We start from the raw sequence: 134,110 nt of genomic DNA, 5'->3' as shown, positions 1-134,110 counted from the left end.
GATGCACTAAGGGGATTAGCGCATCCAAAATGCTCGCCCAAACAACTGCGGTTCCTCCACAGGGAAGGAACCGCAGAGAACAGTACGTCTACAGCTTTTGATGATTAACAATAAAGAATTAATGAAATGGATTGATTACAAAAAAAACCCAACATTTCTGGATGCATAATATACACTCTCCAGGCCGATTTCACCCCTTGCTATTGTGCATCCGGAAAAAATTTTTTTGTAATCAATCCATTACATTAATTCTTTCTTGAGTGCCCGTAGCAATTGTATTGACCACCCGTAACAATATGTAAGGAACACAGCCATGGCTCCTGGGCCCCCGATGCATTCGAGTGCTTAGGGACGCACAATTTCTCCCTGGCGCATCCCTCTTAACACACCAGCTCATTTAAATATAGCACGGGGCCCCCAGGAGAGGTGGCTGTGTGCACATTAGGAAATCGGGTGCTCAATGGAAGCGCCCATTTTACTGCACATTTTATTGCATCGGCCTCGAGCTGTTTGCTGAAATCCACTATCAGATTGCAGGCATGAGGACTGTGATATTCCCGCAGTGAATTCCAGACTGGAGCTGTGAATTAAGGAGTTGGGGTAAGGGGAGGGGGGAGGGGGGAGAATATTTTGTTGGGATGTATAAGACAGTTTAAAGAGGACTCCAGTCTGTGGAAAGGTGGGTGCACAGAAGGCTTGCAGGGAGAACTGCTCTCCCACCACATGCTTTTATTCACCACAGTCAAATGCTGTGTCTCTGGACACCCTGCCTGGAGCCTTGGGGGCTCTCCTTAGTGGTAGCTGGGGAAGGGAAGGGCAGGCTGGAGAATCCTGGGAACCTCATCCACATCACAAGCTTAACATGCACACAGATAACCAGCAGATGACCTGCTGCAGCTAAGAAAGGGAGAGAGGGGAAAGAGAATAAGAGAGGATTCATCAACTTTTCAACCAACTGGATTACAGTCTGCAAAAAAAAAAAAAATGGATGCCCTTGCAAATGAAGTATTAATTCTTTTTGTGCATAAAGACTTCATTATTTTATTTTCCTGGATGATGGGTGCATAAGGGAGAAATGTTGGTACATGTAATGCTGATTGCATCACAGTAAAAGTACAAGGGCCAAACTTTGGGGTGACAGTATGCATGGAGTCATGTCAGGTATCGGTGCACTGTTTTTTGGGATTTTTTATTCCACTTTTTAGGCACTTCAAAGTAGATTACATTCAGGTACTGTAGATATTTCCCGTCCCCTGAGGACTCACTCTAAAAGGTGAATTTTCAAAACAATACGTGTGCCAAAACTAGGAGATGCACATACATGTGTCTGCCCGATTTTATAAACCTGCCACATATGTGCATAAGTACCGATGCGGAACTGTGTCGCATCGAATAAAAAAGGGACAGAATGGGGGCAGGGCATGGGAATTCCAGGCCAGGGCTAAGAGATGTGCGCATATGTAGTGCAGTGAATAGAACGCACGTCCAATTAATTTCTGCTCAAATTTACTTCTACTGTTGATTAGGTGTAAGTCTGAATAAAACTGTTTTTAGCCACATATGAAGTGCTTGAGGGGTGTGGGTAAACTGGGGGGAGTGGAGGCCAAAGAAACAGGAGAGTCCTGATGACCTAGATCTAGACTGGACAAACTGGTGGACAAACTGGTTAAAATGGTCACACACATGTTTTAAAATGTACTCACTTGTGTATGTAAATGCCAATTATTCCCAGCTATTCACATCCATGCTTAAAATTAAGAGCACACATACATGCCGGGATAAAAAATGTCAGTGTTGGGCATGCACGCTTGTTTTAAAGTTACCCTATAAGTTTGTACCTGAGGCTATGGCAGGTGAAATGACTTGTACAAGGTGTCAAGGAGCAGTAGCAAAATTTGAATCCTGATTTGCAACCCACTGCTCTAACTACTAGGCTACTCCTGCACTCCTCTGTGCATGCTGCAATTGTATGTATTCTGTAAAGGAGATCTGCCTTCTGCTCAGGGTGAGATTGACATCCCTCTTCCAGGAAAATAAAATAATGAAGTCTCTATGAACAAAAAGAATTAATACTTCCTATTTGCAAGATCATTCTTTTTTTTTTTTTTTTTTGCAAACTGTAATCCAGTTATATGTAAGGCTAATGAATCATCTCTTGTTCTTATGAATCTTGATCTACCAATCTGCTACATTTTTTTGAAGGTGTAAATAAGCATATGTGGAAAAAGATGAGCTGGTTTATTATAATGTATTTAGATTTTCAGATGGCATCTGACAAAGTCCCTGAAGCGAGACTCCTCAGGAAATTGGACGGTCAGGGAGATTGGAGGCAGTGTCCTAATGTGGATTTGTAACTGGATAAAAGACGAGTATTAGAGCAGTGGTTCTCAACCTTTTTCCCATCGTGACACACCTGACAGGCCACGCTCACGTGTATGACACACTGCTCATTACAATTCACGGCGGAAATAAAAAGTAAAGGTCCGGTAATTATTTTTATTGTTTAAAATATTACGGTTCTGGCCGCGAGCGCCGCAACCAGACCCTTACCTCCGTGTTCCTGGACCTGTTCCCGCTTCTATTGGCCTAGTTTGCGGCCTGTTCGGTGGCGTCCCCGTGAGGGCCGCACCGCCGGGAAGCCTCCCATGGACATGCTGCCTCTAGGCGCGTGCGCACGCGCCACTTGGGCACTTTTCTAGGCTGTTTCCCGCCAGTGGTGACTCCGCCCAGTTCCTGACGTCAGACGCCACGGCCTTGATAAGCCGGCCGCGGACACTCAGTCTTTGCCTTGCAAAGGGCTTACCAACCAGTTCCCTGTTGCTCCGTGCCCCAGAGTGAGCTGCCTTTGGAACTCGCTCCGTTCCTGCTTGCCTGCTACAGTACCTGCTTGGTTCCTGCTTGCCTGCTACCGTACCTGCCTGGCTCCTGCTTGCCTGCTACAGTACTTGCTTGGTTCCTGCTTGCCAGCTACAGTTCCTGCTTGGTTCCTGCTTGCCTGCTACAGTTCCTGCCTGGTTCCAGTTCCCGAGTCTTGCTACAGTTCCTGCCTGGTTCCAGTACCCAAGTCCTGCTACAGTTCCTGCCTGGTTCCAGTACCCAAGTCCTGCTACAGTTCCTGCCTGGTTCCAGTGCCCGAGTCTTGCTACAGTTCCTGCTTGGTTCCAGTACCCAAGTCCTGCTACAGTTCTTGCCTGGTTCCAGTACCCGAGTCTTGCTACAGTTCCTGCCTGGTTCCAGTACCCAAGTCCTGCTACAGTTCCTGTCTGGTTCCAGTATCCGAGTCTTGCTACAGTTCTTGCCTGGTTCCAGTATCTGAGTCTTGCTACAGTTCCTGTCTACTGTTCTAATCTGGTTCCAGTTCTCAGTCCTGCTCATCAGCCTGCCCGCTCCAGTCTCAAGATCATCAACCCGCCTAAGTTCCAGCGGCCGGGCTCCTACGGGCTCCTCCCGGGGGGGCTTCGGCTTCCAAGGGTGAAGCCTCACCTAAGTCCCAGCGGCGGGGCTCCTATGGGTTCCTCCCGGGGGAGCACCAGCTTCCAGGGTGAAGAGCACCTCTACGTCCTGCCTGAACATCTGCCTCCCGGCCTGTGGTGTACCAGAGACATTGTATACCTTTCCCAGTCTCTTGCAGGTCGGCCCATGGGTCCACTAAATTGAGACTCCATAACAGATTGCAAGGCCATGGACTCGGCGGATGCTCCTGCTCCCTCGGACCTGCCTGGGATGGCCCAGCAGATGCTACAGCACCAGAGCTGCATCGATACCCTGGCAGCTACGGTGGAACGGCTGTCCTCTCGCCTGGAGTCCTTGCCTCCTGCTGGCATGGTCCCCGAGGGACACAGCTCTTCTGTGACTCAGCTACCGGCACCCTTTCGCTACGCTGGAGATTTAAGGACCAGCCACGGCTTTCTGAACCAATGTTTCATAAGGTTCTCCCTGTTGCCTCCGCAGTTCCCCTCGGATGCGGTAAAAGTAGCTTATATCCTGTCCTTGCTTGACGGGAAAGCCTTAATATGGACCTCTCCCTTTTGGGAACACAATGATCCTTCGCTAATGGACTTACAACAGTTCATATCGAACTTCTGACAGGCTTTTGATGAGCCAGCCCGAGTAGCTACGGCTACATCTGAACTGCTACAGCTCCGTCAGGGGGCTCGCTCCTTGGCAGATTATGCTATGGAATTCCGGACTTTAGCCCAAGAAGTAGGTTGGCAGGATGGTAGTCTTAAGGCCATCTTCTTGGAGGGTCTATCCGGGCGCATAAAGGATGAGATTGCTGCCCGAGATCTGCCGGAGAACCTCAACGCCTTGATAGAGATGGCTGCCCGCATTGACCGCTGCCTACAACAACGGGCCAAGGAGCAGCACTCCTCCCGCCACAGTTCTGCTTCTGTGTCGGCAAGATCCGTGTCTTCTCCTAAGACTTCTCATCCAGACGCTCCCACCTGCGAACCCATGCAGCTAGGACGGCCCCGCTCTCTGCTGAAGAGAGGCAATGTTGCCGTTCGTTGAAATTGTGCTTGTATTGTGGCCAGAAGGGCCATTTCTTGGCACGCTGCCAGGAGCGTGCAGAAAACGCCAAAGCCTAGGAGGTCGGGAGGAGCTCCTCCTAGGCTGTGCTTCAGCTCCTCAATGTACCGTGCCTGTTACCCTGGAATACCCTGGAGGATCCATCGAGACGATCGCGTTCCTGGATTCTGGAGCCGGGGGTAATTTCATCCTGTAGGACTTAGTCTCCCAGTTGCGAATTCCTGCGCATAGACGGGAGGTCCCGTTACGAATTACTTCCATCCAGGGGACGCTCCTTCCAGGACCTATCGTGATGTCCACGGCATCCATTACTGTCCGCACCGGGGCGATCCATTCGGAGGAGATAGCCTTCCTAGTGTTGGATAAGGCTGTCCAGCCTGTGGTGCTAGGGTTGCCGGGTTACAGAAGCACTCGCCCACGATTCAGTGGGATACTCTACAGATTGTCAAGTGGAGCCCTTTCTGTCTAGCCAACTGTATGAAGGTGCCTAAGGCTCCCGGACTTCCGTTGATGCACTCTGCCCTAGGTCCTTATGAGGACTTCACGGATGTTTTTTCCAAGTCCAAGGCGGAGATCCTTCCGCAGCATCGCCCATATGACTGCGCTATAGACCTGCTACCTGGAACTGTGCCCCCCCGAGGAAGAGTATATCCCTTATCATTACCTGAAATCCGGGCCATGTCTGAGTATATTTCAGAGAATCTGGCCAAGGGGTTTATCCGCCCGTCCAAGTCGCCTGCAGGGGCAGGCTTCTTCTTTGTCAGCAAGAAGGATGGCTCGCTGAGACCATGTAGAGACTATCGAGGCCTAAATTCTATTACCAAGCGGGATCGTTACCTGCTCCCGCTAATCCTGGAGCTCCTCGATAGGCTCCAGGGAGCGAAGATTTTTACAAAGTTAGACCTACGAGGGGCTTACAACTTAGTCAGAATTCGTCCCGGAGACGAGTGGAAAACCGCTTTTAATACCAGAGACGGGCATTACGAATATCTTGTAATGCCTTTCGGCTTATGTAATGCTCCGGTGGTGTTCCAGCACCTTATGAATGAGGTGTTACGGGACCTTCTGAACACCTGCGTAATTGTCTACCTCGACGATGTGCTAGTTTACTCCCAGGACCTGCCTTCACACCGTCAGCATGTCCGTCAAGTGCTCCAAATACTTAGGGAGCATAGTCTGTACGCGAAACTTGAAAAATGTAGTTTCGAGAAGACGTCCCTGCCGTTTCTGGGCTACATAATCTCTGCAACAGGCTTCCAAATGGATCCTGAGAAAGTGGCAGCAATTAAGAATTGGCCCCGGCCGAGGGGTCTCAAAGCATTGCAACGCTTCCTCGGCTTTTCCAATTTCTACCGTCACTTTATTCCCAACTATTCCCGTATTGTGGCCCCGTTGAATGCCCTCACCCGAAAGGGAGCCAACGCGGTGGATTGGCCTATTTCCGCTTGCCAAGCCTTCGAGGTCCTCAAGGAAGCGTTCTTGTTGGACACCTGCCTTCGTCATCCTGACCCTAGCCGGCCCTTTGTGGTGGAAGTCGATGCCTCCAATGTGGCCGTGGGGGCCGTGCTGAGCCAGTACTCCGATTCTGGACATTTGCTACCCTGTTCATATTTCTCGAAGAAATTCTCGCTGGCAGAAAGCAACTACTGTATTGGCGATAAAGAGTTGCTAGCCGTGAAACTTGCCCTGGAGGAATGGAGACAGTGGTTGGAGGGGGCCAACCATCCAGTTACGATTTACACCGACTACAAAAACTTATCATTCTTGAAGCAAGCCGCTCATTGGGAGGCCCAGGGGCCTGTTACAACCATTACCCATCCCGGTGGAGCCTTGGACACACATCTCCACCGACTTTGTTGTGAACCTTCCTGTCTCAGGAGGTAATTCGGTCATTTGGGTGACCGTAGACCGAGTCTCCAAGATGGCGCACTTTGTCCCCTTGCCAAAGTTGCCTTCTGCACCTGACTTAGCCAATCTCTTCGCTCATCATATCTTTAGACTTCACGGTCTTCCACAGGATATAGTCTCAGATCGAGGACCACAGTTTACTGCTCGATATTGGAAAGCACTTTGCAAACCCTTCAGTATGCAACTTAGTCTTTCATCTGCGTTCCATCCCCAGAGTAATGAGCAAACGGAATGGACTAACCGAACCTTAAAGACCTTTCTCCGTTCGTTCGTGAATGAACAACAAGATAATTGGGCCAAGTTACTCCCGTGGGCGGAGTTCTCGTATAATAATCATACGCATGCCGCTACTGGAAGTTCACCTTTCCTCGTTGTCTATGGGAAGCAACTTCGACCGCCCTTGCCTTCGCCTGAACCTAGTGCACTCCTGGCAGTGCAACTTTCAGCCCACCAGCTTCTTTCCTTATGGACCTCTATCCAGGGAAAGCTCCGTAAAGCCGCCCAGTCCGCCAAGAAATGGGGGGATAGGCATCGTCAGCCAGCGCCTATCTTCCTTCCAGGAGACTGCGTCTGGCTTAGTACTAAAAATCTACAGCTACGAATCCCGTCTCGAAGACTAGCCCCGAGATTCTGTGGGCCTTTCTGAGTCGCCGAACGAGTGGGAGCAGTCTTGTACCGACTATGCCTACCCTCCTCCATGCGCATACATGACGTGTTCCATGTGTCATTGCTGAAGCCTCTTGTCTTGTCTAGATAACCACTCCCGGGCTCCTGAACCATCGGATCCTTCAGTACCGGACGATATTACGTATCAAGTACATGAGATCTTGGATGTATGGTTCCATCGACGACGCTGGGAGTACTTGCTTGCCTGGGAGGGTTGCGGACCCGAGGATAATTCGTGGGAACCTGCCCGTAACATCCTCGACAAGGAATTATTACGGCAGTTCCATCTGGATCACCCAAGTAAACCTGGACCTGCTAAGAGGGGGTGTAAGAGGGGAGGTACTGTTACGGTTCTGGCCGCGAGCGCCACGACCAGACCCTTACCTCCGTGTTCCTGGACCTGTTCCCGCTTCTATTGGCCTAGTTCGCGGCCTGTTCGGTGGCATCCCCGCGAGGGCCGCACCACTGGGAAGCCTCCCATGGACACCCTGCCTCTAGGCGCACGCGCGCGCCACTTGGGCGCTTTTCTAGGCCGTTTCCTGCCAGTGGTGACTCCGCCCAGTTCCTGACGTCAGACGCCGCGGCCTTGATAAGCCGGCCGCGGACACTCAGTCTTTGCCTCGCAACGGGCTTACCAACCGGTTCCCTGTTGCTCCGTGCACCGGAGTGAGCTGCCTTTGGAACTCGCTCCGTTCCTGCTTGCCTGCTACAGTACCTGCTTGGTTCCTGCTTGCCTGCTACAGTACCTGCCTGGCTCCTGCTTGCCTGCTACAGTACCTGCTTGGTTCCTGCTTGCCAGCTACAGTACCTACTTGGTTCCTGCTTGCCTGCTACAGTTCCTGCCTGGTTCCAATACCCGAGTCTTGCTACAGTTCCTGCCTGGTTCCAGTACCTGAGTCTGCTACAGTTCCTGCCTGGTTCCAGTATCTGAGTCTTGCTACAGTTCTTGCCTGGTTCCAGTATCCGAGTCTTGCTACAGTTCCTGTCTACTGTTCTAGTCTGGTTCCAGTTCTTAGTCCTGCTCATCAGCCTGCCCGCTCCAGTCTCAAAATCATCAACCCACCTAAGTCCCAGCGGCCGGGCTCCTATGGGCTCCTCCCAGGGGGCTTCGGCTTCCAAGGGTGAAGCCTCACCTAAGTCCCAGCGGCTGGGCTCCTACGGGCTCCTCCCGGGGGAGCACCAGCTTCCAGGGTGAAGAGCACCTCTACGTCCTGCCTGAACATCTGCCTCCCGGCCTGCGGTGTACCAGAGACATTGAATACCTTTCCCAGTCTCTTGCAGGTCGGCCCAAGGGTCCACTAAATTGAGACTCCATAACATAAAATGACACAAGGAAAAGATACATATTCTGTCTGAACAGAAATTGCATAAATAGTAAACACCCCACACCAAAACAGCACCAATTTCCAGCACTTAAACAGTAACCACCTTACCTAAGAAAAGGCAACACTGAAATATTACATCAGGCCTTAAGACACCATTACATCTCCTATTAGGAAAACGGACCAAGTCAGGCTGCTATAGAGCCCTACACAGAAACTACACGCCAGCAGAAAACCTCACCTAAATCACATGTGCTGACCCTCACCTAACAAAGAATAAAGAGACCAAAACGCATAACTAGAAGCATGCAGAAAAAACTGAATTGGAAACTGCAACAAGCCAGAGTCTCTGTATGCAGTGTAATAAAGGAAAAAAGAAACCACCCATCCTTATAAAACAAATCAAGAAATATAAAATCAGTAGCAGTAAAACCATACTAACAAAAAGAACAGATTATTTCGAAACAGCTGATGAGTGGAATATCCAATAATTAAAAACTCATATAAAAAATTTCTAGATACCAATAAAAATATTGCAAAATAGCAGACACAAAGACCCAGTAATAAAAAATAAGGATACAAAAATGTTTTTGCTCTGCATACCTGGAAAAGTTTGATATCCAGGTGTCCTGAGATTGTTTTGAATTAGCAGGAGGAGGGGTGGTTTGCTTGGAACTTTCTCCTCTCTCAGTCACATACCAGCGCTCTCTCTGACACTGGCTCTCAATTACACACCTATACACACATGCTCTCAGTCACTCACATATACACATGCTTTTTCTCTCACTTATATAGGCTCTTAATTACAGATTTACACTCATGCTGTCTATCTTTTCACGCTTACACACACAGGCTTTCAATCACATAAATACATGCTGTCTTTTTCTCACACACAGTCTCTCATTCACATGCTTACAAACATGCGCTCTCTCATTTACACACACGCTCTCAATCACATACTCACATGCTCCCTCACCTAAACCAGCTCTCAATCACACACAGACACACATGCTCTCTCTCTTACTTATACACACAGGCTCTTAATCATACATACACATGATCTCTCTCACACACAAAGGATCTCAATCATACACACATACTCTTTCACACAAACAGGTTTTCAATCACAAACTTACACATACAGGTTCCCAATCGTAAACTTACATTCATGCTCTCTCTCTCACAGACATACTCTCTTTCACATAAACAGGCTCTTAGTTATCTCACTCACACACACAGGATCTCAAACAATGCTTGCTTGCTCATTCACTCTCCCTCCCTCCCCCCCCACCCTCTGGAACTAGCGGCAGTAGCAGCTTCCTCCCAACCCTAACCGCCTTCATTTTCAGCCCTCGCGCGGAGGAGGAGTCCCATCAGCCGCGGGGGTTGACGCTCTTCTTCATTTTCCTCCGAGCCGCACTGCACATTCTTCAGACCGCGCCTCTCTTCTGTTCTTCAGGCCGATTCTGACCACACTAGCATGGTCTCTTCTTCCCGCTGCTCACCACTTCCTCTTCCGGGCCACGGGGGGGGGGGCGGGAAGAAGAGACCATGCCAGTGCTGCTGACTCCACCTGTTCTGCCGTGTTCCACCCGGGCTGACAGCATTTTAAGCCCGGGCAGAGGAGGACCAGGGAGCAGCTGGGTCAGTGGGGGACCAGGAAGTGTGGCGACACACCTGCGTGTTCTTGGCGACACACTGGTGTGTCGTGACACACCAGTTGAGAACCACTGTATTAGAGGGTAGGACTAAATGGTTGGTTTTTCAAATGGAAAAAGGTACTTAGTAGACTACCCAAGGAGTCTGTACTGGGACCTGTGCTATTTAGCATATTCATAAATGATAAAGGGAACAATGAGTACAGTGACTAAATTTGGAGATGACACAAAATTGTTTTGAGCATTAAAACTGCAGCAGATTGTGAGGAACTGCAGAAGGACTTTGTGAGACTAGGAGACTGGGCATCCAAATGGAAGATGCAATTTAATGTGGACAAATGAAAAGTTATGTACATAGGAAAAAATAATCCCAACTATAGGTACATGATGCTGGATTCTATATTAGAATTCACCACCCAGGAATTCTAATGGTGAGACCGCACCTTGAATACTGTGTACAATTCTGGTCGCCACATCTCAAAAAAGATATAATTGCGATGGAGAAGGTACAGAGAAGGGCAACCAAAATGATAAAGGGGATGGAACAGCTCCCCTATGGGGAAAGGCTGAAGAGATTAGGGCTGTTCAGCTTGGAGAAGAGACGGCTGAGGGGGGATATGATAGAGGTGTTTAAAATCATGAGAGGTCTAGAACTGGTAGATGTGAATCGGTTATTTACTCTTTCGGATAGTAGAAAGACTAGGGGGCATTCCATGAAGTTAGCAAGTAGCACATTTAAGACTAATCGGAGAAAATTCTTTTTCACTCAACGCACAATAAAGCTCTGGAATTTGTTGCCAGAGAATGTGGTTAGTGCAGTTAGTGTAGCTGGGTTCAAAAAAGGTTTGGATAAGTTCTTGGAGGAGAAGTCCATTAACTGCTATTAATCAATTATTCTTAGGGAATAGCCACTGCTATTAATTGCATCAGTGGCATGGGTTCTTCTTAGTGTTTGGGTAATTGCCAGGTTTTGTGGCCTGGTTTTGGCCTCTGTTGGAAACAGGATGCTGGGCTTGACCCAGCATGGCAATTTCTTATGTTCCTATGTTCTTATCTTTGGCTTAGTGTGTGGCAGCAGTCAAGAAAGGCAAATAGAATGTTAGGAATTATTTGGAAAAGAACACAGAACAAAATTGAGAATATCATAATGCCTTTGTATAGATCCGTGATGCAACCGCACCTGAAAAACGACATAGCAGACATGGAAAAGGTCTAGCGCAGGGTGACAAAAATGATAAAGGGGATGGAAACGCTCCCTTATGGAGAAAGGCAAAACAGATAAGGGCTCTTTAGCTTGGAGAAGAGATGACTGAGAGCGGATATGATTGAGATTTATAAAATCACGAGTAGAGTGGAACGAGTAAATAAGGAACAGTTCTTTATCCTTTCAAACACTAGGACTACGAGATGCTTCATGAAACTAGCAACTGGTAGATTTAAAACAAATTGTAGGAGTATTTTTTCACTCAGTGCACTATAAAGCTATGGAATCTGTTGCAACTAATGTAGTGGAGTTCAAAAGAGTGTTGGACAGGTTCCTGGAAGGGAAAGTCCAGAAACAGTTATTAGCCAGGTAGACTTGGGAAAGCCAGCACTTATCCCTGTGAATGAAATACAAGAAATAGATCAACTATTGGGGTTCTGTTGTGTACTTGTGACCTGAATTGGGCACTGTGGGAGTCAGGATGCTGGATTCTATGGACCTTGGTCTGACCCAGCTTGGCACTCCCTATGTTCTTATGCTGTGTAAAGAAGACCTGCTCCCTGCCCAGGCTGTGTCCGTGTGCACTGTGTAAAGGAGATCTGTCCTGTACTCGGGCAGTGATCATGCATATTGTGTTAAGGAGACCTGCCCCCTGCTCGCAATGAGGTGGATTTTTAAAGCGAGTGTGTGTGCACCCATACACGTGCGCATTGGTGTGCAAGGATAGGCTGGAATTTTTAATTGTGTGCACACTTACGTGCATTTGTTTTAAAATGCACAAACCGCGCACAAGTATGCTCCTAATTTTAAGAGGTTAATCGAGCGCAGCTAGTGCACATGCGTCGTCCATAGGACTTTGTTGGCTTCTACACTGTTGCGTCCATCGGACTCAGACGGCTTCGTCCCACATGCCTCACCTCAATATTCGCTTTCTCCACCAGCCTCGGGAAAATGGCGACTGCCACGTCTGCTTGCCACACTCCCCGGCATTCCCGGAAAGGCTATGGCAAGGCTTTCCGCTATGAATCACCTGAGGGCCTCCTAGGATGCGCGCATGCGCTACCCATGTCTTTATTCCAACGGCGTGAACCTCGGGGGCGTCCCCTCGAGTGACGTCACAACATCCAGGTATTTAGCCTGCCCATTTGCTGACTGACTTTGAGTTAGCAAGGATTGGATTTGTCCGGTCTAAGCTGCTCTGCTGCTCTGCCACTTCTTGCTGCTGCTGGAAGCTCTCTCTACCCTCCGGGGTTCTACTAACTTGGGTACCCGCTCCTCGGGGGCCCTATGCTTCTTTCCAGGTGCCTATCCAGTATCCAGATACTCGCTCCTCAAGGGCCTGAGTTGTCTACCTTGGTGCCTGCTACCATTACTTCTACCTGCTGGGAACTCTACCATTACAGCTACAAGAGTGTGAGTAATCTAACATCTACCAGTCTGTCTCACCTACAGCTCCTCATTGGAAATCTGCATCGGAGCTCCCTATACCACCATTGTGGGATGGGTCTCCTCAGCCGAGGACCCTAGACTGCTGCTGCAGGAATCTACTCACTACTGCCACCTCTGGTGAACTCTACAAGCTGTACAATAAAAACTCTGTGTTTGTGCATCTGAGTCTAGCCTGGTACTGCAGTTCCCCGCGGGGCTCCTCCCCATGGGAGTGGCCATCACTGCAGCGTCTAAGAATCCACCAAACACCTCAAAATCATAACATACACACGTATGTCAACAAATTTCAAAACATGCTTGCATGAGGCACATTCCAAGTTTTGCAACTAGTCCACCAGTTTGTCCAGTTAATAGCGAGGTCTTTCAGACCTGTGTAGTTCTTCATCCTACATGCCCTCCAGTTGACCAGGACTTCTCACCCTGCTCTATAATCCCTAAAACTCAAGATCTAAAGACTTGCTCCTCATCAGGAGCAGCAGTAAAGTTACATGGATATCTAGCGTACACCTGCTGCGGTTTTTGGCTTTAAAATTTGAAGTTACATGCATAAGTCTTGGCCCCACCCTGCAAAGCCCATATGCACATACTTTGCAGCTTTTTAAAATTGTGTTGCTCGTGCTTAGCCCAAATATGTGGACATTTTTGCGCAAGCAACGCTGTTAAAATTGACCTGAATGTGATCATGTGCACTGTTTAAAGGAGACCTGCCCTCTGATCAGGCTGTGTTCATGTGTACCGTGTAAGGAGACCTGCCCCATGCTCATGCTGTCATCGTGTGTACTGTGTGTAAAGGAGACTTGCGATTGTGTGAGCTATGTAAAGGAGACTTCCCCCTGCTCTGACTGTGATTGTGTGGGCTGTGTAAAGGAGACCTGCCCCCCTGCTCAGGCGCTGTTCTCTGGAAGATGCAGCTAGCTTCGCTTGGGATGAGTTACCATAGAGACCTGTCTAAATTAATAGACTTTGAAATCCAAGCAGGGTTCTCCCAGGGCTATACTCTAACCCCCTTGAGGTCTTATTATTTCTCCAGCAACAACAACCAACTAAATAAATATATACACATTTTACTCTGTCCTAAATAAACAGAGTTATAGGAACTGTTGAAGATAGAGAGGAACAGGCAAGGGAGAAGCAGGAGAATAAACAGAGATAGAGAAACCGCTGAAGGGATAAAGTGGGGCAGATGGGAGGAAGTGTCTGTATATCCACTTTGCATCTCAATCTTCGTTAAATGTATTAAAATCAAACACTTTCAAATTACTTCTTTTAATTCCCGTTATTTGTATTCCAATAAACAAAAAGTTTCAAAAAAAATCAAACAATATAATTTAAATGGTTTATTCCAGGCCTGGATTTAAGCATAGACAACTGCCTAAGGTGCCAAATATCCAGGCCAAAGCGGAGCCTGCGTCTGCTCGCCTTAGAGCCATGTGCCAGGCAGCACAGCTTCGAGAGGTGTTCCCGTACACTCTGTCTATGGGTGCCAAAATCTTAAATCCGGGCCTGGTTCCTGGTTCCTGCCCCCACCTGGTTCCTGGTTCCTGCCCCCACCACAGGGGGTGGGGGCAGGAAATTCTGTCACCCTCCAGAAACGTAGGAGTAACAGCTGATATATATAGGCCTTGGGTTCAGTCTGTTCCATACAGGCTGCTGGTGCTAGAGGCCAGCTGAGAGAGCTATGTGGTATTTCATGCTTTGCTGACAGATCTATATTTATTTATTTATTTATTTATTTATTTATTTATTTAAAATATTTTATATACCATTGTTATTTACCATCACAACGGTTTACAGGAAGGCACATAAAGTAACAAAAAGTATTCAAACCAGGGAAAAATATTATAAAAGTGCCGATATGATTCGGTAACGAAGTGTGTTCAAATATACAATTAAATGATAAGTTAGTTTGATTTGTCCTTTTGAAACCTGTGTCATAGTTTAACTTTACAGAATTATCAATGAGAGGTGGGATCAAAAATAATAACTTAAACTCATAGTAAAACTAAGTGCTGAGGTTATGATGCTTGTCTTTATTTACTTTCTCCGTTCTCTTTGTAAAATGCCTGTTTAATCAGCCATGTTTTTTAAAATCCTTTAAATAGTTTAAAATTCCTCTGCAATCTTATCTCAAGAGACATTGAATTCCACAAGTTGGGTCCCACCAAAGACAGTGCTCGCTCCCTGACCTGTGTAAGTTGTGCTGTTTTAAGATGGCACAGTCAGGAGTGCCTTATTCGCGGATCTCAGATTTCGATATGCATAACAGGAAAGAGGAAGTATGGTCATTAAATAAGGTCAAAATTCCTCCCCCTGCCCCTATGCAACTGCTCTCTCTCTATGTCTGAGGTCTCACTGGAGACTCCCAAGTGGTATAAATTATTCTATGTATTATGCCAATTGAAAAAACTCCCAAACAGATGGTAAACTCAAATCACATGATATATATATATATATATATATATATATATATATATATATATATATATACACACACAAACTGTATATATACTGTATGTATATATATACACACACACTGTATATATACTGTGTATACTGTATGTATATACTGCATTGTATATACTGTATATATATACTGTATATATACTGTATGTATATATATATATATATACTCTGTGTGTATGTATATATATATATACACTATATATATATATATACAGTGTATATATATATATATATCATGTGATTTATACACACACACACACGCACACCAACTTAATGCAGTATCCACCAAATAATCAAAATTTAATATTGATAGATTGAGACATTCATAGCAAAGGAGCAAACATTTAAGGAGCATTAAAAATTGCTGTACAGGCTAATAATTTACTCCTGAAAATTGAAGCTCCATGTTTTAATCATCGGTCTCTCTATTCAATTCCATCAAAATCACATACTTAGTTTCAGAAAGAGAGGTGCATGAGAACCAAGGGGAGGGGAGAGATGGACAGAGAATATAGAGGGAAGGTGTGTGAGAGAAAGCCAAAGATGATGAAGGGAGTGAAGGTAAGAGAGAGATAGAGGTAGTGATGGTGGGTCTGTACTGTATGTGTGTTGTAAAGCAATGCCAGATATGGTGATGGTGGGAGAAGATAGAGAACCAAAGGTGTGGTGAAGGACTGAGGGGGTGAGCGACAGAAAAAGTTGGTGACTGGGAGGGTGTGAAATCCAGAGATGATGATGGGAGTGAGGGTTTGAGAGACAGAAGGGTGATGGGGTTTGAGTGTATGAGATACAGTCAGAGAAAGTATTGGGGGAAGAGGAGAGCATGCAAGGGGATTACTGAGGGTCAGAGAAGATCAGACAGAGTCTGATGGGGAATAGCATGAGAGGGGATGATTAGGGTTGAGAGTTAAATTGGGCATGATGGACAATGAGAGAATATGAGAAGTGATAATTGGGATTGAGAATGTGATAGAAAATGACTGGGAGTGAGATGGTCAGAATGTGAGGGTGAGGGAGTCAGAGAGGAAGGGATGGGAGAACATGAGAGGGTGACTGAAATGAAATGGTTGAGAGTAAAAAGGAGTGGCTGAGGAAGAAAGAGTCAATGTAGGAATGACAGGGAGTGGTGAAACAGCCAGAGATGGGGTGGCTGATGGAGAAGGGAGAGTAACCCACCAAGGGGGAGTCAGGGGTGGGCAATCTCCAATTTTCATGGATACCTGTCCAGTGAGGGTTTCAGGATATCCCTAATGAATATACATGAAATAGATTTGCATAAATTGAAGCAGTATAGATGCAAATCTATTTCATGCATATTCATTAGGAATATCTTGAAAACCCCTGGGGAAGACACAGGGCTGAAAAGGGTGGGTGGAGTTGGGAAGATGAAATGAAATTCTGGGACAAGGAAAACCGGAGAGTGAAAGATAATGAAAAAAAGGAGGGGTAAGATCCAGGGATCATTGGACATAGTGAAGAGATGGTGATGGAAGGGAGACTGAGGCAGAAAAGATAGAAATGGAGAAAACAGATGCAAGGAAAAGATCAACATCAGAGTCAAAAGTAGGAATGAAGTAATTTAAACAGGAGGAGAGAAAAGAAATAAAAAAATGGAAAGCAGACCCTGGGATAGTCATTAGGAAAAGACAGGCAAAAGCAGCAAAAAAGAGATCTGGACCAATGCTGTTAGTAAAAAAAATCATTCAAAGGTAGTAATACAGTGATCTAATAGCTGTGTGGCTTTTGGGGTAAACTGTATTATTTTCAAGCTGTGATAGCTTTTATTGGATAGCGTTTGAGGTCACATAGATCCCTTCCTTGGAGGTGACCAATGTCTCTGATGTAACATCTGGAGAAGGAACCTATGTGGTAGGGAGTAGGGCTATCAGAAGAGTCAGGTAAGATGGGCAGCCACCTGGGGTGCCAGAACAGGGAGATGCCATACTGTTCCTGCTGTCACTGCAGTGGTGACAGAAACAAATTCCTGCACTACTGGCTCTGTGCAGCCATATCTTCAAATGAGGCCTGAGTCAATACATGGGGCTACCTGGCCAACCACGCCTTAGAGGTGGATCCTTCTCTCACTAACCGCCCAGTGAGCCATCTAGCCCAGAGACTATCCTGACCAAGGGCCCTGTCTTTATAGCATACAGGACCTTCACACTGACAAGCTTGCCTTGTGTTTCAAAATTACTTGCATGGCAATGGCATAGAAATGTCACACCAAGTATAGGCCTAATACCTAATTCTATGTACAAGTGTTCCAAATACCACTTCTTCTTGTGCTGGCTCGCAAGCCCCATGTGCTTTAAGGGAGTAGATCAGATGGGACTGTGCAACTGAGGGTTGGGCTGGAGGTGACCTGCAGAGATCACATTTTTGGTGAAGGACCTGCCCCCCCTCCCCAAACCCTGAATGAAATAGACACTTGTGGTGTATTCTGCTACTGTATGCAGATATGGCAGTGAGGGTGAAAGTGAGCACACCCGTGCAGACAGTGTCACCTACGGGGCAGGGTTGCTGTGCTGTGGGGTAGAGGTAGGGGTAGGTGTGATTAGGGTTACCTACTGGCTCCGGATTTTCAGGACAGGTTGATCCAGTTCTGGTTTTACACCGCTGCATGCAGGGACTTGAGTTTGTGTTTTGTTTTTTTTAAGGACTACAATAAGGATTTTCAGGACAGGATGAACCTGTCCTGAAAATCTGAAGCCAGTTAGAAACCCTAGATGTGATATACAAAAATGAAGCTTTAAATTATCCCTCACCATACCTAAGTAATTCACTCTCTGTGGCCCCCCCCCCCCCACCAGTATTTCTGTCTAAAGACGTTACTGACAGACAAAATGACAGAGAAGGAAAGGAGAATGAGGAATAGGAATAAGAAGACTAACATATTTTAAATTAAATATTTTATTTTGTGACTTTTCAGTTTTTAAATTATAGGCTGGAAAGTCAGGTTTGCTCAGTCACTGCCCTGGGCTCCAGGTCAGCCTCCTCCCCGCTCTCAATACTCCAAACTCGGGGGCTGTCTGATCTCAGTGGCCTCTACCCTAACCAGTTAAGTTACAGGGCAAGGGAGAACAAGGGACTCCTCGGGGGTCCGTAGTGACCCGCCCGTCGCCCGGCTCTGTCCGGACATGCCCTGGGATGTGCTCGGCCAAGCCGCACTTCCACCCTGGCTCCCCCTCCGCCCTCCTCGTGCCCCGTTTCTTTCTTCTGCCTGTTCCATCTTGTCCTCGCGCGCTGCCATGCTTTGCCGGGCTCGCCTGGTTGATATTTTGCAGATAGGTTTAGAAATTAAAACAAATGAGTTGGCTTAAACGTTTGTCCCTTTTTCCTGAAGGGGGAGAGGGGGGCCTAACGCAATCCCCACTTTTTTTTTTTTTTAAATGCTGCGTTCATTCATTAAAAAAATATTGAAATCTATTTTTATTTTAACACCCCCCCCCCCTCCCAAAAAAAAAGGATTTGGTCATCGTGGTAAAGAGAGCCTGTCCCCTCCGTTTTTACCCTTTGGCTCGCTTCGATTTATTCATGATCATTCAAATAAAGTACAAGGAAAATGATAAACATACAAGTGAGGTTCTGTATTGTTTATAACTAGTAATGCCAGAATTTCCGTTTCCTTATTAAGGTGAATTTTTTCCCCTTACAAATATAGAGAACACTCTTAATAAAAATGTTTTCCACCGATTTCTCAAAAAGCATATTTTGTGTGGGTTTTATGATCTTGACTGCCAACAGCATCAGGATATTTTCAAATCTGCGTAGGGAAGGCCAATGCCAAATATATTGTGAAAATAATTGAATATTTGTGAGGAATAACTAATTCCCATTAAAATACATTTACTGGACGGTTTAGAAAGGAAAACGACAAAAAATTAACGTTTTTAACAAATGAGGGAATTTACACGAGGAAAAATGTTAGCCTAACGGTTTGTACATTTTCTTCTTGTCACATTTTTATGTTTTGCAAATAAATAAAAATGGCAGTTTGTTATTAAGAACATAAATTTACAGGATATGAGATTTTAATGCTAAATTGTAACCTGTGCCTGAAGGCAGAAAACAAACTGCTTTCATTCTTTCCAAATGGATGGATAATTATTAACCACTGTAATTACAGCAGCAAGACTCTGCGGTAAATTATTACCTTAAAATAATGAGGACTTTTTCGGAGCGGAAAATTAATCGCAGGAAGAGCTGCGAGACCAATAACATAGCACTGTTTACAATTCAGTTTATTCATATGTATAAATAAAATACACTTTTCTATATATTTTAGCCACAATTTGTAAATAACGTATAATGTAGATTTGCTGACTTCTTTATTATAACGCTTGAAGCAACGGTAAAAATTATTTCGACTTTCTCTGTCATCAAACAAACGGTTACCCTAAGCGCGAGACCAACCGACAGCCTTTTCCCGCCCCACGCTCCTCCCGCGCTAAAAGTAAAGCCAATTAGAAGTGCCGATTCACCAGTAGCTCCATGGCAACAGCCAATGTAAAGGCGACAACGAGCGGTGGGTGAAGCGGAGGGCTGGCAAAGGAGCTGCGAGCCACGACTGTGCTCATCTCTGGGAATCCAGAGGACCAATCAAAACGTAGAGCTTCGTGATTGACAGCGTTCTAGGCTAATCGTAGTCAGGAAAATATTGTCCCTGATGGGAGCGCGTGGAGGCGAAGCGGCTGTATAAAAAAGCGAATCCTGCGACGCGCGAGCTGTCAGTTGGAGAAGACTCGTCGCACGTCTCGAAGATCTGTAGTCGTTGAAGAGGAACATCTCAAAGAATCGCGGCGCTGAGCTTTGTGTTATAACCTCGAAAATAAGCGAAGATGGTGAGAACGAGAAGGGGGTTGTTTCTAGACGGCTTTAACAGTGAGCCGAAGAGAGAAAAACTAACGCTTCCATCCCACCGTGTGATTAAGCATGGCGGACAGGGGGACCGCTGGTTACTAATGATTTAAAAGAGGGGCGGGAGGAGGCAGGGACTGCCTTAGTAGTGTCGAAGTAAACCGTTGCGGTGATTGGCCGACGAGAGGGTGAGTCGGACTTACTGTCCTGAGCAGGTGGTTGGAATGTTGACGGGTGGTGCGCAATGTTTACGTTCTGCTATCGTTTGTCGCTAATTTTCCGGATTAGAGTTTCTGCCGTCGGAAAGCTGTAGGGGGTGGATGGTTAGGATGATATCTCAAAATAGGGTGACTTCTTTAGGAAGAAGCTAATCTACAAATCAATGGCCACGAGAATGTTTCGTGAGTAATCTGAAAGTTGACTCATGATTTTTTCATTTTTTAAGTGAATGCAGAAGCGTGTGGAGTATGTTCTGCCATTATGTGTAATGAAATAAGCGGAATATTAAATCAGATTAAATAAAATATTTTTATTGTCATTGATTTGTAAGTTTGGAATATTTTCAGATCTGCTTATTTGTTTTGCCCGTACCATGGCCGGAATTAAATTCACTCTTAAAACAGTGTATGCTGGGTACAATCTCAGTCTGTCATACTGCTAGTACTTTTAATACTTGCATTGTGCCAAAGAGTTTCCTTCTGGAGTTCATAGGTGGATATAATGTATACAGGCAACATACCGAGGTGCAGTTGGATATTCGGGGTTTTGTTTTTTTTTCCATCAGGTTGGTGGTGCTCAGAATAATTGGGACTATTGTAAAGGATTTTCAGTGTCCAGTTAATTGTGTTTAAAAAAAAATAAATATATATATATAATACTATATATATAGTATTGTTCTCGCCATTGCGAAATCACTGAAATGTACATTTTTTTGCAGCGTGAGTGTATCTCTATTCATGTTGGCCAGGCTGGTGTTCAAATTGGCAATGCCTGCTGGGAGCTGTACTGTCTTGAACATGGCATCCAGCCTGATGGTCAGATGCCCAGTGACAAAACCATTGGAGGTGGTGACGATTCCTTCAACACTTTCTTCAGTGAAACTGGGGCTGGCAAGCATGTTCCCAGGGCTGTGTTTGTGGATCTGGAACCAACTGTGGTTGGTATGTACATAAGAATCTAAATTATGTGTGTTGTGTTGTCTTCAGAATAATCGTAGGAGAGATTAGTCAATGTATTAATAGAAAGGTATTCTAGCTTTTGATAGAAAAGCTATCTGTAGTCTGTTCTGTATGCCGTATGCTGCCATTGCTGAAGAAAAATGTTGGTTGCATAGAAACGGCCAACATGTATCAACTGAATTGGATGCAAAACATGACAAAATAATTTTGTGTCTGTCTAGATGAAGTACGTACAGGTACCTATCGGCAGCTATTTCATCCTGAGCAACTAATCACTGGAAAAGAAGATGCAGCTAATAATTATGCCAGAGGTCATTACACAATTGGCAAAGAAATTGTAGATTTAGTACTGGATCGCATTCGCAAGCTGGTGAGAATTAGTTAACCTAATTTCTGACTCTTCATAAAGTCTCAAATCAGATCGTGACCTGGAAAGATATGCTACCCCTGGTTTATTTCACCACCTTTGCAGGTCCTTGAAATATGTTTTGTCTTTTCTACTGCACATTTTTGCTTATGTAATTTCCATGCCTAATTAAAGGTCTGATGTACTAAAGAACACAAATGGAAAATATTAAGAAAACCTGGGCATCTAACGTTTGTAGGTGCCAGGACAAAGCCCTTTCTCCTTGTCATGTTTTGGCTCTTTTTTTTTTTTCTTTTAATTTTTGTTCTATTTCTCAAACTTTTCTTTTTTGCTGTGTTTGGGGGTTTTTTTTATTGTCACTTTTAGAGCTGTTTTGTTTTAATATTTGTTTCTTCTCCCTCCTTGCCACCTTTTCTGTATAGACAGGGAGCAGTCCCAGTCCACAGTAGTTTTCCTTTTGGTTCCAGATTAACTATGATAGCAGTTCTTCCTGCACCTGGGCATTTTCATTCCCTTGCAAAAGCAGTTTTTCATATCTTGTCTTTAGAAAAAATGCTAAAGTACTTAGGCCCCTACTTGTAAATATTAATAATTATATTGGACAGTATGCCTAGTTTGAGCTTATACAATTGTAACAATTATGTATAGTGGGGAAGAGTTGGTTTTCACATCTTTAAATTACAATAAATGGATGTTTCCATCTTGTCCTGCTATACCAGTCCAGCCCTGACAAGTGGATTATTATTCTGCACTCAGGCAAACCAATCCCCACAAGTGGGTTATGCACCTCTACCAGCAGATGGAGACAGAGTAAAAGCTGTCATCATGGATATATAGCTCTGCCCTGACATCTGCCTGCCAGTATTCTGTCTCCAGCAGATGATGGACATGCATTTTCCTATCTGATATTGCTTGTAGTAAAAAAGTGAAAGTTTATCACTTGTACCTCTGAGCTGACACCCATGGGTCCCTTCTTCAATTGAGCACCTTTAGTCCGGTAGCCTCTTTCAGGTGTGGACGTAAAAAAAAAAATTTTGAAGTGGTTGACAGATAAAGGCTCCGTGATGAAGGCTTTCGGGCCCCCCCCAATAGCTGGAGATCTGGTCATTCTCACAGGACAAGCAGAATGGTAGTCCTCACATATGGGTGACATCATCAGGAAGGAGCCCAATCACGGAAAACGTCTGTCAAAGTTTCCAGAACTTTGACTGGCCCCTACTGGGCATGCCCAGCATGGCACTAACCCTGCAGCCAGCAGGGGTCCCCCTTCAGTCTTCTTTTTTCCGCGCAGCAGTAGCCTCGCGATTCCTGACAGGAATTTATTTTCATATTCTCAGCCAGGACCGGCTGAACTCAAGTATATATTAAAAAAAAAAGTAAAAATAACTGAAGAGCAGCAGAAGTCAGAGTAGGGAGGTTTTATTCTCAGAGGACAAGCAGGATGGTAGTCCTGACACATGGGTGACATCAGAAGCAGGGCCGGATTTACACATTTCTATGCCCTAGGCCAAAGCACCTTCCCTGTATGTACCTGGATCAGTCCAGACAGTGGGTTGAGCCTCCTGTCCAACAGATGGAGACGAGAAAAACTGAAAGGATATCCCATATCAGGACAGTGCCCTGCGTCCCTTCAGTATTTCTCTGTCTCCAGTAGATGAGGTGGTTGAACCTGCGGTTCCCTCTATTTAGCTGTTTTTCTCTCTGTGGGGATTTCTTTTCCCTTCCTGCCTCTGGTTTTCCAGGATCAAGCAAGTATTAAGAACATAAGAAGATAAGAAATTGCCTTGCTGGGTCAGACCAAGGGTCCATCAAGCCCAGCATCCTGTTTCCAACAGAGGCCAAACCAGGCCACAAGAACCTGGCAATTACCCAAACACCAAGAAGATCCCATGCTAATGATGCAATTACTAGCAGTGGCTATTCCCTAAGGGGTAGATTTTCAAACCGCGAGATTTGGCGTACTTTTGCTGGCGCATCAGGCGCAAGCAAAAGTACGCTGGATTTTAGTAGATACGCGCGGAGCCGTGCGTATCCGCTAAAATCCGGGATCGGCGCGCGCAAGGCTATGGATTCTGTATAGCCGGTGCGCGCCGAGCCGCGCAGCCTACCTCCGTTCCCTCCGAGGCCGCTCCGAAATCGGAGCGGCCTTGGAGGGAACTTTCTTTTGCCCTCCCCTCACCTTCCCCTACCTAACCCACCCGCCCGGCCCTGTCTAAACCCCATCCTTACCTTTGTCGGGGGATTTACGCCTCCCAGAGGGAGGCGTAAATCCCCGTGCGCCAGCGGGCCGCTAGCGCGCCGGGACGCGACCTGGGGGCAGGTCCGGAGGGCGCGGCCACACCCCCGGACTGCCCCGGGCCGTAACCACGCCCCCAGACCCGCTCCCGACACGCCCCCGAAACGCCGCGCCGACCGGGCCCGCCCCCGACACGCCCCCCTCAGAAAACCCCGGGACTTACGCGAGTCCCGGGGCTCTGCGCGCGCCGGTAGGCCTATGTAAAATAGGCGCACCGGTGCGCAGGGCCCTGCTCGCCTAAATCCGCCCCACAGTAAACTTGATTAATAGCAGTTAATGGACTTCTCTTCCAAGAACTTATTCAAACCTTTTTTGAACCCAGCTACACTAACAGCACTAACCACATCCTCTGGCAACAAATTCCAGAGCTTTATTGTGCATTGAGTGAAAAATAATTTTCTCCGATTAGTCTTGAATGTGCTACTTGCTAACTTCATGGAATGCCCCCTAGTCCTTCTATTATTCGAAAGTGTAAATAACCGAGTCACATCTACTCGTTCAAGACCTCTCATGATCTTAAAGACCTCTATTATATCCCCCCTCAGCCGTCTCTTCTCCAAGCTGAAAAGCCCTAACCTCTTCAGCCTTTCCTCATAGGGGAGCTGTTCCATCCCCTTTATCATTTTGGTTGCCCTTCTCTGTACCTTCCCCATTGCAACTATATCTTTTTTGAGACACGGCGACCAGAATTGTACACAGTATTCAAGGTGTGGTCTCACCATGGAGCGATTATAGAGGCATTATGACATTTTCCGTTTTATTAACCATTCCCTTCCTAATAATTCCTAACATTCTATTTGCTTTTTTGACTGCTGCAGCACACTGAGCCGACGATTTCAATGTATTGTCTACTATGACGCCTAGATCTTATTCAACTTATAAATAAATAAATAAATAAAAGGAAAATCAAAGTTTTTCTGACCAAGTGAGACAGAACTCTCTCATAGCTCTTACTGGGTCCTGGGGGGGGTTCCCTTTGAGTATTAAGCCTGGGACCCCTTAGGCCCGGTGACCATTTTGCCTGGCTTGGGGTGATACTGGTGGTCCAGTCACTCCCCCTTTTTCTTGTGTGACCCCTGAGATGTCCATGCTTCGGGTCCCTTAGCAGAGATGCCTTTATTATCCCAGGACAAGCAGGATGCTAGTCCTCACATATGGGTGATGTCCTTGATGGAGCCCTATTGCAGAAAACATTCTGTCAAAGTTTCTAGAAACTTTTGACTGGCACTCAGCCCACTGAGCATGCCATTATATTCTCAGCCACATGGGTCTCCCTTCAGTCTTCGTTTTTCCGCGCTGCTTTTTGCAGGAGCCTGTGTGAGTTTTCTCACATACATTCTGACTAAAAAAAAAAAAAAAAAATCAGATTTAAAAGCAATTATTTCTCTCCCCATATTGGGGTCTCCTGTGTTACCACCGGCCGGTGAGTAATTTTTGTCTCATTCTGACTCTTTTGAGTAAAAATATTTTTCTTATTTTCATCGATGGCTGTCAAGGGAAATATGGCCACAGGATTCAAAAAATGCCCCAATTGTAATCGGATCATGTCCATTACAGATCCACACCTCAAGTGTGTACTTCGTTGGGCCAATCACACGATGTAACATCTTGCCCAAATTGTGCCGAAATGACTGCGAAGGGTTGAAAGCCCCGACAAGAAAAGATGGAACACTTTTTTCCACCTACAACTTTTACCTTCTCCATCGACGTCCACTCAATTATCTCTGGCCGGAGTTTCAAAACGTCTAATTCTTAAAAAAAGGTCGTCCGGAAGGTTCGGGGGATCGTTCATCACCAACCCTATCCGTGGCATCGACGAGGTCAGCAGCGAAACATCGACCAAAGCATCAACAGGCGCCATCTATCGATTCCGGAGGCTCTATTATCCCCAGATAAATTGACCGCCAAATGGCCTCACCTTCAGGAAATACAGAGGCCTTCGACGCTGAGGCGTTCACCTCCTCCCGATGTACCAGCCATCGAACCTCTACAGGGCCCTGTGGAAGGACCGATAACACATCCACCGCCACCACGTGTAGCTGCTCTGCCTGCACCAACTATCACAGAGGAATTGAGCGGATTTATCCGCCAAGTGGTACTGCGAGCATTACAGGACCATCTATGCCAGTGCCCGCACCGATGCGCTTGCACTGATGCCGGTACCAACACCGAAGCCGCTGACTCCACTGGTACCAAAGCATCTGCCGACTACTTTACCGTCGCCAGTACCCGGACCAATGCCGGAACCAGTCCCGACAATACCGATGCCAGTGCCTGGGGCCCCAGGACAACCAGAATTGGTGTTATTTCAACTTCTGATGGATAGATTTGACGCAGTCGTTGGTGCTCTCCCACCGAAATCTATTCCATCTAAACCAAATGAAGAAGTTCCTGGACGGACACCGTTTGATGATCCACAGCCAGGACCTTAGGACTTTTTCCACCTCAGAGGTCTTCTCCCACTTCTCCTTGTAGAGAAGACCCATATAATTCATGGGAAGACAAGCATACGGATACTTCCTCCGAGAGCTTCGTGTCTGACCCTTCTCCGGAAGGTAGGAAGAAATCCCCACCAGAGGACATGTCCTTTACTAATTTGTTAGGACATGGCAGACACAATACCATTTAACTTGGTATCTGAAGAGGACACGAGACAGCAAACTTTGGAAGTTTTACAGTTCGTGGACCCTCCAAAAGAGGTCCTAGCCATCCCTGTCCACGAAGTACTGTTGGATTTACAGCATAGACTCTGGGAACATCAACCTATTAACAAAAGAGTGGACACCACTTATCTGGTCCAAAATGTTCCTGGATACCAAAAATCACAACTGCCACATCAATCAGTTGTTGAGTCAGCACAGAAGAAATCCAAGAGAATAAGACCTCATTCTTCCACTCCTCCTGGAAAGGACCACAGATTCCTGGACTCCTTCGGCAGGAAAGTATACCAGGGAGCTATGCTCAATTCAAGGATTGCATCATATCAGCTATATATGACGCAATACCAGAGGAATCTTTGGAAGCAGATGCAGGAACTTTCCAACTCCCTACTTCAGTAGTACCAAGAAGCAGCTCAGGCCATAATACACAAAGGACTTGAAGCTAGAAAACACGAAGTCCGAGCCACTTACGACAACTTTGAAACAGCTTCAAGAGTAGCGGCCTCAGGTATAAGTGCACGTCGCTGGGCATGGTTAAAAGCTTCTGACCTCAGGCCTGAGGTACAGGAAAAACTGGTTGATTTGAAATGCATAGGTAACAACCTCTTTGGGTCAAAGGTACAGGATGCTGTGGCCCAACTGAAAGAACATACGGAAACCTTGCGCCAACTGACGTCAGTTCTGCAAGACTCTGCTGCATCATCATCTCGCCGTCCTTCAAGGAAGGAATCTTGAAAGCCTTTCTACAGACAGAGACATTACTACCCTCCAGCATCCAGGGGCAGATCTTCTCATCCGCAGCAAAGATCTCAACCCAGGCAACCTAGAGCTGCTAGGTTTCAACCTCCACCGCAGACGGGACCAGCTGCAGGTTTTTGAGGCCACCATCAGAGACCAAAGCCATCTCCACAATCCAAAACAGACTCTGCCAGTAGGAGGCAGAGTTTCCTCCTTCTACAACCATTGGTTACAGATAACAGTCCAATGGGTACTCTCAATAATATCTCTGTTACCAACTCAATTTCCTCTCAACTCCAAGAGACTCCTCCAAAACCTCTTTCGCTAAACGAAAATCACATAATTCATCTACAAGCAGAATTATCCACCCTTCTGAGGGCCAGAGCTGTAGAGCCGGTGCCCCGGTCTCAGCAGGGCAGAGGATTCTACTCCCGTTATTTCTTCATTTCAAAGAAAACCGGAGGCCTACGTCCCATCCTAGACCTCCGAAATCTCAACAAATTTGTGAAGAAAGAAAAGTTCAGGATGGTATCTCTAGGCACCATGCTTCCACTTCTTCAAACAGGAGATTGGCTTTGTTCTCTGGATCTACAAGACGCTTACACCCACATTCCAATATTCCCTCCTCATCGCAAGTATCTGTGCTTGCTGGTGGGTCATCAACATTTCCAGTACAGAGTACTACCGTTTGGACTCGCTTCAGTTCCCAGAGTATTCACAAAATGCCTAGCAGTAATAGCAGCACACTTACACAAGGAACGTGTCCACGTCTTCCTTTATCTAGACGACTGGCTCATCAGAAGTCAATCTCAACAAGGAGCACTAACTTCTCTCAACCGAACAATTGCTCTACTTCACTCCATGGGTTTTCTCATCAATTATCAAAAGTCCCATCTCATTCCATATCACCTGCTTCAATTCATCGGAGCAGAATTGAACACCATCCTCTCAAAAGCCTTTCTACCCAACGATCGGGCAGAGACATTTTCCTTATTGGCAAACTCGCTCCACTCGAAGAAACAAGCAACAGCTCATCAGTTTCTAACCTTACTAGGTCACATGGCCGCCACAGTTCATATCACTCCTATGGCAAGACTAGCCATGAGAATAACCCAATGGATCCAAGCCATTCAACCACTGTCCTCTCCAATTCAAGTAACCCACCAGCTGCATTCATCTCTACTTTGGTGGGTGAACAAGGACAACTTGTGCAAGGGCCTGCCCTTCCAACAACCAGTCCCACAGATAACTTTAACTACAGATGCATCCACCTTAGGTTGGGGAGCTCACATAGACAATCTCCAAACCCAAGGTACGTGGACAAAACTCGAAGCAACATTTCAAATCAATTTCTTGGAACTTCAAGCTATATGTTATGTGCTGCATGCTTTCAAAGACTGCCTTTCACACAAGACTGTTCTGATTCAAACGGACAACACAGTAGCCATGTGGTATCTGAACAAACAGGGAGGCATGGGCTCTTATCTCCTTTGTCAAGAAGCTGCACAGATTTGGGACTGGGCCCTAACACACTCAGTTTTTCTCCGGGCCACTTATCTGGCAGGCATTCACAACATAGTAACAGATCGCCTCAGTCGTCAGTTCCAACCACACGAGTGGTCCCTGGATCCCTTAGTAGCAACCAGGATATTTCAACGTTGGGGGCAACCAACAATAGACCTCTTTGCATCACACCTGACTCACAAAGTGGACAAGCTCTGCGCTCTGCATAGACAAACACCAGCCAGCCAAGGATGCCTTTGCTCGCCCTTGGAACTCAGGCCTGCTATATGCGTATCCTCCAATACCGCTCATAACCAAAACTCTAGTTAAGCTACAACAGGACAAGGGGTCCATGATACTCATAGCCCCGTATTGGCCTCAAGTATGGTTTCCACATTTTTAGACCTCTCGATCAAAGAACCAATTTGCCTGGGTTAGCTCCCACTCAGGATCAGGGTCGGTTGCGCCATCCCAACCTTCAGTCCCTATCCCTGACAGCGTGGATGTTGAAAGCTTGATTTTACAACCACTCAATCTTTCAACCAATGTCTCTCAAGTGCTTATAGCTTCACGTAAACCTTCAACACGAAAGAACTATTCTTCGAAATGGAAAAGGTTTACTTTGTGGTGCACGCAAAAGAACATAAACCCTTTCTCCTGCCTTACACCTTCTCTACTAGACTGTCATCTTTCAGACTCTGATCTTCAGACCTCATCTATAAGAGTACACTTAAGTGCAATCTCAGCTTTCCATAACAAGATGGGAGATGCACCAATATCCATTCAACCTCTTGTCAGCAGGTTTGAGAGGTTTAACTCACCTTAAACCACCAATTCAGCCACCAGTCACAGAATGGGACCTTAATCTGGTCTTAACAAGGCTCATGCGTTCTCCTTTTGAACCCATGACTTCCTATGATCTTATATTTCTCACATGGAAGACTATCTTCCTTATAGCCATTACATCGGCTAGAAGGGTTAATGAGTTACAAGCACTTGTCACGTACTCAACCTATACAAAATTCCTACATGATAGAGTGGTTCTCCGAACACACCCAAAATTCCTCCCTAAGGTAATTACGGAATTCCACTTGAACCAATCCATAGTTTTGCCCACATTCTTTCCAAGGCCTTATTCTCACCAAGGGAAACAGATTGTACATACCTTAGACTGTAAATGTGCGCTTGCATATTACTTAGAATGCACTGCAGTCCACAGGAAATCCACTCAACTCTTTGTATCTTTTGATCCAAACAAACCAGGTAAAGCAGTGGGCAAGCACACTCTCTCCAACTGGCTAGCAGATTGCATACAGTTCTGCTATGAAAAAGCAGGCCTTCCTCTCCAAGGGCGAGTAAAGGCACATTCAGTAAGAGCAATGTCAACCTCAGTAGCACACTATCGTTCAGTGTCAATTCTTGACATATGTAAAGCAGCAACATGGAGTTCTCTTCACACCTTTGCAGCTCATTCCTGTTTGGACAAAGAAGGACGACAAGATTCAGCCTACAGACAATCTGTCTTAAAGAACTTGTTTCCAGTATAACCCCAACTCCTTCTACATCCAACCTGCTGTGATCTTCGGCTGCCTCATTTTCACCAACAATACTTCAGTGTTGCTTCACTACAGAATGACTCAACCTCTAGCTTGCTATTCACTTGTATGTGAGGACTAGCATCCTGCTTGTTCTGGGACAGCAGGATGTAGTCCTCATGAAACCTACCCGCCACCCCGTGGAGTTGAGTCCGATACGTTTTATTATTTTATTTTTTGCTAAAGCTTATTGCTACATACGAGACTGAAGGGAGACCCCTGTGGCTGAGAATATCATGGCATGCTCAGTGGGCTCTGTGTGCCAGTCAAAAGTTTCTAGAAACTTTGACAGAAAGTTTTCCATAATAGGGCTCCATCAATGACGTCACCAATATGTGAGGACTACATCCTGCTGTCCTGGGATAACACCTATTACAAGGTAAGCAATTTTGTTTTTCCGCAACCTACGCCTCAAAAGCCAGGCCGCGAGACAAAAGCGAGCTGCCTGATTGAAAAGTATGGGACCCTGGTGAAGGAGATTTGGGAGATGACTCAACCGTAGGGGCCCCTCCAAGCACAGGTTCACAAGGTGAAGTTCGATCCTCCTGATCATCTTGCCTACCAGTGGCCAAGGAGGGAACACATAAAGGAGAATGTCATGCGGCCAAGGAACCACCAGAGCATCGACACCTCTTTTCGTGCTGTGATCCTGCCTGCGACTGAAGAAGTGCTACGCCTTGGCGTTTGTTTGGGTCGCCATGAGATTCACACAAAGCTTGCCCCACTGGCGAGATATCAGGCGCATGGTGTCGTTGGACAGCTCCCATTACCCTGGGTCTAGCTGATGACAACTGAGGAAGTCTGCTTGTATGTTGGTCGACCCCTGCAGTGTGGCGCCACCAACATTTTCAGATGGTGCTCTGCCCAGAACATCAATAGATCCACTTCGAGGACTATGGGCCGACGTCTTGTTCCTCCCTGCCAGATGATATAGGTCATTGTCGTCATATTGTCTGACAAAACTCGGAAAGCCTGATTGTGCAGAAAGAGAAGGAAACTCTCCAGAACCAAGCGAATGGCCCGTGTCTCGAGGCGATTGATCAACCAGGATGCCTCCTGACCCTACATTGCTCGATCCTGACATACTGCTCTCCAGCCAGAGAGGCTGGCATCGGTTATCACCACCATCCACCGGGATATCTCCAGATCTACACCACACTCCAATTGCTCCTTCATCAGCCACCAAGAAAGACTGGACCTGGCAACGTCCGTAAGTGGCAACGGGAGATAGAATTCCTCTGACAGCAGGTTCCAACAGGACAACAAAGCCGCTTGCAAAGGCCCACGGAACCAATTCCAAGATTGATGCTTTGGAACCGAGGACCTGCAAGTAATCCCAGACTCTGGACACTGAGGTTCGCAGCAGGGCCTGCACTTGACCACACAATTTGATTCTGTCCCCGGAAAGGAAGACCTTGCCCACTTGAATGTCGAAATGGGCTCAAAAACTCCAGGACCTGGGAGGGGGCAAGATGGCTCTTGGTGAGGTTGACCACCCAACTCGGTCCGCAGGTGACAAGACCATCTCCACTGATTTTGAGCATAGGTTCGCCGACTTCGCCCGAATGAGCCAATCGTCCAGATAGGGATGTACCAACACTCCCTCCTTCCTCAAAGATGCTGCCACCACCACCATCAGCTTGGTGAAAGTCCATGGAGCCGTGGCAAGGCCGAATGGCAGGGCAAAAAACTGGAAATGTTGCCCAAGGATCATAAATCTGAGGAAACTCTGGTGTCCTGACAAATGCCGAAGTGTAGATAGGCTTTTGTCAAGTCCAGGGACGCCAGGTATTCACCATTCCGCGCGGCTGCAAATACTGACCGGAGCGTCTCCATGCAGAAACGAGGCATCTTGAGGGCCACAATGACCTTCAAATCCAGGATGGGTCGAAACGTTCCTTCTTTCTTGGGGACGACGAAGTAAACGGAATAACATCCCTTTCCCCAATCTACTTGAGGAACTGGTACGATAGCCCCCGGACTTTGGAGGCGACCCAGGGTCTGGCGAACAACCAACTCCTTTGCTGGAGACCCATAAGGGGACACCAGGAAGAATTTGCTCGTCTGCTCCGAAGCCTAATGTGTAGCTGTGTTCTATCACACTGAGAACCCATCGGTCTGATGTGATTTTGACCCACTCCTGGAGAAAGAAATAGCCATCCCCTATCACAGGATCCATGGAGTGGGTCGGCCTCAATTCATTGGGCGGTCTTGACCCCGGTGGTGCCTGTCCAGCCCCATCACAGGTCGTGCAACATATTCTGTAGGCTGGGGACCAAGACTGAAACCTCACCGAGGCTTGTCTGTAACTCCTGCTCTGTCGAAAACGCCTCTGCCCCCGAAATCTAAAGCGGGTGGATAAAGGCTTTCTACCCCTTTCGGCCTGTCCTCTGGCAGCTTGTGGACCTTACTGTCGCCCAGATTCTTGATCAGCTGCTCCAGGTCTTCCCCAAACAGGAGCATGCCTTTAAAATGGAGAGCCCCCAACTGAGCTTTAGAAGAACCATCAGCTGACCAATTCCGCAGCCACAGAAGCCTTCGGGTGGACACCGCCAACACCATAGTGCATGATGAGGTGCGAAGTAGGTCATAAAGCGCATCCACCCCATACTCCCCTGCGGCCTCCAACCACTCGGCTTGCTTTGCCTCCGAAGGAGCTAGGTCTTTGGCACTCTGCAACTGCTGTACCCAGCGCAGGCTCGCTTTGAGCATATAACTGCTGCAAACTGCAGCATGAATGCCCAGAGCAGTTACTTCAAAAATCCTTTTAAGGTAACCTTCCAATTTGTGATCCTGCAGATCCTTCAAAGCCACTGCCCCTGCCATAGGGATGGTCGTTTGCTTGGTAACCATGGAGACAGACGCATCCACCTTTGGAATCCTCAGCAGCTGTAAAACATCCTCAGGCAACGGATACAACTTGCCCATAGCCCTGTTGACCTTGAGGCCTGTCTCCGGGGAATGCTTATTCCTGGAGTATCATCTGCTTCAGCATGGCATGCAGGGGAAAAGTTCTAGCAGGTCCTCGCAAGGACTGGATCTACCATGTCTGGGCTTGGTTCCGAGGGGGAGTCTGTGATGCCCAGCTCCGTGAGGACATGGGGAATTAAAGGTGCCAGCTCATCCCACTGAAATAAGCGGACGACCTTAGGGTCATTTCCCTCCACCAGGGGAATCTGATCAAGCGTGGCGCCAATGCCTGGGTTGTCCGGGGGTGGAGTGGGGTCCACTGGCCCATCCCCCTGGTCTAAATCCTTGGAAGAGGTCTCCCGGGTGGATCCCTGTACGACAAGGGCTTGTACCCGGCGAATTTGAGTAGCCACCAGCATCTCCTTCCTCTTGGGTACCTTACCTGGCGGACCTGAAGAACCCTGAAGATGAAAAGCCTCCCCCCCCCCCCCCCCCTTTTTTCCAGAATTGTTAAGGGGCAGTGCCTAAAACTTTCTCTGTCTCCATCTGCTGGAAGGGAAGCAAAACCAGCAGTCTGGACTGATCCGGGTATATACAGGCAACATCCTGCTGTCCTAGGAGAACACTTGTTATATGTAAGCAACTGCACTTTCTTCCAGATTTTGTGTTTTTTTTTTAACTTTTTATTTATCCATTTTCAGGCATATAAAACAAAATACAGGGCACACCGATAATAGACAGTAGAATAAGAACCAAGAAGCATTGTCTTACAGCCAGACTTAAGGGTCAAGAGAAATAAAATAGATAACTTATAATGGGTAACAGGCCATTGCCCCTAGGGAAAGGTAATACCAAGGAGAATTGTACGCTTTCTTCCAGTTTTGAGAAGAAGGTTTTCAGAATACTTATAATTTGTGACTTGGCTTGAGAGACAGGACCCATGCTGGGCCAGAAAGGCTGCTTCTGTGGTGGTGAAGAATTGCCCCCCTGAGGGCCTGCACACGTGATGAAGATTTTTTGTCCACCTTTTTTGATGGGTTCAGTGCCTTTAACAGGTAAGTGGTATCTGGACTGCTGTGATGTTCAGACATGTACCAACCCTCAGGATAGAACTCATGGCCCCTCTACGGTCCAGAGCTGTGGAAGTGGTTCCCCGGGCTCAGCAGGGCCAGGGGTTCTACTCCCGATATTTTCTCATTCCAAAGAAAACAGGCAGCCTCCTTCCCGTCCTCGACCACCGGACCTTAAACAGGTTCCTCCGCAGAGAGCAGTTCAAAATGGTATCCCTGGGTACCCTACTCCCGCTGCTACATCAAGGGGACGGACTCTGTGGATCTACGCACACATTGCCGTTTTTCCACCTCATCGCAAATATCTGCGATTTGTGGTATGCTACCGGCACTTCCAGTACAGGGTTCTTCCTTTGGACTGGCCTCCACACCCCAGGTCTTCACAAAGTGCCTGGCAGTGGTGGGAGCACATTTGCGCCAGAAAGGGGTACATGTGTTCCCATATCTGGATGATTGGCTGATCAAAAGTTCTTCAAGAAGAAACCCTTCAGTCCCTGAGCGTGACATTGTAACTCCTTCAATCGCTGGGATTCCTAGTAAACTACTCGAAATCCCAGCTGACTTCGTCCCAGTGACTCAGCTTCATCAGGACCAATCTGGACACCACATTAGCCAAAGTGTTCCTTCACAGCGAATGCATAGCCATCCTGGCGGGGCTGGCCTGGTCCATCCATTGCTGGCAGACTGCCTCAGCCCGCCTGCTCCTGAAGTTGCTTAGTCACATGGCATCGTCTGTGCATGTCTCCCCAATGGCCCACCTGGCCATAAGGGTCGCACAATGGACCCTATGGGCTAACCTCAGCACCCTGGGTCTTCACAAAGTGCCTGGCAGTAGTGGGAGCACATTTGCGCCGGAAGGGGGTGCATGTGTTCCCATATCTGGACGATTGGCTCATCAGGAGTTCTTCAAGTGAAGGAGCCCTGCAGTCCCATGTGATGGTGGGGCTGCTCCAATCGCTGGGGATCCTCATCAGGTTTCCAAAATCCCAGCTGACGCTGTCCCAGCGGCTCAGTTTCATCGGGGCGAATCTGGACACCACGGTAGCTAAGGTGTTCCTTCCCAGTGAATGCATAGCAACCCTGGCGGGCTTGGCCAGGTCCATCTGCCAACGGCAGACAGCCTCAGCCCGCCTGCTACTGAAGTTGCTGGGTCACATGGTGTCGTCGGTACATGTCACCCCATTGGCCTGCCTGGCTATGAGGGTTACACAGTGGACTCTGCAGTCTCAGTGGCATCAAGCCTCTCAAGAAGTCTGCACTGGTCCGGATAACCAAACCACTTCAGCTCTCTTGCCTGGTGGGTGAAAGAATCCAACCTGAGCAAGGGAGTTCCTTTTCAGCACCTAGTGGCTCAGGTGATCCTGATCATGGATACCTCCAACCTAGGTTGGGGAGCCCATGTCAACGGACTCCACATGCAAGGGATGTGGTTGGAGCCTGAGGTGAGATGCCAAATAAACTTTGTGGAACTTCGAGTGATGCGGTATGCGCTGTATGCATTTCAGGACTGCCTAACAGGGCCGTCTTGATCCAGACGGACAACCAAGTGACCATGTGGTATGTGAACAAACGGGGGCACAGGCTCTTATCTCCTCTGCCAAGAGGCAGCGCAGATCAGGGCCTGGGCCCTGTCGCATTCCATGCTACTGCATGCGAGCTACCTGGTAGGGACAGAGAATGTGGTGGCGGACCACCTCAGTCACACATTCCATCCCCTAGAGTGATCCTTGTGGCAGACAAGATCTTCCACTGGTGGGGTCAGCCGGACATGGATTTCTTTGCAGAACCACAAGGTGGACTGCTTCTGCTCCCTGCGCAGGAAGGGAAAGGGACCAGCTGTGGACGCCTTCGCCCACTCCTGGAGTGCGGGTCTCCTATATGCATACCCTCTGATTTCACTCATAGCCAAGACTCTTGTGAAGCTACAACAGGACCGAGGCTCCATGATCCTCATAGCCCTGCATTGGCCGTGACAGGTCTGGTTTCCAATCCTCCGCAACCTGTCTGTTCAGGAGCCCATCCGCCTGGGCACCTCGCCCGAACTCATCACACAAGATCAGGACAGGCTACACCACCTGAACCCCTGGTCGTTGGCCCTCGTGGCCTGGATGTTGAAAGGCTAGTGCTACAGTCCCTCGACCTTTCGGACAATGTCTTGCAAGTCCTGGTAGCTTCGCGTAAGCCTTTCGCGCAAAAGTCCTACTAAGTGAAATGGCAGAGATTCTCGGTGTGCGGAACAGGGTCTTGACCCTTTCACTTGCCCATCACCTAGGCTTTTGGACTACCTCTGGCACCTCTCTGAGTCTGGGCTACAGACTACCTCACTTCGAGTACATCTGAGTGCCATCAGTGCCTACCACCGCGGAGTAGGTAACACTCTGATCTCAGTGCATCCCTTAGTGGAGTGCTTCATGAGAGGCTTACTTCAACTAAAGCCTCCACTACGTCCTCCTGTTATGGCCTGGGATCGCAGCGTAGTGCCGGTATGGCTCATGCGGCCTCCGTTTGAGCTCCTGCGAGTTGAAGCGTCTCACCTTGGAAGGTCATCTTCCTAGTGGCTGTTACTTCTGCTCGCAGAGTCAGTGAGCTGCAGTCCCTAGTGACACACCCTCCTTACATGAGGTTCTTCCACGACAGGGTGGTCCTGCGCACTCACCCTAAGTTCCTGCCTAAGGTGGTGATTGACTTTCACCTAAATCAGTCCATGTTGCTTACCTTTTTCCCGAGGCCACACTCCCATCCAGGTGAGTGAGCTCTGCACACCATGGACTGCAAGCGTGCTCTCGCTTTTTATTTAGAGCACACCGCAGCCCACAGGCAGTCCACTCACCTCTGTCTCCTTTGACAAAAATAGACTTGAAGTTGCGCTGGGCAAGCAGACCCTGTCCAGTTGGTTGGCGGACTGTATCGCTTTCTGTTATGAATAAGCGGGCCTTCCACTCAAAGGCCAAGTGAAAGTGCACTCAGTAAGGACCATGGCAGTGTTAGTAACACACTTCGGGGCAGTCCCTATTGCTGAAATCTGTAAGGCCGCAATGTGGAGTTCCCTCCACATCTTCACATCCCATAACTGTCTGAACAAGGATGGTTGACAGGACAGCATCTTTGGACAGCTGTCCTCCGCAACCTATTCCCAGTGTGAGAACCCAACTCTCCCTGCCTAGGACCCAGTATGAGGTTGTCTGCCCCATTGTTGCCAACAGCACCCCTATTGTGCCTGTTGCACGTTTTTGGGTGTCTGTTGGCCCTATATGTTCAGGGGACAGCCTGCAGCTTGGTATTCACCCATCTGTGAGGACTACCATCCTGCTTGTTCTGGAAGAAAGCAGAGTTGCTTACCTGTAACAGGTGTTCTCCCAGGACCAGCAGGATGTTAGTCCTCAGGAAACCCACCCGCCATTCTGTGGAGTTGGGTTAATCTGCATTTTATTTTTTCGCTCGTATTTTCTGCTTTGACTCAAGACTGAAGGGGGACCTCGTGTGGCTACTGGGTTGATGGCATGCTGGGCGTGCTGAGTGCTAGTCAAAAGTTTCTAGAAACTTTGACAAAAGTATTCCGTGACATGCTCTATCTGATGATGTCACTCATCTGTGAGAACTAACATCTTGCTGTCCTGTGAGAACACCTGTTTCAGGTAAGCAACTCTGCTTTTTCACTCGACGCACAGTTAAACTCCGGAATTCGTTGCTGGAGGATGTGATTAGGGCAATTAGTGTAGCTGGGTTTTAAAAACGTTTGGATAAGTTCCTGGAAGAGAATTCCATAAACTGCTATTAATCAAGTTGACTTAGGGAATAGCCACTGCTTACCTCTTGCATTAGTAGCATGGGATGTATATAATGTTTGGGCACTTGTAACTTGGATTGGCCACTGTTGGAAATAGGATGCTGGGTTTGAACCCTCAGTCTGACCTAGTATGGCAACTTCATGTTCTTAGCTTGATTCTGGTGGCTCCAGACTGGCTGTGCAGACCTTGATTCACAGATCTTGTCCAGCTCCCAGACCCTTTTGCCTCCCAAGAGTGCATGGTCTCATGGCTCAAGGGCCTATGGTCATGAAGGATGCATCTCCATTCTGTCTTACTGCCTAGGTATTGCATGGAAATGGCTCCACAGGAAGGGGTATTCTTCAGCGGTAATTTCCATACTGCTCAAGTCCAGGAAATGGTTCACTTCCTTGGCTTATATTCAGGTTTAGCAACTGTATGAGCACTTCTGCAAGTCCAGGGAGGAGACCCCTTGGCAGATTGCAGTTTTCCCGTTGATAGCAGGGCTGAATTAGCCATGCTGTCATGGGGAACTGTCCATTAGGGCCCAGGAGGCAGAGCTTTGCTCTGTGCGGCTGTGCGTGCCTTCCCGTGCAGAAACAATCTCTCATCAGTCTGTTTTTCCACGCGTGGGAGCGCATGCGGAGCTTCGCATCTCCTCAGCCAAGTTAAAAAAAAAAAAAAAAAAAAACCAAAGAAAATGTCTAAAAGCCAGAACCGAGGCCCTCAGGGTTCAAACCCTGCACTTGCGGCAAGATCATGGACACGATCGCTGCTATAGGTGCCTCAGACCCGATCATCAGGAGGCCTTCTGTAAGGACTGTGGCAGGATGTCTCCGCGGGCCCGCCGTCAGAGGGCCCAGAAAATCCAAGCCCTCCGGGCGGAACAATCAGGCCTGTATGCCCCACCATCTGAGGCTCACTCGTCGCCGGGTCCGGAGCAGCAGTGACCCAGACGGTAAGACGGGCAGCGTCCGTAGGCCCCTCCACCTCCAGGACTGGAGGATCTGTTGGAGAGCATTGCGCCCAGAGTCGAAGCCGAGAAAAGCACGGCTCAAAGCGGCAGCATCGGCAAAAAGAGGCCAAGACGCAGGGCAGGGTGATTCGCACCAGTCAGTGTCGAGAGGCTCCGTAGGTGCGTCGATGCCAATGAGGCACAAGCCGAAGGCACAGAGGCCTAACCCCTTGGCGCCGGGATTGGCGCAGTCCACAGCGCATGCATCAAGGACAGATGCATCGACTGGAAGAGTGCAGACGGCGCAAGGAGCGTCAATCTCGATGCACGTAGCGTCAGTAGTGACGCAAGGAGCGTCGAGTCCATGAAGCCGAAAAACAGACGCAAGAAGCATCGAACGATGTAAGAACAGTCTAAGTTGATGCATATAATACACAGCTTGACGCAGGGACAACCAAAATCATCCATGGCAGGACAACCAGCGCAGGGAAGGTCAAAACGGACGCATGCTGTGTCCGGACTGATGCTCGGGTCAAAATATCCAACGCATGCCGAGATACTGTCGACGCAGGTGTAGACTCATCATACCAGTGACACCCAATCGGAACATAGGAGACGGACAGAGAAGAGTAAAGCGAAGGTGATGAAAAGCCATCCACAGTCGTCCCCATCCCTCGGGGGGAGATCTGCCGACGGCTCGCACCGTAGGGACATACATCTCCCTAGCCCTCAGGTCTCCGAGGGCTAGGGAGATGTATGTCCATGTGACCCAGCAACTTCAGTAGCAGGCGGGCTGAGGCTGTCTGCCGTTGGCAGATGGACCTGGCCAAGCCCGCCAGGGTTGCTATGCGTTCACTGGGAAGGAACACCTTAGCCACCGTGGTGTCCAGATTCGCCCCGATGAAACTGAGCCGCTGGGTCAGCGTCAGCTGGGATTTTGGAAACCTGATGAGGATCCCCAGCGATTGGAGCATACCCCAAGGAGTATGGGGTATGCTAGGTCGACAACACATTCTGAGGAGGAGTATGTAAGGATTACATAGTCTTCCTCCTTACCACGTCAGACAACTCCCCTTAGTTCACCTGATTCTAACCAGGAGACTGATGGAACAGATCCACAAGAACCAGCTCGGAAGAGAAGGAGATCAGTATTAGATGTGGATACACTTCCCCACTTCCTCAAGTGGGGAAGTGTATTCCACATCGCCGCGGAAACAAAGGATGCCTCTGTGGACACCAGGCGTTTTCACAACTCACCTGCTCTAGCAGGATTATTTGACACGTTAACAATCCACATTTCAACTTCCTCCGTCTCCAAGGGCAGCACACCACCTTCGCCTCAACCACACTCATTATCAGAACGACCGAGAGAACCTTCCCCGCAGGGCCCGAGAGATCTCTCCCCACCAGGTCCATCTCAGCCTGCAACTCTACCCCCTGGGAAAGTCAGGCCCCCGACGGTGGTAGATTCAGATTCACCTCCTTCATCTCCCTCATCTACTGGATATCCCTCCAACCTGCCAGAGGACAAACCGGAGCCCTACTCGCCCCCAGAAGATCTTATCCAAAATTCTTGGATAAGATGGGGGGCTATTCTTAACCTAGAGATTCAAAAGCTACCGGATCCTCAGGCGGAAACACTTGGTCTCCTTAAAATATTTCATATCCCAGCGGAACCCACCTCCCTTCCGTCCCCCAAGGTGTTGGATTCCGTCCTAGAAAAGATGTGGGAGTTTGCCTACACTACCACACCGGTGTCCAGAAAAATGGATTTTAAATTTAGAATGCAAAAATCTGTTTTACTCCACGCTGCAACTCCCACACTCTTCACTAGTTGTGGAATCGGCAATGCAGAGAGCCAAATGGTCTAAATTACTCGGATCGGCGCCTCCAGGGAAGGAACAATGACTCCTAGATGACTTTGGGAAAAGAGCATATCAGTCCTCCATGCTTTCTTCCCGGATTAGTCAACACCAGTTCTATCTGGTCCAGTACTTATATGAAAGTCTACAAACCCTAAAAACCGCGCTGCCCACTTCAGACTCCTCATCGCCTTCACTAACTTAACCGATTCAGAACCTGGAAGAGGGCATCCGACACCTCCTTCGCATGGTGTACGAAGGGTTTGAATCGTCTGCTCGCACGTCGGCCTCGGCAATTGCCGCACGCAGAATGGCCCGGCTCCGATCCAGTGCCATTCGGGAAGAGCTACACGAGCGGCTGGCGAATATACCATGCAAAGGGGGCAATCGGCAAAAAATTCCAAGAGACTGTCGCCGACTTGAAGGACCAGGCATTTGTGGTTCAATCACTGACCCAAAACCCCTCCTTCGGCACACAACGTAAATACAACATACCCACCCACAGGCAACCATATACCCGTCTGCCTTTCCGACACTATCAACAATTTCGCCCTGCTTCTTACAATCCACCGCAGCGGGCGACACCTCAACCTCCTCAACCTAGAAGAGGTAGATCAAGACCGCAACGACAGAAGACACAGCAGCCTCAAGCGGCAGCTAAATCGACCCCCTCTTTTTAGTGCCGCTGCCATCATCACTGCCACTGTACCCACCAGGCAGGATTTCCTTATGCCTACCATACTGGGAAGCCATCACCACAGATCTATGGGTTCTAGAAATAGTAAGACAGGGATATCAACTCCGTTTCAACACCAAACCCACTCTGCCACACCTATTGCCCCACCGAACACTGGGCAGCAGACTCAATTGCAACAGGAAATCACATCCCTCCAACAGCGAGTGGTCTGTCTGATTCCATCACATGCTCGCAACAAGGTATTTTACTCACTATATTTCCTAATTCCCAAGAAAACCGGAGGACAGAGACCGATCTTAGATCTCAGGGAGTTGAACAAACATTTAGTCAAAGAGAAATTCAAAATGGTGTCCCTAAAAACTATCTTATCCCAGGACAAGCAGGATGTAGTCCTCACATATGGGTGACATCAGTAATGGAGTCCTATATGGAAAAACTTCTGTCAAAGTTACTAGAAACTTGACTGGCACTGTGTGCCCACTGAGCATGCTCAGCATGCCATGATATTCCTGGGCACAGGGGTCTCCCTTCAGTCTTCTTTTTTCCTGCGGAGCCATTAGCCTCGCGGGTATTAGGAGTCCTCTGAGGTAAAATTTACCTGATAAAAAAGTTTGAAAAAAACTTAGGAAAAACATTAAAACCGCAGGGGTCTCCCGTGTTAACATCGCGGTAAGTTTTTCTATCACCTTTTTGCCGGTTCCGTACAGTTTTTTGCCTTCAAGTCGTCGACGGCTGTCCGACTTAATTTTGGCCTCGGGTTTCAAAAAATGCCCGATCTGTTGCCGGAATATGTCCATCACAGACCCGCACTTAGAGTATGTGTTGTCTGGGAGAAAAACACGACGTGTTAACTTGTGTGAAATGTGCTGAGATGATGCCGAAAGAGAAAACGCCAGATGGAAAAAATGGAACACTTGTTCCAAGTACAATTGATGCCTTTGACGTCAACATCCACCCAATTGTCTCCGGCTGGAGCGATCCACAAGGTCGTGTTAAAAAAGCAAACACCCGATGAGTCAGGGGGAAGGGCATCGCCAACCCCATCTTCATCGTCGTTCAAGTCGGTATCGCTCATCGAAAAGACCACCGAAAGTAAGCAGAAACATCGGCATCGGAGGCCGCACGACCCGGACATCGACCCGATACCCGGTGATCCATCGAGGGTTCCTGGGTCCCAATCTAAGAAACCTCACAGGACCGAAACATCACCGAGGCCTTCTAAACCACGGCGATCCCCACCACCATCGGTGCCGGGAACCATACTTCCTCAGGGCCCTGGGGAAGTACCGGAATCGCCCTCACTGCCTCACCCCATAGCTGCTCTGGTCTCACCAGCTATGCGGGCGGAACTGGACGAATATATTCGCCAGGCAGTAAAGGATGCACTCCTAGCAGCGGTGCCACCTCAGCCATCGAGGCCATCGCCATCACCAAAACCATCGACACCACAGATGCCATCGACTCAGGTTCCCATGAACCTGCCGATACCATCGACGATTCCATCGATGCCAGAACCCATAACCTTGCCCATAACGCCATCGCCCTCGATGCCAATACCAGAATTGTCTCTCTTTGCACCGATTTTGGCCAAACTAGACACTATTATCAGTGCCATTCCAATAATATCTCCAGAACCAATAATGCCACCACCCACTGGAGAGGATATCCCGAAGGACCTTCCACCTTCAGAGCCAATTCCCGGTCCATCAGGGGTTCCACGCCCTCATCCACCAATATCACCATTGCTTCCATCTAAGCTGCTGGAACACCCATCCAGGCCAAAGGAGAGTACACACCTTCTACTCCACTTCATCCTCAAACACCGGACACTTGGCAAGATACAGATACAGACAAATCCTCAGAGGAAGTCCTCTCTGAACCATCACCTCCAGAAGAGAGAAGACGTTCTCCTCCGGAGGACCTTTCATTCTCCAACTTTGTCAAAGAGATTTCAGACACCATCCCTTTCCAATTACACACTGAGGATGATTCCAGACAAAAGACACTAGAAGTACTACAATTTGTGGACCCACCCAAGGAGGTTTTGGCAGTTCCAATCCACGAAGTCCTGGTAGAGTTATTGCACAGGTTATGGGAACATCCCTGCTCCATACCCCCGGTCAACAAAAGGGTGGATGCAACATACTTGGTCCAACACATCCCAGGGTTTCAAAAAACTCAATTACCTCACCGTTCAGTGGTAGTTGAGTCAGCACAGAAAAAGTCGAAAAGAGTAAAAACTCATTCTTCAACCCACCAGGCAAAGATAATAGGTTCCTAGACAACCTTGGTAGGAAAATGTTTCAAGGTTCTATGTTGGTATCCAGGATTGCTGCCTACCAATTATATATGACTCAATACCAGCGTAACCTATGGAAACAGATCCAGGAACTCTGAGAATCTCCCACAGCAACGTCAGGAATCCTTCTCAACTATTATTCATGAAGGCCTTGAAGCAGGCAAACATGAGGTTCGTGCAGTGTACAACTCATTTGAAACTGCATCCAGGATGTCGGCCACTGTGATCAATGCTCAACGATGGGCCTGGCTTAAGGCGTCTGACCTAAGGCCCGAAATACAAGACAAACTAGCAGATCTCCCTTGTGTAGGGGAGAACTTATTTGGTGATAAAGTTAAGGAAGCAGTTTCTCTGTTGAAGGAACATTCCGAAACTCTGAAACAATTGTCAGCTATACCTCAAGAGTCTCAATCTAAGAGACTTCCTCGGAAGGAATCTAAACATCCTTATTACAGGCCGCAACGATATTATCCTCCTCCGACACGTGGGCGTTCATCTAGGCCTCCTCAGCGCTCACAACCTAGACAATCCAGGACAACCAGACCTCAACCCCCTCCACAGACAGCGTCCACGTCGGGGTTTTGAAGTGATTCCAGGGAACAGCAGCCGTTCTCCCAATCCGGCACAACACATACCAGTGGGTGGTCGGATCACATTCTTCCATCACAATTGGGAATTCATAACCACAGACCAGTGGGTACTTTCCATCACATCTCAGGGGTACCACTTGGATTTTCTCACCATACCAAACGACACTCCTCCCACTTCATTTTGGACAATAAAAGACCAATCCACAATTCTACAAACAGAATTATCCACCCTTCTGAGAGCCAGGGCCGTGGAACCAGTTCCCCGACCTCAACAGGGCAGAGGATTCTACTCCCGCTATTTCCTCATTCCAAAGAAAACCGGAGGCCTGCGTCCAATCCTAGACCTCAGAAATCTCAACAAATTCCTGAGAAGAAAAATTCAGGATGGTTTCTCTAGGCACCATGCTACCACTGCTTCAAAAGGGAGATTGGCTCTGTTTTCTGGATCTTCAAGACGCTTAAGCTCACATTCCCATATTCCCGCCTCATCGCAACTATCTACGATTCCTCGTGGGTACTCAACATTACCAATACAGGGTACTACCATTCGGCCTTGCCTCAGCACCTCGAGTATTCACAAAGTGTCTAGCAGCGGCTCATCTACACAAACAAGTTGTGAACGTGTTTCCCTATCTAGATGATTGGCTCATCAGGAGTCAAACACAGCAAGGAGCTCTCAGTTCTCTCCAGCTCACAATAAATCTTCTCCATTCCGTGGGATTCCTCATCAACTACCAAAACTCCCACCTCACACCATCTCACAGTTTACAGTTCATTGGAGCAGAGTTAAACACCATAACAGCAAAAGCCTTCCTACCAAGGGACCGTGCACAGACACTAGCCTCGTTAACCACCTCTCTTCGAGCATGCATACAAATAACGGCGCATCAATGTCTCACTCTCTTGGGTCACATGGCCTACACAGTCCACGTCACTCCTATGGCCAAATTAGCTATGAGACTCACTCAATGGACGCTCAAAAGTCAATGGATACAATCCATTCAGCCAATGTCTTTTCCTATCCGAGTAACTCAAGAACTACACTCCTCGCTCCTCTGGTGGACAAATATGGACAACTTGCTCAAGGGCCTACCTTTTCAACAACCAATTGTGCAAGTAACATTGACTACAGATGCATCCACCTCAGGATGGGGAGCACACATTGGCCATCTGCAGACTCAAAGTACTTGGACAAAACTCGAAGCAACTTTTCAGATAAACTTCCTAGAGCTTCGAGCTATACGTTATGCGCTACATGCGTTCAAAGACTGCCTTTCACACAAGACTGTCCTCATACAAACAGACAACGCAGTTGCCATGTGGTACATCAACAAACAAGGAGGTACGGGCTCGTATCTCCTTTGTCAAGAAGCTGCACAGATTTGGGACTGGGCCTTAACACACTCAATGTTTCTCCGGGCCACTTATCTGGCAGGCATTCACAATGTGATAGCGCAGGGGTCAGGAACCTATGGCTCGGGAGCCAGATATGGCTCTTTTGATGGCTGCATCTGGCTCGCAGACAAATCTTTAATAAAAAAGTAAAAATCTAACAAAATCCCCCACCCTCCTGATGCCCCCCAAGACCTCCAAAATTAATTTACTACAACCCCCACCCTCCTGACCCCCCCAAGACCTGCCAAAAGTCCCTGGTGGTCCAGGAGCGGTCCGGAAGTGATCTCCTGGACTTGGGCTGTCGGCTGCCAGTAGTCAAAATGGCGCCGACGGCCCTTTGCCCTCACTATGTCACTGGGGTCGACCAATGGTGGCAATAGCCCCTGTGACACAGTAAGGGCAAAGGGCCGTCAGCTGCCAGTAATCAAAATGGCGTCGATGGCCCTTTGCCCTTACTATGTCACAGGGGCTACCGCTGCCATTGGTCGACCCCAGTGACATAGGGCAAAGGGCCGTCGGCGCCATTTTGACTACTGGCAGCCGACAGCCCAAGTCCAGGAGATCACTCCTGGACCCCCGCTGGACCACCAGGGACTTTTGGCAGGTCTTGGGGGGGTCAGGAGGGTGGGGGTTGTAGTAAATTAATTTTGGAGGTCTTGGGGGGCGTCAGGAGGGTGGGGGGTTGTAGTTAGTATGGCTCTCACGGAATTACATTTTAAAATATGTGGCGTTCATGGCTCTCTCAGCCAAAAAGGTTCCCGACCCCTGTGATAGCGGATTGACTCAGCCGTCAATTCCAACCACACGAATGGTCCCTGGATCCCTCAGTAGCGACCAGGATATTTCAGCGTTGGTTGCGTGTCCATTCGTGAGGGTAAAATATCCTGCTGAGGCGATGACTGCGATAACGCTTCCGTCGATGACAACGTAGAGGACACCCTCGATACCATAGAGACAACCTTTTACTCAAACCACCAGAAGTGAAAGACGAGGCTTTCTATCGACGCCTCTTACAAAGGTATCAAGATGTAATCGATAATCTACCATCTACGAGGCCACAGGACACTTCTACTGCATTTTCCATCGATGATCCACAGCCAGGCCCCTCAGGCCTTCACTTTCCAAAACCTAAAGAAACACAAAATCTCCTTACAGAGAAGATTCTGAGGATTCTTGGGATGGGCAACACTCTCAATTTTCTTCAGAAGAGTTTATGTCCGACCCTTCTTCTCCAGATCAGGATCTCTCATTCTCATCATTCATCCAAAGCATGGCTGACTCGATTCCATTCAAGCTTACAGCAGAGGAAGACACCAGGGCACAAACCCTTGAGGTTTTACGGTTTGTTGACCCACCCAAACAAGTACTGGCAGTGCCAGTCCATGAGGTCCTATTAGATCTTCAAAAACAAATTTGGGAACATCCATCTTCTGTTCCTGCAGTGAACAAGTGTGTGGACACTACTTATATAGTCCAGCCAGCCCCAGGCTACCACAAACAGCAATTACCACACCAGTCGGTGGTAGTGGAGTCCGCACAGAAAAAATCCAAACGTGTGCGCCCACGCTCATCGACTCCACCTGGTAGGGACCACAAATTCCTAGACTCATGGGGAAAGAAGGTCTATCAGAGCTCTGTTAAACACCAAGATTTCTGCCTACCAGCTGTACATCACTCAATACCAGAGGAACCTCTGGAAACAAATGAGAGAATTTACCTCCCTACCCATACAGTTCCCGGAATCAGCACAAACTGTAATCAACAAAGGCCTGGAGGCGGGCAAACATGAGGTGAGAGCAGTCTACGACAATTTTGAGACTGCCTCCAGAACAGCAGCAGCTGGCATCACTGCTCGTAGATGGGCCTGGCTCAAGGCATCTGACCTCAGGACTGAGGTCCAAGAAAAACTGGTGGATCTGCCCTGTCTAGGTGACAATCTCTTCGGGGACAAGATTCAGGAAGCTGTACAACAACTTAAAGACCACACTGAGACCCTACGTCAGTTGTCTCAAACCCCACAAGAGCCTGCTACTCAGTCTTCTCATCGTCCTCCACAAAGAGAAACCAGACATCCTTATTACAGGCCAAGCAGATACTACCCCCACACTTCTAGGGGTAGGTCTTCCAGGCCACAACAACAATCCCAGGCCAGACAATCTAGGCCTGCTTGGCCTCAACCTCCTGTGCAGACAGGCCCTGCGACAGGCTTTTGAAACACAGACCAGAGGACAAATCCAACCTGTAAATCCCAAACCAAATCTACCAGTGGGTGGAAGAGTATCTCACTTTCATACAAATTGCAAAACATAACATCAGACCAATGGATACTCTCCATAGTCTCTCGAGGCTACAAACTAAATTTCATCTCAATTCTTCCAGAATTTCCACCAACTTCCTGCCCAAAACAAAATTCTCAACTTCATCAGTTACAAATAGAATTATCCACCCTTCTGAGAGCCAGGGCCATACAACCAGTACCCCGGTCACAGCAGGGCAGAGGATTCTACTCCCGATATTTCCTCATTCCAAAGAGAACTGGAGGCCTATGTCCCATCCTAGACCTCAGAAACCTCAACAAATTTCTGAAAAAAGAAAAATTCAGGATGGTTGCTCTAGGCACCATGCTTCCACTTCTTCAAGCAGGAGATTGGCTTTGTTCTCTGGACCTTCAGGATGCTTTTGCTCACATACCATTATTCCCTCCTCATCGCAAGTACCTGCGCTTCATGGTGGGGTACCTCATCGCAAGTACTTTCGCTTCATAGTGGGACCCCTATGAGGAAAGACTAAAGAGGTTAGGACGTTTCAGCTTGGAGACGAGATGACTGAGGGGGGGATACGATAGAGGTGTTTAAAATCATGAGAGGTCTAGAACGGGTAGATGTGAATCGGTTATTTACTCTTTCGGATAGTAGAAAGACTAGGGGGCACTCCATGAAGTTAGCATGGGGCACATTTAAAACTAAACGGAGAAAGTTCTTTTTTACTCAACGCACAATTAAACTCTGGAATTTGTTGCCAGAGGATGTGGTTAGTGCAGTTAGTATAGCTGTGTTTAAAAAAGGATTGGACAAGTTCTTGGAGGCGAAGTCCATTACCTGCTATTAAGTTCACTTAGAGAATAGCCACTGCCATTAGCAATGGTAACATGGAATAGACTTAGTTTTTGGGTACTTGCCAGGTTCTTATGGCCTGGATTGGCCACTGTTGGAAACAGGATGCTGGGCTTGATGGACCCTTGGTCTGACCCAGTATGGCATTTTCTTATGTTATGTTAACATTTCCAGTACAGAGTTCTACCTTTTGGACTGGCATCTGCTCCCAGAGTCTTCACCAAATGTCTGGCAGTAATAGCAGGACAATTGCACAAAGAAGGTGTCCATGTCTTCCCATATCTAGACGAGTGGCTCATAAAAAGTTAGTCTCCACAAGGAGCTCTTGCCTCTCTAACACGAACAATTACTCTACTTCACTCTATGGGATTTCTCATCAATTATCAAAAATCCCATTTCACTCCAACTCATCTGCTTCAATTCATAGGAGCAGAATTGAACACCAATCTAGCAAAGGCCATTCTACCTGTAGATCGAGCAGACACACTCATTCTACTAGCAAAATCCATCTCCTTACAGAAACAAGGGACAGCTCATCAGTTTCTGACCTTACTGGGTCATATGGCTTCCACGGTTCATGTTACACCCATGGCAAGGCTCGCCATGAGGATTACCCAATGGACTTTACGATCACAATGGATCCAAGCCATTCAACCGCTACACTATCCAATTCAATGGACCCAACAACTAAGATCATCTCTACGTTGGTGGACAAACAAGGACAACTTGTGCAAAGGCCTCCCTTTTCAACAACCAGTCCTACAGATGCATCCACCTTGGGTTGGGGAGCTCACATAGACAAACTCCAAACACAAGGGACTTGGACAAACCTCGAAGCAACATTTCAAATCAATTTTCTAGAGCTTCGAGCTATACGTTATGCACTGCATGCGTTCAAGGACTGCCTTTCATACAAAACTGTTCTAATTCAAACGGACAACACAGTAGCCATGTGGTACATCAACAAACAGGGAGGTACGGGCTCATATCTCCTTTGTCAAGAAGCCGCACAGATTTGGGACTTGGCCCTGAACCACTCACTGTTCCTCTGGGCCACTTATCTAACGGGCATACACAATGTGGTGGCAGATCGACTCAGTCGTCAGTTCCATCCACACGAGTGGTCCCTGGATCCCTCAGTAGCGACCAGGATATTTCAACGTTGGGGACAACCAACAATAGACCTCTTTGCGTCACATCTGAATCACAAAGTGGACAACTTCTGTTCTCTACACAAACAGAAGAATCAGCCAGCCAAGGACGCCTTCGCTCGCCCTTGGAACTCAGGCCTACTATACGCGTATCCTCCAATACCGCTCATAACCAAAACTCTAGTAAAACTACAAGAAGACAAGGGGTCCATGATACTCATAGCCCCATATTGGCCTCGACAAGTTTGGTTCCCCACACTGCTAGACCTCTCAGTCAGAGATCCCATTCGTCTGGGAGTAGCTCCCACTCTCATAACTCAGGATCAGGACTGGTTGCGACATCCCAACCTTCAATCCCTATCCCTGACAGCATGGATGTTGAAAGCTTGATATTACAACCTCTCAATCTTTCACCTCATATATCTCAAGTGCTTATAGCTTCACGTAAACCTTCTACACGAAAGAACCATTCTTCTAAATGGAAGAGATTCACTTTGTGGTGCTCGGAAAAGAACATAAATCCTTTCACCTGCCCCACCACTTCTCTACTAGAATACTTATACCATCTTTCGGAATCTGGTCTCCGGACTTCATCTATAAGAGTACATTTAAGTGCAATCTCTGCTTACCATAACAAGATGAGAGATGCACCTATTTCCAAACAACCTCTCGTAAGTAGATTTATGAGAAGTTTAACTCACCTTAAACCACCAATTCGACCATCCCAGATTGGGATCTGAATGTGGTATTAACAACTCATGCACTCTCCCTTCGAACCCATAGATTCTTGTGATCTTAAATTTCTCACTTGGAAAACTATCTTCCTCACAGCCATTACCTCAGCTAGAAGGGTTAGTGAGTTACAAGCACTTGTAACATATCCACCCTATACTAAGTTCCTACATGACAAAGTGGTTCTCCGTACACATCCAAAATTCCTTCCCAAAGTAGTTATGGAATTCCACTTGAATCAATCCATAAATTTACCCACATTCTTTCCAAGGCCTCATTCCCATCCAGGAGAAACAGCCTTGCATACCTTGGACTGCAAGCGTGCACCTGCCTTTTATATAGACCGTACTGCAGTTCAGAGACAATCCACACATCTCTTTGTATCCTACGATCCAAACAAACCGGGTAAAGCAGTGGGTAAACATACTCTGTCCAATTGGCTAGCAGATTGCATACAGTTTTGCTATGAGAAAGCAGGCCTTCCTCTCCAAGGGCGAGTAAAGGCACATTCAGTAAGAGCAATATCAACTTCAGTAGCACACTATCGTCCAGTGCCAATCCTTGACATATGTAAAGCCGCAACATGGAGTTCTCTTCACACTTTTGCAGCTCATTACTGCTTGGACAAAGAAGGAAGACATGATTCAGCCTATGGACAATCTGTTTTAAAGAACTTGTTTCCGGTTTAATCCCAACTCCTTCTACAACCAACTTACTATGATCTTCGGCTGACTCATTCTCAATAACAATACTTTACTGTTGCTTCACCACGAATGACTCAGCCTCTAGCTTGCTATTCATCCATATGTGAGGACTAGCATCCTGCTTGTCCTGGGATAAAGCAAAATTACTTACCTTGTAATAGGTGTTATCCCAGGACAGCAGGATGTAGTCCTCACAGAACTCACCCGCCACCCCGCGGAGTTGGGCCTCATACCTTTATTTTATTTTTGCTAACGATTTTGCTACATACGAGACTGAAGAGAGACACCTGTGGCAGAGAATATCATGGCATGCTGGGCATGCTCAGTGGCCTCTCAGGGCCAGTCAAAAGTTTCTAGAAACTTTGACAGAAAGGTTTCCCGTGCTGGGCTCCGTTCGGTGATATCACCCATATATGAGGACTACATCCTGCTGTCCTGGGATAACACTTATTACAAGGTAAGCAATTTTGCTGTTTGTCAGTAGCGGACCCAATATTGCAACCAAACCGCAAAGATCTCGACGCAAGACTAGGAAACCCTGCTACATCCCATGCACAGCTCCCTACACTTGACAGCATGGAGATTGAGCGGATCCTCTTGACAGAACAAGGAATATCACTGTTGGCGCAGGCTGTTGTCCTGGCCTCGCGAAAACCCTCTTCCCGTCGGAACTATAGCTTCAAATGGAAGAGGTATATGGCATGGTGCTCCTCTGAGGGACTACATCCCTTGGTATGTTCACCTAAAAAGTTACTGGATTATCTGCTTTCCTTATATCATATGGGACTCGCAACCTTGTCGATTAGAGTACATCTCAGTGCAATAGCCGCTAACCACCGACCGTATAAAGGACAACCCATCTCTGTCCATCCTTTCATTTCAAGATTTCTGAAAGGCCTCTCTCATCTATGACCTCCAATCTCAAAGCCTCCAGTGCCATGGAATCTCAATTTAGTACTGGAACAATTGATGGTGGCGTTGGCGTATTATAAGCGACGTACACATTCGGAGACACGGGTGTCCCAATTATTTGTTTCTTTCAACACGAATGCTTCTGGGCTTCCGGTGGCAAAAAGGACTATATCCAGCTGAATCGCACAATACGTTCAATTTTGCTACACAAAGAGGAAACTATCCTTAGCTTCTCGCCCGAATGCACACCAAGTAAGGGCAGTGTCTACCTCACTAGCCCACCTCTCTAAAGTACCACCCATAGACATCTGTAAGGCAGCAGCGTGGACTTCCTTACATACATTTACATCTGACTACTGTCTGGACCAACAGACATCGGAAGATGCTAAGCTGGGAAGAGTCATATTAAAAACGATATCCATCTGAGTTACAAAGACACCTTTGATCACGCAAAAAAACCCCAAAACCAATCAAACTAGAAACTATTGAAGCGTGATCGGAAGCTTAGGATTCCCATGACAGCATGGCTAATTCAGCTCTGCTATCAAAGAGAAAAAGTTTGCTTACTATAAACGGTGTTTCCATAGATAGCAGGATGAATTAGCCATGCTGACCCGTCCACCTCCCTGGATAGTCTGCACGTTATTCACGAACTGCTACATCACAGACTGAGAGACTGTTTTTCTGTGCGGGAAGGCATGCGCAGCCGCACAGAGCAAAGTTCTGTATTCTACTAAGAAGCTCCGCTTCCTGGGCCCTGATGGACAGTTCCCCATGACAGCTTGGCTAATTCATCCTGCTATCTACGGAAACACCATTTACAGTAAGCAAACTTGCTTTTCCTGTATCTTAGCCTCTTTCAGGGAGGGCTGGACAAGGGGCTGGCCCTGAACTCTAAAGTTGCAGGTGGCAGCTATTTTGTGCTACTAGGATCCCACAGAGGAAGTATCTATAGCAGCTCATCTGGAAGTGGCCCACTCTTTGAAGGGTGGGAAAGTTACCTCCACCTTTTTGCCCTTTTGGGATCTTAACTAGTGTTAATGGGGGTCCCATTTGAGCCTCTGAAGCAGAATTCACTGAAGGAATTGTTGCTGAAAACTGCCTTTCTGGTTGCGATGTGTACTGCATGGCAGGTCTCTGAGTTGCAAGCTCTATCTTGTCGAGACCCTTTTCTGGTGATTTTGTTGGACACAGTGATTTTTCGACTAGTGCTGGCCTTCCTTACAAAGATCAATTCGGTATTTCACATCAGCCAGTTTCCCTTCTGGCTTTTGCCCGGGAGGAATGTGGACCGGTGTTTCGTTCTCTCAGGTGCTTGGATGGCCGGAGGCTGGGCATGCATTACTTGGAGGTTAGGTTACTAACGCCTTCCACAAGTCAAACAAATTATTTGTCCTTTTTGGAGATCCATGTAAGGGGGAGGCGGCCTCCAAGGCTACGCTGGCTCGCTAGATAAAGGAGATAGTGGAGTCTGCTTATGTACTAAAGGATAGGAAGCCCCCCAAGGTGATGCATACGCATTCCACCCGGGCTCAGCTACATGCACTTCCGCCTGCTGTCATTTGCAGGGTGGCTTCTTGGTCTTCAGTGCACACTTTTGTGAAGCATATGTTGGATGTCCCAGTGCAGGAGTTCTCCGAGCAGTTCTTGTTTCCTCCCACCCAGGTAGATGAAGCTTTGGTACTTTCCACTCGACATGGCTGGACTGGTGTAGCAGGATGAGGTGGAAGGAGAAATTTCCCTACTTGTTAATATCCTTTCCATTAATCCTGCTACACCAGTCCAGGACCCACCCGGGATGTGGGGTTACTATTTCAGATGGTTCGTTTTTTGTTTTATAGTTGGGGAAGATTTCACCTTACCTTGTCTTTGGTGTTGGTTTCCTTTTCTGCATCTTTTCTCCATCTGTTCCAGGACACAGGGAGACTTCAGTTTTCTCATTGATATTTGATTGGGGTCTGATCTGAAGCTTTATCAGAAGGATACTGGATTCCTGCTGGTAGCACCACTTCAGAAAACAGTTGTGTGTCTCCATCTGCTGGTAGGGAGAAATAACCCACTCGGGGCTGGACTGGTGTAGCAGGACTAACGAAAGGAAATTACCAGGTAAAGAAATTTCTCCTTTATAAACATAAGCTATGGTAATCCTTCTGTAATACTGAAATGTGTGGTGGTGTTTTTTTTTTTCTGTAGGCTGACCAGTGCACTGGGCTGCAAGGTTTCCTGATATTCCATAGTTTTGGAGGAGGTACTGGCTCTGGCTTTGCATCTCTTCTGATGGAAAGGCTCTCTGTTGACTATGGCAAGAAATCCAAACTTGAGTTTGCGATTTATCCAGCACCTCAGGTCTCCACGGCAGTGGTTGAGCCCTACAACTCCATTCTGACCACTCACACGACATTGGAGCATTCCGACTGTGCATTCATGGTAGACAATGAAGCAATTTATGATATCTGTCGACGCAACTTGGATATCGAGCGACCCACTTACACCAATCTGAATCGTCTAATTGGGCAAATTGTGTCATCTATCACTGCTTCCTTGCGTTTCGATGGGGCGCTCAATGTTGACCTAACAGAATTCCAGACCAACCTTGTTCCATATCCTCGGATCCATTTTCCCTTGGCAACATATGCACCTGTTATCTCAGCTGAAAAAGCATACCATGAGCAGCTGTCTGTAGCTGAAATCACCAATGCCTGCTTTGAGCCAGCCAACCAGATGGTGAAGTGTGACCCTCGCCATGGCAAATATATGGCTTGCTGCATGTTATACAGAGGAGATGTTGTCCCCAAGGATGTCAATGCAGCCATTGCTACAATCAAGACAAAGCGTACCATTCAGTTTGTAGATTGGTGTCCTACTGGTTTTAAGGTATTCTAAAACATTTCTTATTGCATTAGCAAATATTTTAAACTGTAGCACACTAGTAGTTGAATTCTCAGCTTACTTCACAGTTTTAGTTTTTCTTTTATTCAAATAGTTACATCTTTTAGGGTATCAGTAATAAAGTGATATAAGTACTACACTGTCTCCCAGAATGTCACGTGTGCCAGCCAGAAATTCTAACATTTTTGCAGCTTTGTTCTTGGTGGCGTTTCTGACTACAGTTTTACATTTTTTTAAAGTTAAGGCACTAATTATCTAACATTCATTTCTGAATGTACCCAGATCAGTCCAGACCAGTGGGTTATTCATCCCTTCCAGCAGATGGAGTCTGAGAACAAAACAAAACTTTGATGCACTGGTTCTTAACTGAGTGTGCCACCTGCAGGACCTCAGTATTTCTCTGACTCCAGCAGATGGTAGAGCTGCACCTGCAGGCTGTTAGTTAATGAAAACAAGGAAAAAAAAAAAAGATTTTTTTTGTTTTACAGTAGTTTTAGGTTCCAAGGTGGATGCTCCCTGAGGTGCTGGGCATCTTCATGGGCCATCCCTCAGGTAGAGCCAGGCTATCCCTGACTGTGTTTGCCCGCAGTGTATCGGATGGTCCGATAGCCAGGGGTCCTGGCTCTCTTGACCCTCCAAGGCTCCCTCTTGGCCTTTTTTCCTTTGGACAGGGAAGTACCCGCTTAATAAACTTTCTTTAAGTTCCTTGTTTAAAAAAATAAAAAACAGTAGCATACAAGAAGCAGAAGAGCAGAGCTTAGCAGGAACTTCTGCGGGAAGTGTGGGACTGAGCAGTGATCAACTAGCTGTTAACCTGAAGCTCGGGGGTTCGCGGTCGATTGCAACGCTAGTGCTAGGAGGGAACCGCAGTGCCTCGTTTCTTATGTAGTCCTATGCTCTGGTGGGGCCAACTGGACTCTGTCGTCGTTCTTGGGAACTCCCTGGTGGAGATTGCATCCGTTACCGGCGGTAGCTTGGTGGGCTCGAGTCTGGCACATGCTACCGCGCGGGAGGCTTTGTGGGGGAGTGCCGCGGGGCGCCAAAAACTAAAATGGCTGCCTGTCATGTGTGGTGTGGCGGCAGCGGGTCTGAACTTGCATTCCCTGTACGTACCAGGATCAGTCCAGACTGCTGGGTTATGCTTCCCCTCCAGCAGATGGAGTCAGAGAAAAGCTGAAAAGCACCCCCTAGATATACTGGTGTGCCACCTACAATCCCTCAGTATATCTCTGACTCCAGCAGATTGAGAGGCATAACCTGCGGTCCTGATCCTTTCTAAATTTGAGTTTGGTTATTTAGGTTTGGATGACCCTTGACTAGACCAATTTATTTTATTTTAAGGTAGTTAGATCAGTGGTTAGGCTCACTTTATTTTATTGGCGCTGGGCGGGTTCTGATTCCTGGCAGGCAGTGCCCTAATGCCTAGTTCCCGGAGATAGGAATCCCTTGGTGACCAGGGGGAGTATTCACCGGTGGGCCCCCCCCCCCCCCCGTATATTCCAGGGGTGGTTTTTCATCTCTGAAGGGGGCTCAAGAAACAGGGAGCGGGGATCTGATTTTCCTCTTTCAAAAATAAAAAAAAAGAGAAAGAAGGCATAACAGTAAGTCCTGTTGGTGGCAGGCTGTTTGATCACTTCTTTGGCCCTGGCCTGCCACGCTAGCGTCCTGGGACTCCGGAAGGGGTGGCCTGGTCACCCGGCGCGTTTTTAATTTCATACATAAATTGCCATGCTGGGTCAGACCAAGGGTCCATCAAGCCCAGCATCCTGTTTCCAACAGAGGCCAAACCAGGCCACAAGAACCTGGTAATTACCCAAACACCAAGAAGATCCCATGCTACTGATGCAATTAATAGCAGTGGCTATTCCCTAAGTAAACGATTAATAGCAGTTAATGGACTTCTCCTCCAAGAACTTATCCAAATCAGCATGCTCCGGAGCTGCTATGCCACGAGCTTTGGCTGTACAGCCTGCGGGGAGTCGGGGGTGCGGCTCCCTCAGGAGGGTCTCTGCTCCCGTTGTCTTCCCGGGGGCGAGGGACCCTCTCGGAGGCCGAGCGCTGCCCGTGGGTCCCCCCTTTCGCAGCCGAGCAAACCGAGGAGAGTACAGTCGGCTCGCGGGCAGAGACTGGCCCCGCCCCCACTCGAAGAGGGCGTGGCGGCCATCTTGCTCGCACCGTGCAGCGACGATGCAGACTCAGACGGAGGGGAGTTCCCTCTTGATTCTCCTCCGGCCCTCAGCCCACAGCTAGTTAGCAATGTCACAGCGCATAACCCCCCCCTCCCCCCCAGGCCCGCAGGAGCAGTTTTAAAAAGGCAAGATCCCTTTTCTTCGAGATCTGTTCTACTTATGCATCAGGCATTCCTAGAGGCTGGCTGGGAAGACTCAGGTCCCTCTCCCCCTAAGATCCCCAAGTCCACTACAGGTGCTGGGAATGCAGGGATTCGTTGTCCCCGGACACCAGTAGATCAGGGGGATACAGGGCTAGCTGTCCCACTACCAGACCCCTTGGTTTTGGATGTGGGGGGTGATTTAGAGGGCAATGTTCCGGTTGAGGGGGTTGACCCCCAGATCCTCCGCTTATTTGGTAAGGACGAGTTGGATCCCTTAATCCCGCAGGTGTTGAAAGAGCTTGAGATTCCAGCTCCCCCGATGGAAACAGATTCTTCCCCGGGGGATTTTGTTTTGGCGGGAATTAAGAGACCTCCTCAAACCTTCCCATTTCATCCAAAATTATTTCAGATAGTATCTAGGGAATAGGATTTTCCAGAGGCGTCACTAAGAGTTTGCAGGGCTATGGAGAAGCTGTACCCCCTCACGGCGGAGTCTTTAGAGCTTCTCAAGCTACCCAAAGTGGACTCGGCGGTCACAGCCGTCATTAAACATACTGCCATTCCCGTGATGGGGGGGTGCAGCGCTTAAGGATCTTCAGGATCGGAAGCTGGAGGTTTTGTTGAAGCGCATTTTTGAGGTGTCTGCTCTAGGTGTCCGGGCTGCAGAGGGCTACGCTTCGCTGGGTACAGCAATTACTTACGGCCCAGGATCTACCGCCTGATGAGGCGGAGCAGGCGAATTGCATGGAACCTGTGGTCGCCTATACCGCAGACTCCCTATATAATCTCCTTCGGACTTCCGCTCGCACCATGTCCTCTGCGGTATCCACAAGGCGCCTGCTATGGCTTCGACACTGGTCTGCGGATGCTTCCTCCAAGTCCCGGTTAGGTTCCTTCCCCTTCATTAAGGACTTGGGGGACAATAAGGTCTACAAGCTGCCCGAAGACAAATCCAAGCAGTTTCGTACTTTTGGGAATTTCAGAGGCCGTTTTCGTGGTCGACGGTTCCGTGCGGAGAGGGGTGTTTCCTCCACACAGAGACAACAGGCGTCTTGGTCGCAAGCTTGGACGCACTCCTTTCGTGGCAGACGGCCTCAACGTTCGGGGGCATTGCATGCCTTTACCCCCAATAAGACTGCACAATGAAGCAGTGCCGGCCCATTCCTCCATTCCATTAATCGGGGGTCGCCTGTTCCGGGAGGAATGGTTCAAGATAACATCGGACCAGTGGGCCCTCGACGTTATAAGTCACTGTTACGTTTTGGATTTTGCTCGCCCGCTCCGAGATCTTTCTTGTGTCTCCCTGCAGTCCTCCAGCAAAGCAGCAAGTTATTGCACAGACGTTGGACCGTTTACGGGCGCTGGGGGCTGTGGTTCCAGTTCCACCTGCCGAGCGTCGGACCGGTCAGTATTCCATTTACTTCGTGGTTCCAAAGAAGGAAGGAACGTTCAGACCAATCTTGGACTTGAAACAGGTCAACAGAGCCTTGCGCGTTCCGTGTTTTCGCATGGAGACACTGAGGTCTGTTATTGCGGCCGTTCACAAGGGAGAATTTTTGGCTTCTTTGGATTTAACCGAGGCGTATCTCCACATTGGAATCCAGGAGCGTCATCAGATTTCTGAGGTTTATGGTTCTGGGGGACCATTACCAGTTTTGCGCCCTGCCGTTCGGTTTGGCGACAGCCCCCAGAACTTTCAACAAGGTATTTGTGGTGGTCGCAGCTTCTCTTTGCTGCCAAGGGATACTAGTGCATCCCTGTCTGGACGATTGGCTCATACGGGCCAAGTCGGAAGCTCTGTGCAAGCTAGCGGTTCAGTCAGTGTTGGAGCAGCTACAGGCGCTAGGTTGGGTAATCAACTTTGCGAAGAGCCATCTGGCCCCAACTCAGCAACTGGAGTTTCTGGGAGCCCGGTTCGATACCTCGGTGGGCAAAATGTTCCTTCCACGCCAATGGATGGTCAATTTAATGGCTCAAGTGCGGAACCTCTTGGAGCTGCCATTGCCTACGGCCTGGGATTATTTACAGATAATTGGGTGTATGGCTTCTACTCTGGAAATGGTCCCTTGGGTTTTTGCTCATATGCACCCTTTGCAGGGGGCGCTGCTGTCCCGCTGGGATCCCAAGGCAGAAGACTACAACATGCTATTGCCCTTGCTGGAGCCGGCACGGTCCAGCCTCAGTTGGTGGTTGATACCGGACCATCTCCTTCAGGGGGTGGACTTGGAACCTCCACCTTGGATCATTATTACGACGGATGCCAGTCTATCCGGATGGGGTCGGTATGTCAGTCCTGAGCAGTGCAGGACGATGGTCCCCTCGACAGGCCACATGGTCCATCAATCGCTTGGAGACCAGGGCAGTTCGGCGGGAGGTGCGAATTCTATCGGACAACGCAACCACTGTGGCATATATAAACAGGCAAGGAGGCACAAGAAGTCGCCCGGTGGCTGCCGAAGTGACTTTGTTGATGGCCTGGGCGGAACGCAATCTGACCCGCATCGCGGCCTCCCACATCACAGGCGTGGACAATGTTCAGGCAGACTTTCTCAGTCGACAACACCTGGATCCAGGAGAGTGGGAGCTGTCGGCCGAGGCGATGCATCTCATAACTCGACATTGGGGAACCCCGCGCTTGGATTTAATGGCGACTCGATTAAACACCAAAGCGGCTCATTTCTTCAGTCGAAGGAGGGAACACGGATCGGAATTGGTGGATGCGCTGGTACTTCCGTGGCCTACACGCATCCTCCTTTGCGTTTCCCCCGTGGCCCCTGGTGGGAAAGGTTCTAAGACGCATAGTCCCACCGGGGTCTGGTAATTCTATTGGCCCTGGAGTGGCCAAGAAGGCCATGGTTCGCAGATCTAATCAACCTGGTGGTAGACGGTCCATTGCATCTCGGTCATCTCCCGAATCTTCTGCATCAGGGCCCAGTATCTTTCGATCTGGCGGATCGCTTTTGTCTAATGGCTTGGCTTATGAGTGGAGACAGGTTACCCAGAAGCAGTGATTTCCACACTCCTTAGGGGCACGCAAGACCTCGATAACTCTAGCCTATGCTAGAGTTTGGAAGGTATTTGACTCCTGGTGTAGTAGGTTAAAGCTGTCTCCACGGAAGGCCTCATTGGGGCATATCCTCGCGTTTTTGCAGGACGGTTTGAAGATGGGCTTAGCTTACAGTTCGCTTCGTGTGCAGGTAGTGGCCCTGGGCTGTCTGAGGGGCAGGATTGATGGTTCTTCTTTTGCCTGCCACCCGGATGTTGTTCGTTTTTTACGCGGGGTTAGGAATTTGCGTCCCTCGGTGAGGGGAGCTTGAATTTGGTTCTCCGTGCTCTCTATGCTTCGCCTTTTGAACCTATCAAGAGGGCTACTTTGAAGGAATTAACTCTCAAGACAGCATTTCTAGTGGCTATTTCGTCAGCGCGTCGCGTTTCGGAACGTCAGGCATTGTCGTGCAGGGAGCCATTTTTGAGTATTTCTGATTCCGGGGTATCCCTACGCACGGTACCTTCTTTCTTGCCTAAGGTGGTTTCGGCCTTCCATGTCAATCAGGCGGTGGAATTACCTGCCTTTTCTGAGGAGGATATCAGATCTTCTCAAGGTCGGGATCTGAGGCGTTTGGATGTCCGTCGGGCACTTCTCCGGTACTTGGAGGTGACTAATGATTTTCGACGTTCGGATCATCTATTTGTTTTGTGGAATGGTCCCAAGAAGGGTCGTCAGGCTTCCAAGTCTACTGTCGCCCGCTGGTTGAAAAGTGCGATTGCTTCCGCATACATAGGGTGCAGACGGCCTGTACCGGATGGGCTTAAGGCTCACTCTTCATTCTCAGGCGGCATCATGGGCTGAAACTCAGTTTGTCTTCTCAAGAAATTTGCAGGGCGGCCACTTGGAAGTCCTTACACACATTCGCTAGACATTATCGATTGGATGTTCGTGATCAGTCGGCAGATTCTTTCGGTAGCAGTGTGATTCGAGCGGGACTCTCTGGGTCCCACTCCATTTAAGGCAGCTCAGGTACATCCCAGCAGTCTGGACTGATCCTGGTACGTACAGGGAAAGGAAAATTAGTTTCTTACCTGATAATTTTCGTTCCTGTAGTACCTAGGATCAGTCCAGACACCCGCCCAATTCTGTTTGTTACTGGAGAGTCTGCTCGTATCTCTTTCTGTTCCTTTGTCTCCTTCCTGCAGCTGCAGAGTATCGATATACGTGTTGATGTGTAGTTTCAGGCAAGTTTTACAGGGTTTTTTCCTGTTCATATAGGAAGACAGGTTTGTTTGTGTCTTCAAAGCAATATACTTACTTGGTCTAGTTATTGGTTGAGTTGAAAGTGTTTACTATTCAGCAACAGTGGATGATTATGTGTTTCATTCTGCTTTGATATTCTATAAACTGAGGGATCACAGGTGGCACACCAGTATATCTAGGGGGTGCTTTTCAGCTTTTCTCTGACTCATCTGCTGGAGGGGAGGCATAACCCAGCAGTCTGGACTGATCCTAGGTACTACAGGAACGAAAATTATCAGGTAAGAAACTAATTTTCCTTTCCCTCTGCCCTGCATGCGTTTTGGGGCAGGAAGGCCCCTCTAGCTGCTCAGGAAATCGTGGCAGGAAGTCAGAAGGGCTTCTTTCTGTTGCTGCCAGGGAGGTAGTGCAGGAGACCGCAGGGCGGTCAGGCAATTCTCCCCCTGCTCTTCCCTGGTCAGGCAGGATGCCTCAGAAGGGAAGGGTGAGGCAGCTGACAGTTCCCCGGGATTGGGGAAGATGAATCTGGGGATTTTTCCCTGGATTTTATTCTCGTTCTCCATAAAGCCTACCTGGGTGGAAGAAGTGGAGGAAGAAGGCGGGCAGGAAATTGCCCGCAGGCCCCCACGGCTAAAAAGTCTAAAGTGGCTTCTTGGGGGACTAGCGATATTCTTCAGCACCTGGGTTTGCGCCGTGCGACTGCAGAAGCTGGTCTCAGAGCAAGACTCGGATCAGTCCCAATTGGACCCCCTCGATGCAGGAGCTGACCCGGTTGTGCCACCTACCGCTGACGCAGACGGGGCAAAAAATGACCCTGATCCCGATGAGTTCCTGGTCCCGGAGGGAGAAGATCCGCGGGTAGTGCGTCTGTTAAAAGGGATGAACTGTGCGCACCCTCATTCCACAGGTGTTCTTAATGGAGGATTTCCTGAAACTGCTGAGGATCCCGAAGGTGGACATGGCCATCTCAGCAGTAACCAAGAAAATGATGATCCCGGTGGCCAGGGCAGTGTCCTGAAGGATGTCCAGGATCGTAAACTGGAGGTGCAACTCAAATGGATGTTTGAGGTCACAGCATTGGGTCTTCGGGCAGCTGTCTGTGTCAGTTTAATGCAAAGGGCCTGTCTCTGTTGGGTTCAGAAGGGCCCGATGCTGACCTCTGCAGCGGACTGCGGCGCATTGCAGGCCACGCGTCTGGAGGCAGGCATAGCTTACATGGCAGATGATTTGGTGTATGTCTGCTCGCTGCATGGTCTCCTCGGTAGCGGCTTGTAAGCTGCTGTGGTTACATAACTGGTTGTCTGATTTATTGTCCCAAGGTCCAGCTCTGTAATCTTCCCTTTAAGGGGAAGCTGTTATTTGGAGTAGACCTGGATCAAGTTGATGAAAGTCCTGGGAGAGTCCAAGGGGAATAGATTGCCAGAGGACAGGAAGCACAGTAAGAAGGTATTTCCCTCTCGGTCTTGTTTTCGGGATTCCCATCTGTTTCGTTCTGGCAAGTCCTCATCTGTTTCCATTTTGAAACAGGGTGGCGGATACCAACAGTCCTTTCGTGGAGTACGCAGGTCGGGCAGAGACAGCATCAGGCATGGCACTGGGAAGCAGATTGTCCAGCTTCTATGAAGAATGGGAAAAGATTACCTCGGACCGTTGGGTACTGGAGGTGCTACGAGAGGGCTATGATCTAGATTTTTTGTGCCCGCTTCGTGAGGCTTTTGTGGAGTCCCACATGGTCTCTTGAGTCAGATGGGAGGCAGTGTTGGGGATACTGCAAAGGCTGCTCGCCCTAAAACTCATTGTTCCTGTCCCTCTGGGGGAGTAGGGTCAGGGAAGATAATTCTGTTTAGTTTGTGGTGCCGAAAACAGAGGGCTCTTTTTGGCCCATTCTCGATTTGCAGAAGGTGAATCTGTTCCTTCGAGTTCTGTGCTTTTGTACCTTGATGGCAGCGGTCCCGAAAATTTCTCGCCTAGACCTGATGGAAACGTACTTGCACATTCCCATTCGACAAGAACATCAGAAGTTTCTTCGCTTCAAAGTGGTGAGTCAACATTTTCAGTTCAGAGCCCTCCCATTTGGCTTGACGATGGCGCCTCACACATTCACCAAGGTGATGGTGGTGGCTGCGACTCTTCGCCGGGAGGGAATTTTGGTCCACCCATATCTGGATGATTGGTTGATTCAAGCGTTAAGTCCAGGGAGGAATGCGAGAAGTCCATCCAAAGAGTGATGTCTACCTTACAGTCTCTCGGTTGGGTTAGCAATGTGGACAAGTCAGTTGGAGCCGACTCAGTTGCTGGTTTACTTAGGGGCCCACTTCGGCACTCAGCAAAGCAGGATTTTCCTGGCAGCGGACCGGGTGTCGAAGTTGCAGTCTCAGGTCAAGTGTCTTCTTCGTCTGGAGGTGCCCAAAATGTGGGATTATTTACAGGTCCTGGGGTCCATGGTATCCACGTTGGATTTGGTCCCTTGGGCATTTGCGCACATGAGCTTGGGCCGGTCAGCGCAAGGTCTGTGGCTACCAGAGAAGTTCTGGTCCATCAATCTCCTCGAGATGAGGGTGCTCCCAATCGGCAGGGCAGCACAAAGAGTCATGCAGTGGTGTTGGAGGCCCGGAGACTGTTTGCCTGGGTGGAGCGTCATCTCGAAGGCCTAGCCACATTGCACGTAGCAGGAGTAGACAACTTGCAGGTGGACTTCCTCAGCAGGCAACAATTGGATCTTGGGGTGTGGGAGTTGTCCCCGGAGGTGTGGAACCACATCTGTGCGAGGTGGGGCATTCCCCAATTTGATCTTATGACGACACTGCTCAACTCCAAGACAGTTTCTTTAGTTGCCGAAAGGAACTCTGTTCGATGGGCCTTGATGCTCTGATGAGCCCTTGGCCGACGGGAATTCGTCTGTACATCTTTCCTCCTTGGCCCCTCATAGGTCTGGTCCTCAGGCTTATAGAATCACATCCTGGGACCATGGTTCTAGTGGCACCGGAGTGGCTGCGCAGACCGTGGTTCGCAGATCTGGTGCGACTTGCGGTGGAAGGGCCTCTATCTGACTTATCTTTCGGACCTGTTGCGTCAGGGTCCCATATTTTCGAATTGGGAGGATCGCTTTTGTCTTGCGGCTTGGCTTTTGAGAGGCAGAGACTTCGATTGAAGGGTTACTCTGAACAGGTCTTCTTCAATCCAGAAGACCAGCGACCTCTATGGCATATATTAGGGTCTGGAAACTGTTTGAAATTTGTCTTCAACATTGTCTAGTTCCTCTGGCTATGGAGGTGCCACATGTGCTGGATTTCTTTCAGCAGGGGTTGTCCAAGTGTTTGGCTTACAACTCGCTTTGTGTGCAGGTGGCTGCCTTGGGTGCACTTAGAGGCAGGTTTCAGGGTAGAACTCTGTATGTTCATCTGGTTGTGGTAAGGTTCCTCAAAGGGACTAAGCTGTTACGTCCTCCAGTGCGAAAGATCTGCCCAGATTGGAGTCTCAACCTAGTATTTCGTGTCCTTTGTGGACATCCCCTTTGAACCCTTGAAGGGCTACCCTGAAGGATTTGACTCTGAAAGCTGTCTTGGTAGCTATTTGTTCAGCTCGAAGGATTTTGAACTTCAGGCTCTGTCATGTAGGGATCTATTTTTTTGGATTTCCGGGAATTGAATCTCATTGAGAACAGTACTTACCTTTGTTCCTAAGGTGGTGTCTACCTTTCGTGTTAATCAGACAGTAGATCTTCCGGGTTTTCCAGAGTAGTCTAAAGATTCTCCTCAGGATAGAGAATTACATCTTCTGGATGTGCAGCGGATGCTACTTTGGTATTTGTAGGTTACTAATGCTTTTTGTCACTCAGATAATCTGTTTGTCCTCTTCAGTGGACTGAAGAAAGGGGACAAAGCCTCTAAGGCTACCATATCTCATTGGCTTAGGGAGGCCATTTGTTCGGCTTACATCTGTAAGGGATGACAAATTCCTTTCGGTTTGCGGGCACATTCCATTAGGGCACAGGCTTTTTCCTGGGCTGACTGTCAACTTCTGTCGCCACAGAAGATTTGTAGGACAGCAGTGTGGTCCTCAATTTATAGGCATTATCGTCTTGATGTCAGGGTGTAGGATGAACCGTCCTTCAGAGAGAGTCCTGCATGCGGGTCTTTTGGGGGTCCACCCGGTTAAGGGGTGCTTGGGTACATCCCACTGGTCTGGACTGATATGGGTATGTTCAGGAAGGAAATTGGTTCTTACCTGCTAATTTTCGTTCCTGTAATTCCACAGATCAGTCCGAAGGCCCTCCCGTTTGATGCTGAAAGATTGATTTTCTGCCAAGTTTTGCTGCTTAGTACAGAATTTTTCTCTTAGGAGGGCAGTTATGGGATTCACTTCCTTGTCTTATTTGGTTCTTGACGAACAAGGTTTATAGTTCAGAGGTATCTACGCTTTATATTCCTATGTCTGTGTGAGGGGGTTTCTAAGTATCTTGGCTTGGGTACAGGTCAATACTGAGGTCCTGCAGGTGGCACACTCAGTTAAGCAGTGCCTCAAAGTTTTGTTTTGTTCTATGACTCCATCTGCTGGAAGGGATGAATAACCCTCTGGTGTGGACTGATCTGTGGTATTACAGGAACAAAAATTAACAGGTAAGAACCAATTTCTCTTTACAACTGTTGGTTCTGTTTTCTTTCTATTTCTTGAATGCATTTTATTGTCCTATATTTCCATGTTGTCACCGTTTTAAAGTAATTTTGCTATATCTGCACTCTGTTCTTATTTGTTAATATTTGTGATTTTTAAATGCGTATCCAAGATACATAACATCTTGAAACATCCATTAGTAAATTTCCACACAAAATATACAGTGAAAGATTTTTCTACCCTCAAAATAAAAGTTAAATCTGGTGCAAGTCTACCAGAGAGAAAAGGAGGATCACAATATTAAAAAAAAAATACAGAAAGAAAAGGATTACTTTTATATTCACACTGTAATCGTAAAATCTTTTTCCTTGAGGCTGTTCCCAGCTGACATGCTATGTAGGAAATAGGGTCCCAGTAATGCATTTATGATCTTTGCCTGTGTTCAAAACATGAACCAAGCACTTTTTAAACTATTTGTAAGTCAAAAAGAGAAGAAATCCTTCCTTGGCAACATTTAAATCTTGTTTTAATTATTTTCTATAGGTGGGAATTAACTACCAGCCTCCAACTGTGGTACCAGGAGGTGACTTGGCCAAAGTGCAGCGTGCTGTGTGCATGTTGAGTAACACCACTGCCATTGCTGAAGCCTGGGCTCGCTTGGACCACAAATTTGATCTGATGTATGCTAAGCGTGCCTTTGTCCACTGGTATGTAGGTGAAGGCATGGAGGAAGGAGAATTTTCTGAGGCTCGGGAGGATTTGGCAGCCCTGGAAAAAGATTATGAGGAAGTTGGTGTGGATTCAGTAGAGGGAGAAGCTGAAGAAGGAGAAGAATATTAAAGATGTGATATAACAAATACTCTGGAGTACTTCTATACCTGAAAAATGTTACATGGTTTCTGTTATTGAACCAGTTTACAAATAAAAGGTTTTGTTACATATCAGTATTTTTTTATTTATTGTGTATTTAGCTCATGCCTTTCATTAGTAGTTCAAGGCAAGATACATTCAAGCACAGTAAGTATTTTCTTGTACACATGTGGTTAGGGAGAAAAACAAATGCAGGTTCCTGGACATATCCAGATCAGTCCAGACCAGTGGGTTATGCACTCCCACCAGCAGATGGAGGCAGAGAACAAAACTGAGGCACTGCTATATACCAAGTGTGCCACCTGCAGCTCCTCAGTATTTCTCTGTCTCCAGCAGATTGTGGTGGTACACACCTGCAGCTCTTGGCTGTGCTATCTGGAGTTGCGTTTGCTCCCCGAGGTGCCAGGTTACATCTTGCGGGCCATCCCTCGGGTGGAACTGGGTGAACAGGGGGTTGGATACCCCTGGCAGTGATAGCCTGAGCAACCCAGAAACCCCGATAGCCAGGGAACTAGCTCCTTTGGCAGCCCCACAGCTTCCCTCCTGGTGACCGCTGGTTCAGGGAAGTATCCCCGTTGGGGAATCTGTTTTTCTATCTTTGATTTCATGAAGTTAAAAAAAAAAAAAAAGAGGCTTTATCCCAGGACAAGCAGGATGCTAGTCCTCACTTCCCTGTACGTACCTGGATCAGTCCAGACAGTGGATCAGTCCAGACAGTGGGTTATGTCCCCAAGCCAGCAGATGGAGTCAGCACAAGCTTTGAGGGGGCGTATCCATATATACTACTACCCCCTCTGCAGGAGTTCAGTATCTTCTGACTCCAGCAGATGCGAGTAGGGGAATCAGGCTTCCCCTCCTTTTCCTTTTTCTTCACTTTCTTGCTTGATTATGGCTTGTTGTCTTTTTCTGTGGATCAAGTTTGTATCAAGTTTGTATTAAGTTTAAAAAAAAAAAAAAGGCAGAGTTCTTTCAACTTCTGGGGAGTGGCTTCTCTTCCTTGTCTCTCCTCTGCGGCCGTGCTGTTTATTTCTCGTTGCAGCCAGGGGTAAGTTTGTTTTTCCTTTGTAGTTTTTTCCTTCACAGCTCAGCCCCCGGTGCCCGCGAAAGCCGGTGGAGCCGGCCTCTTCGCTCTTTACTCCCTCACCCGCGGCCATTTTACAGCTCCTCATGGGCTGCTGAGCCATTTAGGGAAAGATGTCTGGGGCGGGTCGTGTGGCCGGGAAGGCCCCCCCGCGGCACCCTCCTCTATTTTCGGACAGTGGGCAGTGCGGGCCGACCTGGCCCCCCCGCAGCGGCGCTTTTGTGCGCGTGGCCCCCCCCGTGGCTTTTTCTTTTCTCCTACAGCGATCCCGATGCCGCGGCCGTCCTGCTGTGCGGCCTGCGGAGACCCGGGGTCCCGGATTTCCCAGGAGGGCATCTGTGCACAATGCCTTCCCGGGGGGGAAGGTACCTCACAGTCCCTGACTGATTTCTCTTTTTTGCCCGGGCGGCGCGGGCCGGCCACTCCGCCATTTTTGGCGGGAACGGCGGCCATTTTACATTCTGAGCGCCCTGAGGCGCAGGCCACGAGGGGGAACGGATCCCTGGAGGCCACGAGGGAGAACGGAGCCCTGGAGGACTCTACCAGCGGGGGTGTTACCCCGATTTTGGTGCAGGAACCAAGCACCCAGGGCCAGGGAGCAAGAACCACGCCGCCCCCGAAGCGCACCCGAGCAGGCTGGGGTTCTCTCCGGAGTTTATCCTGCTCATGCATACCGCTTATCTGCAGGGGCTGGAAGCACCTGTGGGACCCCCCCCCCCCGACCCTCCGGGAGTGGGGGCCTCCCGCCTTCCTACCCGGGTCCGATCCACGCCCGCGGCAGTGGGGGCGGTGCCAGACCCAGCGGGACATGGACTTGACCTCCCGGACGGGGGACAAGGGGATGGCGCGCAGGAGGGGGATGATCCGCGTACCCTACGCCTCTTCCAGAGGGAAGAGCTGGACGACCTCATCCCGCAGATCATCCAAGAATTAGATTTGGACCCGCCACCAGACCCGTCTGCCCCAGTAGCTCCCGCTGTCGTCACTTCTTCAAGGAAGGGAGATCCTGTCCTGGCGGCACTCCGGCCGAGGGCTCGGGCTTTTCCCATTCATGACTCGTTTTTACAACTTCTCACCAGGGAATGGGACACCCCGGAGGCCTCCCTGAAGAGCAGCCGGGCTATGGAAAAGCTGTACCCGCTCCCCGAAGATTTTCTGGACCTTATCAAGGTCCCAAAGGTGGACTCCGCAGTGTCGGCGGTCACGAAGAGGACGACTATCCCAGTGACGGGAGGTGCGGCGTTGCGGACACACAGGATTGTAAGTTGGAAGTTTTCCTTAAGCGGGTTTTCGAGGTCTCCGCTCTGGGTATGCGGGCGGTGATGTGCAGTTCGCTTGCCCAGCGGGCTAGTCTCCTTTGGGTGCAACAACTCCTCACGTCTCAGAACCTGCCGTCCGATGAGGCTGCCCAGGCAGATCGGCTAGAAGCCGCAGTGGCGTATGGGGCGGACGCCTCGTAGGACCTTTTTCGGGTCCTCGCAAGATCCATGGTTTCGGTAGTGGCAGCACGACGACTACTGTGGCTACGCAATTGGGCGGCTGATACGTCCTCTAAGTCGAGTCTGGGCTCTCTTCCCTTCAGGGGCAAGTTCCTCTTCGGGGAGGATTTGGACCAGATCATCAAGTCCCTGGGGGAGAACGCTGTTCATCGGCTGCCGGAGGATAGGTTTCGACCATCCAGAGCATTTTCTTCTTCTCGGACCAGAGCCAGAGCGCAACGGCGCTACAGGGGATACAGACTGGCGGGCTCCCGGTCATCCGCCCCCAGGTCTCAGCCCTGGTCGCGCTCCTTTCGCGGGCGTCGGCTCGCAAGCACTACTCCCGGAACCGGGAACCCCTATACCAAGTCTTCACAATGATGCCAGTCTCGCCCACTCTCCTGTCCCCAGGATTGGGGACCGACTAACGTATTTCTACGCGGAGTGGGCACGGATCACCTCGGACCAGTGGGTCCTGGATACCATAAAACACGGCTACGCATTGGAATTTGTCCGCCCCCCGCAGGGAAGGTTCATCTTTTCCCCCTGTGGCTCGGACCTCAAGAGAGGAGCGGTGCAGCTGACTCTGGACAGACTCCGGGAGATAGGCGCTATTGCGCCCGTGCCCTTCGGAGAGGTGGGCTCGGGCCACTATTCCATCTATTTCGTCGTACCAAAGAAGGACGGTTCCTTCCGGCCTATCCTAGACCTCAAGGAAGTCAACAAGTCCCTTCGAGTCGTTCGGTTCCGCATGGAAACGCTCCGGTCAGTGATTGCGGCGGTGCATTGGGGGGAGTTCCTCGCCTCCGTGGACTTAACGGAGGCCTACCTGCACATTCCCATCCGCCCGGACCACCACCGTTTCCTTCGTTTCAAAATTCTGGACCAGCATTTTCAGTTCACGGCTCTCCCGTTCGGATTGGCGACGGCACCGCACACCTTCACCAAGATCATGGTAGTCGTGGCGGCAGCTCTCCGGAAGGAGGGCATCCTGGTTCATCCTTATCTGGACGATTGGCTCCTCCGGGCGAAGTCATTCGATCATGGACACTCAGCAGTGACTCGAGTAGTACGGTTTCTACATTCCCTGGGATGGGTAGTGAACTTCTCCAAGAGGTCCCTCATGCCCTCGCAATGCTTGGGTTTTTTTGGGGGCGACCTTCGACACCCTACTGGGCAAAGTTTTTCTGCGCCAGGACAAAGCTCAATCCTTGCGGGATCACACACGACGGTTCTCTGCGTTACCAGAGCCCACCTCCTGGGACTACCTGCAAATCCTGGGAATGATGGGGTCCACCATCGACCTTGTACCTTGGGCTTTCGCGCACCTCAGGACCTTACAGTGGGCGCTCCTCTCCCGTTGGAAACCAGTATCGCAGGACTACCAGATGATTCTCCCGCTCCCGCAGAATGCCAGGGACAGTCTGGGCTGGTGGTTGGATCCGCCGAACCTGGCCCTTGGCATGTCCCTCGATCTGCCAAATTGGGTGGTGGTGACCACCGATGCCAGTCTAGCAGGCTGGGGTGCAGTCTGCGATTGAAGCGCCACCCAGGGGACGTGGTCCACGGTGGAGGCGAAGTGGTCAATCAACCATCTGGAAACCAGAGCGGTCCGGCTAGCTCTGCGACATTTCCTCCCGCTTCTTCGGAATCGGGAAGTCAGAATCCTATCAGACAACGCTACCACCATGGCCTACATCAACAGACCAAGGAGGCACGTGCAGGTCGCGCTCGAGGCGGCGCTGCTGATGCAATGGGCGGAGCGTCATCTCGTCCGGCTAGCGGCCTCGCACATCGCCGGTGTGGACAACGTCCAGGCGGACTTCCTCAGTCGGCAACTGCTGGACCCCGGAGAGTGGTCTCTCTCCGACAAAGCGATGCAACTTCTCGTCCATCGGTGGGGGGCCCCCCACTTGGATCTGATGGCGTCCGCTCTCAATGCCAAGGCTCCATGCTTCTTCAGTCGCCGGAGAGAGCGCGGCGTGGAGGGAGTGGATGCCCTGGTCCTCCCGTGGCCGCCACATCTTCTGCTCTACGCTTTTCCACCATGGCCCCTGGTGGGCAGGATGCTCCGCAGAATAGAAAGCCATCAGGGGACCGTGGTTTTCGTCGCCCCAGAATGGCCCAGGCGACCCTGGTTTGCGGACCTGCTACAGCTGGTGATCGACGGGCCAATCAGGCTGGGGCACCTCCCCCAGCTCCTACATCAGGGCCCGGTATTTTTCGAGCAGGCAGAACTCTTCTGTCTTGCGGCCTGGCTTTTGAGAGGCGCCGCCTCCGGCGTCGGGGCTACCCGGAGGCGGTAGTATTCACGCTATTGCGGGCACGAAAGACATCGACGTCAGCGGCCTATGTTCGAGTCTGGAAGGTGTTCGAGCTGTGGTGTACCAGCCAGGCCACGAGACCCGCTAAGGCTTCTGTACCTCAGATCCTTCAGTTTCTACAGGCGGGGGTGGAAAAAGGGCTTACCTATAATTCACTACGGGTTCAGGTGGCCGCCCTTGGTTCGCTGTTGAGCGATGGGGGCTCTCTTCTACAGTATCCTGACATTGCTCGTTTTCTCAAGGGTGTCAAGCATATGCGTCCTCCGTTACGGGACCCTTGTCCCTCCTGGAGTCTTAACCTTGTGCTTCGCTCCCTGTCGGGACCACCGTTCGAGCCGCTGCGCAGCGCAACGATAAAGGATCTCACTCTCAAGACTGTATTTCTTGTGGCCATCTGTTCCACTCGACGCATCTCGGAGCTGCAGGCTCTGTCGTGTAGAGAGCCCTATCTCCGTTTCTCCGACTCTGGAGTTTCGCTTCGCACCGTTCCCTCCTTCCTTCCGAAGGTGGTTTCTGCATTCCATGTGAACCAGACGGTGGAGTTGCCGTCCTTCTCTTCCTCAGAGCCGAAGTCTCTCCGTCTCTTGAATGTCAAGCGCACTCTGCGCCTCTATCTGGAGGCTACAAATGAGTTCCGGACCTCTGACCATCTCTTCGTACTCTGGGCCGGTCCTAAGAAGGGGTCTCAAGCCTCGAAGACTACCATTGCCAGATGGCTGTAGGCCGGCATTGCTGCTTCCTACATTGGGGCGGGTTGGACTCCCCCACCCGGAATCGTAGCGCATTCTACACGTTCTCAGGCGGCTTCCTGGGCGGAGGTTCGCTCGGTATCCTCGCAGGAAATTTGTAGGGCAGCCACCTGGAAATCGTCACACACGTTCTCGAGGCACTATCGTCTGCACCTTGCCTCTTCGGTCTCTGGACACTTTGGCGAGCAGGTTCTCCGAGCAGGCCTCGCAGGACCCCACCCGATTTAGGGAAGCTTGGGTACATCCCACTGTCTGGACTGATCCAGGTATGTACAGGGAAAAGAAAATTATTACTTACCTGCTAATTTTCGTTCCTGTAGTACCATGGATCAGTCCAGACGCCCACCGCGTTTGGGTTCTTGATCCTGCTCAGCTCTGCGCTACTTCTTGCTCGCAGTGTTCTGTGTCTTCACAGTCGTTTCTTTTCGCTGTTTTTCACAGCTCCCTACAAGTTGGTAGGATGTTTGCAGTTACTTGTTGCGGTTACAATTGTCTTCATTATCTGTTTCCATAAACTTGATCCTTCGGGGGTTTCTACTCTGGCTTTGATATACTCGATACTGAACTCCTGCAGAGGGGGTAGTAGTATATATGGATACGCCCCCTCAAAGCTTGTGCTGACTCCATCTGCTGGATTGGGGACATAACCCACTGTCTGGACTGATCCATGGTACTACAGGAACGAAAATTAGCAGGTAAGTAATAATTTTCTTATATGGGTGACGTCATTGAACGGAGCCCAGGCGGGAAAACTTTCTGTCAAAGTTTCTAGAAACTTTTGACTGGCCCAGTGAGGCCACTGAGCATGCCCAGCATGCTATGATATTCTCTGCCACAGGTGTCTCTCTTCAGTTTTCGTTTTTTCCGCGCTGCAGCCAGCATCGCGGAACCGGAGCCGTTGAGTTTTCTCAACCTTCTTGTGACTTATTAGTCTAAAAAAAGTGATATTCCCTGTACGTACCAGGATCAGTCCAGACGGTGGGTTATGTCCCCCGTCCAGCAGATGGAGTCAGAACAGAGCTCGAGAGTGGCACCTCATATGCTAGCGCACCCTCTGCTGGAGCTCAGTATCTTTCTGACTCCAGCAGATGCGAGTTGGGGAAATCAGGATTTCCCAGGGGGACAGGTTTTCTTCTTTTCTTTGGCTCTCTTTTGAGTTCTTCCTGTCATTTTTGTTCCTCTTTGCAAGGTTGGATCAAGTTATTCTAAAAAAAAAAAAAAAAAAAAAAGTAAATAAATTGCTGTTCACGTTGATTTTTGAGGAGGCGTTTCTTCGAGCTCTATTCTGCCTCCTCCTGCTATTCTGTACTTGCGCGTTGTGGTAAGTGGGTTTTCCCTTTGTGTTTTGCTTGCTTTACAGCTGAGTTGGCCGGTGGCTCCGGCTCCTACGCGCGAGTGCTGACAGTCCCGCGGCCCGGCACGTTTTTTCCTCGGGCCTGGGCGCACCGGCGGGGGGTTTTCCCGCCGGTGCCTACGGACTTGTTGGGCGGGTTGTGAAGGCCACTCCGGCCCCCCCGCGGTGCGATTTCCTTTCGGCCCCCCCCGAGGCGGACTTTCGTCGCGGCATTCGATGCCGCGCTTCTCGAGGTGCGAGACCTGCGGAGAGCAGGGGTCTCGTTTCTCGAGGGAGGGGGTTTGCCCGCGCTGCCTTCCCGAGGAGGAAGGCGCCGCGCACGGCACGGGTGCGCTCCCGACCCCCCTCTCCCCGTTGCCCGGGAAGCGTGGGCCGGCCATTTCCTCGCCAAGGGCGGGAATGGCGGCCATTTTGGAGAGGGAGCTTGGCGCGGAAAACGGCCGGGAGGAGGATGCCGCGGCTCGGGGCGGCCCTCGCCTGCAGTGCAGCCCCGAGGAGGGCTTGCCGAATCGTCTGCCCCAGGAGCCCTCTACTTCTGGCGCGCCTCCCGGCATGCCATTTTTCTCCCCGGATTTTATTTTAAAACTGCATAGGGCTTATTTACAAGGCCTAGCAGATCCGGGGGGCGCTATGGCTGGACCGCCCTCTCCCAAGATCCCTAAGCTAGCTTTGCCGCCCACCGGGCCTCTGGGCCCGGCTGGGGCAGTCCCAGGAACCCCTGCTCTGCCATCCCCGCCGCGCGCTGTGGGAGCGGCTTCCACCCCGGGATTCGATCCCTCTGACCCTCCGGAGGCGCACGCGGATGGACAGACGGAAGGAGACGATCCGCGCGCCCTACGAATATTCCACAAGGAGGAGCTGCAGGATCTGCTGCAACAGACGCTGCAGGAGCTGGATTTGGATCCACCGCCGGATCCGCCGGCGCCAGTGGCTCCAGCGGTGGCGACATGCTCTAAGAAAGGGGATCCAGTCCTGGCCGCGCTCAGGCCTCGGGCGAAGGCGTTTCCAGTTCATGAGTCTTTTCTGCAACTGCTTACTGGAGAATGGGACGCCCCGGAGGCGTCCCTGAGGGTCTCCCGAGCCATGGAAAAATTGTATCCGTTGCCGGAGGATTTCTTAGATCTCGTCCGGGTCCCTAAGGTGGATTCGGCGGTCTCTGCGGTGACGAAGAGGACGACGATCCCGGTCACGGGCGGTACGGCCCTACGGGACACGCAGGACCGCAAGCTGGAAACGTTCCTCAAAAGAGTGTTTGAAGTCTCGGCCTTAGGCATGCGTGCCGTCATGTGTACCTCGTTGACTCAGAGGGCGAGTCTCCTCTGGGTTCAGCAGCTCCTGACGTCCCAGCAGCTGCCTCCGGAGGAGGCCGCTCAGGCGGACAGTCTGGAATCTGCCATTGCATACGGGGCGGATGCTCTGTATGATCTCTTCCGTGTCCTGGCCCGGTCCATGGTCTCGGTGGTGGCAGCTCGTAGGCTCCTCTGGCTTCGGAATTGGTCGGCGGACGCTTCTTCGAAATCGAGCTTAGGATCCCTCCCGTTCCGGGGGAAGTTCCTCTTCGGCAATGAGCTGGATGAAATCATCAAATCATTGGGAGAAAACTCGGTGCATCGACTACCCGAAGACAGACAGCGGACTTACAGGCCGTTTGCTTCTTCCAGAACCAGAGCGAGGGCGCAGCGGCGTTTCAGGTCGTACCGACAGCCGGGACCTCGAGCCGCCCCCAACAGATCACAGCCGTGGTCGCGTTCCTTTCGCGGGCGGAGGCCCGCGAGAGACGGCTCGGGGCAGGGGAATCCCCCCGCCAAATCCACCCAATGATGCCAGGGTGGCCCACTCCTCCAGCCCGACCATCGGGGGCCGACTCACGGAATTCTTCGAGGAGTGGGCGAAGATCACCTCAGACCAGTGGGTCCTGGACGCCATCCGGCACGGTTACGCCTTGGAGTTTGTCCGCCCGCCACGGGACAAGTTCCTTTTCTCCCCGTGCGGCTCCGAGGCCAAACGAATGGCGGTTCAACAGACTCTGGACCGCCTTCAGGCCATAGAGGCAATTGTGCCCGTCCCCTTCGCCGAGGTGGGCTCGGGGCATTATTCCATCTACTTCGTAGTTCCCAAGAAGGACGGGTCGTTTCGCCCCATACTGGATTTAAAGGAGGTCAACCGGTCACTCCGGGTCAGCCGTTTTCGTATGGAGACACTGCGGTCGGTAATTGCCGCAGTGCACCGGGGGGAATTCCTGGCGTCCTTGGATCTGACGGAGGCGTATCTCCATATTCCCATACGTCCGGACCACCAGCGTTACCTTCGCTTCAAGATCCTCGGACAGCACTTTCAATTCCGGGCTCTGCCCTTCGGTTTGGCGACAGCCCCCCGGACCTTCACCAAGATTATGGTAGTGGTGGCGGCGGCCCTTCGCAAGGAGGGTATCTTAGTGCATCCCTACCTGGACGACTGGCTGGTACGGGCGAAGTCCTTCTCACATGGTCAGGCCTCGGTTGCCAGGGTCTTGGAGGTCCTGCGCTCCCTGGGCTGGGTCGTGAACCTTCCCAAGAGCTCACTCGTGCCATCGCAACGCTTGGATTTCCTGGGCGCGACTTTCGACACTCAGCAGGGCATGGTGTTTTCTGCGTTCCGACAAGGCCCTCTCGTTAAGGGAGCACATACGTCATTTCGCGGCCTTGCCGGAGCCCACCGCTTGGAATTATCTGCAGCTCCTGCGAGTGATGGGCTCCACGATCGACATGGTGCCCTGGGCCTTTGCACACCTGCGTCCCCTGCAGGCGTCCCTGCTTTCTCGTTGGAAACCGGTCTCGCAGGAGTATCAAGTGATCCTGCCTCTCCCTCAGGCGGCTCGGGACAGCCTAAAGTGGTGGTTGGTTCCGGCTCACCTGGCTCGCGGCGTTTCGCTCGAAGTCCCCACTTGGGTGGTGGTGACCACGGACGCCAGTCTAGTGGGCTGGGGCGCCGTCTGCGATCGCAGCGCCACGCAGGGGCTATGGGCGCCGGAGGAGGCTCGGTGGCCGATCAACCGACTGGAGACCAGGGCGGTACGGCTAGCGCTCCGGCACTTCCTCCCTCTGGTTCGGAACAGGGAGGTGCGGATCCTTTCCGACAATGCGACCACCGTGGCCTACATCAATCGCCAGGGCGGAACGAGAAGCGAACACGTCTCCGCCGAAACCACGCTACTGATGGCATGGGCGGAACTACATCTCGTGCGGCTCGCGGCCTCTCACATAGCCGGGGTGGACAACATCCAGGCGGATTATCTCAGTCGGCAGCGCCTGGACCCCGGCGAGTGGTCACTATCCGACGCCGCGATGAAACTCCTAGTTCAACGCTGGGGGATGCCGCGGTTGGACCTGATGGCGACGGCGTCCAATACCAAGGCCCCGCGCTTCTTCAGTCGCAGAAGGGAGCGAGGCGCGGAGGGAGTGGATGCTCTGGCACTCCCGTGGCCAGAGGACCAATTGCTCTATGTCTTTCCTCCCTGGCCCCTTGTGGGCAGGGTCATTCGCAGGATAGAAAGTCACAGAGGCCTCGTGATTCTCGTGGCTCCAGAATGGGCCCGACGTCCCTGGTTCGCGGACCTACTCCTCCTGGCGGTGGATGGACCGATCCGGCTGGGTCACCTTCCCCGGCTCCTGCACCAGGGTCCTGTATTTTTCGACCAGGCAGAACTCTTTTGTCTTGCGGCATGGCTTTTGAGCGGCGGCGTCTCCGCCGCAGAGGCTACCCGGAGGCGGTGATCTCGACGATGCTTAAGGCCCGCAAGCCCTCCACGTCCGTGGCCTATGTTCGAGTGTGGAAGGTCTTCGAGGCCTGGTGTGCCGGTCGGGACGTCCGGCCCACGGAGGCGACGGTCACACTAATCCTTCAGTTCTTGCAGGACGGACTGGACAAAGGTCTCGCTTATAATTCTCTCCGCGTACAAGTGGCGGCTTTGAATATCTTAGTGCGGAACACTTCCTCGCTCCTGCTCCATCCGGACATCGCCCGGTTTCTGAAGGGGGTTCAACACGTCCGACCGCCGGTCAGGGACCCCTGCCCCTCGTGGAATCTTAATCTAGTACTTCGGGCACTGGCAGGTGCTCCATTCGAACCACTTCAAGGATCCACACTTAAAGACCTCACGATGAAGACAGTCTTTCTTCTAGCGATATGCTCCGCTCGGCGTATCTCGGAGCTTCAAGCGCTATCCTGCAGGGAGCCCTACCTGCGTATTTCGGATGCCGGGATTTCACTTCGCACGGTGCCAGCTTTCCTGCCAAAGGTGGTGTCGTCTTTTCACTTGAACCAGACGGTTGAGATCTCGGCCTTTTCTCCAGAGGATTCTCGGACGCTTCGCCATCTGGATGTGAAGCGAGTGCTCCTCCACTACTTAGAGGTTACCAATGCCTTCCGGGTATCCGATCATCTGTTTGTCCTCTGGTCGGGACCTAAGAAGGGTTCCGCCGCGTCGAAGACGACCATCGCCCGCTGGATTAAGGACGCCATCTCGGCGGCTTACATTGGTTCTGGACGAGACCCACCCAGGGGAGTTCGAGCCCACTCTACTCGCTCGCAAGCAGCATCCTGGGCTGAATCTCGTTCCGTGTCTCCGCAGGAGATCTGTCGGGCGGCGACTTGGAAGTCGCTGCATACCTTTGCCAGGCATTATCGGTTGCACCTGGCGCCTTCGGGATCCGGTCTCTTTGGGGATCAGGTCCTCCGAGCAGGGCTTTCAGGGGCCCACCCGGTTTAGGGAAGCTTGGGTACATCCCACCGTCTGGACTGATCCTGGTACGTACAGGGAAAAGAAAATTATTCCTTACCTGCTAATTTTCGTTCCTGTAGTACCATGGATCAGTCCAGACGCCCACCACGCTGGGATCTCAAGCTCCTGCTCGGGTTTTCGTCTGTATGGCTGTCTTGTTGGCTGCCTTTTCTTTCTTTCTTCCGCTAAGTTTCTTTCGGGGTTACAACTCCTCACAAGTTGACTGTTCCGACCTGAGTTGCAGGTCGTCTCGGTTATCGTTCTTGATGGTTTATTTACGTCAGGTTTCTTGATCCACCTTGTTCCTTACATTGCTATTTTCAGCTTTGTTATCCATGATACTGAGCTCCAGCAGAGGGTGCGCTAGCATATGAGGTGCCACTCTCGAGCTCTGTTCTGACTCCATCTGCTGGACGGGGGACATAACCCACCGTCTGGACTGATCCATGGTACTACAGGAACGAAAATTAGCAGGTAAGGAATAATTTTCTTTTCTCTCTCATAAAATTGAGAGATTTGGATACATTTGCTGTTGAAGCGGTTCAGAACAAATTGGCTCAATCTGGCATTCCAAGAAGTTGGAAAACATGGAAAACTGATCATTCTGAATTTGAGGGTCCTGAATTTTCCTTATCTTAAAGTGATTTCCCCTAAGGATATATTTAGAAATTACCATACAGAAAGGGAGGTGGGTGTTAACACAGACAGGAGAAACTTAGCAAAAGTGCTACAATTTCTGAGATTCTTCACTGTCCAATCAATGACTGCAACTTGCAGAGGGCAAAGGAGACCAGTCCTTGAATTAGCAGCTTCAACTTTTCTGTGTGTTCCTTGTCTGGGAAGAGTGGATGGGATGTAGGACCTTACCCTTTAACCCCAGAGAAGTTGAAGCTGTGAAGCGCTTACCAGTTAATGTTTCCATTTCAGGTCCTTTCAAGGATGTAGACACAATTCTAATCAACTGACAAAGAAAATTAGTAAGCCTAAAAACAAAAATAAAACCAGTGGCTAGTGCAGCTGTTTCTTTTTACACATGATAGATATGAAGCAGTTTTGGAATGCTGGAAGGTCTTCTGTTGGCTGTCAGGATGTGACCTGCCAATTGGTGGTGCATGGTATACACTTTTTAAAGTTGGTGAGGCAGGTGTACCACCATTCATTAGTAAGCCTCGCCTATGGCTAGTATGGTGGGCAGTAGTGGTCAAATGTCTGTCATTCTTTCCTAAAGAAAGCAATGGGAGATTTTTTTTGGAGGCTCATTTCCCTAAAAACACCCAAAATTTCTTTTCACACTCAAGACATTTTTTTCCTGCATGCCAAAATCAGTGAAATTTCATCCCCTTTTTGAACAGTTATTGTGCCTAGCTTCAGCCAAACACACTCATCCCTTTTATATAAATTTTTTCCAAGTATGTCTTCATGATGAAAAGCACAAAATGAAAATTATCTACACCGGTTAGAAAACCACTGTTTTTATAATACAGATTTATAAATTTATGCAGAATTCACCACAATGTTGCAACTCTTGCAGAATTTACTTCTCAACTGTCCCATGAAACTGGGGGCAGTGCTCATGATATTTTTTAAATTCAAGTTATATACATTGTTCAAATACAGAGGGGCCCCTCAGCTCCTTTTTGCACAAATGCTGTGTAAAAACAGTATTTACAGACAAATATCCTTATGTTTTTTATATGTACACAAAATCCTTACTTAACAGGCCTGTATAGCATTAGCCAAGATTACTATAAAGGCACAGAACTTGGGACGCTATTCTACACTGAGGAATTTTCTCTTCTTGGCAGTGCGAGTATAGGGATGCCAGCGCCACTCCACCTCTGCAGTGCTTTCATTTTCCAAGGTTCCCAGTTTAATCATATACACTGTAAGAAATAGCAAAATATTAGTCCAAGGAGGGAATATACTTGTAGATTTGACTTCTTAAGCAAATAAAACACAAAGCCATAAACAACTTACGCTTCATCTCAAACCTGGGACCCACTTCAGACAGTTCTATGTTTCGGTGATCTACTTTTTTATAGACATGATGCCTGTAACAAAATCAGAAATTAATAGATTACTTTATGGTTTAAACTGCAGAACAGTATAGTACAATGTGCTCTAAATATATGGTAGGTGCCCTGGTTCGTGAAGGCGAAGCTACCCTTGAACAGAAGTCAAACCCTCCTTAATCCTGCTTCTGGTACCACTCCTATTCCCCTCCTTTCCCTAGGATCTCTGCTATGGGGAAAGGGATGAAAAATAAAGGCTGAAGCATTATCACTACATCTCAAGCGAAAATCAAGAAACTATAAGAATTCAATGCTCTACCTTACCTGAAGGAAATAAAGTCATTGTCATTTGCAAACGTGATCACTCTTTTGCTGTCATCCTTTGGAACTGGGAATAAATATTTGAGGATACTGGAAATCTTAAAGTGAGAGGGGGGGGAAAAAACAAATGAGTTCACATAAAAAAAATATGCTACGACCTACCATCGTAGGAGAAGCAGAAACATGGCAAAACAAGAAGAGTTTTCTAGTGGTAACACTAATCAATATCTGATGGTGCTAAAGCAAAATTGCTTACCTCTAACTAGTGTACTTCACATGGCTCCATACATGGAAAATGTCATTTCATAGCCTAGATGCCTAGAAAGACTAGCACACATTTAGTAGACACTGCACCAAGCTGCCCTCAGTGAAAGTTATGTCAATGTTAATGGGAGATAGCAGGGAATGCAAGATCATTAGTACAGCTGTCCATATAGAACACCAGCTACAGGTAAGCAACTTTTGCTATGGACAAGGAGGATGAACAGTCCTAGATGCAGGGACTCCTAAGCTAAGGGTTGTCTTGATGACCCCGTCCTATCTTCCACAAGAGGACCTGCTATTTGGGCAACAGATTATTAAAGAACACCTCCCACTATGTTTTAAATAGATTTTTCAGAACTGCCTAACAGAACCTACTGTCCTGCTGAGACAGCCTCTAGGCCAGGGGTGGGCAATTCCAGTCCTCGAGGGCCACAAACCTGTCGGTTTTAGGATATCCTAATGAATATGTATGAAATAGATTTGCATACAACGGAGGCAGAGTGCATGCAAATCTCTCTCATGCATATTCATTAGGGATATCCTGAAAACCAGACTGGTTTGTGGCCCTCGAGGACCGGAACTGCCCACCCCTGCTCTAGGCTTTAGAGCAGAGCTTTCCAAACTTTTCATGTTGGTGACACACTTTTTAGACAAACATAATTTCACGACACGGTAATTCAGTCTACTAGTAAACCAGAGGTTAAAGGTTAAACGAACAAAACATTTCGACAATTTATGTATGTTTCCTTAAATATATACATAAATAAAATGTTTCACGACACAACCTATCTCATGAAAACCTTAAATTTATATTAAAAATATATATTCCAAGATTCATGTTATTGTTATAATTTATGAGAAACAATAATAAAACAAATTGTCTGGCCCCCACACACTCATCTCTCTCCTCCCCCCAGCACATGTCTAGCCCCCACACACTCATATCTCTCCCCCTCAAGCACATGTCTGTCCCCCCAGCACGTTTGCCCCCCACTCACTCATCTCTCTCCCCCCAGCACATGTCTGGCCCCCACACTTATGTACCTCGTCTTTTTGATTGTTGCCAGTTAAGTGCTTCACTCCCTTCCATGATCACCAGACACTGCTGCTTGCAGTCAGTACTCCTCATGGCCAGGCCTCATCGGCAGCAGCAGCCAATGCAAGGATGGCTGGGCTCGTTCCACCCACCAAGCCCCCCAAAAAAACGCGATTGACAGCAAAAATCACCCAATAATAAGCAACCCATAAACTGAAAAAAAAAGTGAATCTCTAGAAAAAAAAAAAAAGCCCAAACTCGCATCAGAGTTGACCGGGCTTGCGCGACACACCTGCACAATGCAGGCGACACACTAACGTGTCCCGACACACAGTTTGGAAAGCTCTGCTTTAGAGGGATGCAGACATGTGCACTGAGTTCCATATGACTGCATTACAAAATTTCTTGAAGAGAGGTTGATCCAATATATGCTGTGGAAGTAGCCACATGCCCTGATCTAATGAGCATATACATGGCTATTCTCTGTTTGTTCTCAGGCCTTCTTGGTCTGTTAGGATCATAGGAGACACAGAGTTGCGTGGATATTATTGTGATTGCTTTTGTCCTATCTATATAGAAGGATCCCGTCTTAGCAGGACTGCAGGGTTCCGCGCAAACCTTCCCTCTGCACTCCATGTTGCAGCAAATGATGGCATGAGAGTGGGATACTCCGGAGACTGGATTGAAGGTCGACAGAGCAATGGATAAACTCTATTCTCTTCCGGAAGACGTTTTGGATTTCTTACGGGTTCCGAAAGTGGACGCGTTCGTTTTGGCGGTCACGAAGCAGACTACCATCTTGGTGGCTGAAGCGGCAGCATTGAAAGATCTCCAGGATCGTAAGCTGGAAGGTCACCTCAAGCGTATTTTCGAAGTTTCTGCCCTGGGTATTCGGGCTGTGGTCTGCAGTAGTTACATGCTCAGAGCAGGACTCCACTGGGTGCAGCAGTCGCTCAGCGCGGAGAATAGAACTTCATCCGGGTCGGGTAATTCACCAGAGTGGCCATGGAGGCCTTGGTTCGTGGACCTTGTGAATCTGGTCCTGGAGGGTCCTCTCCATCTCTGTCATATTCCGAATCTTCTTTGCAAGGGACACATTTTTCGACCAGGCGGATCGCTTTTGTCTTGCGGCTTTTGAGTGGCGGTAATTGAGGAAGAAAGGTTATCCGGAGTCGGTTATTTCTACCCTTCTGCGAGCCCGGAAAACCTCCTCGTCTCTGGCATAAGTTCTGATGTGGAAGGTCTTCGAGTCCTGGTGCCAGCCTCAAGGGGTGGATCCTCGTAAGGCTTCGTCTCTGATTCTCTCTTTTCTACAGAATGGCTTGGACAAAGGTTTGTTTTATAATTCGCTGAAGGCTCAGATCTCTGCCCTGGGATGCTTGCGGAGGCACACTCGGGGTGCTCCTCTAGCGACTCATCCAGACGTGGTGCGCTTTCTTCGGGGCGTGAAGCATGTGCGCCCCCCGACTTGCAGGCTATGCCCCTCTTGGGAGTCTGAACCTGGTTCTCCGTGGTTTGTGCAAGTCCCCATTTGAGTCTCTCAGGAAAGCTACCTTAAAGGATCTCGCGCTGAAGGTGGTGTTTTTGGTGGCTATTTGTTCAGCCAGGTATCACTGTGTACTGTCCCATCTTTTTTTTTTTTTTTTTAATCAAAAGTGATTTCTGCCTTTCATGTAAATCAATCTGTGGAGCTTCCAGCTTTTCCTGCTGCGGAGTTCACAGGTCCTCCTGCGAGTCAACTTCGGCAGCTAGATGTCAGACATGCTTTGTTGCTCTATCTTGAGGCTAGCAATGGGTTCTGTCTGTCGAATCACCTTTTCATTCTGTGGCTTGGCGCAAAGAAGGGACAGTCGGCGTCTAAAGCAACTATTGCTCGTTGGTTAAAGGAGTCCATAACATCAGCTTATATCAGGTATAGTCGTCCAGTCCCGGAGGACTTGAAGGCACATTCTACTCGAGCACAGGCAGCTTCAAGGGCTGACTGTCAGTTGGTTTCCCCGCAGGAAATCCGTAGGGCAGCTACCTGGCGGTCTTTACACACTTTTGCCAGACACTACAGACTGGATGTCCAAGATTCAGACCCTACCAGTTTCGGGGCCAGTGTCATCCGAGCGGAGCTCTCACGGTCTCACCCTAATTAGGAGAGCTTGGGTACATCCCAGCTTTCTGGACTGATCCAGGTATGTACAGGGAAAAGAAAATTGGTCCTTACCTGCTAATTTTCATTCCTGTAGTACCACGGATCAGTACAGACGGCCACCCATTGGAGGTTTTCCACGTTGAGGGTAGAGAGCCCGCTCACTCTGTACTGTACTGTACTGTTGATTCGTGACTTTTTTTCTGAAGAAAAGAATAGATTCTTCTAAGAACTTTGTTTCATGTTCTCAAAGTTTTATTCTTCATCCTCTGCTTGTTCGGGGGGGATGGAGTTCGGATATAAATGGTTATTCTTTAAAATATTTCTGCTTGGGTATGAACAAATAGGAGCAGTAGGTGGCACACCAGGTTAAGAAAGGACACTCTTGAAGTTTTTCTCTGTTTTCATCTGCTGGAAGGGAGTCAAAACCCAGCTGTCTGGACTGATCCGTGGTACTACAGGAATGAAAATTAGCAGGTAAGGACCAATTTTCCTGACTCCACGGGCCCCTTTGACGTTCTGAACATACCTATGGCTGCAACGTGCAATGGGAACCTCACAGAAACAGGAGAGCGGGATTCCAAGGTATGCTCGCTATTGCAACCTTCTTTGGTTATCAGTGATAACCCTAGATTCCATATGAAATGCCTTGACATCGCTTGAAAAAGCTATTTCTTCTTTAACTCATGGTCTGATGGAAACTATTATCAAGGTGCAGTCAATGGAATCTGAGATTACCTCTTGATTTAAAATTGAGAGATTTGGATACATTTGCTGTTGAAGCGGTTCAGAACAAATTGGCTCAATCTGGCATTCCAAGAAGTTGGAAAACATGGAAAACTGATAATTCTGAATTTGAGGGTCCTGAATTTTCCTTATCTTAAAGTGATTTCCCCTAAGGATATATTTAGAAATTACCGTACTCAAATTCTTAAATTCCTGAATGAAGCAGTCCCAGCTATAACAAAAATGTATTATTTACCTTCACCTATGGAGACAACCTCTGGGGACTTACCACAAGATATTTCTTTGAATCTTTCTGACATTCTGGAACTTTCCCAAGAGACCATTGTTCAGACAAAGAGGATCACTGCTTGTGACTTTTGCCTTTCTATCAGAGAGAAACTCAGTTTTGAGATTTTTCTTTCATAACCGGTCACAATTATTACATGGTCAGAAACTCAGGATTTATCCAGACATCACAAAAATCACTCTAACAGTGAAAGAAATTTCTTTCCATGAGAACAGAAGTGGTATCACGGGTGCTAGATTTAGTTTAAGAAATTCATGTAAATGTTTGATCAAATTCCAGAATTCTAAATATTTGTTCTTTGAGCCGTCTGTTACGAGTTTTCTTGGACTCTCACTCCTAAATTCCTTTTCGTGGGGGGTCTGGCAATTTAAATTTAATGTAGGGGGTTGTTTTGGAAGAGATTCTTTTTGATTTTATTTTTCCTTAATCGCTCTGTAAGTCTCTTGGTCTCCCCTATTACTTTATTATAATGAGATACTTGGAATGTTTTTTTCTTCCAGAAGCAACCCCACCAGTCTCTCTCCTCTTAGCTCAGCCCCACCAGTCTCGCTCTCACCCCCCACCCCCAGTTTATATAAGTAAACATTACTTAAGTTTTAGGCACACCAGAATCATACCATTATTTGTTATTTTCCATATATGACATAACTGCATCTAAAAATCAAAGAGAAGCATGTGAGGGTCCCAAAAATGTTTGGAGATAGAAAAGGGGGTCTATGCACCCAAAATGTTTGGGAACTCCTGTTCTAGGCAATGAACAAACACTCTCCATATATGGTGCCATGTAATGTTATCCCTCACACATGGAACTGTTCATCTTGCTTGGCCACAAAAAAAATTCTACCCTTGCTATGGATTTGGACAATGCCTTAAGGATCTACGAGAGAGGAAAGGTAGTGGCTGGTCAAGCATGTATATGCAGGTGAAGAACCAGCAGTGGAAGGAAGAAAGCAGTGGTACTTCAAGTCATGTCCTCCTCTGCTGCTTAGAACCAAACTTGCACTTGGAAACACACAGTACTGTGGTGTCCCAAGCAAGTAGGGCCCCATGCAGCAAGAACAGGAGCAGCAGCCGAAGGCACCACCACTCTCCCCCTGGCCAGATTGTTATTGTGGTGGTGGTACAGGGAATAAAACGGACAAGATGAAATAAGCGAATTAACAGGGGCAATGGGTAGTATATGAGAGATAGGATGTAGGCAAAGGAGGTGGGGGGGGGGGGGGGGGGGATGCAATCTGTGCCAGATGGGGAAGATTATTGTCCTTCCCGCCCTATCTCCAATCCTCCCTCTGCCCTCACCTTCCCATCTCCAATCGTTCCTGATGGTAATCCACCTTTCTTTCTTCCCTTCAGCCTCCCCCGACCAAAAAAACAAAAACTAGTTTACTCATATTAAAAAAAAAACAAAAAAAAACAAAAAACTGAAAAACATTTTTTTTAAAAAGTTAAAAAAAACCAAAACCTTTCCTATTACTATACAAATGTACTGCAGAATTTTCAATCTATGCATCAAACGTTCAGCATGTCATGTGGCTCCTTTTTTTACCCTCTGTCCTAAGCGAGAAGTGAAGTTGTGGAAGATGAGATGAGGATATGCTTCCGACATAGTCCCAAGCTCTGGTATATCATGCCTCATCACCACGTTACACAGAGTGAAATAGGCTGTTGGTCCGAATGGGAGGTGGCACACAATCAGTCCATCTGAATGGAGAGCGAGAACACAGCATTATGTTATGCACATACACAAGGGTAAAAAAAAAAAAAAAAAGTATCTGTACAACTGATGCATTTCAGTTGTTTCAGAGCAAAATTTTCTTCTGCCTTTAGCTAACCTGGCATTCCTCTGTGCTCATGTATAATCAGGAGGTCGCTAACATTATTGGCTTTGCACGCCTGCACTAAAGCGCCCATCTCGTGTTTTCCTCTGTTCATGCGCTGAGCATTTGGAAACACCAGCTTCATTTCCTGCAAAAGGGAAAAGGCAGTCAGAAATGGTTTTAAAGGGGTCAATTTTCTAGTTTGGACACCTAACGTTTAGAGTTAGACTCCTAAATTAGCCCTTTGGAAAATGTATTAGGGTTGAGTCCCTAAATTTAGGCTTCTAGTTTCATTAGGATCCTAAAAAGTGGTTGGCTACAGGGCATAGTTAGAGCAGGGAAGCAAAGTTAGGAGCTTGGCTCTGATTTTCAGAACTAGATACCTAACTTAGGTGCTGAAATCCAGGCAAATGAATAATGGTCCTCATGTTTTTGAGGACCCAAAGTTTATGAAAATCTTCAGCTGAAAATTTAGGGTCTTAAGTTTGGCTGAAATAGGTGCCTAAATTTAGGAGCTCAGCTTTTTTTTGAATATCAGTTCCATTGTTTCTTGATTAAAGCACAGCACAAAATCCCTGGACTGAGAAAATAGTAATAGTAAAGAGCCACAGTGCTAGCTGCATGATGTCTAATGATCCTTGCATGCAGTACTCAAGTTTCATTAATACCTAAGGTTCCATAGTTTTGTTTTAAAAGGGCTCCATGGGTAATTGGGAAAGTACAGACCAGCAAGCCTGACATCTATGCTGAGAAAAATGGTTATAGCTATTCTAAAGAACAAACTTACTGGCCAACCTGATCAACACAGACTATTGGGGCAGACTTGGGAAGGCCACTGCTTCTGCCCGATTATTAGCACAAAAAGATTAGATCTATTCTTTGGAATCCTGCCGGGTACTTGTGAGCTGAATTAGCCACTGTTGGAGACAGGATGCTGAGCTTCTTGGACCTTTGGTCTGACCCAGCATGACATATCTTATAGTTTGCGGGTTACACAAGGTACTATACTATTTTTACGCTCACTGGGGATACATCTTTGGCTTGCAAATTTGTTTTAAGCCAAGAAAAGATTACTTGCTTTTATATAGTGCTGGTTTGACATTTCTCTTAAGTTTCTGCTTAAAAAATTATGTGCAGCTTATTTACATTTACACAGTAAATGTGATGGTTTAGAAGAACAGATCGTCTTAGAATATCACTCACTAGTTAGCCACAAGATGGAGAACGAATATAATACTGACAAGGTTTGTGGTGTGTCGGAAATTAAAGGTGGTTCATTAAATGGAAAACCTGACAGCTATAAGACACAATACTTTGAATAAATTTTCTCATATCTGGTCTCTCTTTGAATGTTGGTTAGATTCATCCAATGGAAGCAGAGCTGGATAATATCAGGAGAATGGCCGAGGGACATTAGCATATAGCTTCAAAATGTCTATAATGTCCGGACAGGTGCCCACCTGAGTCCAAGTCATCATCAGACGATATGGTTTGATATTGCAAATAAGATACCAAGAAGGCACACGAAGACCCAAATTTTGAATTTCAAATATACGGACTTTGACAAAATGGGGATGTATCTGGAGGAAGAACTAGAAGATTGGGAGAAAATGGGTGAGGTGGAACAAAATGGGCTAAATTAAAAGGAGGTATTACAAAGGCAACAAAACTATATGTTAGAAAAGTAAGCAAAAGTTTAAGGAAAAAGAAACTAATTTGGTTCGCAAAGGAAATGAATGCAAAAATAAAGGCAAAAACATCAGCATTCAAGAAGTATAAAGGTTCCCAAAAAAGAGGAACAAAGGGAAGAATATCTGGTGAAACTGAGGGAGACAAAGAAAAATCAAAAACACAAAAGGCAGGTGCCACTTTCACAAAAAAACAAACAAACAAAAAAAACAACTTTATTGAGAGTTTGATCGGTCCCTTGTAGGCCACTACCAGTCATATAGTGAATTCACTAATACACTTAAAGGACGTTAATTAGACACATTCCTACTCCCATAGCAACCTCAAACAACTAGGAACTGAACAGAATTGAGATGAAGGCAGCAGCCCAGCAGCAAGAGGGGGCTTCCCAGTCTTTTGCAGAGAGTGTCACATGTATGATTTTTTACCCAACGGTGAGAAGTTGAACATGTGCATCTGATGCAAAGAACTCCTGGCTCTCAAGAGGACGAGTCCGATCTCTGGAGGCTAGAGTGGCAGACCTGGAGGAGCTGAGACAGACAGAGAGGTATATAGATGAGACCTTCAGGGACATAGTAGCCAAGTCCCAACTTCAGACTGGCAGCCCTGGTGCTGCCTTGGAGGAAGGTGGTCTCATGATTGGAAAGCATCAACCGGGTGCAGCAGGAAAGGACCTGCTCTCCAGGTGGTGCATTGTCCTTTCGCACCGAGGATATCTTCCCAAGGTCTACTGCCCAGGCGGGAAGGGTTAGGTCGGCCGTCATAGTTGGTGATTTGATTATTAGGAATGTAGATAGCTGGGTGGCTGGTGGGCGTGAGGATCGCCTGGTAACATGCCTACCTGGTCGAAGGTGGCGGACCTCACGCGTCACCTAGATAGGATTTTAGACAGTGCTGGGGAGGAGCCGGCTGTCGTGGTACATGTGGGCACCAACGACATAGGAAAATGTGGGAGGGAGGTTCTGGAAGCCAAATTTAGGCTCTTAGGTAGAAAGCTTAAATCCAGAACCTCCAGGATAACATTCTCTGAAATGCTCCCTGTTCCACGCGCAGGTCACCAGAGGCAGGCAGAGCTCCGGAGTCTCAATGCGTGGATGACACAATGGTGCAAGGAAGAGGGATTCAGTTTTGTTAGGAACTGGGGAACCTTTTGGGGAAGGGGGGAGTCTCTTCTGAAGGGATGGGCTCCACCTTAACCAGGGTGGAACCAGACTGCTGGCGCTAACCTTTAAATAGGAGATAGAGCAGCTTTTAAACTAGAACAAAGGGGACAGCCGACAGTCGCTCAGCAGCACATGGTTCGGAGAGAGGTATCTTCAAAGGATACTAATGATGCATTAGAATTAGGGCATCCCGACAGTGATGTTCCAATAATAAGAAAAGTAGTCCAAGTGCCTGTAACTAAAAACTCATCTGAGCTAAAAAATTCTAACTTATCCCTATCAATTAAAAAGCAGAATGAAAATACAAACAAAAAACAAACTTTGAAATGTTTGTAAGCTAATGCCAGAAGTCTAAGTAGTAAGATGGGAGAATTAGAATGTGTAGCAGTGAATGATGGCATAGACTTAATTGGCATCTCAGAGACATGGTGGCAGGAGGACAACCAATGGGACAGTGCTATACCGGGGTACAAATTATATCGCAATGACAGAGGTGTGCACCCAGGAGGCGGTGTGGTGCTTTATGTCCGGGATGGCATAGAGTGCAACAGGATAAACATCCTGCATGAGACTAAATGCACAATTGAATCTTTATGGGTAGAAATCCCTTGTGTGTCGGGGAAGACTATAGTGATAGGAGTATACTACCGTCCACCTGGCCAAGATGGTGAGATGGACAGTGAAATGCTAAGAGAAATTAGGGAAACTAACCAAATTGGTAGTGCGGTAATAATGGGAAACTTCAATTACCCCAATATTGACTGGTTAAATGTATCATCGGGACACTAGACAGATGGACTCAGGACGAATGGGTATTGTGCTCTCCTGATAGCAGATGGGAGACGGAGTCAGATTTCAAAGCTGACATCAGCCTATATATACCCGTGCAGCATGCTTAGCTCTTCAGTATTCTCTTCGAAAAGCCAGTGTTGCTTAATACTTTATTACAGTTGATTAACCTTGAACTGGTTCAACTGATATATATATATATAAAATTTTGGAACTGGAGACCGCCAGTGCACTCAAACAATAAACGCCGACACCTGGGCAACTGCAGGTGTCTTGAACTAGAGGTAGGCTGTGGCTTACCCATACTTGCTCAGTCTTGAGATTTGATATCAGAGGTTCTTGATTTCTGGAGCAGCTGTGGGCGGGATGCTGTGTACATCTGTCTACACTAAGGAAAATGAAATTATCAGGTAAGTAATTTCTCCATTTTCTAGCATGTAGCCAGATGGACTCAGTACCAATGGGATGTACAAAAGCTACTCCCCTACAGGGTGAGAAGTTGGCTGTGGCCCACTTAGTGCTGCCCTTGCGAAAGCTGTATCCTCCCTGGCCTGAACATCCAGGCGGTAGAACCTGGAGGTGGTGTGTAGGGAGGACCATGTCGCCGCCCGACAAATCTCAGCTGGCGAAAGCAGCTTGGTTTCAGCCCAGGAGACTGCCTGGGCCCTTGTAGAATGCACCTTGACCTGTAGAGGGTAATGGTTTTCCTGCCTCGCCATAGGCTGCATTAATTACTTCTTTGATCCAGCGGGCTATGGTCGCCCGCGATGCCGCATCCCCTTGTTTCTTCCCGCTGTGAAGAATGAACAGGTAATCAGTTTTGCGCAAGGGTTCTGATCTTTTCAGGTATCAGACTAGGATTCTGCCGACATTCAGGTGGCGAATGAGGCAGGAGTCTTCCGAATCCTTGTGCTCATCTGGGGATGATAAGGATATGGTTTGGTTCATATGGAACTGGGAAACCACTTTCGGTAGGAAGGATGGTTCTATACGCAGCTGTATGGTGCTTGGGGTGAACCTGAGGAATGGTTGCCGACAAGATAGTGCTTCAAGTTCGGAGATTGATTTATTTATTTGCTTTTCTATACCAACATTCGATTTGGCATATCACATCGGTTTGGCATATCACATCGGTTTACATAAAACATGATGTCACAAGGCAGGCCTTATAATGACATAGTATATTGTAACATAATAGATTAACTTAGCTCAGTACTTATAACTTGCTCATAATAACATGGTGCATTGTAACAGAATAATTAACTTGGTACTTATACTTGCTTAACGAGTTAACTTTATAGTAAAATATATTGAAAAAACGTTTTAACAGAGAGTGTGTTTTGATTGACTTATGTACAGTTATTTATCTGGAGGAAAAGCTTTCCGGAAGAGCCAGGTTTTGAGGTTCTTTCGGAAGGAAGGCGTAGAGGGGTCCGTTCTGAGAGAGGGTGGAAGGTTGTTCCAGAGGTGAGGGCCTGCTATAGATGCGGCGCGTTCTCTTGTGGTGGCTCGAGGCACTTCCTTAATGGAGGGAGTGGTGAGAAGGGCTGTGTTTGTTGAGCGGAGGTTTCTGGTGGAGTTGCTGGGGATCAGTGGTTTCTGTAACCAGCTGGCTTTATCATTGTAGATTGCCTTGTGTAAGGGCATGAGAGTTTTGTATTGGGATCTGTAAGGGATAGGCAACCAGTGGAGTTGTTTAAGTGTGTGTGTGATGTGATCCATTTTTTTGTTATTTGTTAGGGACCGTGCGGCTGCAGGGAGGCCTGTTAGGAGGGCGTTACAATAGTCTAGCTTGGCAAAGAGGAGGGATTGCAGAACTGTTCGGAAGTCTGGGGAGTGAAGAAGGGGTTGAAGTTTCTTGAGGATTTGAAGTTTGTAGAATCCTTCTTTTATCAGTGTCTTGATATGAGCTTTGAAGTTCAGTTCCTTGTCCAGGGTGACTCCGAGGTCTCTTACTGTCATGAGCAGGTTGTATTTGGTCAGTTGTGGGGTTGGAGTTGGGTGTTGATGTTTTTCTGGAGAGGTGAAGAATTTCCGTCTTGTTTCTGGCTGAGTGTTAGTACCATTTGGTTGAGATTGGAAGTTATATCTGTCAGGTGGGATTCCCATTGGTTTAGGGTATCGTTTATGCTATCTCTGATGGGGAGCAGGATCTGTACATCATCAGCGTATAGGAAGTAGGTGAGTCCTGTTTTGTCTAGGTAGTTGCATAATGGTAGCATATAGACGTTGAAGAGAGTGGGGGGATAGAGATGAGCCTTGTGGGACTCCCTGTGGGAGAGGGATTTTTTCTGATATTGTGTTTTCGTGGGTTACTCTAAAAGATCTGTTGGTGAGGAATGATTGAAACCATTGGAGAATGGTGCCACTGATACCTACTTCTCTGAGCCTGTGGAGTAAGATCTTATGATTGACAGTGTCAAATGCAGCGGAGATGTCAAGTAGGATTAGGAGGAAAGATGTGCCCTTGTCGTATCCTCGTATTATTGTGTCTGTGAGGGTGAGTAGTAGCGTTTCGGTGCTGTGGGATTTTTTTAAGCCATGTTGAGCAGTGGCTAGTATATTTCGGTTTTCGAGAAATTCTGATAGCTGGCGGTTGACAGTCTTCTCGATGATCTTGGCCAGGAACGGCAGGTTCGAGTTGGGCCGTAGCTGGATGGAATGGCTGGATCCAGTTGGGGTTTCTTTAAGATAAGTTTGACCACCGCGCATTTCAGGGATTCCGGGAGGACTCCTTGTTTGAGGGAGAGATTGGTGATGTCCGCTATGGGTCTTGCTAGGCAGTTGGGGATGAGTTTGAGGGTCTTCGATGCAATGGGTCAAGTTGGTGTGCTGCTGGATTGATCTTTCGAATAATGGTTTCTACCTCAGTGGAGGCTATGGTCTCAAACTACGACCATGTTGGTGCCGTGAGAGCTGTTTGCGTGGGGGGCTCCGGGTTGGTTGGCGGGCTTTTTGGACTTATATTGGAAGTTTTGTCCGTAAGGTATTGGGCGAATTTCTGGCTTGATATTGTTGAGGTCTTGTTCGACGGATTGTTGATGGGTCGCGTCAGTTAAGTAACGTATTCGAATAGAGCTCTCTGGTTGTATTGGTAGTTGTAGATTCTTTGAGTGTAGAAATTCCACTTGGCTTTGTTGATGTCTGTTGTGTATATGTATAGGAGTGTTCTGTATCTGTCCCGTAATTGGCTTGCGGGGTTGTTTCGCCAGGCTTTTTCTGCTTGCCTTAACCGGCATTTTTATGTTTTTTAAATCTTGATTATACCAGGGTGCTTTGTGTCTTGCTGTGGCTCCAATTTCTTTTTCGATGATTGGGCATATCTTTTTCGCCGTCTCCGTGTTGATTGTAGTCCATGAGTCGACTGCATTTACAGTGCTTGATGTGTCCAGTTGCTTTAGGGCAGCAGGTAAGGTTTCTTCCAGGGTTTCACTTGAACATGGTTTGGTGAACACTATGCGTTTTTTGTCTTAGTGTGGATGTGTGTATGGTCCACTTGGAGTTTGGATTTTATTAACATGTGGTCTGACCAGGGGACGGAGTTGGTGGTGGTGGGGGGGGGGGGGTGGAGTTGGGTGTTCCTTTGTTGTTGATGAAAATCAGGTCCAGTGTGTGGCCTGATTCTTGTGTGGGGGGAGTTTATTATTTGCTTGAAGCCCATGGCAGTTAGTGAGTTGAGGAAGAGCTCACATGATGGAGAGTGGGGAGATGTGCTGAGCTGAGCATACTGCGATCAAAAATGCTGTCTTTAAGGTCAAGAGACGTAGAGACAGGCCGCTTGTTGGTCTGAAGGACTCCCCTGCTAGGAAGTCTAGTACTAGGTTGAGGTTCCATAGAGGCACTGGCCATTTTAGTGGTGGTCGGAGTTGTTTAACTCCTTTCAGGAAACGAGACACATCAGGATGAGATGATAGTCTGATACCGTCTTCTTCGGACCTGAAACAGGCCAGTGCTGCGACTTGGACCTTGAGGGAGTTGAGAGACAACCCCTTCTTCATGCCATCCTGTAGGAATTCTAGGATCGTGGGGATCTTGGCTGTCCTTGGGAGGAGACCGTGGTCTTCGCACCACGCTTCGAATACTCTCCAAATGCGAATGTAAGGCAGAGATGTGGAGAACTTGCGTGCCCGGAGCAGGGTGTCAATTACAGCTTTTGAGTAGCTGTGCTTCTTTAGGCTAGTCCTCTCAAGGGCCATACTGTAAAAGAGAATCGAGCCAGGTCTTTATGGAAGATTGGTCCCTGCTGGAGAAGGTCCCTGTATGGCGGTAGACGCAGAGGATTCTCCGCTAGTAGTCTTCGCATGTCCGCGTACCATGTTCTTCTTGGCCAATCCGGGTCGACTAGTAGAACTAGTCCCCTGTGGTGCTCTATCTTGTGGATGACCCTGCCCAGGGCCAGGGTGGGAAAGCATACAGGAGGCCTACCTCTGGCCAGTTCTGGACGACAGCATCGATTCCCTGAGATTGTGGTTCTCGTCTGCGGCTAAAAAAATCTGATGACTTGGGCATTGTGACGAGTTGCTAGTAGGTCCATGGCTGGGGGGCCCCATCGATTTACTATCAGTTGGAAGGCTGTGTCCGTCCGCCAGTGACCATTGCCCCGGGTATAGGCTCTCTCTGCGGAGGTAGACCGCTGAGATGTTGTCTTTTCCTGCGATGTGGGAGGCCGAAATCCCTTGCAGGTTTATTTCTGCCCACTCTATGAGGGGGTCTATTTCCAGAGACACCTGCTAGCTTTTGGTTCCTCCCTGGTGGTTGATGTAGGCAACAGTTGTTGCGTTGTCAGACATTACTCTGACGGACTCGCTTCGGAGTCTGTGGCTGAATCGTAGGCAGGCTAGTTTGGCCGCTCGAGCTTCCAGGTGGTTTATGTTCCATCCCGCCTCTTCCTTGTTCCACTGTCCCTGGGCAGTCAGTTCCTGACAGTGGGCTCCCCACCTCCGTAGGCTCACATCCATGGTGAGCAATGGAGAAATTACTTACCAGATAATTTTGTTTTCCTTAGTGTAGACAGATGAACTCAGAACCCCGGCGGTAAAAACAGGCAAAAGGAGGCGCTAGGGACACTAGCGCGTCCCTAGGGCCTCCTTTTGGACCGGAGCGGTGGCTGTCAGTGGGTTTGACAGCAGATGCTCAATTTTGCCGGCATCTGTTCTCGAGCCCGCTGACAGCCACGGGCTTGGAAACCAGACGCCGGCAAAATTGAGCGTCCGGTTTTCGACCCGACAGCCGCAGGCCGACTTCAAATATATTTATATATTTTTTTACTTTTGGAAACTTTCGGGATCTCCGACTTAATATCACCATGATATTAAGTCGGAGGGTGCACAGAAAAGCAGTTTTTACTGCTTTTCTGTGCACTTTCCCCGTGCCCGAAGAAATTAGCGCCTACCTTTGGGTCGGCGCTAATTTTTGAAAGCAAAATGTGCGGCTTGGCTGCACATTTTGTTTTTTGAATTGCGCGGGAATACCTAATAGGGCCATCAACATGCATTTGCATGTTGCAGGCGCTATTAGGTTTGGGGGGTTGGACACGCGTCCAATGGCGGGTTAACAGTGCGCTGTACTGTATCGGCCCGATAGTGTGGTTCAAAAGAGGAATGGACAAATTCCTGAAGGAAAAGTCCATAAACAGTTATTAGCCAGGTAGATGTGGGAAAGGCAGTGCTTATGCCTGAGAGTGAGATACAAGAAATAGATCACCTATTCAAGATCTGACAGATACATGTGACCCAAACTAGCCACTGTTAGAGACAGGATGCTGTGCCCCATGGACCTTGGGCTAACCCAGCATGGCACTTCTTATGTTCTTTATAACACTGCCAAAATCCACCCCTTCCTTTATGAACACACTATCAAGACCTTATCCACTCTCTCATCAGCTCCCGCTTAGACTTTTGAAACTTGCTCCTCATAATCTTCCAGCAAGCCATCTTTTTCCTCTGCAATTTGTCTTAAATTCAGTGCATGGCTTTATCTTTCGCTAAAGTCACTACACTCACATAACCTTTTTTCTGAAGTCACTGCATTGGCTCCCTATCCGCTCTTGAATATTGTTCAAGTTCCTCTTTCATATCTACAAATGCCTTCACTCTGCAGCACCTCACTACCTTTCCTTTCTTATCTCCCTCTACACCCCTCCTTGTGCACGCCACTCATCATACAAGTCACTCTTAATTGTGCCCTTCTTGTCTACAGTCAATTCCAGATTCCATGCTTTCCACCTGGCTGCACTGTGTGCTTGGAAGTCTTCCTGAACTGGTGCATCATGCTCCCTATCTTGCCGTGATTAAATCCCATCTAAAGACCCACCTTTTTGAGGCTGCTTCTAAATCTTTGGTCTGCTTTTAGCCTCATTAATTAACTTTCTTTTTCTTTTCTAACCATTTTCTTACTTTATAAAATGCCCCAAGTCTCTTGTCCTGTATGTTTGTCTTATTAGATTGTAAGCTCTATTGAGAATGGACTGTCTTTTTTGTGTGTTTGTACAGCTCTGCGTACATCGTGTAGTGCTATAGAAATGTGTATTAGGGGTAGTAGTAGTACTTTTGGTAACAAAGTGAGAACACCAGAAATCAGCTGGGGTCTATGGCACTCACCACAAGTAATCTGGGCTTTCTACTCCAGTTTATGAGGAAGAAAAGGCCAAAGAGAAAGACTTCACTCACCTTAGCAAACATTTTGAGGCGAGAGCTAGGCTCTCTGGAAGTAGTGATCATAATTTTGGGATCCTCAACACCAGCCCACCTGTATTCATCATCCACATGATTAGTGACACCTACAGGAGAGCAAAAATTAAAGTAAAATAGATCTCTAAGAACAAAAGCTAACACTCTCCCCTAGCCCTTCTCTCTTAATTCTTTGCCTAGTCTAACCTCACTCAACCAATCTATAAAGACACCATGAACTAGCCTTTCTCCACGCCAAACTCACTAACTTTCCAAAGCTTCATCCCTTTCTCTAACCTGCCCCTACTCCCCTAATCCACATCACAAACAAGTTAAGACCTCCATTGGTGTTGCCTTTTTAGCTCTCTGCTCAAATATAGGACTAGATGGACTAAATTATAGTGAAAAGAGAGTTAGTGGGAATTCACAAAAGGACAAAAGCAAATAGTTTTCTCACCTTCACCGCCTTCATCATCAAATTCAATTAGCTTCTGAAGAGAGAGTGCTTCCCGTCTAATCTCAGTTGGAATGAGACGATTTTCTAGAATACAAATCAAAATTACAAACTGATTTAAAAAATAAATGAAAAACAACATTTCCTGGACATACCCAGATCAGTGGGTTACATCCTCCTACGAGCAGATGGAGGCAGAGAACAAACATCAAGCCCGGCTATATAATTCTACTGCCATCTGCAGCTCTTCAGTATTTCTCTGTCTCCAGCAGATGGTGGTCGTGCATCCTGCAGCTCTGGACTGAGTTTTGGCAGGGCTCCCCGAGGTGTGAGGTTCCGATCTCGGGCCATCCCTTGGGTGGAGCAGGGCAAACGGGGGATTGGATACCTCCGGCTGTAGAGCCCTTGAAATCCGGGAATTTGTTCCCTCCATTCCCGAAGCCCTCTTCCAGTGCCTCCTAAAGGAAAGTACCCTGTGGGGATTTTTTTGTTCTTACTTCCTGAGTTGAAAAAAAAAAATTTTTTTTTTCTTGCCTTCAGTTTTTTTTTTCTCTGCAGGGGCTTTTCTCTGAGGCTGGTCTTTTCAGGCAGTGCTCTGCTGGGGGAGGAGGAGCATCCTAATTCCCGGAGCCTCCTCGGGTGGGGAAGTATCTCCTGGGAATATTTTGGCCTCCAAGCAGTCATTCTGAGGGCCTGGGCAGTTTAATCGGCTTGGCCTGGGCTAGGCTGGGAGCCATTTTGTTTTTTATGCTAGACCCAGCCCGTCAGATTTCTTCCTTCTGGTAACCCAGTCGTGCTGGGAGAAGGACTGCCATGTCTGAAAGTGCCCTGGTGAAGGTTTGTAGGGCCTGTGGCCTGGCTTTAGAGTTGGATGCTCACTCTCTCTGTGCCTCATGTGCTGCAGGGGGAGGGCTCTTCTGCCAAGGGTCAGAAGACCAGAAAGCCTAGGAATGTACCTGCGGGAAGAGCAGGATTGACTGCTATACCACCGGGGTCGAAGGTTACCCAGGGGAAGAAGGTTAAGGAAGTGTCTGTCGTCGCCCACCCCCCCCCCGGCCGCTTTCTCCACTATCCCCGCTTTTTCCTAGCAGTAATGGAACTGGGCCAGGGAGACCCGAAGGATATAGCTTCGGATTCCAGTAGTGAGGAGTCTGTGTTACTAACACATGAGGCCTTCCTGGCTAGGAAGGCTGCAAAGAGGAGGTCCCAGGACAGCGCTGGTGGCTCTGCCAAGCGTCTAAAGACTCAGGTCCTGCCTTCTCTGGGCCCTAGGGCAGCCACGCCCCAGGGTGACTCTGACCCTGATCCGGACCCAGAGGCTGCTGGGGACTACCTGTTGTTGCTGGATGCCCCTGGGAGGGATGACCCTCGGATGGTTCAACTATTTAAGCCCCTTATTCCCCAGGTGCTGGAGGAATTAGGGTTCAAACTGTCACAGGAGGTTTCGGACAGCGAAGGGGTCAACCCGGACCTGGATGGGCTGCGAGGAACCCCCTCGACTTTCCCAATTCCGAAGAAGATACAGGACCTTATCAGCAGGGAAAGGGATGCCCCGCTTGCCAGCCTCAAGGTTGGACGAGCCATGGCCAAGCTGTATCTGCTGTCAGAGGAGAATTGGCAGTCCTTTCGGACCCCCAAGGTAGATGTGGCGGTTTCTGCCGTTATTGAGCAATCTACCATTCCTGTGGCAGGTTCGGCGGCCCTGAAGGATGCCCAGGATGTAAAAAAAAAAAAAAAAAAAATTGGAAGTCCACCTGAAGCGCCTTTTTGAAGTCTCGGCTTTGAGCCTCAGAGCGGCTGTATGTGCCAGTATGATGCAGCGTGCCTGTCTGGGTTGGATCCAGCAACCTCAGGATCCGTCAGCCTTGGGGACCATGTCTCAGGCGCAGGTGGCGCACCTGGAGGCGGGAGTGGATTACATGGCGGATGCCTTGTATTACCTCGTAAGGATTTCAGCGCGTTCCATGGCCTCTTCTGTAGCGGCCCGAAGCTTGCTCTGGCTCCGGAATTGGTCGGCTGACTCTTCTTCTAAAGCACACTTATGTAACCTTCCCTTCAGGGGGAAGCTCCTGTTTGGCGAGGACTTGGACCAGCTGGTAAAGTTACTGGGAGAATCCAGAGGGAATAGGTTCCCGGAGGATAGAACGCCTTTTCGGAAAGCCATTGCCCCAAGGTCCCGGGTCAGAGATTACAGAAGGTCAAAGTCAGGAAGAAGGGGTTCCTCTGCTTCCTCTGGATTCAGGCCTTCCTTCGGGACATCAGTAGTCCTTTCGGGGACCCAACCGGGCTGTGAGAGGAGGTTCCGGCAGTGAACTGCAGCCTGCAAAATCTCCCAGTGACATCAGGAGCTCCCACTCCCCGGAGATGGCGGTAAGGGGAAGGTGGAAGGCTGTCCCAATTCTACAAGAAGTACGACCAACCAGTGGGTACTGCAGGTCATCCGCGTAGGTTATGCCTTATAATTTTCTCACCCGCTCAGAGACGCTTTCCTGGTGTCCCCAGACAAGCAAGCCGCGGTGGAAACCACTCTTCACCGTCTGATAAGCCTGCAGGCCATCGTTACAGTTCCTAAGGCGGAACGAGGGGCAGGACGGTACTCTGTGTACTTTGTGCTGCCAGAAATAGAGGGGACATTTTGGTCCATTCTGGACCTCCAACAAGTGAACCGCAGTCTGAAAGTCCCACTTTTTCGAATAGAGACCCTGCGCATGGTGTCTGCGGTAGTACACAAGAAAGAGTTCCTCGCCTCCTTGGACCTCACAAAGGCCTACCTCCATATCCCAATCCAGAGCGATCATCAGCAGTTCCTGCAGTGCTCGATCCTGGGACAGCATTTCCAGTTTCATGCACTCCCCTTAGGGCTGGCATCAGCTCCCCACACCTTCACCAAGGTTATAGTGGTAGTTGCGGCAGCCATTTGGCGGGAAGGAGTATTGGTGCACCCGTACCTTGACGACTGGCTCCTCCGAGCAAAGTCGGTGGAGGACTGTCAGCGGACTATTCGTCATGTGACCCACATGCTGCAGTCGTTAGGGTAGGTGATCAACCTTGCGAAGAGTCACCTGGTTCCTTCCCAGGTCCTGGAATACCTAGGGGCTCGCTTCAACTCTCGTCTGGGCCGGGTGTTTCTGACAGAAAAATGGATGCGCAAATTGCAACGGCAGGTGATTTACTCGAGGACAACACAGACTCCTACGGCCTGGGGCTATCTTCAGGTTCTGAGATCTATGACCTCAGCAATAGATCTTGTCCCTTGGGCGTTCGCTCACTTGAGGCCGTTGCAGCAAGCTCTCTTGTCCCGATGGAGCCCAGGGTCGGAGCAGTATCAGGGTCAGCTGCCCCTCACCTCACAGTCCAGATCCAGCCTGGCATGGTGGCTTGTGGATTACAATCTCCAGAAAGGAATGCCCCTCGAAACCCCAGACTGGGTAGTAGTGTCCACAGACGCCAGCCTCCAAGGCTGGGGGGGTGGGGATGGGCGATGTGCCTGGGCAGAGCGGCACAGGACATGTGGCTGGAATCAGAACAAAGCAGGGCTTTGGAAGCATTTCTGGATCTGGTGCAGGGTCGGATGGTTCGAGTATTTTCAGTCAACGTCACCACGTTGGCGTACCTCAACCGCCAGGGCAGTGCAAAGAGCCCTGCCGTAGCCCGAGAAGCTCATCTCCTCTTCGCCTGGGCCCAGCGCCATCTGGAGGGCATTTCTGCCTCACACATGGCAGGCATGGACAACATCCAGGCGGACTTCCTCAGCAGATAATAGCTGGATCCAGGGGAATGGGAGCTGTCCAGAGAAGCGTGGAACCTCATTTGTACCAGATGGGGGACTCCCCGGTTGGACCTCATGGCGACTGGCCTCAACGCGAAGATGACACGTTCTTTTCAGTCGACGGAAAGAGATGGGGGTCGGTAGGTCTCGACGCCCTGGTATCTAAAGGGCCAACGGGGATTCTGTTGTACGCCTTTCCTCCTTTACCTCTCATCGGGCGAATCCTCAGATGAGTGGAACAGTACAGAGATCAGGTTCTGCTGGTGGCTCCAGAATGGGCATGTCACCCTTCGCTGCAGATCTGGTATGACTAGCCACAGGCGAATCATTAAGGCTGGCGCAGTTACCGAGCCTGTTGCGGGAGGATCGATTTTCTCTCGCGGCTTGTCCTTTGAGAGGCGGCGTCTGAGACTGAAGGGGTAGTCAGAGCTAGTGACTGCCACAGGCCAGGCGCCCGTCCACTTCCAGGACATACGTGCAAGTGTGATCAGTTTTTGAGTCCTGGTGTGCACAACAGGAGATTGGGCCAGAGTCGGCGTCCGCCCTCATATTCTGGCGTTTCTACAGCAAGGACTCTCCAGGGGCATAGATTTAATTCCCTACGAGTTCAGGTTTCCACTCTAGGAGGTTTTAGGGGACGAATAGATGGCAGATCCCTAGCCTGCCACCCCGATGTGGTTCACTTCCTCAAATGAGCCAAGCATTTGAAGCCGGCTATTTGGAAACTATGCCCAGAGTGGAACTTGAACCTTGTCCTACGGGCTTTGAGCCAGTGGGTCAAGCCTCTCTCAAGGACCTGACCCGGAAGATGGTCTTCCTACTGGCTATTTGTTCAGTGCGATGCACTTCGGAATTACAGGCCCTGTCCTGCCGGGATCCGTTTTTTTTGCGGATTTCAGCGGACAGAGCGTCCTTATGTACAGTGCCATCCTTTCTGCCTAAGGTGGCGTCCGCATTTCATATGAATTAGGCAGTAGAGCTCCCTGATTTTCCAGATTGGTCCCGCGATTCAGCGATAGAGACCTGCATTTGTTGGATGTGCGTAGGTTTTTATTGCACTATTTGAAGATTTCCAATTCCTTCTGGAAATCGGATCTTTTTTGTGCTGTTTGGTGGTCCTAGGCGTGGGAACAAGGCATCCAAGGCCACTTGTGTAGGTGGCTGAAGGAGACTATTGCTTCAGCATATTTTTGCAACGGCCGCGCCATTCCGGTCGGTTTGTCAGTACATTCGATGCGGGCACAAGTGGCCTCTTGCACAGAGTGCCAGCTGATTTTGCCACAGGAGATATGTAGGGCCACAGTTTGGTCTTCTCTGCATACCCTTTCCAAGCATTTCCGCTTGGATGTTAAGGCGCCAGAGGACTCCAGTTTTGGGGAACAAGTGCTTCGAGCGGGTCTTTCTGGATCCCCCCCAGTGTAGTGCGGCTTTGGTACATCCCAGTGGTCTGGACTGATCTGGGTATGTCCAGGAAAGGAAAATTGGTTATTACCTGCTAATTTTCTTTCCTGTAATACCACAGATCAGTCCAGAGGCCTGCCCAGACGTGGCTGCCGAAAGATTGGCTGTCCCTTAGGGGAGCTACTGTGTTGAAGAATTCTGAAGGAAGTGCTCCTTTTACCAATATTAAACGGAGTCAGGGTAGGGTTTCCAACCCTCCTGTTTTTCCGGATGTTCGCCTTCAGGGTGAATAGATGTTTAAAAGCTATTTTCAGTGGTTTGGTGCCTGGGCATCGACCAATACTGAGAAGCTGCAGATGGCACTAGAGTTATTTAGCCAAGCCGTGAAGTTTGTTCTCTGCTTCCATCTGCTGGTAGGAGGATATAACCCACTGGTCTGGACTGATCTGTGGTATTACAGGAATGAAAATTAGCAGGTAACCAATTTTCCTATTTCACAGGTTAGGTCAATTTGCTAGAAGTCTGAGAACATCCCTTAATTCCACATTTCTATGATGGTGACCCTTGATTTTCAACTGGCTGGGTTAATGTCCAAGTGGTCATTTTCATGTTGGAAGATTCCCAAATATTTACTTACATTTCAGAGTACAAGATGTTTATGAACATGCACAATTATAAAAGCTTCTTGACATCAAGATAGTCAACAGATACAGTGCCACATTATATATCTCTTTGTTTGGGTAGAAGGTTATCTGGTTGTAATATGTGCCTTTGTACTGCAATTATGTTTGGTTTTATATGATATTGTTTTTCATATTTTCTTACTAGATCCTGGGATTTCTTCTTCTTAGATCTTCCTGAGTTATTGGGGACTACAGTGAAATGTGTACCCGTTCCATTTGATTCTCTGCTGAATATACATATACATTCATGACAAACTTGAACAAAAGAAAAGATTGCATTCTTAAATATGCAAAGTTAAAAAGAAATGACTTATACCATCTAAGGCACTTTTTAGCTTCTCTTTCTTCTCTTCAATTGTACGCAATTTCTCCTCTTGTGCTTTCTTGTAGAGGTATTCCCTCCTCAGACGGGCCTCACGGCGCAACTAAATGCAAAAAAATATATCAGATACCACATAGCAGGGAGAAATTCACCCTTTTATCTATTCTCCAATCCATGGACAGAATTGCACCTTGGTCAACTCACATATCTACTGCCACAACAGTCAATAGTGAAGCATCTTCTGCAGTGATTGGTGATACTATAGTGCAGCTCTGTGATTACATTTAATATATGGGAGAGCAATACAGGAACCTGCACACCATGCAGAGACATCACTGAAGGAACTAGGTAGGCAAAATGGAAAGGATTCTCTTCAGCCCTGTACAATCACTGGAGCAAGAAATCACCCCTCGCCTTTATAATTACAAAGGAGGGGAAAGGGAAAGCCAGAAACGATCTCAGCCTTTTACAATTAGATTTCAGTTGGGGAGGTACCCACGGTACTTTATAGTCATGGGGACGGAAAGGGCATACCCTCCGGTCTTATATATTCTCAAGAGAAAAAAAAATCCTCCCGTTTACTATTTAAGGAAGGAAAAAATACCGCGCAGCTTATTATAATCACAAGAGAAGAAGAATCACCCTCCAGCCCTGGAAACAGCACCATAATAAAATATGCAAGCCATCGATCACCCTAAAACGAAGAGGCTGGAGATCAAAGCAGAAACTCACCATCCCAGCAGCGGTAGTAACAGAACGCCGACTCTCTTAGTCACATGGCTACATCCAGACTCTTCAACAAACTCAGCGCTGATTGGCTGAAGGCAGCCTATCGAAGCAGATTTTAGTCAGGATGGGGATGGTGGGTAATGCGTTTGGCGAGCGAGGAAATATAATTATTCTATTGCTTATTTATGTAATAAAAAGATATGTTTTATTCCCAATTGCTTCCACTTCTTTTAAAATTTAATTCCCTCAGTGGAAGGATGTGCACTTAGTTTTGCTAGATTGTTAAAACGGCCAAGCTAGATCAGATCAATGGTCTCCGATCACTACAACACAAGTCCAGCAGATCCCATAAAGCAGATCTATTTCCTGTTTGTTCCAGAGATAGCAATAGCTATCTCTAATCTACCTGGCTAATAATGTCATATGGACTTTTCCTCCAGGAAATTGCCTAAAGCTCTTTTAAAATTAAACCCCGCTATGCTATGCTATGCTAGTCGCCTTGATCATGTCCTCTGCCAACAGATTCCACAGCTTGATTGTGCATTGAGTTTAAAAGTACTTTATATAATTGTTTTAATCTGCTGGATGTTAGTTTCATAAAGTGACCCCTTGTTTTAGTATTATTTGAAAAGGTAAATAACTCATTCCATCCTACTCATGATTTTATAAACTGCTATCATGTCCCCTCTCAACCAGCTCTTTTTGAAGCTGGAAACCTGACCTGCGTGTTCTCTCTTCATACGGGAGCCGTTCCATTCCCAATGCCCTCTTTTACCTTTTCTAGTTCCTTTATGTCTTTGCTGAGATGGGGGCAACCAGAATTGCACACAGTATAAAGGTGCAGTCACATATGAATCAATACAAATGCAATATAATATTTTTCACTTTTATTCTCCATTCCTTTTTGGATCATTCATAACATTCTATTTGCATTTTTTGACTCTTGCTGCACACTGAGCTAAGGAGTTCAATGTATTATTCACAAGGATTCCAAGGTCCTTTTCTTGGCTGGTGATTCCTATTATGGAACCCAGAATCATATACCTATAGTTGTGATTATTTTTCCCTATGATCATCACTTTGCACTTTTTCACATTAAATTCATCTGATATTCAGATGCTTAGTCTTCTAGTCTCACAAGGTCCTTCTACAGTTCCTCGCAATCCACTGCTGTTGTAACAACTAGTACCAAACCCTGTGATACTGTAACCGTATCCAAAAGTCAGTAAGGAGGCCCAGACAACTGATCCGCAAAGATAGACTTTTATTGCCAGCAAGATGCAGCTAAGACAAGGGCTTAGTACAACTGCATGCCACGCCCCCTTAGGAGCAAACTTTTATACACTTTACAGTTCTTATCTTTCACACATGCGTTCTACTAATTGCTGAACAAACAATTTACAAACTGCTGAACAAGCATTTGCTAGCGTGGTCTTCTAGTAGGTGTAGCTTATGATCAGACTATTGTTTCGTCATTTAATTGATGTGTTAGACATTTTATAGCGGCGATCGTATTAATACAATACAAATTATTATTCCAAAATGGAGTCACGTTCCACTAAATGTTAGTACGTAACTGCGTCACTACGTATTACATGCCGTTTGCGTTTCAAATGTTAATACATTCAAAATGGCTGTGCGTTTCACTGCTGGTATGGTTAGTTGAAAGGTTTTCAGTCGTCCCATGCTTCAGACGTTCACAAAATCGAACTCCTTCAATACTCCACTAATTACTTTTCTCCAGTTGGAAAGCTGACCATTTAATCATATCCTCTGGTTCCTGTCTTTTAACCAGTTATTAGTACACAATAGGAGACTGCCTGCAATCCCATGACTTTAATTTCCTGGGGAGTTTCTCATGGGGGACTTTATCAATTGCCTTCTGAAAATCCAAATACAGTACATCAACTGGCTTTATCTACATATTTTTTGATACCATCAAAAAAGTCTAAAAGATTGGCAAGGCAAGATTTCCTTTTCCTAAAACCATGTTCATTCTTCCCCATTAAGCCATATCTGGTGGGGATTTAAAGAGGTCTGGACAAGTTCATGGAGGAAGAGTCCATAAAACATTATTAGTTAGAATAAAGAAAGCTATTGCTACTATTACTGTTTATCATTTTTAAAGTGCTAGTAGCCATAGACATATGCTAGTAGACATATTTACCATTGTTATTATTTACTTTGTTAGCCCTGTACTTTATACCTCATGTATATCAGTACTTAGCTCTTTCTGCTATTATTTCCCATACTCCTCGTATATGTATTATCTTGTATTATGTTGTACTATTTTGTACCATACACCTCGTGTATATATATTATCCCAGGCTACCCTATACATTGTTAGTCCTGTACGTTATACCCATTGTATATTAAGATACTTTTTTCTTGTTATTCTAGGATATATTATTTTGTGTACCCTGGCTTCCCTGTTCTCCCCTCCCCTGTTTTTTGTAATTCGTTAAGTTCTTTGTAAACTGGTATGATGCACCCACAAATACCGGTATAAACCCCCCCCCCCAATCAATCAATCAATCAATAAATAAATACATAAATAAATAAATATGGAGTGCTGTACAAACACACATAAGAGATGGTTCCTGCTCCATGGAACTTACAGTCTAGAAAAAACAGACATACATGACAAACAAGTCTGTGAAAAGTGTATTTATTGTAGAGAAATGCTTAGGATTTAAAAGTAGTTTTAAAAAAGTTTTTACTACTGTCCCTACTAGTGAGTAACAGATGGATCTACTTTATGGGTTCTGCTGGGGGTTTATGACTTGGACTGGCAACTGTCAGAGACAGGATAGTGAACTCGATAGATATTGGTCTGACACAGCGTGGTATTTCTTATGTTCTTTTAAATAACAGATTGTATTTTTTTCTTCAATTGATAATCTACACAAATATAATAAACAGATAAAAACAGATAAAAACAAAAAGGTTTGGATAAGTTCTTGGAGGAGAAGTCCATTAATGGCTATTAATCAATTATACTTAGAGAATAGCCACTGCTATTAATTGCATCAGTAGCGTGGGATATACTTAGTGTTTGGGTAATTGCCAGGTTCTTGTGGCCTGGTTTTGGCCTCTGTTGGAAACGGGATGCTGGGCTTGATGGACCCTTGGTCTGACCCAGCATGGCAATTTCTTATGTTCTTATGTTCTTAATTTTTTGCAGCTATGAGCATGCAGTAGAGCACCAGGCAAAACAAATCTGCTTCTTGCCAGCATATGATAGTTTTTTTATATTTTAGTGTGCCAATATTTTAAATAGGCACTGGACACAAATTTAAAGAGAATGTGATTACTTCCTATTTTTTTTCTCCTTTTAAATAACAATTACTATAATTTAGGTTGCATCTCTTTGTTCAAATTATAATTCACAGTATATATACAGAAAAATATAAGTGCATAGATTGGACACATGGAGATCCATATTCAGTAAGCCATTTAGTGGACAAGTTATCTGGCTAAAGTTAGCTGGATAATTTGTCCCAGATATTCAATTGGTTAAACATCCCGCTGAATATACTTTCCTAAAGTTATCTGGCTACATGTAGCCAGAAAACTAAAAAAAAAACCTAACCGTATATGTTTGAATATAGCTAGTTGGATTTTTTTAGTTATCCAGCCTTGTGTGGTCGGATAACTTGCTACTTACTGGGTATTCAGATAGGGCATCTATTAAATTTGGGGTGGCGGGAAGTAGGAAATTGGGCCGCAGGCTTTTTTACTTTTTTTTTGTAAGACATCGCTACTTAACCAATGGAGAGTGTTACGCTCGCTGCCCGCAGCAGCCCCTCTCACCTTTCCGAGCAACTTCCAGGCTCCAGCTCCCCGTCGCTTGTGGCAGTGAGCTGCCGGCTCTGACCTCGGGCTCCTGCCAGCGCCTCCAGCCCTGCACCACGTCCCGGGACTTCCAGCCAGGATAACTCCATCCGTCAGGCCTCTCTGCGGGATTCGCGAAGAGACACTGCCAGCAGCGCCACGACCTTCTCTAGGCACGCGCGCACACATTAGTAAAACCTTTAAAGAGCCCGCGTCGGGAACATGGCTGCGGACCCGGATGCTAACATCAGATCCCTCAGCATATAAAAGCTCAAGCCTAGCACTGAAGCTTTGCCTTTGCAACAGGTCTCCTCGGTTCCCTGTTTGGTTCTGAGTACTCGTTGCCTCTGTGCTTCCTCGTTCCGTGTTCCTGAGTGTCTTACAGTTCCTGTGTCTTCGTTCTCGTCTCGTCTGTATTTCGACTGATCTCCTGGTGCCGACCTCTGCTACGTCCAACCTTGCCTGCCTTCTCCAAGTCTGACCACTGCTATGCCTGACTACGATTGCCTTCTCCGTGGCTTGACTACTGCTACGCCTGCCTTCTCCGTACCCTGACCATTGCTATGAACGACTACACTATAGACTCTTTGTGTCCAGAGTTCTATGATTGCTTGCTACATCTTTCCATTGCCGCCAGCTCTCATTCGAGTTTGACAGTGACGCCTCTGTCCCTATCCTCTGGACATGGACTCTCAAGGCTCCGGCCTTTCTCTGCTCAAGCACCTTCAGTCAATCCTCATTCTTTGGTGCTTGAGTTCCTGTACTGGGACCAGTCCAGGATAATACTACGCCACCTGCTGGCTGCTGTCTCTGAGCTGAACTGTTCGCCTTTATTGTTCTACCTCGAGGCCTGCCTAAGTCCTGCCAGTCCCGGCACCCAAAGGCTCAACCCGAGGGGAACATGGGCTGGTATAGGTGAAGCTCCAGTGGCCTCTAGCTTCAGCTCACTCCACCTGCTGATGGTGGGGACCCGTAGGCCCTTGCCTACGGGTTGCGTCAACCCCACCTCAGCCCAAGAATCCACCTCCAACACAACAGAGACTATATCTCATACTTATATCCTAAATGGCTGAGCAACAATTAGGCTGCACATTTTTAAGTATTTTCCTTTGTGAAATTTAAATAATACAGGAACAGATTTGTAGGGGAATGTGATTGTTCAGGAAGGGGAGGGGTTAAAAGGAGCACATTTTTTATTAACAGGCCGATTCAGAAAAACGCGTGGGAGAGCTGGCGAACGCCTGCACTCCCGGCGTGCGCATAGGCCACTCTCCTGGGCGCGCAATTCAGGAGGGTGGCCTATGCAAATTAGGGCCCGCGGTAAAAGGAGGCGCTAGGGACACTAACGCGTCCCTAGCGCCTCCTTTTTGACAGGAGCGGCGGCTGTCAGCGGGTTTGACAGCCGACGCTCAATTTTGCTGGCATCGGTTCTCAAATCCGCTGACAGCCATGGGTTCGGAAAATGGACGCTCGCATAATTGAGTGTTCGTCTTCCGACCCGCGGGCCGCGGGCCGATTTTTAATGTATTTTTTTTAAATTTTTACTTTTTTTTTACTTTTGGGGCCTCCGATTTAATATCGTCATGATATTAAATCGGAGAGTGCACAGAAAAGCAGTTTTTACTGCTTTTCTGTGCACTTCCCTGGCGCTGGCAGAAATTAACGCCAGCCTTTGGGCAGGCGTTAATTTCTGAAAGTAAAATGTGCGGCTTGGCTGCACATTTTACTTTCTGTATCGCACAGGAATAACTAATAGGGCCATCAACATGCATTTGCATGTTGCGGGCGCTATTAGTTTCGGGGGGGTTGGACACGCGCTTTCGACGCGCTATTACCCCTTACTGAATAAGGGGTAAAGCTAGTGCGTCGAAAGCGCGCGTCCAAATGCGGGTTAACAATGCGCTCCACCGGAGCGCACTGTACTGTATCGGCCTGTTAGTTGCTAAGATGCTGTGCTAGGGACTGAGGATAAAATCACAAAAAAATATAACAAGGATCATATATTGCTTCTGATCCTGTCTTATCCTCTTCCTCTATAAATTTCAAAGCTTGTTTAATTCTTTTTAGTCCTTCATTCTGTGCAATTGAATTATAAGTAATTTTGGCACAATTCAGAGCCAAGGGATGGTCTCAGTCACACTGGAGATTAATTTCCTTGGCTCTAAAAAAAGACTATCCTTGGCCTTGTACATAAGCAAAATCCATCCAACTATAATTACACAAAATTACAATTACAGAAACGTAAAAGGGCTGATGCACTAAAGTGCACCCAGCTTAGTGCATGGGTTTTCACATGGTTGGACGCATGTTTTGGATGCACTAGACTAGCACCGGATGCAGTAAGAGGATTAACGCGTCCAAAATACACGCCCTAACAAACATGAGCCCAATAGCGCCCGTCAGATGTTAACTGCATGTAGATGAGGACATTAGCTATTACCCCCGATGCAATAAAGAGCTGGGCACCCATCACACACTTTTTAACGCAGCAAATTTAACTCCAGCCTCAGAGGTGGAGTAAAGTGCTCATGAGGTGCAGACAAGGGCTCATGAAACACATTTAAAAAATAGGTTCTCTGTGTTCTAAGTGTGTCCTTCTCCTTAGTGTTATGGCTCCAGTATGGGCGGAGTGGCGTGGGGCGGCAGGGCGAGGCTGGAGCAAGTCTTGGGCCATCTGGTAAGGCTGGAGCAAGGCTTGGACTGGAACAGAGTGCAGGTAAGGCTGGAACCAAGGCTTGGACTGGAACAGAGTGCAAGTAAGACTGGAACTGAGGCTTTAGACAGGAAGAGTGTGCAAGTAAAACAGGTCACGACAGGACATAGAACAAACAGACCTGAGGGGCAGGACAAAGAGAGGCCTGGATAAGCCACAGAGCATATTTGGGAATTCTCTGGATTTAGCCTGGAGACTCAGGAAATTTAGTCAAATTTTACCGGGTCTCTGGGCAGGACCATAAAATCTCTGGGTGGCACTGCGCCACCGCTCTGCTAACTTCTGGTCCGTCTCAGTGAAACAGGACGTGCATTATGATTTCAGCAGCAGACTAGGCAGGCACCGTCAGTGTACGTGAGGACCTCAAGCAGTCACGCTTGAGGTCCTCACGTACACAAGAACCAGAAGGACCAGAAGGAGGAGGGGGTGGGGGGGAGAGAAAGCATACTATAAGAGGGAGAACATGACTCTATATATAGCTACCACTCTAAGAGGGGCACTTTCAACTCAGGGTGAATTGGGCTGGGGGGGTGGGGGGGAGGGAGTGAAATTGTGATTTGGATTGGCCACTGATGGAATCAGGATACTAGGCTTGATGGACCCTTGGTCTGACTCAGTATGGCATATCTTATGTTCTTAGTATTACATTGGTCTGCCTAGGGTGCTACAGACCCTTGCACCAGCCCTGCACACGAGGATTGCAGGTGCCCTTGGTAAAGAATGCCTGTTGTTGTTTGTTGGGGGAGGGAAGAGAGAAATTGTGTTGTCACTGTACCTGCTCTCCTCCCCCACTCCCTGCAAATCTTAAAAAATATCAGGGTGAGCAGAACTCAAAAGTTCCCAGGTATAGGCCAGAAGGCAGGACAAGATGCAAGAAGGCCCAAAAAGCTCACAGCAAGGCAAAGCAAGGGTCAGAAGGCCCGAGGGTCACAAAGCAAAGCAAAGCTGCGATCAGAAGGCCTGGAGGCCATGAGGCAAGGCTGAGGTCAGAAGGCCCAGAGGCCAAAAGGCAAAGCTAGGAGTAAGAAGGCCCAGAGGCCACAAGGCAAAGCAAGGATAGGCTGAAAAGTCAGCACCCACTTTCCACAAAGACTATTGCATCGGCCCTTGAGTGTGGTGCAGGCAGGGAGGAGCTGACAGGGACAGAACAGGATAGTGTTTTGGGGAGACCTCTGGTGGCAGAGAGGTGTCACTGACAGAGTAGGATGAGGCTGTTTAGCAGCTAAAATCTTAACATTTAGTATCGTGACACTTTAATTTACTGCTTTTGGTGGAGAAAAATAATTGTATATTTTCACTTCATTAAAAAAAACAAAAACCACTTTTCTTATCGCCACCCAGTTTGGATGTCCATAGCAAGGGGTGCCTAATATTTAGCTGAGGTTGCTGAAGTGAATTGAAGCAAAAAAAGAAGCGGTCAAAATGGATGCTTGTATTGAGCATCAATTGCAATTGGGCGCCCAAAGAAATAAACTATTGAGCACTACAGATGCTCAAGTCTCCGTTAGCACACCCTTTGTAACGCTGCCTCTCATTTAAAAATTTCATCAGGTGCCCAAAGGATGTGGCTGGCTGCATGTGCGTTAGGGAAACGGGCACGCATACATTTTTAGTGCGCGTTTTATTGCATTGGCCCCAAAAAGAGGTTGAATTAGCGCATGTTTGAAACTTGTGAACAGTAGTGCCCACTATTAAGGCATCACCCTCCACACACATTTATGCAATCGGCTTCACAAAGGTCAGTCTAATCCTATATTGCTATAAGCATCTCCTTGCTCATTTAACATTATTGTTAAGTTTTGAACTAATGTACCCTATTCCAAGTTTCATAACCTTGTTCTATGTAATGCCTTTATTGGTGATTTTCATGTTCTGTTTCAATGTAAACCGATGTGATCTGTATTTCATACAGGAACACCGGTATATAAAAACCAATAAATAAATAAATAAATAAATTTACCAAAAAGCCAGCACTCATATTTTTTTTTTTTGCTAGTTTTATTTTTATTAGCACTTTATAGATCTACAATACTCTCTTTTGCCCTTAACAAAGATGTCCGATAAGGGAGGAGCTGGATCACATGGTAATCACCCAGTTTAGCACTTCCTTGTCAATCCTAATTGATCGTATATTTCTCTTAACTCCTCCTTCTGCGAACGTCTAGTTTTGTCTGGAGCTACCGTAGGATAAGAAGAGGGGGCGGGGCGTAAAGGGAAGGCTCTTCCTCGTTCTAAAAAGTCACGTGACAAACAAGCCAGAGCAGCAGGAAGAAAAGAATTTAACATCAAGCGTGGCTCCAAGGGCAAAGGTATAATGAGGAGAAGGAGTTCTAGGGGTGCTAGTAGAGGGCTGTTGCTTTTTTTAGCCTTTAAAAAAATAATCGGTATGTATCAGCCGCTGGCTCACTCTAAACACCTTCTTCTGCTGCATCTTGGTGCCTCTAGTGTAGGTTTTTACACGGGAGGCGCACAAGGCTACAGATTCCTTAATGCCTTCATGGGAGATGAATTAAAAACAACGAAAAAAAAGCCGAGGACTGGTCTCCAGTGTTCCTTCGGGACCTACATTACCCTGCAGTTATAGAAAGACAGGTGCACAAGATTAACTTTGTTTTCAGTCCGGGATATAGGTGAAACAGGAGCCCCAGCCATTGAACTAATTAAAGTGTTTTCCTTTTGCTTCAGAGAGGCCAGAAGTCACAGCTGTGCCCCCAGCATCCCCTCCAATAACAGCAGGTGAGGGGAGATGGCTGGAGAAGATGAAGAGGTAGATGTTTGCCAGGAACTGGACCGTCTAGTGCTGATTCTGATGTCTGAGCTGGAGATCTTGCAGGAAAAGAGACAGACCTTCAATGCTCTTGTTGAGCAGGTGGGCACTGAAGAAGTTACAGGTGACTGATTCTAAGAAGTAGACAGGATAAGCAGCACAAGGAATACTGAAGCCTACTTTATAGCTTCTAAAACTATTTGGATGAGTGCGTATTCTTGTGTACATGGGGTAATTTCAGAATGCTTTGGGAGGGAATTAAAAAGCTCAGATCTAGGGGGGGGGGCCCAGGAGGAGGAGCTGCCAGTTTCATCTGGGTCACACCTAGGACTTCAGTTCTTCCCACAAATAAATCATGGATGGACATGTAAAACTAATATCAGTGTAGCGTGTTGTGCTGCTCTCATTCACTCTGTGACTTCCAGTCACTCAACCTCCCTGTTCCTTTAACATAGGTGTAAGCTCTTATGGGCAGGGAGCTGTGCTGTTCCATGAATAATTTACTGCTGACCCTAAAGTAAATTAGCAGAGATGCTTCTTAGAGGGTAATATGTAGTAATCCAGGAGCAGCCAGTTCAAAGTCGATGCGCTTAAGTCCATCCCAGGCATAACTCTTAATTCCATGTAGTATGCAAATGTTTAGGAGAGGAGGGAAAAATAAACATTGCAGTTCCTAGCCAAGAATCCTTATCAGGGTAATGAAGATCATTGCTCTCCTTGGAGGTGGGTGGTCAGCCATTCTAGCTGGACATTTGGAAGTCAGTGTGTTCCGAAGGAGCAAGATGTGACCTGTGTAACTGCAATCGGTTATACACAGGTCACACCTCACACTGGAGTGGAGGAGGAGCCCAGTGGTTAGAGCAGCAGACTATGAATCACGGAAGCCAGGGTTTAAATCCTACTGTTGCTCCTTGTGGACAGGCTAGTCACTTCACCCTCCATTGTTTCAGGTATAAACTTAGATGGTGAGCCCTCTGGGGACAGGGAAAATACCTACACTACACTGATATTAGTTTCACTTCATTTTACATGTCCATCCATGAACAGTCCTAGGAGTTACCTGGATGTAACCCACCTTGAGCTACAATGGAAAGGCATGAGCTAAATAAATAAAACCAAATCATCTCCCCATTGATTGCAGCAGCTTAGGGGTACACTCTGACACTGTTTATCAAGTGATACCTTTGTATATTGTACATTATTAATATTCACAAGACCAATTATAATACACTTTTCAGTCAAATATTTTCATTGAAAAAAAAAACGTTAGTCTTCCATGTACATCTGTTTATTATCATTCTTTTCTCAACTGCAATTATTTTTGCTCTCTTTTTGTCATTCCTTTTTGCCACTTGTCTCTTTACATTCTCTCCCCTCCTCCCTTCCCTAGCCATTCTTTCCCCTCTTCCCATCATTCTCTTCCTCACCCACCCTCTCCATTCTTTTTCTTCTCCCTCCATCTGCTGTCTTCCATCCCATCCATCCTCTTCACTTATTCAGTCTTTTCCTTCCATCTTCTTTCTTATTGATCCACTTCCTTGCAGTGATGGATTTAGGATTTTGCTACCCTTAGGCACTGCTCATGCTGTTACCTCCCTCCCCCTTCCAGACAAGAGAAAGCGGAGCAGAAGGTCTAAGGCACAGCTTTCTTAGCTTTGCTGTATCTGCTTCAGGCTCACCTCCTCTTCTCATATCCCTGAAATACAGGAAGTGAGGTTTGGATTAGGGAGCAAGAGTGGCTTTTCTTTGCTCCTGCTGTGTGCTCTGGCCTCACCTCTCTCCCCTCTCCTGCTGTTGCCTGCACAGAACAGGAGGGGAGGGGTTGGAATAGGGAGTAGAGCAGTATTTTTTCTTTGCTCTGTCCTTTCCAGTCTTACCCTACCCTCCTGTTCTCTGCACTGGGAGAGGAGGGACTGGAGCAGGAATCAAAAAGGTGTTCTCTGCTGAATGAGATTCAGCAGCAAATCTCCAGCTGGCCTGCTGCCCTCCCCTTGATTCAGGCCGTGTGTTTGTTGGCAAATCCAGGTCTGCTTCCATGCCCTGCTCATGCTGGTGCCCTATGGCACTGTTTGACTTCCTCATGAGCAGCATGATGCTGGCAACTACAAAGGTCTCACTGCGTACCTTGAGCCCTCGGAATTGCAATCCACGCAGCTGTACGGGCTGCAAAGTGAATGTCAGCAGTAGAGGAGGAGGGCTACAGGTAGCTGCAAATGAGCAGACAGCTGAGGCTGCACAAGGGCAGCTGGCAGAGCAGCAGCAGTTGGGCTGATTATGTGCCTGGACACTTTCCTGCCATGGCCAAACTCTTCAGCCTGTGCTGGAAAATCACACCCAGAGCAAGCTGATGATTTTAACAAGAAGCGCATCAAATCTTATATCCTCACCCAGCTAAACCCTTCCCCTTCAAAAAAAAAAAATAAAGGAAAATTGTCTTACCTGCAAATTTTCGTTCCTGTAATATCACAGATCAGTCCAGATCAGTGGGTTATGCATCCCAGACTGCTGGGATGTACCAAAGCCACACTGCACCGGGCGGGAACCCAAAAGATCCGCTCTCAGAATGCTTTCCCCCAAAACCACGTCCTCCGGTGCCCATACATCCAAACGGAAATGTCTTGTAAAGGTATGCAGAGAGGACCAGACTGCAGCCCTACATATTTCTTCAGGACTTACCAACTGGCACTCTGCCCAGGAGGCTGCCTGCACTCTAGTAGAATGCGCTTTCAAACCAGCTGGAATGGGGTGACCCTTGCCAAGGTAGGCTAAACAAATGGTCTCTTTCAACCTGCGGGCCAAAGTAGATGTAGACGCCTTCTCTCCTTTCTTCGGTCCCCCAAACAATACAAAAAAGGTGGTCCGACTTCCTAAAGGAATTAGTGACTTTCAAATAACGTAGCAGAACCCGGCAAACATCCAACAGGTGAAGGTCTCTACCCGACGAATAGTTTCGAGACCGATTCAGAAAACCGGGCAGCTCCACGGATTGATTCACATAGAAGGCAGACACCACTTTAGGCAAAAAGGAAGAAACCATATGCAAAGAAATCTTATCAGTAGAGATGCGCAGGAAAGGATCCTGACAGGAAAGAGCCTGAAGTTCTGAAATCCTTCTGGCCAAACACATGGCTACTAGAAAAACTGTCTTCAAAGTAAGGTCCCTTTAGGGAGGCCCATCCTAATGGTTCAAAGGGGGGGGGGGTCACACAGAGCCCGCAAAACCAGGTTAAGATTCCAATCTGGACACAGCTTACTAACTGGAGGGCGTAAATGCTTCACTCCTTTTTAGGAAATGGACAACATCCAGGGACTTGCCTCGTACCCGACCTTGGAGACAACCCAGGGCTGAAACCTGGACCAGTAGGGAATTTATAAGCCAATCCTTTTGACAAGCCCTGCTGCAGAAAAGCCAAAATATGAGGAATGTTCACTGAAAGCAGCACTAGCCCTTGCTGATCACACCAGGACTCAAACACTTTACATATACTGACGTAGGCCATTGACGTAGAAGGACGTCTAGCCTGAAGGAGGGTGGAAATCACCGGTTCCGAGTAACCCTTCATTTGTAACCGCCACCTTTCAAAAGCCAAACCACGAGAAAGAAGTGATCCTCCCGATCCGAAAAGATGGGCCCTTGACGCAAGAGATCTGGAAGTTGGGCCAGGCATAATGGATCATTCGTCACCAGCTGTATGAGATCTGCAAACCAAGGATGCTGTGGCCACTCCAGAGCCACCAGGACTGCTGAACCCAGATGTTCCTTTATGCACCAAAGAACTTGACTGATGAGTGGCCAAGGGGGAAAGGCATCCAGGAGAATCCCGGTCGGCCTCTTGCACACCAGGACGTCCAGCCCCACCGACCCGACCTCCTTCTTGCGATTGAAGAATCTGGTTGTCTTTGAGTTGGCTTGCATCACCATGAGATCCAGCTGAGGGACTCCTCATCTGGCACAAATGTGATTCCAGGCCTCCTGGGACAGTTCCCATTCCCGGGATCCAGCTGTTGACGACTGAGGAAGTCCGCCTGTACGTTATCCACTGTGTTATGTGAGAGGCCGCCATTCCTTCCAGATGACGCTCTGCCCAAGCAAACAGAAGATGAGCCTCCCGAGCCATGGCTGATCTCTTGGTTCCTCTCTGCCAGTTGAGGTATGCAACCGTGGTGGCGTTGTCCGAAAAGACGCGAACCATTCTCCACGAATCTGAGGCTGAAACGCTCCAATGCTCTGCAGACCACTCTCGTCTAGAGGCAATTGGACTAGGACCATTCCACCAATGATCAAGCGCCCTGGGCTGCATGACCCAGGCACACTGCTCCCCAGCCCTGGAGACTTGCGTCCATCGACACGACCACCCAATCCGGGACTTTGAGGGTCATGCCCTTCTGCAATTTGGTCTCTGATAACCACTACTCCAGGCTGGACCTGGCCTGCTTCGACAACTGTAATGGCAGCTAGTACTGTTCAAACAATAGGTTCCATCAGGCTAGTAGTGCCCTCTGCAACTGCCGCATGTGAGTGAAGGCCTACGGTACCAACTCCAACGTCAGTGCCATGGAGCTCAGAATCTGCAGATGGTCCCAAACTCTGGGGATCTGAAGATGTAGGAGGTGAAGCACTTGCTGCTGTAATTTGCTCATCCTGTCCATTGTGAGGAACACCTTGCCCATCTGAGTGTCAAAACGAGCTCCCAGATATTCCAGGGACTGTGAAGGGGTCAGCTGACTCTTCGCTCCATTGATCGCCCAGCCTGGAGACTGGAGGAACTGCGACACCCGGTGCACCGAACACAAGCAGCCTCCTCCAACTTTGCTCGAATCAGCCAATCGTCAAGGTACGGGTGAACTAACATCCCCTCCTTCCGGAGGGCCACCGCCACGACCACCATCACCTTTGTAAAGATGTGCGGAGCCGTAGCCAATCCGAAGGGAAGAGCCCAGAACTGAAAAACCCAGAATCTTGAAGTGCAAGAACTTCTGATGATTGGTCTGGATCGGAATGTGGAGGTAGGCCTCTGTGAGATCCAAGGAGATGAGGAATTCCCCCCTGCAGACGGCCATGATGACTGTTCTTAGAGTCTCCATCCTAAAACATGGGATCCACAAGCTCAAGTTCACCTGTTGCAGTTGCAGCATGGGACGGAAGGTGCCTTCCTTCTTTGGAACCACAAAGTAGATGGAGTACCTTCCTTGTCCCTGCTCGTCCAGCAGGACCGGGACAATCTCCTCCAGACCTAGCAACCTTTGCAGAGTGTCTTCCACCATGGCCCGCTTGTGGGGGAAATGCAGCGCAATTCCAGAAATGTGTCCGAGAGAGGGCGAGAAACTTCTAAGGCAAAACTTTCCCTTATCACCCCCAGGACCCACTGATCAGAGGTGATCTTGACCCACTCCTCGTAAAAAAAATGGGACAACCTGCCCCCAACCGCTACGAACAAGGAGTGGGTGGGCCGCCTCTTGCCGACCTGCTGCCAAGTTGTGGACTGCTTGGAACCGGAGGAGGGGGAACCCCTCCCAGACCTGAATCTCCAAGAATCCTGAAAACGGGCACGCGGAGAAAAGGACTTTTTGAAAGGTTTCTTGTCTTTGGGCAGCTTGTTACCCTTGATTTCCCCCAGGGACTTCATAAGCTGGTCGAGATCTTCTCCAAATAGAAGCTTCCCCCGAAAGGGAAGGTTACATAACTGAGATTTGGAAGACGTGTCCTCCGCCCAATTGCAGAGCCACAGCAGTTGCCTAGCAGCTACCGACAAAACCATACTTCGGGCTGAAGTGCGCACCAGATCATACAAGGCATCTGCCACATAAGCGACCCCTGCCTCCAGACGGTCATGACCCTGAAGGAAACCAGATCCTGAGTTGAATCCAACACAAACAGGCACGCTGCATCATGCTTGCACAGACTGCTGCACGAAGGCTCAACGATGAAACTTCAAACAGGCGCTTAAGGTGAAGCTCCAACTTGCGATCCTGCACATCCTTCAGAGCAGCAGCCCCTGCCACCGGGATGGTAGTCTTAGTGACTGCTGATACCGCTGCATCCACCTTAGGTGTCTTAAGGTGCTCCAAATGTTCCTCGAGCACTGGATACAGCTTTGCCATAGCCTGGCTGACCTTCAGGCCCGCCTCAGGAGAGTCCCATTCCCATCTAATGAGCTTCTGGATTTTCTTAAGGATAGGGAAAACGCTGGGTGGTCCCCAGAGACCGTCCAAGACCGGGTTGACACCCTCACTATCAGACTTCTCCTGGGTTAACTTCACCCCCAACTTCTCCAACACCGGGGGGATAAGGGGTCATAATTCCTCCTTTTTAAACAGACTAACCATGCGTGGATTGTCCCCTTCCGACCTGGTCTCCACCAGAAGCTATTCGTCACCGCCGGTATCCAAATCTGGCAACAGTCTCATCCGGGTCAACAGTGGCGTCCCCTTGTGGAGAGGGAAACTCCTCCCCTTGCGAGTCCTCCGAGACATCCAAATTCCCATGGGACACGATTGTACGTGAGCCCTGAGATTTGTCACGAAGCCTGGGGTGCTTCGGGACGCCTCAACCCCCTTCCTGGGGTATACGTTTTGCTGACTTCCTGGCCAAAAAGGCCTCATGCATCAGGAGTATGCCCTTGGGTGAGGAACCACCTGGTTCCTCACCCAAGGGCATACTCCTGGGCCCGTCTCCTCGCCACTGGAATCAAAACCTGTGTCCCGTGTGTCTATTTGAATAGGCTCCCACGCTGCGGAAGAAAGCGGAGGGGGATCGTCCTGGGACTCCTTCCTGGAAGTCACAGTGGAGGCAGGAGATCTGCCCCTGGTTCCGGCCCCCGAAGCTGCTAAACGTGCGGCTTTCTTGGGCTTAAGCCCCTTGACAGAAGACCCTTTCTCCCCCCCCCCCCCCCCCCCCGAGGTACAGGAAGAGGGAATCCAAGTATGCAGACCAAATGCCACCGGCCTTGCAGGCCTCTACAAGTGACTTGTCTAACGTTAACACGATCGCAGCGCGATCTCAAGGGACCCCTGGGCTGGGAAATGGTACTGCTGCGGTGATCGCGTGGGAGAAAGAGCTGCTACACAAAAATGGCGCACACGCCAAAAATAACTCTGCTCCGCTGAGCAGACATGCGGGAAAGCAGCCGGCAGCAGAGAAACGGCCCTCGCGCTAAAGATAGCTCAGCACCGCCAGGCAAACGCGTGCAGGAAATTACCTAACCCTGCCGGGGAAGGGAAGCCCCGTGGTCTTGTCACAAACGCTGCCTGCTCCCCCCTCCAGAAACACCCCTGTACCTGCAGGGCTGCCGGGCTCAGCACTGCCGAGCAGACCCGATTTCATCCGGCAGTGCCGCTGAGCTCACAAAATAAAAGGAACAGCCTCTTTTCTTTTCTTTTTTTTTAAACTTAAGATTCAGAACAAAAAGAAAAAAAAACAAGAATTCCCCAACGGGGATACTTCCCTGAGCCAGCAGTCAACCGGAGGGAGGATTCGGGACCGCGAGGGAGCCATCCCCTGGCTATCGGGGGTCCCAGGACGCTTGGGCTATCACTGCCAGGGGTATCCAATCCCCCGTTCGCCCGGCTCCACGCAAGAGATGGCCCAAAGACGGAACCTGGCACCTCGGGGAGCAAATGCAACTCCAATAACTCAGGCAAGAGCAGCAGGTATGCACCACCACCATCTGCTGGAGACAGAGAAATACTGAGGAGCTGCAGGTGGCACACTTGGTATATAGCAGTGCCTCAAAGTTTTGTTCTCTGTCTCCATCTGCTGGTAGGAGTGCATAACCCACTGGTCTGGGTATGTCCAGGAAAAAGCGATTGCATTCTGTACACCCAGCTGATTCACCTCCTCTTTGCTTCCCTCCCCTTTAGCCACATGTCCCATATCCTTTCTGTCTCCCTTTTTTTTTTTTCCTTTAACTCACCCCTCCATAAACCCATGTATCCTTCCACAATCCATCCTGCCCCTCCATTCACCCTCACTCCCCTTTCTCTCCAGACATTCTCATGCTCTCCTCTTTGTCCCGAGCTTATCCCTGCAACTCCCCTCTGTATTTCTCCTTTTCCCCCATATCCTCTTCTAATACTTCCTTACTTGCCCACCCTATGGCACCAGTGGTTGGGTTTCCCTTTCTTCTCATGCACTAGCTGGGCCTGACTGATGGTTGCCTCTCTCTATACAGCTAGGAGGCTTTTTTTTTTTTTTCCCCTTCTCACAGACCAGGCTAGACCAAGCCACACCAATAGCCCTTTAATTCTCCTCTCATAAGTGCTTGGTGAGAGGGGGAACAATCAGTGAGCGATGTATCTAGCGGAATCCTTCAGGAGAGGACACTGAAGACTTTTGGCTAGGAATCAAAATGCAGTGGGGTTTTTTTTCCTTTATGTCTTAACGTATTTGTATAGGTTTATTTCCTGGTATATCTGTGTCTGCACTATTGCTGATCCTGATAGCCTATGTTTCCACAATAGGGGTGGCTGTCCCTCTCTCAAAGCCGCTTTGCAATGGGGAACAAGTCTGTCTCCTCCTTGCAGTACGGGCATCAGATGACGGCATCCATTCACGTCCTTGCACGGTAAGAGGCACAAGATGGGGGGGGGGGGGAAGTACTTAACTTGGATTGTGCTGACATCAAAAAGGGGAAGGGTAAAAAAAAAAAAAAAGTCTGTCTCTGAGCTGCCATCCACATGCAAGATCTGCTGTATGATCACATCAGAACTGGAGAGAACACATCTTGAGCTTAGTGCTCCATTGCCTCTCTGCAGTAGCCTATGGCACTTGGATGTGATGGGGGAGGGGGGTTTGAAAAATGATTTCTAACTAGTAAACTGAGCAGAGTGACCTGGGGAATTAACAATATCTGGAAGAGTGTCAAATTAAATCTCACACACTATGAACTGAATTCCTGTGTGTAGTCATTGTGACAGTCAGGCCTGACCATTTAGGACGTTGATTTGTAAAGTCTGACTCCCTCTTGGCAAGAACACGTCTCAGGCTTTCTATACCATTGTCACTGTTCAGGGGAGTATCTGAAAAGAAATAGCTCGTAGTACAGCGGGGGTTTTACTGCTCCTACTCTGTACTTGTGAGCTGTTCTGTGGTGTGTAGTCTGTATACATGCCTTGTAGTATTTTTCTTTGTGATGCCTCTTGCTTATTTTTCCATAGTGCTGGTGAGAACGGAAGCTGCTCCTTTCAGGTGAGGCGTGCGGAGGCTGGGGACGGACAGACTTCAGCCAAGGACCTGCTGGAGCAGCTGGAAGTGGAGGACATTGGACCCAAAGAGCAAGGTCAGCACCGAGAGCTGTGGGTTGTAACTGGTGATGGTAACATTGCAGGCTTCTGCTGTTCTATAACCTGGGTCTGTCATACAGACGGTAACTCAACTGCTTCGCAGCTAGGCATGGACTGCCACCACTTTAATGCTATTATAGATGGCGGTATATCAAATAAAAATTAAACTTACAGGCCTGGATTTCCACCGAGGCCTAATAGGGCTGTGCCTTGGATGGCGAAATTCTGGGGGTCAATACAAAAGGAACATCATAAATTATCGCTGTTTTTTTAGATCGTGATACCTCATAGTAAGTAAGGCCTCTCGATTTTTTTCAGAGAGTGCTCTTAAAGAAACATGTCACATTTCAAGCGTTTCCCATTAAATGGTTTTACGCTAAAGAGACTTGTTTTTATCATTATAATCACAGGTATCAACAATCGGAAAATTTAAGAATATTTTTTTTAAAAATATTTTTTTACTTTTTTAGTAGAATTAGTTGTGAACAAATTACTTATCATTATACGCTTGGCTTGCTGTGATGACTGCTTTTCTGAAACACCGGTAAGAACCCGACACGTCCGTGTTTCGTTTGCTTCTTCAGGGGTTTTAACTTTTACCACGGTGTCTAAATGAAATACGTGAGAGGTTAGTTGTTAGAACCATATATTCTCTGAAACATAATTTTATAATAATACGTCACCCAGTTCCAGCCGCATACATTGTTGAAAGCTTGTCCCATCATTTAAACGCCATTTTGCGTGATCACAGCTTGACAAAGCAGGATCCGCCATTGCTTTACCGAGCTTCATTTAAAGAGAACAAAGAGTCTTACACAGACCAATGGGAAAAGAACCCGGAAATGACGTGACGCAGAGTGGATTAGATCATTGATGACCACTCAATGGTGTCATTTAACCCTGCTGGAGTTTCTGTTGCCAAGGTAAAAATCCACCATTGCTCACGATTATTTAAATGGTTCATCATGTTCCCTCCCCTGGGATTCGATTGCACTTGTTCCAAAACAGTCCACTGCAATTGGTCAAATGTATGCGAGAATTGCGAACAATGTTTAACTATAGGAGCTTCAATATTTGCCGTATTGATCCGGCTCCTATGTTCTCGTAGTCTGATTTTGTCTTTTGGTGCGGCCTACGTATAGCAGGGAACATGGGCATTGAATCAAATATATTATTTGAGTTGATTCACAAGTAGTATTAGCGTTTTTCTTGTATGTTTGATTTGTGATGGGATGATGCCATTCATGTCCCTCCATCGTGTGCTCACACATATCACATTTTCCGCATTTGAGATGTGTTCCATTAATAATTTTGGATCTATTGTCAGATACTGATGCATGCACTACATAATCTTTGATGTTTTTGCTGCGCTGATAGGAAATCAAAGGAGCTTCTACAAAAGTGGGGTGGAGTTGTAAAACATGCCAGTGCTTTCTGATGCTTTGTACTAGCAGATAAGATTTATCTGTGTGAGGTAACACACAGATATTAGCTGTTATTGGTTCTCTCGTTCGATATTGGAGAAGCGACTCACGAGGAGAATAATAGGCACGTTTATAGGCTTTATGTACCGCTGAAAAAGGGTATCCTCATTCAAAAAATCTTTTTGCCAGAATTTGAGCTTGAGCCTTAAACTCTTTGTTAGAAGAGCATAGTCGCCGTGCTCTAAAAAATTGGCTTACTGGCAAGCCATTTTTGAATGCACGAGAGTGAAAGCTGTTATAGCGAAGGAGATTGTTCCTATCTATATCCTTGCGATAAATGGTCGTGTGCAAAGTGGTGGACTGTTTTGTAATCAATATATCCAAAAACGGTAGTTGAGTGCGACTTGATTGTAGAGTAAATTTTAAATCTGAATCTAGATTATTTAACCACATCAAAAATTCTGTCAGTTTTGATTCTTCCACAGTCCAAAGAAATAAAAGATCGTCAATGTATCGGATCCAAAAATTAATATGTGAATACCAAATAGATGAATATATGAATGTCCGTTCAAAACGGTCCATGACCAAATTGGCTATTGAGGGTGCCACTGAGGACCCCATCGCTATGCCATGAACCTGTAAAAAAAATTCATTATTGAATTGAAAAAAATTTTTTTGCAGCACAAGTTTTGCTATTTCAAATACAAATTTAAATGGAATCCGACCACCCTCTAATTTTTCTTTTAAGCATTCTTCTACTACAGCCAACGCAGTTGATTGAGATACATTGGTGTAGAGAGATATGACGTCCATGGTGACTAATATTGAATCTGAAGATTGAATTTCCACTTCTTGTAGCTTATTCAGAACCTGGGTTGAGTCTTTTACATAAGACCGCATGTTTTTAACAAATGGTTGCAAAAGCGAATCTAAAAAAATCGCTAAAGGCTCCAATAGGGATCCATTACTTGAAATAATGGGTCTAAGTGGAGGATTATCTTTAGATTTATGAACTTTCGGGACCCCATATAATATGGGGATCCGAGGGTGTTCCACCTTCAAAAAGCGTCGTTCTTTGCGAGTCAAAAAAGGAGATATTTTTTCATCCAAAAGATTTTTAATGGTATCTGTAAGCTGTGGAGTGGGGTCTTCCGATAGATGTTGATAATACTTGGTGTCTGTAATTGATTGGACAGAGATTGGATGTACTGTGTGCGATCTTGCACCACTATGCTGCCACCTTTATCAGCTGGCTTTATAATGATGTTTAAATTTTCTGACAGGGTTTGTAACGCTTGGTATAGCTCAGATGACAGGTTAACATATGGATGTGTGGATATTTTTTCATATTCTTCAATATCTTTGAGAATTAAGGATTGGAATGTACTAATGTTAGGATCCATGGGTCCAGGGGGGATCCAATTAGATTTCGGGCGCACTATGGATATGATATCCGGCAGTACCATATTTACATCACAGTATAGTTTTACTTGTAGTTTCCGGATGAAGCGTGCTATCGCCAGTCTGCTTTGGAAAGGATCGTGACTTTTAAAAGGAACGAAGGATAATCCAAGGTTTAGTACTCTATCTTGTTCTGGAGTGAGTGTGTAGTTAGAAATGTTTATTATTGCTGATCGTGGCGTGATCGGGATCTCGTTTGCGGGCCCTGCCATTGTGCATGGGCTTGTGACACGGGATCCGTGCGAGTTGGTCTGCGAGGTTGCCATCTGCCTCGTCTGCCGCGGTTGCCTCGTCCTAAAAAAGGCTGATTGTAAGTTCCTCGTTTTTGTTGTCTATTATGCTCACCATCGTCCGAGTCACTAGACCCACTGCCCTCAGATTCAGCAAAAGTAACATGACGTTCAGGCTTTGGATTATCTGGATTAAGCCAACGGTAGACGTTGTTAGTGGAATAATCTTCTTCATCTCTCTGTATTTTTTTGATTTTGAATTGTTTAATGGATGTTCTAAATTCCTCGAGTTTGGTTTTATTTTTATCCACAATTTCTTGAAGATATTCGGATGAAACTTCAACTGCTATACGATCCTGTATGGATTTAATTTGATCTGTCGTTTCTTGGATTGATATAGTGGTACGTTCCACTATTAAAACCATTAAATCGATGGAACATTTGTTGAGGATAGCGATAATTTATGATGTTCCTTTTGTATTGAATAGTAATATTACATCATATTTCACACAGTTACTAGTGGTTTCTTGTTAAGAAATTCTGGGGGTGGCAAAGTTACCTGCTCCATTAGACAGCACTGTTGGGTGCCCCATTGAAGAAAGCAGAGTTTCACGGTTCTATGTAGGGCCAAGAATATTCACATTATCGGCCCAGCCACCACCTCTGGGGCTTTAACTGTATGACAGAGGCTGTGACACAAGGACCAGGTCACTGAGATGCTACTGTGGCCTCCAGCCCTGGGCCGTATCTGACCTTCCTAGGAAGAGAAAGAAGGGGACAGCACCCGCATGCATAGTGGTGGCAAAAAAAAACCCAAACCCATCACCACACACACATTCATACAAACTGTATCTCTATGTACTTTTAGAAGCACATGCCCACGAACCTCTGTGCAATCATACATACATACATACATACACACACAGTCATTCACCCAAATTATCCAGAGACATCCACCATTTATTGTTCTTTTTTTTTTTAATTAAAGTATTTTATTAGAGATCCATGAATAATAACAACAATGTGCAACAAGCTAATACACACAGATGTCTATACCTGAGGTAAACTGCAATAATACATATTTTTCATCAAGAATACAATTCAAGATGAAGTTTCTAACCCATATATATGTAAACAAAAATAAGTTTACCATTACTATGGTAACAAACAACAACAAATTATCCGTGTATGTCTCTTATTGAACTCCCAGGGTTTTTTTTAATATAATTCCCCCCCCCCCCCCCCACAGCTTAATCAAATTCACAGGGATTTTATAATAAATCACATTTAAGCTCTTGACATGCAGGTGCGTGCGGATCCCATAAAGATCTGATCTTAAAAGAAGGAACATTTTTGCATCTGATATACTGCGGACTTCCATTTAACATAGTGGGACCATACCTTGGAAAAATGTCATGGTTTTGTTGTTAAAAGCTGTAATCTTTCCTAAATTGTACATTGTATGAACTCGAGACTGTATTGAATGTAGCTCAGGAGCCGATGATTCTCTCCGTTCACAAGCTATTGCGCATCGTCTGGCCAATACCACATGTTTAATACATTTTTGTAGTGATCTATCTTCCTCTGTGTTCAAGCGAGCTTGTGCAGGAGCAAGGACTACCCTGTCGTAGCCATTCCAATACCTGTATCCATAGTGAATGTAACCTTCGACACTCCCACCATAAATGAAAAAACATGCCAATCCTACCACATTCTTTCCAGTTACCATTTACTGTTCTGCTCATCTAGGGCTCCGGCGACGGAAAGGTCTTTCAAGAATAGATGACCCTTCTCCATCCGAAGACACTGCTGCTGAGAAACTGAAGCCCAGGAGCAGCAAAGAAATGGATGGTGCCCAGCAAGAGGAAAGACTGGCCCCAGCTCAGGATCCTTTGAAGTGGTTTGGTATCCTGGTACCACAGAGTCTGAGGCAGGCTCAGAGCAGCTTCAAACAAGGTGAGGAGAGACATCTTGAGGGCCTGGGTCTCTATATCTACAGAGTAACAGGACTGGGAGGGACGGGCTGGTTGAGGCCTGGTTTCCTGTATCTGAGGAGTAACAGGACTGGGAGGGACGGGCTGGTTGAGGCCTGGTTGCCTGTATCTGAGGAGGAACAGGACTGGGAGGGACGGGCTGGTTGAGGCCTGGTTGCCTGTATCTGAGGAGGAACAGGACTGGGAGGGACGGGCTGGTTGAGGCCTGGTTGCCTGTATCTGAGGAGGAACAGGACTGGGAGGGACGGGCTGGTTGAGGCCTGGTTGCCTGTATCTGAGGAGGAACAGGACTGGGAGGGACGGGCTGGTTGAGGCCTGGTTTCCTGTATCTGAGGAGTAACAGGACTGGGAGGGACGGGCTGGTTGAGGCCTGGTTGCCTGTATCTGAGGAGGAACAGGACTGGGAGGGACGGGCTGGTTGAGGCCTGGTTGCCTGTATCTGAGGAGTAACAGGACTGGGAGGGACGGGCTGGTTGGGGGCTCTGGATCCTTGGAATAACAGAACTAGAGGGGTGGACTGGTTGAGGCCTGGCTGTAGGGTAACAAGTCTGGGAGAGACAAGCTGGTTGGGGTCTGGGTGTCTCTATTTGCAGCCTCTTCACCTCCTGGCCTTTCTCCTGCAGGGGTCAGCTTGGCAGGGGAAATTGCCACTCTACAGAGCAGCATTGAAGTCACTCGAGAGCAGTTCAACTCCCTCATGAAGAAGAAAAAGCAGTTGCTGACTCAGAAATACCCAAATGCTCCCTAAGAGGCAAGCCAAAGACTTCTGACACTAGTTATGGCTGGAGGTCACACGCCATCAGTGAAGATATGATTGCCTGGGGCTTAAGGCAGTAGAGACAGAATTGCACATTTCATGGCAGAAACTGTGAACAAAGAATCAGAAATTTCAGAAATTAAATATTTTGTGTGTTTTACTTGTGGGTTGGGAGAGTGGGACCTGTTTTGCGACACACTAGATTTGTGTTATATAGTTCCATGCTTGGCTGCACAGCCAGTACTGAATGGAGTAAAGAGCAGTAACCCCAAATTAGGGTGAAGGCGTGCTAGCGTCAGAAAAAAAATGTACCTCAACATTTATTGTTAAGCATCTATCTTCTTCCATTACCGTTTTAAACCCCAGGTGCTTAATGGCAAGTACAGTAAACCAGTCTCCCCCATTGTAGCCAGTCTTCCCATGGGTTCCTTTGTACTGTAACCAAGTGTTATCTACTAAAATACCTGACAAAATAAAGCTTAGCATCCTTCCAGAGATCACCATAACCAAATCAAGGAAGATGCACAACTGGGATCAGTATCGTTATTGCCACCGCCTTCGGTTTCTTGAGGCAACTCTGCAGCAAGAGTTAGAAAATTCTGCAGCAGGTCTGGCATGTTTGCATACTTCTTAATATTAAAGTAACTTTGATTTTACTTTATGAAGAGAGTAGATTCTTACCTTTCTTATGTATTGGGCTAATTTGGGGGGGGGGGGGGGGGGGTTTGTTTTAGTTTTTGGCTGGGGAAAAAAGAAAACTGGCATGGGGATGGGATCCCACAGAGCTGGGGGAAGAAGAGGTAGGAAAGGACTGGCAATGGGTGGCTCCTCACAGTTCTTCCAGCAAGCCATCTCTCTGCACTGCAATCTGTCCTAAATTCAGCTGCGCGACTTATCTTTCACCAAAGTTGCTATGCTCACATAACCCCTCTTCTGAAGTCACTGCATTGGCTCCCTAGCCGCTCCCCTTTCTCGCCTACAAATGTCCTCACTCTGCAGCTCCTCACTACCTCTCCTCTCTTATCTCTCTCTCTTATCTATAGAAACATAGAAACATAGAAATGACGGCAGAAGAAGACCAAACGGCCCATCCAGTCTGCCCAGCAAGCTTCACATTTTTTTCTCATACTTATCTGTTTCTCTTAGCTCTTTGGTTCTATTTCCCTTCCACCCCCACCATTAATGTAGAGAGCAGTGATGGAGCTGCAACCAAGTGAAATATCAAGCTTGATTAGTTAGGGGTAGTAGGGGTAGTAACCGCCGCAATAAGCAAGCTACACCCATGTTTATTTGTTTTACCCAGACTGTGTTATTCAGCCCTTATTGGTTGTTTTTCTTCTCCCCTGCCGTTGAAGCAGGGAGCTATGCTGGATATGCGTGTAGTATCAGTTTTTCTTCTCCCCTGCCGTTGAAGTATAGAGCTATGCTGGATATGCGTGAAGTATTAGTTTTTCTTCTCCCCTGCGGTTGAAGCAGGATATGCATTGAAAGTGAAGTATCAGGCTTATTTGGTTTGGGGTAGTAACCGCCGTAACAAGCCAGCTACTCCCCGCTTTGTGAGTGCGAATCCTTTTTTCTTCTCCCCTGCCGTTGAAGCAGAGAGCTATGCTGGATATGTATTGAAAGTGAAGTATCAGGCTTATTTGGTTTGGGGTAGTAACCGCCGTAACAAGCCAGCTACTCCCCACTTTGTGAGTGCGAATCCTTTTTTCCACATTTCCTCTTGCTGTTGTAGCTTAGAGTGATGTTGGAGTCACAGTAACCACCTCCTCCTGCACACTGCTCATCAAATAAGTCACTCCTATCCGTGCCCTTCTTCTCTACTGCCAATTCCAGACTCTGTGCTTTCCACTCAGCTGCCCCATGTGCTTGGAATAGACTTCCTGAGCTGGTGTCTTGCTCCCTCTCTTGCCATGTTTAAAACCCATCTAAAGTGCTTTTAAATCTTATGCCTGATTGTCTGTCTGCTTTTAGTCTTAACTAACTTTCTTTTCTTTTCACCAAGTCTTTTGTCCTGTATGTTTGTCTTATTAGATTGTAAGCTCTATTGAGCTGGGACTGTCTTTTTGTATGTTTTGTACAGTGCTGCGTATGTCGTGTAGCGCTATAGAAATGTTAAGGAGTAGGATGGAGGGAGGGGGGGGGGGAAGAGGGAGGGAGTATCCAGGACAGGTTTGAGGAGGAAGGCAAGGGAAGGAGGATCAGGATGGGGAATGCAGGAGCGGAAGCTTCCTGCATTGTGTGGGAGAAGAGAGCTCTGAGCTTCTCTCAGTAGTGCATGAGCAGAGAGAAGAACGCGGGTACCACTGGGACCCCATCCACTCCTTAGCTGCAGCAGGTGTTTGAAGGAAGAGGACCGTCCTCAAGGCTTTTTCACTCCTGCATCATGACTGAGTTGTGATTTTTGGGAGGGGAGAAAGAGAAAGCTGGTGATGGGCGTGAGGGATTCTAGGATTGGGGGAGCAGGGACTGGGCTGGGGTTCTAACTTGAGTAGGGAGTGCAGAAATTCAGGGATACATGGGGAAAATAAGATGTCTGGGAGGAAGGGGAAGAATTGAGAGGGAACTTGAAAAGGAAGGGGAGCAAGACCTGAGGATTTGACTGGGGGAGCCAGGCCTGGATTTACCAATAGACACACTAAACCTTTTCCTAGGACGGCAAAATTCGAGGGGGGCAGCAGGCCAGCTGAAGATTTACTTCCTCTCAGCTGTGCTGAATCTCACTCAATGAAAGTCTTCTACCTCCTGCTCCAGCCCTTCCCCTTCTGATACAGAGAAGAAGAGGGGAAGGGTGAGACTAGAAGGGACAGAGCAAAGAAAAACAGCTCTGTTCCCTATTGCAGCGCCCCCGCCCATCCCCCACCATCCTGTGCTGGGAACAGGAGAAGGTTGAGGCCAGAACACACAGCAGGGAACAAAGAAAAGCTCTGCTTCCTAATCCAGCCCCTCTCCTCTTGTCAATTCAGGGACATGAGGGGAGGAGGTGACCCTGGAGGAGAAAGAGCAAAGAATACTGTGTCTTACACCTTATGCTCTGTTGTCCCTTGTTTGGGGGGGAGGGGAGCGGGGAGGTGGGCTGACAGCACCAACAGTGCCTAGGGGTGGCAAAATCCTAAATCTGTCACTGGGGGAAGCGAATATAGGGAGGGGGTATAAGAGATCTGGATTGGGTAAGAGGGGAGGTGCAAACAGCGCCTGGCTCTCAGAGAACGAGTCCAATCGCTGGAGGCTAGAGTGGCAGACCTGGAGGAGCTGAGGCAGAGAGGAACATTGATGAGACCTTCATGGACATAGTAGCCAAGTCCTAAATCCAGTCTGGCAGCCCCAATGCTGCCTTGAATCAGAAAAAGGTCTTCTGGTTGGAGAGCATCACCCTGGTGTAGCTGAAACTGATCCTATATCAAGGATCTGCTCTCCAGATGATACGTTGTCCTGTCGCACTAAGGACAAGTCTCCCAGGGCTACTGCCCAGGAGGGGAGAGTTAGGTCAGCCATCATAGTTAAGAAATTGCCATGCTGGGTCAGATCAAGGGACCATCAAGCCCAGCATCCTGTTTCCAACAGAGGCCAAAACAGGCCACAAGAACCTGGCAAGAACCCACACACTAGGAAGAACACAAGCTACTAATGCCAGTAATAGCAGAGGCCATTCCCTAAGTCAACTTGATTAATAGCGGTTAATGGTGATTTGAGTATTAGAATTGTAGATAGATGGGTAGCTGGTGGACGTGAAGACTGCCTGGTAAATTGCCTGCCTGGTGTGAAGGTGGTGGACCTCACGTGTCACCTAGATAGGATTATAGACAGTGCTGGGGAGGAGCAGACTGTTGTGGTACATGTGGGCACCAACAACAGTAAAATGTGGGAGGAGGTTCTGGAAGTCAAATTTAGGATTTTAGGTAGAAAGCTGAAATCCAGAACCTCCAGGGTGGCATTCTCTGAAATGCTTCCGGTTCCAAGTATAGGTCCCCAGAGGCAGACAGAGCTCCAGAGTCTCAATGCGTGGATGAGACGATGGTGCAGGGAAGAGGGATTCAGTTTTGTAAGGAACTGGACAACCTTTTGGGGGAAGGGGGAGACTTCCAAAAGGACAGGCTCCATCTTAACCAGA

At 48.0% G+C, this 134,110-nt stretch overlaps 3 protein-coding genes across 6 annotated transcripts; 2 read left to right on the top strand and 1 right to left on the bottom strand.

Moving 5' to 3' along the window:
- Positions 1-19,891: 19,891 nt before the first annotated feature.
- TUBA3E (tubulin alpha 3e) lies at positions 19,892-67,576 on the top strand. Its single transcript, XM_029610741.1, has 5 exons — positions 19,892-20,041; positions 20,995-21,217; positions 21,457-21,605; positions 54,745-55,425; positions 67,179-67,576. Exons 1-5 carry the CDS (start codon positions 20,039-20,041, stop codon positions 67,473-67,475), a joined length of 1,353 nt encoding a protein of 450 aa, XP_029466601.1. The 5' UTR covers positions 19,892-20,038; the 3' UTR covers positions 67,476-67,576.
- Positions 67,577-80,662: 13,086 nt separating this feature from the next.
- IMP4 (IMP U3 small nucleolar ribonucleoprotein 4) lies at positions 80,663-105,692 on the bottom strand. 2 transcript variants are annotated; one of them, XM_029610716.1, is made up of 9 exons: positions 105,541-105,692; positions 104,803-104,911; positions 98,637-98,720; positions 98,180-98,289; positions 87,886-88,018; positions 87,600-87,754; positions 81,587-81,681; positions 81,228-81,301; positions 80,663-81,133 (listed from the first exon to the last, which is right to left on the bottom strand). In XM_029610716.1, exons 1-9 carry the CDS (start codon positions 105,541-105,543, stop codon positions 81,021-81,023), a joined length of 876 nt encoding a protein of 291 aa, XP_029466576.1. In that variant the 5' UTR covers positions 105,544-105,692; the 3' UTR covers positions 80,663-81,020. The 2 variants fall into 2 exon arrangements, with proteins under 2 accessions (XP_029466576.1, XP_029466572.1); XM_029610712.1 differs by lacking the exon at positions 105,541-105,692 and adding an exon at positions 105,013-105,156.
- An 8,543-nt stretch (positions 105,693-114,235) lies between these two features.
- CCDC115 (coiled-coil domain containing 115) lies at positions 114,236-130,660 on the top strand. 3 transcript variants are annotated; one of them, XM_029610697.1, is made up of 7 exons: positions 114,246-114,393; positions 114,530-114,676; positions 114,770-114,953; positions 123,312-123,415; positions 124,008-124,129; positions 128,998-129,204; positions 129,866-130,660. In XM_029610697.1, the coding sequence occupies exons 3-7, from the start codon at positions 114,831-114,833 to the stop codon at positions 129,988-129,990; spliced, it is 681 nt and encodes a 226-aa protein (XP_029466557.1). In that variant the 5' UTR covers positions 114,246-114,393; positions 114,530-114,676; positions 114,770-114,830; the 3' UTR covers positions 129,991-130,660. The 3 variants fall into 3 exon arrangements, with proteins under 3 accessions (XP_029466552.1, XP_029466557.1, XP_029466564.1); XM_029610692.1 differs by lacking the exon at positions 114,530-114,676 and having other exon boundaries at positions 114,236-114,393; XM_029610704.1 differs by lacking the exons at positions 114,246-114,393; positions 114,530-114,676 and having other exon boundaries at positions 114,790-114,975.
- Positions 130,661-134,110: the final 3,450 nt, after the last annotated feature.

The sequence above is a fragment of the Rhinatrema bivittatum genome, chromosome 1 (assembly GCF_901001135.1).
Source record: "Rhinatrema bivittatum chromosome 1, aRhiBiv1.1, whole genome shotgun sequence".
Taxonomy (NCBI): Eukaryota; Metazoa; Chordata; class Amphibia; order Gymnophiona; family Rhinatrematidae; genus Rhinatrema; species Rhinatrema bivittatum.
Note: the sequence above shows the minus strand (reverse complement) of the source record. Positions and strands in the feature narration are given on the sequence as shown.

Excerpts from the sequence above, each read along its gene's own strand:
- TUBA3E (XM_029610741.1), top strand. Across the intron at positions 21,606-54,744 it reads TGGATCGCATTCGCAAGCTG|GCTGACCAGTGCACTGGGCT; the intron begins GTGAGAATTAGT and ends TTTTTTCTGTAG. Across the intron at positions 55,426-67,178 it reads GGTGTCCTACTGGTTTTAAG|GTGGGAATTAACTACCAGCC; the intron begins GTATTCTAAAAC and ends TATTTTCTATAG.
- IMP4 (XM_029610712.1), bottom strand. The coding sequence starts at position 105,141 with ATGTCTCTGCATGGTGTGCAGGTTCCTGTATTGCTCTCCCATATATTA. Across the intron at positions 87,755-87,885 it reads TGAGCACAGAGGAATGCCAG|ATGGACTGATTGTGTGCCAC; the intron begins GTTAGCTAAAGG and ends CTCTCCATTCAG. Across the intron at positions 81,134-81,227 it reads TCCCAGGTTTGAGATGAAGC|TGTATATGATTAAACTGGGA; the intron begins GTAAGTTGTTTA and ends TATTTCTTACAG.
- CCDC115 (XM_029610692.1), top strand. The coding sequence starts at position 114,831 with ATGGCTGGAGAAGATGAAGAGGTAGATGTTTGCCAGGAACTGGACCGT. Across the intron at positions 114,954-123,311 it reads TCAATGCTCTTGTTGAGCAG|GGGTGGCTGTCCCTCTCTCA; the intron begins GTGGGCACTGAA and ends TTTCCACAATAG. Across the intron at positions 123,416-124,007 it reads TCCATTCACGTCCTTGCACG|TGCTGGTGAGAACGGAAGCT; the intron begins GTAAGAGGCACA and ends ATTTTTCCATAG.